Source organism: Micromys minutus (genome assembly GCF_963924665.1).
Source record: "Micromys minutus genome assembly, chromosome: 4".
In the NCBI taxonomy this organism is placed as follows: Eukaryota; Metazoa; Chordata; class Mammalia; order Rodentia; family Muridae; genus Micromys; species Micromys minutus.
In genome coordinates this window covers 54,189,724-54,333,902 of record NC_137973.1, presented here as the reverse complement: position 1 = coordinate 54,333,902, position 144,179 = coordinate 54,189,724, and the positions used below count along the sequence as shown (strand labels likewise).

General features: G+C 44.3%; 1 protein-coding gene across 1 annotated transcript; it reads right to left on the bottom strand.

Annotated features, from left to right (window-relative positions):
- Positions 1 to 55,264: 55,264 nt before the first annotated feature.
- ALG14 (ALG14 UDP-N-acetylglucosaminyltransferase subunit) lies at positions 55,265 to 127,415 on the bottom strand. The gene is made up of 4 exons (XM_080915535.1): positions 127,220 to 127,415; positions 121,699 to 121,844; positions 96,783 to 96,914; positions 55,265 to 55,669 (listed from the first exon to the last, which is right to left on the bottom strand). Exons 1-4 carry the CDS (start codon positions 127,353 to 127,355, stop codon positions 55,439 to 55,441), a joined length of 645 nt encoding a protein of 214 aa, XP_080771661.1. The 5' UTR covers positions 127,356 to 127,415; the 3' UTR covers positions 55,265 to 55,438.
- Between the last annotated feature and the right edge of the window lie 16,764 nt (positions 127,416 to 144,179).

Genomic DNA, 144,179 nt, shown 5'->3' with positions numbered 1-144,179 from the left:
GCAGGACTGCCACAGCCCACTGTGGACTGGGCCCGCTTCCATCTAACAACGAAGAAATGCCTCAGACAAGGCTCCCACTGGCCAATCCAGTGGAGGCAATTCCTCAGTTAAGGTTCCAAATGTCCAGCTATGCAGACGACTTGCTTATTCACTGGAGATACTCTGAACAAAGGGATGAAGTAAAGTCATGGCCCGACTTCCAGTCCTCTTTATGATTTCCCAAAACCTTAGATAACTTGATTTAAGAAGGGATCAGAATTCTAATGCCATTTAATTCCTTTATAAACTTGTTTACTCTGAATATGAAAGCCAAACACCTTTCAGAAACACAACTCCTCTAGCACTGAGACAAGGGAAGCTTCTGGTCTGTCCAAAGTTGCCGAGTACCTTTTTCTTAAAATAATTATGTTTAGGTGCAAAGGCAGCATGGGTGTACTCATGTGCACATGTGTGCAGACACACACACACACTTGCACTTATGAATGCAATTTGGTTTCCCTTTTGTAATGAAGATGCTTGGATCGCTACAGTGATATTTAAATCATTCATATAGGAAGCCTAACCCAATTTTCTGTTCTTCTTCCCATTAGGTTATAAATTTCAAAAGGGCAGGAACCATTCTGTTGAACAATGTATCACTCAGCTCTGTACACAAGGCGATCACTATTGAATACCTATCTTGTAAGAAGAATGAGTTGGGGTTAGGAGCCAGACTCTGGTAGGAGCGCTGCCTAGCACGTGCAAAGGCCCTGGTTTACCTCTCAGCAAGGCAACAACTACAGTAATGACTTGGGAGGCCCAGTGTTAAAGTGAAACTTTGTCAGTAGTACAAGGAAATTCCAGCTTAGCCAATCAGAAACCACCAGCTAATCTTCCATAGGGCTTCCAGTTTAAGCCATGACATGCTTTCCTTTACCTTGTTTCTATGAACAACTTACAAACACTTCTCTTCCATGCCTCTGTATGGAGGTGCACTGTTTTGGAGCCAGTGCTGTCTGATTCATGAATATGTCTGAACTCAAACACACTCTCAGAGTCGTTGTTTCTTCTTTTTATCTGAGACAGGGTCTCATGCAGACCAGGATAGACTGTGTAGCTGAGAATGACTTCATATTCCTGATCCTCCTGTCTCTACCTCATGCCCTGGTGAAATATATATACATATATATATATATATATCATATATCATATATAATTATATATAAATTTATATAATTTTGTTTTAATTTCTTGACAATACTTGGGATTAAAGCCCAGGTCTTTCCCTTGTTAGGCAAGTGCATGCTCTACCACTTGGCTGTATCTTTGCCCCCCCCCCCATACCTTTTATATTTAATAAATGAGCATAAAACAGGCAGATAACAGAGCCCAGTTTACAGAGTCCTATCATCTGGTGAATCATTTAATTAAGCTATTATTTGTTGAGTGCCAACCCTGTGGCAGATATTTTTAGGCTCTGGGAATAACTGGGAAATAAAACAGGTGGGATCTTTTGGGGCTTCCAGTCTAGGAGGCGGCAGGATATAGAGCAGGACCAACTACTGTCAGACCTAGTAGGTTTTAGAATAGAGTCCGGCAAAACAACCCTGTGCTCAAGGCCAGGGTGTGTGCCTAAGGGCGGGCGGTGTGTGTGTGTGTGGGGGGGGGGGGAGATTGACCTTTCAAATGGAGATGTGATTACTGAGAAGATAAGTCCAGGCTACATTCCTGGGAGGGGACAGGGTTGGAACACAGAAAAAAGAGAGAAGTAGCTGAAGGCTTCGGTGGGGGGAGGGGAGGGTGGTGACTTAGGAGGGTCAGGCAACCATCAGAGCAAGAGGCCTTTGAAATTGTGAGGAGTTTGGCCTTAAAGGGGTAATGATATGGTTTGGCTGGATGGCGGTATGCTTCTGAAGTCCATGTGCCGGAGGCTTGCTCTAGTGTGGTGGTGGTAAGTAGAATCCCTAAGAAGCAGGCTTAGGTAGATAAAGGGCTTCCCTACCTAAGCATAACGACCTGAGTTCCATCTCCAACATAAAAAAGCCAGGGCAGTGGTGTACACTTGTAATCCTAGCTCTGGGGAAGAAAAGGGATCAACCCATTAGCCAAAAGCCACAGAGGTGACTCCTAAGGTTCACTTCTGACCTTCCACGCACTGCATACATATGAACACACGCACAAATACATGCATGTGCACACAGACAAAGAGGCCTAGTGGGATATGATTAGGTCATTAGTGCACAGCCCTCAGAAAGGATTGGCACAATTCTCTTAGGACCTTAGTTCTCACGAGAATAGGTTGTTATAGAGAGAGACCATCTCTCCCTGCTTCAGGACCCCAGTCTCAATAGGTGATCTCTCCTAGAGTATATGTTCTTACCATGAAGCCATCTGCCATGCGGACACACCTCTCTAGGGGCCCTCACTAGCTGAATGATTTTGTATTTTAAGGTCCAGTTAAAGAACACACTGCTCCTCCCCCGTTTCTTTCTTCTTTGTGAGACACCATATAGCCCAAGCTGGCTGATCTTAAACTTGCTAACTAGTTGGGAATGACCTTGAACTTCTGATCTTCCAGTGTCTACTCCAAGCACTAGGATTACAGGTATGTTTAACCATGTCTAATCGTGTGCAGTGCCGGACCATGAACCCAGGCCTTTGTGCCTGTGACGAGAGCTTTTATTTAAACTCTTGGCCCAAGCTTTTATTTAAGCCAGAATCAGGTGTATTTTAACATCAGGGAACACAACTACACAGAACAAGACAGGAGGTCAAAACGGTTAAAAACAAAAGACCAACCAACAAACAAATAAAACAAAGCAGCAACAACAAACTTCTGTGTGCTTTTCTGAAGTAAAGAAGGATTAAAATAAGCCCACATTAGTTATGCATTAAGGTGATTTTTAAAATGGAGTCTTGAGCAGTGTATCTGGTAACTCAGCCCCAAACTGAAATGAAATAGGTAGGTGAGGCAAGTGACTCAGGCCTGTAATTCCAGCTGCTCTGGAGGCTGAGATAGCTGTACCCCAAGTTCACAGCCTGCCTGAACTAGAGGGTGAGGGCAAGGGCAGGCTAAGTAAGCTAATTATATCTGGTTTTAAATGAAAAAGCCAAAGGGCCGAGTTTGAAGCTCAGTGGAGGAGCATGCTCAGAGCAGGCAGGAAGCCTACATTCAACCCCTGGAAAAAAAAGAGGTAGGTGGACCCATTGTCCAGCCACCCTGGATAAAAACTCGCCTATTATGTTCTAATACTGGTTCAGCTGCGAGCTTATGTTTTAGGAGAGGAATGTGGTCAGCATAATAGGAAAGAATTTTTCCACTCCCTTTTGTGCACTCAGAACTGGCCTCCACATTCGTTTCCATTTCTTTCTCCAACTCTGCATTTTAAATTATTTGGATTGTGATCATAGATTTAAAAAAAAATTTTTTTTTGGCCTCACCTAAAATCACCCCACACACACACAAAAAAATTAGTTTTCAAGGAAATTTCTTTGTAAAGGGATTTGAATATACTTTTTGCCTGTAGCTGAAAGAGTGGATGGGGGTGACTTCTAGTCATTATTCCAAACACCACCCCATCCTCCACCCGCACCAATAAAAGAATCCCTTTCAGCTGTTGAAATGCATTTCTGAATTGCCTGGTTTTGCTGTCTCATCAAGAGTGCTGCGGTCTGACTGCGTCCCCTCACTGCAGTGTGAGGACATCAGGAGATCGGACTGCCAGGGAGTCTCAGGGTCTGAGAGCCCCTCCCTTGGATGAGATTAAGGGTCTTATAAAAGAGACTTAGAGGACAACTGGTCCCTTCTGCTTGGTCCTGTGTTGTGCGAGGGTTGCAACATCAAGATACACAGCAGCCCAGTGCACTCACGGTTCCCAGCCTCCAGAACAGCTACAGACCAGTGCTTACTACTTATAAATTACCCAGTCTAGAGGATTTCGTTATGACAGCAGAAACCATGAGGTGTCAGAGCCAGGGGAAGTCCAAAAACTTCCTGTCTGGGCATGGTAGGACATAGTTTCGGGACTTGGGAGGTTGAGGCAGGAGGATCAGGGGTCCAAGCAAGACTAGCCTAGGCAGCATAGCAAGACCCTGTGAAAGAATAAAGAAAGGAAGGAAGGAAGGTAGAAAGAAAGGGAGGGAGGAAGGGAGGGAGGGAGGGAGGGAGGGAGGGAGTGAGGGAGGGAGGAAGGAAGGAAGGAAGGAAGGAAGGAAGGAAGAAAACTACATTTTATTATTTTGTGGAAAGTGTGAATTTTTTTTCTCTTGACACCAGTCAATGTTTTCTGCTTTTGTTTGTTTTGTTTTGCTTTTTGAGCCAATTCTCAATTAAATATTTTTAAGTAAGGTAAGAATTGCAGGGCAGAGGTTAGAGAGCAGCTGGAGTGTGAAGGTTTATGGTGCATAGCCTTGGGCTGTTGTGCAGATGAGCAATTTGACCTCTGTAAGCTTTGACCATCTGGTTGCTAAGGCCAGGTAGACATGTGAGAATTAAACTGTTTCATTATTTCCAGTTCTAAGTCCCCAAGGCCTGTGGTGTTACTGGGAAGTGGAACTCTGAGGAAGCACTACCTAGAAGGAGGAAGGTCACTGGGGACCCTGGGACCTTAAGCCTCTTTCTCTCTTTCCGTAGCTTCCTGGGCCAATGAAGTAAGTGAACCAGCTTTGGCTCCACCACGTGTTCCTGGCTGTGGAATAGCTGCTTGCCACAGGCCTCAAACAGATGGGCTCCCTTACCGTGACAGATTTAAATCTCTGAAAACACGAACCGAGACAAACCTTCCCTTTTTGTACATTGATTTTCTTCCAGTCTTTTGTGATAGTAATGGGAAACTGGCAAGAAGACTATTAATTTTGCCCAGATACTCTTTGTAAATTAAAGTTTCAATGTTACTGCTTGAAGTCTGCTTTTCCACTCACATAACCATTCAAAAGTCTGGTTAATATGCAACTTAAAGAATTGTTGTTCTTTTCAGTCGTGAGCCAAAAATACTGTTGCAATCAGGGCCAACCCAAAAAGATGAACAAAGGTCGACAAACAGTTCTCTTAAAATACACACATCTTTTCATCCAGCTCATTCATTCATTCACTCATCCAACAAATAACCACTGAGTGTCTTCTGTCTGTCAGGTTCCGTCCTGGTCTCTGAGAAGTCAGCTTATAAACAAGACAGAATCTGGGCCTTGGAAAGCATGGCTTACCTTACTGGGCATTCATGATTCAAACTTATTTATGAAACTCATGAGGTGTTTTGATTTCTTTCTCATGTACCCAGGGCTGACTTCCACCTTGCTATGTAGCCAGGGATGGACCTGAACCTATCACACTGTCTCTACCTTTTGTCTATTAGATGGAGCCAGGATTAAACCTAAGCTTTTGTGCATGCTAGGCAAATACTCCACCCACTGAGCCACAAGAGGCCTATTTTCACGTCTTGTATCTAACCAAATCTACATGTGCACAGGGACAACTGCACAGCTAGCCTTGTTCTTCTCCTGGGGGACTCAACTGTGCTGGGGGCTGGGAGGAGAGCTCCAAACATCTTAGAGCTTAAGACACCCTTTTTGTCTTTGAGTCAGGATGTTATGTAGTTATGACAGGCCCCAAATTTAAAGCCATACTCTTAACCGAGTCCTCTAAGTGTTGGCATACCTGGTACACCCCACCAGACAACTCTACAAAGCTGTCTTCTTGTGGGCTATCTCATTGGCAGCCTGGATTACTTGGGTGCCTGAGCTTTGCAGGTGCTCTTATCTGTGTGGTTGGATGTTCCTAACCTACATTCCAGTCATCTGTTTCCAGTTACCAAGCAACACATCTGTGTCTGGAGGCCTCTTTCATGTTCTCCTGTGTTCCTTTAGCTCTCTGGCCTTGTCTCATCTCCTGTATCATCGTCTCCAGGGAACCTTTCCTGACCCCATGTGCTCATATTGTTACAGAGCAGCTAGCTTCTTGAGGTGGCTTGAATAAAAATGACCCCCACAGACTCATAGGGAGTGGCCTGATTGGGGGTGTGGCCTTGCTGATGGAAGTGTGTCACTGAGGGTGGGCTTTGAGGTTTCAGATGCTCAAGCCAGACCTAATGGCTCACGTTCTCTTCCTGCGGTCTGCTGATCCAGATGTAGACTTCTCAGCTACCACTCCAGCACCATGTACCTGGGTGATGCCACACTTTTTTCTACTCTAGAGGGTTACTTTTAATGAACCTAACACATAGCATTTACTGTTTCTGGAACATTCCATATGGTTTCTTTTTTCCTCTGAATCTTACATAACTCTGTGGTTATTATGTTTCTTCTATACATAAGAGGTGGCACTGAGAGGGTAACTCACCAGGGTTCCTGTTGGGAAGGGGACTCCAGAGTTCATTCATTTATAGTTTCTACTTGGCTGCTTGAGGTTAATATCAAGAGAAGGAGGGTGATAAACACCAACCCCTGCCCTCGTTTATCCTCAGTACAGTTTCCCCAGGCACTCCTGTGATGGGAGGAGTCCCCGGCATGAACATCTGCAGTCTATTGTATCTTGTCTGCTTTGGACTGCTCCTAGTGTTCCCCAAATCCATGCTGAAATCAAAACCATGAGGTGAAGGTACTAAGAGGTAACATCCTTGAGAGGTCATGAAGGCAGCGCTCTTGAATAGGATTTGTGTCCTTGTATGAAGAAGCATCAGAGCTAGATTGTTCTTTCTCCCCATCTCTCTCCCCTTATCTCTCTGTGTGTACACGTGCATGTGTGTTTACTGATCTAGTCTGCGGCATGAACCTGGGAGAAAAGAGCCTAAAGCAGAGCTCATGGACCAGTCAACTTTATTCAGAGCATCAGACAAGTACTACTCAGAGTTAAGAAGAGTCACCTGGGGGCTGGAGAGATGGTTCAGCGGTTAAGAGCACTGACTGCTCTTTCAGAAGTCCTGAGTTCAAATCCCAGCAACCACATGGTGCCTCACAGCCATCTGTATTGGGATCTGATGCTCTCTTCTGGCGTGTCTGAAAACAGCTATACATAATAAATAAATTAATGAAAAAAAAAAGAAGAGTCACCTGAATAAAATGTACAATCGCAAGGACAAGCCACACATGGAAAAAACAGGTTTTTCCATTCCATAGAGACACATGAATCATAGCTGAAGTAAACTCACTCCTATCTTATACATCTGGGAAGAGCATGGAAACACATTCCATGAACAGTTCTGTGTTTTGAAGAAACTGAGGTCACAAGATTCTTGTCTTGTTTCCTTGGAGTTTTCTCACAAGCACTCAGAATTCTCACATGACTCCATCCTTGGACTGTGGTCCAACACTTATATATATTAATTTTACAAAATAACATGTTTCATTATGACACTTTCATATACACCTATAATGCTTACCTTCCTATGCTTTTCTAACTGGCTTCCTTCTTCCAAAACAGGTTTCCCTCCTATTTATGTATCTTTTTGTTGCTGCTCAGTCTAGTTTAGTCATATGAGAGAAAACATGTAATTTTGTCTTTCTGAATCTGGCTTCATTTGCTTAACATGATGTTCTCCAGTTCATTCATTTGACTACAAATGGCATACTTTCCTTCTTCTGTATTGTGAAATAAGACTGTATTGTGCACATACACCACATTTTCCTTATCCCCTCATGTGCCGATAGGCACCAGGCTGACTCCTGTCTTGGCCGTTGTGAGCAGTGCTGCAGTAAACATGGGTGTGTAAGCTTGTCTATTGTTCATTCACTTTGGCTTCTTTCCGTATATATCCAAGCATGGAATTAGCTTGCTCTCTCTGTGCTATGTAGTCAGAATTCTAAAAACAAAAGAACCCCCAACAGACACTGGGCTGGCGGATTCTCAGCTTTGGGGTACTTTGCTATCGTGACTTTTGTCAAGTCACACTTGGTACTGAGAAATGAGTTGGTTCTGTGTATACTCTTAACGCTGAAGGAGTTTTGGAACCAGGTAAAGAATAGTCTGGGTGAGACCGATTCAGCAATCCAGATTGTCAAGAAGGGGCTTTAAAGTCAAGTCTCCTGGTGGCTTTGAAAGAAAAGAGGCTGCCAAGTGTCTTCTTAGAGAGTTATAATCACTGTAACTGGTAACCTGGTGGGTGGTAACCCCAGTGAGACTAATTCTCCAACAGAAAGGAACCTGCTATTGGACAATAAGGAAAAGGCAACTCTTGCCAAGCACAAAGCCTGTGTTTGGGCTCTAATTTTTTTTTTTTTTTTGGAAGGCGGAGAAGAGGGGAAATTGGCTATTTAAGCTGAATAGATTTCTAAGCCAAACATTGAAAAGGGCCTCCAGTCCTAATTAAATGTGAAAAGGAAGAAAGATTTTGAAGTCAGACTTGTTAAGCAAAGGGAACTAGAATGTAAAAGATTTAGAAAATTCTCATTCTGCCCACTCTGTGAAAACCAAGAAAGCAAGCTCAGAAGATGTCAGTCTTTCAGGGTGTGGCCAACTGGCACATCCAAGTTCATAGGGATATCTCTGTAAGAGTGAACTGTGCACACTGAACAGATGCCTCCAGAGGAGAAGGGGAGAGAGGGGCAGAGTAAGGAGTGGCCGTCATGCTGGGCACAGGAGTTTATTTCTGCTGGGACACTGAGGTGGGAAGTCCATTCAGTGTCATCCTGAGTTACATAGTAAGCCCTGTTTTAAACATTTCTGATTCCAGAACTTGTGAGAGAGGTGAGAAAATTGTTGCACATGTGAGGTTTATCTAGTGAGTTCTAGGTCAACCAGGGCTACATAGCAAGACCCTGTTTCAAAGAGGAAATGGAAGGAGGTGAAGGAGGAGGTTGGGTAGGAAGAAGAGGAGGAGGAGAGCAGGAGGAGCAGGAAGAGGAGGAGCAGGAGGAAGAAGAGGAGGAGGAGGAAGAAGAAGAAGTCATCAGTTTTGTGGCTTTTATTGATGAGACCATAGAGCTACTGAAAGGCAAAAACGCGCTATTCTCAAAGTAGTGGAGTTTCAAGCATTACTTATTAAATGTCCAACTGCAGCACCTCAGTCTTGTAGGCTGCGGTTGAGAGACTGCAATCCCAGTTGATCTAAGAGATTAGAATGGCACTCCAGTGGGTCACAAAGAAAGGACCACTGACCCACTGAAGAAGAAAGGTCATTCTTCAGCTCTGAGAGTGTGTGATGCTTAGTCTACTGGGTTTGGGACTTGCTCAAGACCCTTCACCTCTTCCTTCTTCCTCTTATCTCCCTTCAGAAAAAGAGTATGTGGCCATTCTGTTTTGAAAGCAACCCAGCTGACCGGCTTTACAGGTTCATCGATGGCAAGGGATTTCGCCTCAGGATGTGCCTAGAGTCTCACCCACATCTGATTCAGATAGCATTTAAATGAGTCTTTGGACTTCAGGGTTGACACTGGATTGAGCCAAGGATTTGGAAGCTGGTGGGACTGGTTGTCTGCATGTTGCATACATTTAGGGAGAGTCTATGAATTTTGCCCATTTTCCCCTAAATTCACGTTGCATTCTAACCCCAGTGTGATAGTGTTTGAGGCTGGGCCTCTAAGAAGTCATTAGGTCTAGAGCATGGGATTCAAGTGGTTGAGATGCATACTCTCTAAGAAGGGGCTCTTTTTCCTCCTGGTGATGATATGAAGAGCTGCTCCCCAGGGGTGCCTAGTAACTAGGCTTGTATTCCTTGACTCTGTTTTCTTAGTTTAGCTAACCAGAGGCAGAAGATGGACCAATTAAATGTTTTGGTGTTAGAAATGTAAATGCTCATATGGCCACTCCAGCTGAGGTCTGGTAAATTTAGAAGTGACAAGGTAATTGTTTTTCATCTCAGATATAGATAACCGAGAAGATGCGCTTATTAGTTTGGTTTTAGATGTTTAAAAATGTTTGTTTGCTTATTATATTTGATTTTGTATTGTGTGTGTGACATGTGCGGAAGGGGCATGACTCAGTACGTATGTGGAGGTCAGGTTTCCTCTACCTGGGAAAGAGGGCTAGAACTTGGATCCTTGAGCTTGAGGAACAAGTGCTTTGCCCACTGAGCCATCTCACTAGGATCCAGACTCTGTCAAAGGCTCAATATAATAAAGGTTCAAATAGGTGGATTTTTTTTTCTTTTATAGGAAAGTGTGAAGCAGTCCAGGAAGGGTTAATGATCCTCCCAGCTCTGGAGGTCAGGGCCCAGACATTTCTGCTGTTGTTGCTATCTTCAGCCTTCAGTTCCTGTCTCTTTAGGTCAAAAACAGCGACTTTACCTGCTGCATCTCAGCCACATGAAGACCAAGGTGAGCAGATCCCATGTCTGAGGCCAGCTGGCTTCGAACTGAGTCTGTCTTTACAACAAACAGAAAGAAGTCACATAGAGCTTGACCCAGAGGTTGTACATGTCATGTTTGCTCATACTGCCCTGGTCAGAGCCTCATTAGCTGTGTGGTCATATGTCTAGCACAACATCTACAAGAAGGTGGAAGCCATGTCGCAGGCAAACAAGCAGATTCAACTAGCCCTAAGTTGAGATAGTGGGTGAGAACAGAGTGGTCATCAAGACTCAGAAGAGGCAGCAGCAGGAGACGGGACCTCCAGAAATCAAGAACAGCATAGGCCTCTTGCTGGTACCGGGTACTTAGGTTCAGGTCATCATGGAGACCCAACAGTTTTCCTTTCCCTACATAAGCCAGTCCCAATGGCCTCTGTCCCTTGACATCAAAGAACACTCATATAGGCAGCCCTTGTTCCTGGCGGCCTGGGCCCTCCACGTTCCTCTTTCATTCCTGACACAGGTGTAGGCTAGGGAGCAGTGCCCATGCTCAGTAGGTAAATACTGTTTGACCTACTGCGTTGCTTCCTGCTGCAGCTGAATGCACTTACTATCTGTCACCATTGTTTCTGCCAATTATAGAAGGGAGGCTTCAAACAGGCTCAGAAAAAGTTATGAGGACGTCAGGGTATGTCTCTGTTCAGAACTTGCAGAGGAAAACAGAAAGAGTTTTGGCCCAGCCCTTCCTTGAAACCTGTCAGCACTCAAAGAGAAGGGGCCTTCAGCTGCAGCAGTAATGCAAACCGCAGTTATGAGAACCAGAAGGGCTACGGAGAGCTGGAGGGCTCAGTTCCCTCCAGAGTAGACAAATGCTTGCAGACCATGAGTGGCATACCAATATGATCAGCTCACCCTCAAAAGAGCATGCCCATGCCCAGATTGGAAGAGCCTTGCATGAAACTGTTTATTTTATTTTTTTCCAGTGTTTTAAATTTAACCATCTGGAGAAAAGTCTCATTTTGGGAATGGTAGCTCATGGCTGTCATCCTCTGGCTGGGGCAGGCCAGCCTGGGATCCTTAGTGAGTTCTCAAAAGTATTCCCTTTTATTAAACCTTTGTCAAATGAAGGTTTGTTTTTTTTTTTCCCCTCTCATGCTGCCTCCCATAGAGAGATAGAAAACAACACTTGAAAGTAGCTCATTGGATATGAAGCCTGACACACATCCCCAAACACATGGTTTGTTGATTCCCTTCCACAGTGGAGAAAGCAGGATTTTCAGGGGCTTTTCTAACAAGGACTTCTAAGCTGCAGGATTCATGTTCAACTAAAGAAACTCACAAGTCTGCTTGGCATGAAAGGAGGTATTCAGTTCATTCTTGTTGCTTGAGCATATTTCAAACAGACACAGAAGTGATAGCACGTTCATAATCCAACACGTCGACACAGAACCCCCACGACACAGGACTTGTGACTGAATATGCAGTTTCCCTTCACTTTGTACAATAGCTGGTCAAGTCTGGGAGCTGAGGTGGAGCTGAGGGTCCAGCCCAGTGCGGTGACTTTGGTAGCATGCCTGGTACTACCCTACCGTAGGGTCAATCCCTAGCCAGCATAGTGCAAACTTAAAGAAAAAACTCCAGACAAATCCAGCTGTAGTTTGTCATGGTGGTGCACAGCCATAATCCCAGCATTCAGAAGGTTGGCTAAGAATGTGAACCAGTGTGATCTACATATGAGGTCCAGGCCAATCAGGGCTATGGTGTAAGTAAGACCCTGTCTCATAAAATAGTCTCTTGAAGAGGAGAAAAAAATTGTACATTGGTGGGTCAGAACCAAAAAGCTTTTAGTGTATAAGGACCTAAATGACTCAAATGACAGCCCTGCTACTTTCTGTTTCAGTGTACCTAAGGTGGCTAAATTCTAAGGTCCTGAAGGCTCCTGATGTCTTTATCATGTTAGGGAAAAGTCACTGGTGCTGGGTGGCATTTGTATCCTTCATTCAGTTAGGACTAGTTCTTCCAAGAGTTGGGAATGGAACTTTGTGATAGAGTGCTTACCCAGCATGCACAAAGACCTGGGGTTTGACTCCCTGATCCCCAGTACCATCCTCCCACACCAAAAACAAAACAAAGTAAACCCAAAAAAACTGTTTGTAGAAGCTATATTTTTGAGTCTTTTAATGAAAATATGTTTGTTTACATGTTGAGAGGTTCCAGGACACATGCGTAACCCCAGTCAGGATGAAAACACACTACAAGGAAACACGTGTCTACACATACAGCAATGACAAAGACAATAGAGGGAGCTCTGAACAAACCTAGGCACAGGTTTGGGGGTGAGGGACTGTCCAGGGGGTGCTGTCCCTGGGGTGCTGTCTCGAGAGAGCCAGCCGAAAATGAAACCTCAGGCAAGGACTTCTCCATGTGAGAACTGTTTGAAATGTTATCACCCAGGGAAATCCTTAGAGACTCCACATCCAAGTTTTTATTGGGGTGGGGGAGCAGTCACATGGGCAGCCTCTGCTTTGCACAGGTGCCAATTTGAGGTTCCCAGGAGGAAAGCAGGTGTTCAGCACAAACCATATTGTTTGAATAGTTTAGGCACAGCCAGCCTCTTGTCACCAAGGGCAGGAAGGAACCGTAACAAAATTCAAGTTCCCAGGCACCAGCAGAGAGGAAACCTTGCAAGCAGGTCTGTCAGGTGAAGGAGTTTAGGTCCTCTTCAATAATTTCTTTCTGCATGCATACCATCAGTAGAGATAATCATGAGAATAACATTAGTAAACTTAAAGGGTTTTTCTTTTATTTGGTATATGTATTAATCTAGACTTTCAGTCACCTTTTGAAGTTTTTGTGTCCTTCCCTCATAAAGTGATATCTGGTCCTTTCTAACTTATATTGTAACTAATATTTCTGGAGTCTTTATATGCCAGGATACTGTTTATATTTGTCTTGGTCAGGGTTTCTATTCCTGCACAAACGTGACCAAGAAGCAAGTTGGGGAGGAAAGGGTTTATTCAGCTTACACTTCCACATTGCTGTTCATCACCAAAGGAAGTCAGGACTGGAACTCAAGCAGGTCAGGAAGCAGGAGCTGATGCAGAGGCCATGGAAGGATGTTACTTACTGACTTGCTTCCTCTGGCTTGCTCAGCCTGTTTTCTTATAGAACCCAGGCAGGTCTCCTAGCCCAGGGATGGCACCACCCACAATGGGCTGGGCCCTCCCCCCTTGATCACTAGTTGAGAAAATGTCTTACAGCTGGATCTCATGGAGGCATTTCCTCAACTGAGGCTCCTTTCTCTGTGATAACTCCAGCTTGTGTCTGACCATGGTACTGGCTTTGATACCTCTGCTGAAATGGGCTTCGTGGATTCAGACTGAGAACATGTCCATGCCATTGGGCCATCTCTCACAACAGATCTGGGAGGATATTGGCTTTATTCGAGTGGCTTACACAATAGGAGACTGAGTAGTCCTGCACTGGCCACAGTAATGTGGCCTCAGTCCAAGGTGAAGGCCTAGAAGTTTCCTAGAGCTGTTGGTGTGAGTCTACATTGAAAGGATGAAGAAATCGGAGTCTGACGCCCAGGACAACAGCAACTGTAAACACACCGCCTCAGAATTGAGCTCACACATACTGGCTGGCCTCATCTCCTTCGACATTTATTCCCTCTGGGCCCCAGCCCAATGGGTGATGCTGTCCATATTCAGGATATATTTCTACGTGTTGCTTGGTCTCCTGAATGCTAATCCTCTCTGAAAATGCCCTGATAGGCACACCTAAAGGTATGCTTTACTGGGGTCCTGGACAGCTTTCGGTGCAGTCAAAGCTGACAATCAAGACCAACATCACACTATCTGTTCAGCAAAGGAAACCGTGCTAAGAGCTTTTTGTACTTAAAAGATACATTTCAGAAGCCAAGCTTCCATGAGCATCCTGTTATTCCCAGGAGGACCCTCCATTCTTCCCCTACCTCACCTCCACTTTATCAGACTCCTGAACCATACAGACAGAAGCATGCTGTCCACTAAGAGGCTCTAGCAGCTGCTGACTCAGACAGATACAGACACCACAGCCAAACAGTGGATGGAGCTTGGTGACTCTTACAGAAGAACAGGAGGAAGGACTGCAGGCCTGAAGGGTTTAGGAATTTCACAGGAAGATCAACAGAGTCAACTAACCTGGATCCTTGGGGCTTTCACCAACCAAAGAACATACATAGGCTGGACCTAGGCCTCCCCATACATATATGTAGCAGATGTGCAGCTTGGAATTCATGTGGGTCCTGAACAACTGGAATAGTGGCTGTCCCAAAGCTGTTACGAGTACATGGGACATGTTCTTCTCGCTGTGCTGCCTTGTCTGGCCTCAGCGGAAGAGGAAGTGCCTAGCCTCAAGGAGACTTGAAGTGCCAGGGTGGGGAGATATTCAGGGGACACCAAGCTGCTCAGAGGAGAAGGGAAGGGGGAGAGGGGAAGGGCTGTGGGAGGGTGTGACAAGGAGGGGGTAGTGTGCAGGACGTAAAGTGAATAACTGAAACAACAAAATTTTAAAACAAAAGATACATTTTAAAAACACGTTTTAAATGTAAAGCAAAGGGCCAGGACTAATCTAATGTGTCTGAAGCCTGCCCGCCTAGATTTCTCTCATCCTCCTGAGGCTCAGGATCTTCCTCGGCCAAGCCCAGACAGTGTGGTCATAAGGCAGGCACAGCCAAACAGATGGGTTTGATCTGCCAGAAAGTCAGGCTGGGGACTCCGGTGCCATCTGAAAACCAGAGTCTGCCTCAGAAACCTTGCTGTAGTTGGAGACGCCCACATCTGGTTGTGAAGGGAGAAGAAAGGCACTTTGACAGAGTAGAAGCAATCAGCAGGAGGCTGCCAGGAAATTGGAGTTGAAGGTATTCCAGAAAGTCTGGGATTTGAGGGGATGGGAAGGATCGTTTCTGCTTTGTAACCGACTGTCTCTAGGGTCTATCCTGTTATTATTATCTTATGATAATAATAACTCTGGATAGAAATAATCTAGGTGATGTTTTCACACACAGACATACAGGTGCACACGTGTGCATGTGCACACACGTTTATATCAAATTACACCGTCTTCACAGACAACCTGGGAGGGAAGACAGATCTGTGTGATTATGGTTGCTTCATAGATGCAAAGGAGACACAGGGTAAGTGGCTTTATCTCAGGACAAAGGGTTCACAATCTTCAGTGTGCACACAAGCCACCTTTGGGATCCCGCACATGCAGTAGATCTGGAATGGAGTTGGGGTTCCTCTCTAATAAGCTCCCGTGTGATGCAATTGGAAAGCTGAGTGCAGAATGCTTTATAGACAGTCCCTGCCTTCCAGTGGTTGGCCTGCTCCTTTTAACTTTATGATGACTTGGAAATGAGCATAGACAACTATACTATATGTTGCTGACTTTCAGTGAATCACTGTTAGAGGTTAAATGAACTACTCTGTGTTACAGAATAGGTTTGTGGAGATGGGTTTGCCCAACTGGTTCCTCCGGGTGTTTTGTACTTTGTTTAAGGCAAAGCTATGATGTTTGGCAGTAAGTACATTAGTTACTTTTCTTTTGCTGTGATAAGACACCACTACTAAAAGCACTTATGGAAGAAATGGTTTACACTGGCTTCCGGTTCCAGAGGGAAAACAGTCCATTGTGTGTGTGTGTGTGTGGGGGGGGATGATGGAGGAGGGGCAGCTCGTAGCAGCAGGAACAGGAAGCTGAGAGTTCACATCACAACCACAAGCAGGAAAGAGAGCAGAGAGTACTGGGATCCAGTGAGGCTGTGTACTCTCAAAGTCCACACCCAGTGACATACTTCCTTCAGCAAGACTATACTTCCCACACCTCCTGAAAATCCAAACACCTGAGGCTTTGGGGACATTTCTTCTATAAACCACCACAAGATGTATTAAATGATTTTTTTTTTTTTATCTTGCAGCTTGTTTTGGATGGGACATCAGAGCATAGCCCCATTGTAAGTTGAGGAGTCTTGTTGCATTTATACTGACTGAGTGGTTTTTTTCTTATATAATTTATTTACTTTTATTTTATGTGCATTGGTGTTTTGCCTGCACTCATGTCTGTTTGAGGATATCAGATTCAACTGGAACTGGAGCTGTAGACAGTTGTGAGCTGCCATGTGGTTGCTGGGAGTTGAACCCAGGTCCTCCGTAAGAACAGGCAGTGCTCTTCACCAATGAGCTATCTGTCCAGCCCTGACAAGTGTTCTTAATGTGAAACAAAATCTGTATCCAACCTGGAGATTCCCTCCCAAGCCCTATCATCAGAACTTGCCTGGCATGGAAAACGGCTGGAGTTCAATGTCCATCACAGGACACTAAATAAAACAAAGCAACAAAACCCACTTTAAACCCTATGTTCACAAAGAACACTGCAAACTGCATGGGGGCTGGGGATGGCAGGGTGTGACAGCACAGACCTTTAAACCCAGCCCTTGGCAGGCAGAGACAGATGGAGCTCTGTGAGTTAAAGGCTAGCCTGGACTACACATTGAGATGACCCCCCCCCCCCACTACATAACAAACAAACAAACAACTGCATTGGAGCTGGAGAGATGGCTTTGGAAAAAGTGTGAAGACCTGAATTCAGATTCCCAGCATCCATGGAAAGCTAGGTACAATGGCACCTCTGCATCTGTAATCACTGAGGTAAGAGATGAAGATGGGAGAATCCTCAGGTGTTTATGGTCCAGCTAACCTGGCGTTAGCAGTGTCAGACAACAAGAGACCCCAGTCTCAAACAAGGTGGAGGAGAGGACCAAGACTCAAGATTGTCCCTCTGGCTTTTGTGCATGTGCTTTGACATGCACCTACGCCTCCTTACACATATGAACAGATACACACACACACACACACACACACACACAGATAAGGCATGAATACTTAACAACGTAGACTAGAAAGCATGTAATCTGTTAGGTAGGCAAAAATTGAGATGCTTCCCCTTCTGTACCCTCACCAATCATTAACTCCTTCCTCACCGAAGAAAAACACTGCCTTGGCATCTGTGATAATTATTTTCTTTGCTCTGGGAAAGTGATTTTTAAGGGAAATTTTGATGTTGTTCTTAGCCCATTCCTGGTACTTCTGTGACATTTCACTTGTGTTAAAGGTATATCATCCAAACGAAGGGAGCTTATCTTTTGAAATATCTTCTTGAGAGAAGAAACAAATCTTGATGACATCCACCAGGGCAGGGCCTGCTTAGCAACGATGTTTAGAAAAGGAGGGTATTGCCCCCTCAAAGCACTAATAGTAGGTGTCCGGGTGGAGATGGCTCCTCAGTATTATGTCCTGTCAATATTTAACAAACCAGTCACATTTTCCAAAGTCTGTTACTGATGGTGAACACATAAGCAATGTCTGTATCCAGGAGCTGGAAAGATGGTTCATCAGTTAAGAGCACTGGCTTCTCTTGCAAAGGACTTGGGTTAGGTTCCCAGCACCCCCACAATAGTACACAACTACCTGTAACTCAGTTCCAGGGGCTTGAAACCCTGGGTGTCTGGCCTTTCCTGACTCTCTATGCACATGGTGCACATATGCATGCAGACAAAACATGCATACACATTAGAGAAAGATGGAAGGAAAGAAGGAAGGAAGAAGCCTATAAAAAAAACACTAAGTAGAAGAGAAACTTACTACTATATGTTGCCTGTTCATTGTCTCATGTATCCCAGGCTGACCCACAATTTACTATGTAACCAAAGATGGCGCCCATCTCCTGGCCCTCTTGCCTCTACCTCCCGAGTGCTGGCACCTTTGTTCCACTGTGTCCTGGAGACAGAACCCAGGACTCTGTGAGCAGGCTTTGTGTTAGGCAAACACTCTATCCACTGAGCTACATCCCAAACCCTTGTTGCCTGCTTTGAGTGGCTTGGCTTACAGTGGTTCTAAATCCCTTTAGTGAATACAATCTGCAGTCTTCAGTTCTTAACAAAATGTTTCCTAATACCTGCCTGCCAATCTGGGCCTCTACTTTATACAGTGATCAGGAATACGACCACTGACATTACCAAGGGATAAATGTATACAAGCTTATTTCTGACACCAGATATCTAGAAGTGTGGTGCAGACCAAGGAAGCACTGAAAGTGCTTGGACAGCTGTGGCCAGGACTGGAACACAACAAACCGGAAGGGGAAGGCTGAAAGGCTCTTACTTCCCGGCTCCTAGGTATGTGTTAGTTAATTGCTGCGTAATGAACTATCCCAAAACAGTGGTTTCAAACAAGTTAATCTTGTTTTCTTAATTTGTTTGGGACATTCCTATATTGATTTTCCCTCCATGTCAGTTGCAGAGCAGCTGGGCTGGAAGGACCTGCAAGAACTCACATCCCATGCTGAGAGATGGAGTTGTCTATTTAGTCCGAAGTACTTCAGACTTGCCATCCGTCTTCAATATCTGTCCCAAGGATTTTTATTATTTTTGACTATGTGCATACATGTGTGTGTGTGTGCGTGCACGTATACATGTGTGTGTATGCGTGTGTGTGCTTGTGAAGGCTGGAGGTATTGATTGGATCTCTATCTTAGATAGAGTCTCTATTGCTACACTACTGTTCATCATTGAAGAAAGTCAGGACAGGAACTCAAGCAGGGCAGAAACCTGGAGGCAGGATTTGCTGCAGAGGCCATGGATGAGTGCTGCTTACTGGTTTGCTCCTCATGTCTTACTCAGTCTACTTCCCAGGACCACCAGCCCAGGGATGAAAGCACTCACAGTGGGTGAGACCCTCCTCTATCAACCACTAAGAAAATGTCCTATAGGCTTGCCTACAGCCAGATCTTATGGAAGCATTTTTTTTTTCAGGTTGAGGTTCCTTCTCAGATAACTCTAGTTTCTCTGTCAAGCTGACATAAGACCAGCCATCCCAGATTCCGCCTTGGAATCGGAGTTATAATAGTTGTAATCTGCCTAATATGGCTGCTGGCAACCAAATTTAAGTCCTATGCAGGGCTGAGATAGGTCTCTCTGTGCAGCCCTGGCTGTCCTGGAACTCACTCTACAGACCAGGCTGCTCTCAAACTCCTTGATCCACCTCCCTCAGCTCCACAAGTGCTGGAACTAAAGGTGTGAGCCACCACCACCTGGTTTATTTCATTTTAAAAAGTTATGTATGTGTGCACATGATGAATGCAGCAGGTGCCCGTGGAAGTCAAAGGAGACAATCCTCTGGAGCTGATGTTACTGCACAGTTGTGAGACATTCAATGTGGTTTCTGGAAATTGAACTCAGGTTCTCTGCAAGAGCAACATTCCTCCCTTGACCACTGAGCTATTAGTTCAGACTCTTGTCCTGAGGACTCTTGTGGGGACACACACACACACACACACACACACACACACACACACAAACTCATGCTTGCACAAAGCTCAGAGGGAGAAATTGATGTCTTGCTATATCTCTCTCTCCAACAGGCCTCTCACTAAACTTGTAGCTAAGGGAGTGGCCAGCAAGTTTTTAGCAATCTTCCTGTCTCCCCTTCTACCAGCCCTGGGTTATAACATGCAGCCACAACAAGCTTTTTATGTGGGTGCTGGGGATTTGAACTCAGGTCCTCATGATTGGACAGCAAGTGCTTGTACCCACAGAGCCATTTCCCTAGCCCTTGTTCCAGTGATGTTTATACGTTTTATACCAGTTGCTAAACCACCAGCAGCTTGGAGAGATGAATGAATGGAAGGAAGCATGTATACCTCAAAAACTGGTTAATGTTGTAAATCAGGCCTTATCTCTTACCGAAGGGTCATTTTCCAGCTTAGCGCTGCTTGTCATCTGTGTGTGTTCTGCAGAGTTGGACACAGTGTAGGTGCCCCATGTGTAGCTATAAAATCAAGTCTTCAGTTAGGCAGGGTTATAAACAGTGCAGCAGGCTTATTGTCAGAAACAGCCAAAAAATTGTAAAACAAGAAAACTATAGATCCAAGATAGTTTGAACTTTGATGTGGGATATACTAGGATTAGCATACACACACACACACACACACACACACACACACACACACACACACACACACCATCTATTGTAAGCAGTCCCAGCTGGTCTGTTAACTTAAGCTGTCATGGTTCTGGATGTGGAGTGTCAGACTAGCTTAAATATGTGATTACATCCTAGAATGCCAAAGGAGCAACCAAGTTTCCTCCCCACAGGAATATTCTAGAAAGCCACAGTGTTGGAACTGAGAGAGATGAGTCTGGAGACCGGGTAGCACATGCTTTCTCCTGGATCTTTATAGTCTTCCTCACCAATGTCTGGGTTCTTCGTGTTTCGCTTCATGCCTTCCTGTAACTGTATTCATGGCTGGGCCTTCTGGTATTGATTAGAGTAGCTATTTTTTTCTGCTCCAAATTTGTTTGGGTTTTCCCCAGATTGCCATCTTGGGGAAAGAGCAGTGTGTGTGTGTGTGTGTGTGTGTGTGTGTGTGTGTGTGTGTGTGTGTGTGTGTGATTGTGTGTGTGTGTGTGTGTATGTATGAGAGAGAGAGAGAGAGAGAGAGAGAGAGAGAGAGCTGTCTTCCTCACACAGTTAGCTGAGCTTGTCTGGGGCCAGGAGCACAAATGTTAGCATCTCACTACTGCCCTGCTGTTTCCAGACTCTCTTGGACAGTGAGGATGAGTAATTTGCCTGTTACCTACCATCTCAGATCTCTTCTTGGTTTCTTCTCATATTTTGTCCCTTCTTTTCCTGGCTGACAATAAGTCATATCGCTTTTTATTTGGGTTGCAAAATCTAGTCTCTTTTGCTGGCTTTCCTTCCCTTGCCAATCCTTAAAGGTTAGTGTTCTCAAGGGTCTTGTCTTCTGGCTTTTGCAGTTTCTTACTCCCTGGGTGGTCCTGGACAAGTTCAGTCCATCCCCAACTGGTGACATTTATGACTCCATCCAGACAGGCTCAAATGCGTGTATTTCCCTACCCACTGAACACCTCTCCAGGGATGTCCCCAAAGGCTCCAGATGTCTAGCACACCCTTACAGAACTCACTATTGATTCCTAGGAGCCACAATGAATGGTAGTCATTTCCCCTCATCCCCCCATTCTTGTTGAGACAGTGGTCCTCCATGGCCCAGGCTGGCTAGAAACTCACTATGTAGCCCAGTCCTACTCAACACGATACTCCTTGCGATTGCAGCCCTGTGCCTAGTTTCTCTCTCACTTTCTGATACACCCGGTTGATCTATGTGTTGCAGTTATCCATCCATTCCTGGATAATGATCTACTCCCAACACCTCATCTCGGATGATCCCATCACTGGCTGAGCATTCGTTTATGGGCTTCTCCTGGGCTCATTCATGTGGCTCATCAAACAGTATTAAATGGGCTAGGGTGCCCACATGGCTTTGCTCATATATGCCTGGCCACTGGCACAGGGTCAATGCGGAGGGCTTCAGTTCTCTGTGTGGTGACTCATCCTTCTCAGGGTAGTTTCCCAAGTCATCAGAGGTTTGCCAGGCTTGTTTAACTTCAGCTTTGGCACTCATAGGTGACACCCTGCTGCAATTTATTTATTTTATTGAGTTAATTAAATTAATTTATTTACCCCAGGTTAGCCTCAGATTTACCGTGTAGCTGAGGGAGGATGATCCTGAGCTTCTGAGTTTCCTGCTTCCATCTCCCAAGTGTTGGAATAAAGTTTTGTTCAACCATGTTTGGTTTATGCAGGCGGAGGATCCAAACCAGGGCTTTGTTCATGGTAAGCAAGCACTATGGCAACTGAACTACATCACTGGCCATAGTTTCTTTCTCCTGTAACACTGAATGGCCTGGAACTCACTATCCAGTCTGCCTGACTCAGCCTCCTCCTGCTGGGATCATAGGTGTGTGCTCCCATCCCCTGCAAGGCATTTCAAAGCTTTTCAAGAAGAAAAACCAAGTGTGTGTGTGTGTGGGGGGGGGGGAGTTACCACTAACAGGAGGCCTTTTCTTGGCCCAGGAGTAGACTCTCTCACAGTGGGCCCATTCTAACACAGTAGATGCTGTCCTCCGTCCTTTACCCATGGTGTTGGTTCAAGGTGCAAGCGAGCGTGCACACACACACTCATGCACACACCTCTATCTGCCCAGGGGTGTCTGCTCCAGCATTTCCCTTTAAGCACTGTCTGGGAAGCCCGTCTTTTCCTGTTGGACTTGAAAGCTAATGGGGCCGCAAGGTTGTAGCTGCCTGTCTGGCCCTGTGACACTGCCCAACAAATCCTAAAAGACTGTGCAGGCTGTCAGGAAGGCAGGAAACTATAAAGGTATATATACTTTTTGTTCCTGGACCTGGCAGTGACTAAAATGAATGCATCCCAGCTTTTCTCTTATACAAACCAAGAAATTTTTATTTTATTTTGTGGAGCGGTAAGCAGGGTCTGTCTGTGTAACCCATGCTGACCTCCAACTTGCTATATAGCCCAGAGGGCCTTGGACTCTGGATGATTCTCCTGTCGTAAGGATGCTGGACTCACAGACATACCAGTACCACCACGAAGGTACAGTGAGGTGTGGGGGAAGAGAGCGCCTCTGCTGGGCCCATGTTGAGGCATCTCTTTCCCTCTGAGGGATCAGCTTCATGATGGCATAGTATAGAATAGAGTTTATTCAGGGCATGGGGAGGGGAGTTAAGAGGGTAGTAGAGGCAGAGAGAAAGAGAGGAAGGGAGAGGGAGAGGAGGAGAGAGAGGGAGGGAGAGAGAAGTAGAAAAGTAGAGGGGTAGAGGCCAGCCATGAACACACTGGGAGAGGAAGGGGGAAGGAAATGGGGAGAGAAGGAACAAAGGGGTCAGAGGATAAGAGAGCAAGAGGGCAAAACAATGAGGAGGGGGCGAGCAGCTCCTTTTATGGTGTTAGGCATACCTGGCTGTTGCCAGGTAACTGTGGGGTGGAGCATACCTTGCTGTTGCCAGGTAACTGTAGGGCGGAGCTTAGACAGAAAGCTAACACCCTATAACTTTAAAAGTTTTAAATGAATCAAAATCAACTATGAAGCCAGGCACATCTTCAATCCTAGCAGAGGCAGGTGGGTCATCATTAGTTTGAGGCCAGCCTGGTCTACACAGCGAGTTCTAGCGCAGTCAAGAGCTACAGAGAGAAACCCTGTCTTGAAAAACAACAACAAAACTCAAAGCAAAACAAAAGAAAACCAATAAACAAACACAAATCAACTAAGAGACTGCGTAGCAGGTTCTGAAGATCTCAGCCTCTTACTTTTAGCGTCCTTCAAACCTTTCCCCCAACACGACTGTGAGTTTGTCCAAATATTACTGTTGTCATACAGAAATCTTCCAAGGACTTCTGTTGTTTACAGTGCATTTTAATCCGATTAGGATAAAATCCGTTTATTTGGCCTTAAAAAAAAAAAAGAGTGCAACAAAGGTGTTTTTCTAGTGTCTTCTCTAGTCATGCTGACTGGTTAACTGAATCGGAAACGTTGCTGTCTGCTTTCCGGCTTTCTTCTTATTTCTTCACCTCCAATTGTCCTCCTGTCCTCTCTTCCCCCGGAATCACATTCATGCTCACAGTCCCAATTCACACGACCTTCTATACATGAGCTCTAAGAAAAGGGGCAGCTTCAGAGATCTGTTCTCTTCTGAACACACTGCTACTCAGCCGTGCAACCCACCCAGCTTTGTTCACACACAAGAAAGTGTTAGCTTCTGTAACAACTCAATTTCTTGTCTTAGCCTGACTTAGGTCTATGAAGATTTAATAACGTGAAGCCAGATACTCCAGGCCTTAGCCTGTGCTTCATCATATAACCCATGCATGTTGCTATAGCAACACCCCAGGCTGGGTAGCCCACAGAGAAAACAAATTCAGTTGGCTGTGGTGGTGCTTGCCCATCTTGGCTATTCAGGAGGCTGAGGTGGGTGGATCATAAGCCAAAGGCTAGCCCGGGACATTTAGTGAGTCCTCCGTCTCTAATATTAAGTAAGATAAGTCAGGGTGTGTGGCTTAGTGGTAGAATTACTTGACCGATGTGCACAAGGCTCTAGCCTCAGCATCACAAAAAGGAATACGAAAGGATTTATGTACTCATATTTCTGGAGACTTGGTGGTCAAGATTGTGGCACTGATATTTGGGGAGGGTGTCCTTGCATGGTGTTGACACTTGATATGGGGGGCCATGAATAAGGTCTTCCAGCTTCATCTTGACAGCGACTGAAAGACACCAGAAGGAACAAAGGGGCTATGATGATCGCAATCCTGCTCTGCAATAATGACAAAAGCCACCCTGGGGTGGGGGGGTGGGCTGACCACCCCATGATCTAATACTTTCTACTCTAAGACCCAAGCCCCAGGGTGGGAGAAGTGGCTCTGTGGTTAAAAGCACTGTTTGCTCTCTTAAAAAATCCAGGATTCCTAGTGCCCATAAAGATGGAATTAGAGGCCAATGGAGTAAGTTTTCTGAAAAACCAAAACAAGAAAATGAATATTTAAGAAGATTGTGTAGGTGATTGAAGTTTTCCTTTTCCCTGCAGCAAAAAGTGTATTCAGGGACCCAGGAAGAGCTAACATTGTGTTCAAACCTAAAGACTTCTGCTGGTGGACTTCGCAGAGGCCCAGAACTCGGAATGACATCTGTTGTTTTCAGATTTTTCAACTGGTTAGGGGCAGCGGGCCCATCTCATGGCCTTGTATCTCTGACTATCCAGGTACTTTCTGCGTAGTTCAGATGGAACTGAACTTGTAGCAATCCCCCTGTTTCTGCATCCAAAATGCTAAGATTATCATCACCCTATCAGGCAGGATCTTCAGTCTTGAAGGCCACCTGGCCTTGACTCTTAAAAAAAAAAAAGACAATTAAAAGCACAATCTGACTTTCCTTTAAATCATAATAATTTAATTACTCATGCAAGGATTAAAAATGCCTTTGTGCTGTTGGGATGGGAATGCCCAGAAGCTCAGTGGTCTGTGTCTGTTGTCAGGTCTCTCTCCCTGACTCCAGGAGGAGGGGAGAGCATGCATGATACATGGGGAGGAAGCCTATTGCCTTGCTGACTGGCCAAGAATCTCAGCCAGGCCAGAGCTCCTGCACTCCCTGACTACGGGGAAGCACCCCTTTCATCCCCACTAGCCCCTCCACTACCCCCATCCCCCTTACTCCCTACCGAACTTGACTGATGGCTAAAGGTAGACCTTCTGGAGGCAGATCCCAGCGGTGAGAACAACTGTTGTGCTGTCACACCGCCATGTTGAGAAGCAAACTGGTTTACTTAATCTGAACCACATCCAGTAATGTTGAGCTTCTAGCCCATCCACCCCTCAACATCTGTCCCACCTCTAAGAAGTCTAAAGGGAGACGTCTTGCCCTGACTATATGATGTAGCTCTCAGTCCATTTATCACGCTGGGAAGTCTGTTCTGAAGTCTGAAGTCTTTCTTTTATTGGGTTGAAAGAGACTTGTTCTGGATAAGCTGCAACCCCAAGATCCAAGCTTAGCAGTCCTTGCTCCCAAATTTTACTTTTTCCTCCACTGGCGGAACCTCAAAGTCTAGGCTGGAGGAGGGTAGGATTTCTACTCTTGTTATATAAACAAGGAAGTGAAGGAGGCCTCTGTGCTAGCAGGACTTTGAGCATGAAATGATGTGAGTCTAAGCAAGCATTTAAATGACTTGACTGGGATGAAGCGTGAAAAAGCTTGCTTTTCATACCCACTGGGTCTGAGCTGCATAGTGCACTTCGGGACTTGGGGTTATCACTATAACTACACCAATTCATGTACAAGGTTTCCCGAAGGGCTAGCTGAGAAACAACAGTAATAGCACCTCACGTTCCTATCCGTGCTCCTGGCACTGTGTCAGGGGCTTCAGTGGGTTTCTGTAATGAGATGAATTGCTCTAGTTTTACTGCAGAGATCACTGAGACACAGCTTTTAAAAACAGTGAGGAGTCCAGAGGACGCAGAGGGGGCGGGAGTCACATCCTAGGCTCTGGATTCAACAGAGCACTTAACCATCATCTCACAAGAAAAGTGAAGAAAATCAAATCTGCTTTAAACCTCTGGAAGGTGCTGTTGCAAGGGAACCTGGTGAATCATCAAGTGAATCACAGTTTATTTATATACTCAGGTTTTACACATGCACACACCCCTACCTCTTGGTGTGCTTAACATAAGTTACAATCTTTCCATATGGGAGAAAGCAATGGTGTTTCAGGACAAATTAAAGAGGTCTTTGCTCACACCTTTGATAGACGACGCCCCCACCCCCACCCCCCACCCCAGCAAAGAGAAAAGCAAATGCTTCCCCACAATCACCAGGTGTGGAGTTGTCTTCCATTCTTTATGACTTGCTTACAGAGAGACTATTTTATTAGTTGCAGCAAGCCACAGTGAAGCATTCTCTTTTATCACTGTAATACAGCTATGAAGTATCTCTCAGTGCTGCTGGCCTTTATAGAAACAATCACAATGGAGTGAAACTTTCCACTTTCCACTCTTCCGGCAAAGGCAAAAGTGAAGACCTGCTTGTAATGTCTCTATCTGGGATCTCTCTGCATTGGCTTCTCCTGCCCTTCAGGACCTGGAGATGTTTTTAGTAGGTAGCTTGTAACCTCAGGGCAAGCTGACAGTAAACAGGGAGCAAAACTCTGGCCACAAGTCTGAGGAAGGCTTTCTTCTCCTTGCTTGGGTAATCTATCCCCACTAAAGACACCAAAGATGTTCACAGTGGGGATTGATCTAGAACATTCAAGGTAGATGGCCACCAGCTATATTTAAGACCCATACTAAATAATCAATAAATAGATGCTTCAGAATGAGCATATGGGAGCTCAGCCTATATTCAGAAATTCAAGACAGCCCTGTCTTGACTGGCCTTCACGGGTTTCAGTTGCCCCTAGTCTTCTGTTTTTACACACAGCCAAGTGGGAAACAGCTAAGACTTTCCTGGCTGCATCTTTTTTCCCCCTTTACTTTCTGACATTTCAGTTCCTGCTCTCCTGTCTGCAATGCTATAATCCAAGGCCCCGAGACCACATGGAAAACTTTTGGCTGTTGTACAGGGCGTATTAATAAGACATAGCAACCCAGCCTGCACTCAGGAACCTTCAGAAGAGCTCATGATGAGACTCCAGGATGGATGGTGTTAAGGACTTTTTGAACATTGCTTCCTGCTCCACCCACCCGCCAAAGAAGGTAAGAGTTTAACAAGGGCTATAAAGAAATGTATCTAAGTTAATAAAGCCTTTCACGGAGGGTTTATTGTGTGTGACTACGCACTTTGTGTTTATTAACTCTCTCATCTTCAACAAAACAACCCTATAAAGAAGCCAGTCCCCTCCTTCCAAATGAAACAGTCGAGGCAGGGGAGCAGCTCAGTAGCTCAGCCAGCATACATGCAAGAGAGGATTTAAAGCCTCGCCAGCCTGGCACCAGGGCACAGATGTTCAGCCACTCAGTCAGCCCTCTCCAGATTGAAGAGGACTTGATTGTGTCTGGCACATCTAGCACGTCAGGTTGTGTTGGTTGGGTTTGTTTCCCATGCGCCTGTGTCTCCAAAAAAATGAATGAAAGGCTCTAAACTGTTGAAACTAACATCTTCAAAATGTTGTAAGCTTTATTCTTATTAATCTATCGTGCATGTGTTCTTTCCAAAAGCAACCTGTTTGTATAACAACATGTTACCATCCAAGTGGACAATGGAAGTGAGAACAATCCCATCTGGTGTTGCTTCCGTCGGGACTAGTGCCCCCTCCCCCATCCCTCCACTATAGCCCCTCCTCCATTTATCCAACATGCAGGCTAGATGTAAGTCGTAGGTGTCACTACTCAGGGTCCATCCGAAGTGAGTTGTTTTGTTTTGAAGACAGGATCTGTCTCGACCTGGACTTTACCAATTAGTCTCCTCTGGATGGGTACTAAGCACCAGGGTCTGAGTTGTTGCTTCAGCCTTCCACTGAGCTTAGGGGTCACACACATTTGTAGGTGGGAGTTTCATTCTTGTTTCTACCAACCATGGCTTTTGTACAAACGTCCTAACTTGTCTGAGTTTGGTTTTCTTTTACAAGATATAGGGGTAATGACAGCCCACATCCTGAATGGTAGGAATTCCAGTTCAATGGACGGAGAATGGACGGGAAGACCAGAGGCTTGCAGAAGCCAGACTGCTTTTTATCTTTAGCCCAGGATGTCCCAGAGCCTCACCCAAATCTGCTTCCTCTGGTATTAAGTGCTGAGGTTTGCTCTGTTGTTATGCATCTAAAGCTAAAGTCCACTTATCTTGCACACCAGCTTTTGTTGTGCAAAGCTATTGGTTGAATAAAAATGACTTCAGCCAATTACTGGAGGGAATAGAGGTAGGTGGGTTTTCAGTTACCAGGTTGTGGTCGGAGGAAGAGAGAAATAGGGCACTGAGGAGAGGGAGAAGCTGCCCTTACAGGAGATGGACCACAAGCACGTGGCCAAGGGAAACAGCAAGAATTTGAGGTGTGTCCCTGGGGAGGTAGCCAGTTCAGTAGTCAGGAAAGTAGATTAAGGGTTACCCCAAGTTATTCTCAAAGCCAAGTGAAATAACTGTAGTCTGAGTCACATTCATTTGTAGGCTAAATCAGGATAAGTTTAGATTGGTTCAACCACAATTAAGTTGTAGGTTACCAGTCATAAGTCTTACTTTAATCAGCTTCTTGGTCTCTGTTCTTTTATTATGAGGCACACAGACAGAAAAAAAATACATAATTGGATTTTTCCATAAATAAAATGAGGTCATTTTTCTTTTCTTTTGAATTTCACTAATTGGCATCCAGTCATCTGCATGCAGACAAGGACCAATGCACATCAAACAAAACCAGGGTGTGGGGTTTCCTTGAAATTAGAATTATGATCCCACAAAGTGGCTCATCATCAGGCCAGAGGACCTGAGTTCAATCTCTGGGACTTGCATGATGGAGGAAAATAACAGAGACCTATGAGTTGTCCTCTGACCTCTGCGTGCATACAGTGTCATGCACACCTGAATGTATATACACATACAAATAAGTACATGCTATGATAACATTTAATAAGTTTAAGTTATACAAAAAAAAAGATGATTATCTGACCAAGGGAGAAAATGCAAACACACAGAAATCTGTCCTTAAAAAGCTAGAATACTTCATGTTCATGGTTATTTTTCTTCTACAGGATAAATATAGCTTTAAATGAGCAGTTCTCAATGTGTGGGTTATAACCCCTTTGGGGGTCTTATATCAGACAATCTGCATTTCATATATATATATATATATATATATATATATATATATATATATATATATATAACAACTTGTAACAGCAGCAAATTACAGTTATAAATTTATATAATACTTTAAATGAAAATGATTTAATAAAATAATTTTAAAAAATAGTCTCTGGGGACTGGAGACATGGCTCAGTGGTTAAGAGCACTTGCTGCTCTTATAGAGCACCCGAATTGAGTTCCCAGCAATGACTTGGTGGCTCACAAACATCTATCACTCACAGGAGATCTGACACTTTTTGACCTCCAAGGGTACCAGGCAAATACATGCAGGCAAATATTCATACATGCAAAATAAAACCAATCTAAGTTTTTGTTTATTTGTCCTGGAAATAAATTTGTAGACCAAGCTGGCCTTGAACTCACAGAGATCCACTTGCCTCTGGCTCCCGAGTATTGTGATTTAAGATGCATATCACTATGCCTGGCACACACACACACACACACACACACACACACATTTAATTGGTTCTGTGCTTGGGGAGGTAGCTCAGCAGATAAAGCATTTGTAATACAACTACAAGCTGGTCAGGTAAGTGTGTCTGCATGGCATGCTTATCCCAGTCCTCAGAGCTGGGGAGGGCAAGGGAGCTAGCCAGACTAGGTTGAATTTGGGGGATAGGGTTGGCTCAGGTTCAGTGAGAGACTCTGCCTCAGTATAGTGACCAAGGTGACATTCAATATTTGCCTCTGCTCTTCACATACATGTGCAATAGCACTCATATGTACCCATACACAAATGAATTTACACACCCACATGGGGTGAGGGAGCTTTGGCCTGAGAACCAAGGCCAAGTTTAAGATCAGCAGATTCTGTTCTTTTATTCTCTTGTTAGGCAGGGTTGGGTTTTTTTTCCCCCTTTTAGGTTATCAGCATTGCAGGGCTCCTGAATGTGTGTGTGTGTGTGTGTGTGTGTGTGTGTGTGTGTGTGTGTTTTAATGATCTTTTTAAGCCTAATTTTAACATTTTTATTTTTTATCATTTTTTATTGGATATTCTATGTATTACATTTCAAATATTATCCCCTTCCCCCATCCCATCCCCCTCTCTCCTCTCCTTGCTTCCATGAAGGTGCTCCCACTCCCAACCACCCACATCTACCTCAGCGCCTTGGCATTTTCCTACTCTAGAAAAATGATGCTTCACTGGACCAAAGGCTTCTCCTCCCATGATGCCAGACAATACCATCCCCTGTTATTATACAGCTGGAGCCACGGGTCTCTCCATGTGTACAAATTGGTTGGTGTTTACTCCCTGGGACCTCTGGGGGGTTTGATTGGTTGATAATGTTCTTTCCATAAGGTTGCAAACCCTTTTAACTCCTTCAGTCTTTTCTCTAGCTCCTCCATTGGGGTCCCCGTGCTCAGTTCGATGTTTACCTGCAAGCATCCTCACCTGTATCAGTATGGCTCTGGCACCACCTCTGAGGAGACATCCAAAACAGGCTCCTACCAGCAAACACTTCTTGGCATCAGCAGTAATGACTGGGTTTGACAGCTGCATATGGGATAGATCCCCAGTTGAGGCAGTCTCTGGATGATCTTTAATTCAGTCCCTGCTCCACTATTTGTCTCTGTATTTCCTGCTGTAAGCATTTTGTTTTCCCTTCTAAGAAGGACTAAAGCATCCACATTTTGGCCTTCCTTCTTTTTGAGTTTCATAAGGTTTGTGAATTGTTTCTTGGGTATTCAGAGCTTTCTGGGACTAGTATCCGATTATCAGTGAGTGCATACCATGTGTGGTTTTTTTTTTTTTTTTTTTTTTTTTTTTTTTTGTGACTGGGTCACCTCACTCAGGATATTTTCTAGTTCCATCCATTTGCCTAGAATTTCATGAAGTAATTGTTCCCAATAGCTGAGTAGTACTCCATTGTGTATATGTACCACAATTTCTGTATCCATTCCTCTGTTGAAAGACATCTGGGTTCTTTCCAGCTTCTGGCTATTATAAACAAGGCAGCTATGAACATAGTGGAGTATGTGTCCTTGTTAGATTTTGGAGCATCTTTTGAGCATGTGCCCAGGAGTAGTATAGTTGGGTCCTTAGATAGTTCTATGTCCAGTTTTCTGAGGAACTGCCTGACTGATTTCCAGAGTGGTTGTACCATCTTGCAATCCCAACAATGGGGGAGTATTCTTCTTTCTCCACATCCTCTCCAGCATCTGTTGTTACTGAAGGACCCCAGGGGCTTTCACCAGCCTTACACCCACAGCCTCAGGTCTAGGCTAGGCCAAGTTGCATTCCTCACCCACAGTTCTTGGAAGAAGCAGGAACATTCTTGAAAAACCACAGAATGTACTGACTGATAGTCACCTGATCCTCTGATCCCATGGCCTGTCACATGCTTGCTAGCCAATAGATTCAAAGGCTAACACCCTTAGCCAGTGAAGTTAAGTTATAACCTTGCTGATATAACCTGTACCCCTAAAGAGTATAAAAACTGCTTGCATCAGTCTTTCAGGGTCACCTCTCTTCTGGATGTAAGCCACCCCAGTTCTTGCACTGAACTAATAAACCTCTTGCTTTTGCATCGATCCCCAATCTCTTGTCTCATTCATGGGATCCTCAAATAGATAAGACTCAATTTGGGTCTTATAGTTACCTGAGTTTTTGATCTTAGCCATTTTGGCTGGTGGGAGGTGGAATTTCAGGGTTGTTTTGATTTGCATTTCCCTGATGACTAGAGATGCTGAATATTTCTTTGGGTGCTTTTCATCCATTCAGTGTTCCTCAGTTGAGAATTTCTTGTTTAGCTCTGTACCCCATTTTTAATAGGATTATTTTATTCTCTGGAGTCTAACTTCTTGAGTTCTTTATAATATATTGGATATTAGCTCTCTATCAGATGTAGGACTGATAAAGATTCTTTCCCAATCTGTTGGTTGCCATTTTGTCCTATTGACAGTGTCCTTTGCCTTATAGAAGCTTTGCAATTTTATGAGGTCCCATTTGTCTATTCTTGATCTTTGAGCATAAGCCATTGGTGTTCTGTTCAGGAAAATTTTCCGTGTGCCTATGTGTTCTAAGCTCTTTTCCGCTTTCTCTTCTATTAGTTTCAGTGTATGAGGTTTTCTGTGGAGGTCCTTGTGTCATGCGTGCCACGTTCTGCCAGCAGGAATAGGCATGCAACAACAGGATTCTACTGCGAACAACCTTTATTGTACCATACTCTGAGCAGGGGATCTCCTTTGAGCCGGGGACTTCTCCACGTGGGAGAGAAAATCATTGCTTATATATGCCCAGGAGACTCGTGTCGCTACCTGATTGGTGCACTCTCCAGTAGCTCATTAGTATGCCCTGAGAGCAGGCTATGACGTATGTGGCGCATGCGCTCTAAGTCTCTTGGCTGGGCAACAGCTCTGTTTGCTGAGTCCTTGGCGGGAAGCCAGCGCCATGTTTGGGCGTGGCACAAATGGCTCTCTACATCCTTGATCCACTTGAACTTGAGCTTTGTACAAGGTGATAAGCATGGGTTCATTTGCATTCTTCTACATGCTGACTGCCAGTTGAACCAGCACCATTTGTTGAAGATGCTGTCCTTTTTCCATTTAATGTTTTTAGTTCCTTTGTCAAAGATCAAGTGACCATAGGTATGTGGATTTGTGGGTCTTCTGTTCTATTCTATCGATATACCTGCCTGTCTTTGTACCAATACCATAGAGGTTTTATCATGATTGTTCTGTAATACAGCTTGAGGTCAGGGGTGCTTATTCCCCCTGAAGTTCTTTTATTGTTGAGAATAATTTTCACTATGCTGGGTTTTTTGTTTTTCTAAATGAATTTGCAAATTGCTCTTTCTAGCTCTGTGAAGAATTGATTTGGGATTTTGAACGGAATTCTGAATGTTTTAACAGTGCGTTCTTAAGCACTGTATCTTCGTCTGCAAGGTGACTATTCTTGCTGTTTTGGACAAGAGAAGGTAGAGAATGAATCCATGAGTCAAAACACTTGTTTCAGGGTTTTGGTGATGAGAAACTCTGTGTTGTGACATGCCTTGTGTCCTTTGTTCTCACCTGTGACAGTGCCTGCTCGGAATTCCACGTTAGAACAAAACAATATCCAATTGAAATTAATTTTTTCTAGATGACTCTAAACAGAATTAGCTTCTTTGTGTTTTGGCAAAGCGCTGCCTCTATGGGCCTGTCTTTTGTTTCAACCCCCAAATGGTTTATTTTATATCTCAGACTCCTATTGCAGTGATTACATTTGATTTATTTTGTGTGTCAGTCTAACCACTAAGCTTATGTCATCACATCACTTAATTTATAACAGAACATGAATTTGCTGTGCTGGCTCTTCCAGTTAAAAGAGATCTAGTAATTTTCAGCTGCCCACAAAAAAAAAAAAAAAAAAATCACAGTGAAGACCACTAAATAACAATGAACAATAGCAGAGAGAGAGAGAGAGAGAGAGAGAGAGAGAGAGAGAGAGAGAGAGAGAGAGAGAGAGAGAGAGGATGGGCGGGGGAAGAAGGGGAGCAGGCAGAGAAAGAGACCCCAAGGTAGATATGTTTTTTAAAAAGAGGTATTTATTATTATTTGTATGTGTGCTCGCCTGAGTTAATATTTAGTACATGCATGTGGCCAGAGGAGGCCAGAAGAGAATGTCAGATGCCTTGGAACTGAAGTTACAGCAGCTGTGAGATACAGCGTGGGTGCTGAGAACCGAACCTGGGTCCTCTGATAGAGCAGTAAGCACTCTTCATGGCTGGGCTGTCTGTCCAGCCCCAGATAGCTGTCTTTGTTTGGGCTTTTCTGGTTGTTTGTTTGTTTTAAAGAGTTTCTTTTAAAACGTGTTTTTTTTTCCTATTTTTTTCTTGGCCTGTGGCCTCCAGACAGTAGGACACCCCCACCCTCCCCACACCACGAACAGTCGTCCACTGTTCTTTTTTGTAAATCAGATGGCAGAGCAAGGAGGATAAGGTTTTCTTTTCCATTTCCATTCAGGCCCCAGATTTGGGTGAGACAAGAAAAAAATTTTTTTTAAATTCATAAATATTCTCTTTAAAATCTTTTTGTATCTTTTATATCTTTTTGTAGTGGGGGGTGAGAAAAGGTTTACAGAGAATCTAATGAAAGTACTGCTTGCCTTTCTGGAAGATTCATAGATATATATTAGGTTCCCAAAGCACAGACATTTCTGTGAATTCCATTTTAAGAATAGTTGTCTTTACCTAGTGTTGGTGGTGGTGCATGCCTTTAATCCCAAGAGGCAGAGGCAGGTGGCTCTCTGTGATTATGAGGACACTTTGGTCTATAGAATGAGTTCCACACAACCAGGGATATATGGAGAATCCCTGTTTTGAAAAACCAAGAACCAAAAAGAAGAGAGGGAGGGGAGGGGAGGGAAAAGAGGAGGGAGAGGGAGAGGAGGAGGAAGAGGAGGAGGGAGAAGAGAGAGAGGAGGGAGGGGGAGGAGGGAGAGGGAGAGGAGGGAGAAGAGGGAGAGGGAGAGAGAACTTTTGTCTTCAATTCCAAGAGAGTGGCTTAAACAGTGCTCAACACACATTTTCTGACCATGTTACACAAGTGACTCCAAAACACTTAAAGCAAAGTTTGTATATGCAGTAAATTAATTTATATAATAATACGGTGAATTTATTTTTTAAAAGGTAACACATTTGGTTAAATAAACATTGATTCAGACCTATCTACCCCTCTCCAGAGCAGGAGGGGGAAAGCAAGGAAATCCTTCCATTGTAAACTGGCTCGTTTCCTTTTCACACCAGGAACATGTTGTGTAACTGTATGTTCACATCGGCATATTCCAGACCTTATGCATCCCAGATTTATTTGGTAGCCCTCAGGTGCTTTAATTATGTGAGCATTCACCTACAAAATGTTAGGTAACAGAGAAATTAACGAGAATTGTTTCCATTGACACCAAGTAAAGACTTTTACACACAATTGTTGCTGTGAAGAAAACAGGATCGCTCTAACCTTGTTGGTAGGCGAAATGTACTGGCAGCTCACTAAAGACATGTGGCTATTTATCCCATTGTTTTCTGGAGAGAAATGTAAAACCTATTCTTAGGGGAACTCTCGCTAAAGGAAAGAGTTTGTTTATACCTATTATAACAGACAGGAGGCACGGAATATGCAGAGAAATCAGAAGGTGCTGGCTTTGATGACAATAACATGTTAGGACATTGTTGAGCCTCATGACTCTACAGTAAAGAGGCCCAAGTTCCTTCTCTAACCAGATTATGAATGGAGCCTTTTCTCCATTTGAAGAAAGATTATGGTATTACTCAACACACTCAGCAAAACATGGATATATGAGTTTCCTTTAAAGTTAATTTTTTCTCTTTCTCTTGGCTCGTTCTTAGTTCCCTCTGAAGTCTCATACAGCATGCTTCATTAAACGCCCAGGTCCTGTTTCTCCTGCTTGATCTGATCAAAAAGGCATTTCTGGCAATCTGTCTAGCTTTCTTCAGAATTTAATTAGTTTGTTTTATTTTTGATTAACTTTGTAAAATTAAAATGTAACTATATCATTTCCCTTCATTGCTTTTCCTTCCTTCAGCTCCACCCATCCTGCCCCCAACCCCACTCCTGGCTTCCTCTTTAATTGTTATTGTTTTACACACACACACACACACACACACACACACACACACACACACGATTACATCTATATATGTACATATTTTATATAAGCTTGCTGATTCTGTTCAGCATTGCACATACATGATTCCAGGGCTCTCCACTTGATATGGGATGACCAATTAAGGAGCTCCTTCATGGGGAAATCTACGCATCCCATTGTCAGCTTCCTTCAGTTGTCTGTAAGCCCTTGGCTAGAAATGGGGCCCCATGAGTTTCCCCCTTTACACGTCAGCCTGACTATTGATGCCCTTGTTTAGGTATCGTTTAGGCAGCCATATTGTTGGGATATCATGTGTAACACTTCTAGTCATTTCTAGGAGATAGGGTCTCACAGCAGATTTATTGGTCTTTCAACTCTTACAACCTTCCCATCAGCTCTTCCTTGATGCTCCCTGAGCCATAGGTGCTGGAGTTGAATTGTAGCAGTACCCTTAAAGGGGTAGAGAACCCTGTTAAGTTTTTCTCTGCAGTTTGACCTGCTGTGGATTTCTATAATGTGGATTTCTATAATTTCTCCGGGGCTCTCCTTCCTGTTCCCACCAGCACTAGTTGGATTGATGTTAGGGAAAGCCAACAGGGAGTTGGTGAGGGGAAGAGTATGGAACTGTGAGACCTATATGGGATATAAGGTCCTTTCTTTTGCATTTCTGGTTTCTTGGTTTCTATTTTCAACTCCTCTTGACTGGACATCAACTGTTGAGTGAGCGTTGGCTTCTATATGCTATTGCTGCACTCTCTGATCCATCAACTGACTTAACCAATCTATTGCCCATGACACTCATGGACAGTCACAGTCATATCTTGGACCAGCTTATGCACATTCCCATTTACTTCCTTTGCCTTTTATGAGCACTTCCTCCCTTACTCCTTTCCGCATCGAGGAGGTTATAAATCATGCTACATAATGATTGGTTCATGGGACTCAGGCAGAGCTAATCAAAGCAAGGAAGGGAGAGAGAGAGAGGGAGGGAGGGAGGGAGGGAGAGAGAGAGACAGAGGGAAGGAGGGAGGGAGGGAGAGAAGGTGAGAAGGAGGGAGGGAGGGAGAGAGAGAGACAGAGAGACAGAGGGAGGGAGGGAGGGAGGGAGAGAAGGTGAGAAGGAGGGAGGGAGAGAAGGTGAGAAGGAGAGAGAGAGAGAGACAGAGAGACAGAGAGACAGAGGTAGGGAGGGAGGGAGGGAGAGAAGGTGAGAAGGAGGGAGGGAGAGAAGGTGAGAAGGAGGGAGGGAGGGAGAGAGAGAGAGTGAGAGCATTTTTTTTTTTTTTTTTTTGGAGTTTCTGAGTCAGGATGATGCAAACTTGAAGCTCTGGCAACATTTATCATGAAGACAGAGAGGGGAGTAGCGTCTCTCAGGAGCAGAAGGACAGGAGGTGCAATCTGAGCTCAATCTACCAGGCTTTGAATGAGATTGACTCCTAAGCTTTTGTTAATAGAAACTGAAATTATTTTTTAGTTGGACTTCCATCACTTGAACCTTAAGAATTTTGACCTAAAAAGTGGCATTGTAGACACCGTCGTCCGCTATAACCACTTGCTGCAGGCATGGTCACCTCCACCGAGTTCTTCAACATCACAGTCGATGTCGAATCCTTGGGCTGCATCTCCTTCGAGCTGTTTGCAGACAAAGTTCCAAAGACAGCAGAAACCTTTTGTGTTCTGAGCGCAGGAAAGGAAGGATTTGAATATGAGGGTTCCTCCTTTCACAGAATCATTCCAGGATTCATGTGCCAGGGTGGTGGCGTCACACGCCATAATGGCACTGGGCCCTCTACATGGAGAAAGCTGAGGATAAGAACATCCTGGAGCACACAGGTCCTGGCATCCCGTCCATGGCAAATGCTGGACCAAACACAGACGCTTCCTGGTTTTTTAATCTGCTCTGCCGAGACAGAGTGGCTCGATGGCTGCATGTGGTCTTTGGGAAGGTGAAGGAAAACGAGCATTGTGGTAGCTATGGGATGTTTTTTGATCCAGGAATGTCAAGACAACCAAGAGGATGACCATTGCCCACTGTGGACAGCTCTAATTCTCATGGGCATCTTACCCACTAGACCATCCCTTCTGTAGCTCAGGAGAGCATCCCTGCCCCATCTGTTCTCAATACCCTGTAATCTCTGTTCTCACTGAAGTTCTTTGGGCTCCTTATTTTCCTCATTCCCCTCCAAGTCTAGCTGGATTGCAGAGTTAAGTTTATGATTATGAGCAAAGACTAAATGAAATGAAGAATTTTGACATAGAAACCATATGAATATAATGAAGCCAGAGCATTGCTCTAGGGCCTGGCGCATGACCAGTCCACAGGCGCTGGAGACGCTCAAGGGATGGTTGATTTAAACTGAATCTGATGATGCTCTGGCAGGAACTGTGAGAGCAGGAGACAGAGTCTGACTGTGTTAGTGGTCACAGGGACTGTATGGTGTGTGGGTGAGACAACTTTTGGGACACATGGGGATAGAACATTGCACACTTATAAGACAACCTGAGAGACATAACTTCTAAAGCAGGAACCCTTGGGGCTATGTCTTCTGTCTTTCCTGGCTCTCCAGCGACTGTCTAGCTTCAGACAAACCACACATCTACATTCTTGATTGAGAAACGAGACATAGCAATAGTTGCCAACCTCACTATGTTAGGAGGGTGGAATACAAAACCGTCAATACAGTTACCAGGTACCAGGGGTATACTAGACTATACTTATGGGGTACCAAGGGTATACTATACGCTGGCTATACCTATTATCAATATTTTTGAAGGCGATCCTCTTATGGATTTAATTTGTAAATTCATAGAATTATTAAAAATAATAACCATGAGGCTTTGTACAAGCAGGAAAGCTTACCTCTCATCTTATGAGTGACATCCAAAACATCATCAGTACCAGGCAGAGTGGCTCATGCCTGTAACTAACCAGTTCTCAGAGGTAGAAGCAGGATCACTGTCAGAACTGTTTTAGTTTTACATTTTGAGTTCCAAGCCAAATAAAATAAAATAAAATAAAATAAAACAAAATAAAATAAAATAAAATAAACAACAACCAAAATCTGGGGCTATAGCTCATTTGGTAGCATGCATGCTTGGCAGGAAGGAGACCCTGGCTTGGATCCCAGCACCAAATGGTGACATCTATAACCCAGGCACTCGGTACAGTGAGCATGAGGGGGTGAAGATCATCTTTGGCTGTATAACAAGTTGGGGCCGGCCTAAGACAATAAGAACTTGTCTCGAAAAGGAAACATTGGTAATGTGAGTCCCTATGTGCCTTGGTCTGGATTCAAACTTGATAAGCTGAGCTGGAGGCTCAGTCAGATGTATCCTGTCTCCCTAGCCTGTGGCAGGCCTCACGTTCAGTTCCCAGGAACACATTGAACACGTGTACACACTCAAAAGTGCACAGGAGGTGTGTGTGTTAGGTTGCACTGAAGTCTTAATGGACTTCTGCTGGTAATACAGTTCACCCTCCAACAAAAATCCTCAGGAAAGCATCAACGTTGTTATTCAGAGCATTTGGACTCACAGTGGATTTTGGCTTGTGACCATGAAGGTCACTGACCTCCAGGTCAGGCACTCGGCTCCAGCAGCCTGACTATATTTGTGTTTTATCCAGATGAACAAACAATAGCCTAGGGAAGCCAAAGGATTTAGCCACAGACCCAGTTCTCGAGCACCAACACTGGGGCTCAGATCTCCCAACTCTGGTTTCACAGGCATGGGGTATATCCTCGGTCGCTTCCACACCGGTTACTCTTCTGGAGAGTAAGGCAGTACTTAACAATTTAACAACAACAAAAAAATGTTTAAAAAAATATTTTGTAGTACTTGGAATGGAAGCCAGGGCCCTTTGCACTCGAGGTAAGCACTGTGCCAATGGCCTTCATAAAGTCAGTCTGCTTCGAGGCAGGGTCTTGGTAAGTTGGCCAGGCTGGTCTCAGACTTCAATACTCCTACCTCAGCATCCTGAGTAGCTGGAGTGTACAGCCAAACTAGCTTTTTAATTATTAAATTAAAATTAGTTAAATAATATATTTTATTATATTTTTATTATAATTTTGTTATCTTGATTTTTAATGTGTGTGCAGGTGTGTGTGTGTGTGTGCAGATGTATGTGTGTGTACAGGTATGCCTGTGTGTGTGCAGATGTATGTGTGTGTACAGGTGTGTCTGTGTGTGTGCAGATGTATGTGTGTGTACAGGTATGTCTGTGTGTGTGCAGATGTATGTGTGTGTACAGGTATGTCTGTGTATGTGCAGATGTGTGTGTGTGTACAGGTGTGTCTGTGTGTGTGCAGATGTACGTGTGTGTGCGTGTGTGTGCCTCTGTAAGAATATGTGTGAATGTCTATGGAGGGTTGAATTCCATCGAGCTGGAATCACAGAGTATCGAGCTGCTGGCCATGGGAGATTGGAACAAAGTCCTACTGAAGAGCAGCAGACATCCTAACTGTGGAGCCATCTCTCTAGCCCACATGCCAACTTTCCTAATGTAAAATCTGAAGAATTTTCCTACAGGAATAAATATTCTCCAGGAATGGGATAAGGTCTCTCTACATAGCCGTGACTATGCTGGAACTACTTTGTAGACCAGGCTGGCATTGAACTAACAGAGATGCACCTGCCTCTGCCATCCAAGTACTGGGATTAAAGGTGTGTCCCCACTGCTGTTGACTGTTTCTGAGACAGAATCTCCACGTTGCCAGGCTTGTCTCAGCTCTTAGGCTCAAGTAACACTACTGCCTAAGGAGTGGTGGAGCCCATAGCTATGCATGGTGTCCAGGCCAGAAAACGGCCTCTGTGGTCCTGGGAGTTGAAGCTAGGACTTTACACATTCTAAGCACTCTCATGGAACTGTATCTCAAGCTCCCCAAAACATTCTCCCTCCCTCCCTTCCTTCCTTCCTTCCTTCCTTCCTTCCTTCCTTCCTTCTTTCTTTCCTTCCTTCCTTCCTTCCTTCCTCCCTCCCTCTCTCCCTCCGTCCCTCCCTCCCTCCCTCTCTCCCTCCCTCCTTTCCTCCCTTCCTTCCTTCCTCCCTCCCTCCCTCCCTCCTTCCCTCCCTCTTTCCCTCCCTCCTTTCCTCCCTCCCTCCCTCTTTCCCTCCCTCCTTCCCTCCTTTCCTCCCTCCCTCGCCTCCTTTCTGAGACAGGAACTTACTATGTGGACCAGGCTGGCCTTAAATTTACAGTCGGCTGGGATTGCAGAAAGAATGTATGTGGTTGCATGTTTGAGAGAGGGAGTTTATGTGGGCATATATAGATGCACACATATGCACACACATATGCACACATATATGGAGGTCAGATGCTGATGTTCATTCTTTAATTGCCACTTTACCTTTTAAAATTAATTAATCAATTAATTAGAGATAAGGTCTTGTGTAGCCCTGGTTGATTTAGAACTCACTTTGTAGGCAGGCTGGCCTAAAACTCATAGTGATCTATCTGCTGGCCCCTGCGTCTGGACTGCTGGGATTAAAACTGTGTTCCCATACCTGATACCACTTAACTTTTTGAGACAAGGTCTGTCCGTGAATCTATGGCAGTTTGGTAGGCTGGCTGGGTGATGAGCTCCTGGGGTCCTCCTGTCTCTGACCCCAGGGTCAGGATTACAGGCAAGCACTGCCATATTCAGCTTTTAGAAAATCAGGGCCTCCTGCTTATGTAAAAAGCACTTTATCAACAGAGCCACCTTCCCAGCCCAACAGAGTAATTTCTAATGATGTTATAATTATCATGTAGCATGCAATAATTTATTGAATATTTACTTTTTGGGGTTTGTTTACAGAAATGCTTTATTGTGCTGTATTACTTCCAAACTAATAACTCACTGTTTCTGAGCTTCTCATCTGTAAATCAGAAGTTAGCCATACTATTCCTAAAGGTGTTGAGAGAATCTGGTGAATTTGGTGTCTATGAAAACCCAAAAACTGCTGGCATGTAAGCCCTCAATGCAATTTGCTACAAGTGTATTCCTAACTTACAATACTGCTAACTTCGGGTACTTGTGGTTAGCATCCAAAACAGAATTACACTGATTACTTGCTGTTAAGCACATCAAATGATGCCCTCTAAAAATATTGTAATAGTTTGTGTGTGTTGTATTTTTCAGCAATTGGCTTTTTCAAAATACCCATAATTTTTCTGGATGTGTTATGAATAACTATTGAACTCATGGTCAATTAGATTTTTTTTTGAGATTTATTTATTTTATGTATGTGAGTACACTGCAGCTGTCTTCAGACACACCAGAAGAGGACATTAGATCTCATTACAAATGGTTGTGAGCCACCATGTGGTTGCTGGGAACTGAACTCAGGACCTCTGGAAGAACAGTCAGTGTTCTTAACCGCTGAGCCATCTCTCCAGCCCTCAGTTAGATTTTTATCTCTGTACCTTGGAGGAAATGTGGAGGTTCTCTGCATATCAGAAGTTATTTCCCAGAATTAGGGTTTGAAGAAAACAAAGGCATGTTCATTTGATTGGCTAGGCATTCGTCCAACAAGGTTACCATCTAGTTAAGTCGCCGTCTTGAGAGCCTGAGGTTCGACCAGCAGCTGCAGGTCAGAAGTTCAGAACAAGGAGTGAAATCCCAGGATTAACGGTCATACTTTGGAATCAAATATTTCTTTGTTTAGTCAACTTCCCATGGCAATTTCTTCTGGGGGTGGGGCCTTTGCCACCACTGGTACGGTCTGTCTGTCATATTCTCAGTTGGCACCAACAAGGTAGGACACTGTAGAAAGGCAATTTACTGAGTAGAAGCTGCTTTTCAGGAGCATCTCCGGGGAGAAGCAGAAGTCCATGGGGAGTGTGGTTTTCTCATTTGGCAACATAGTGGGAAAGAGCAGCCTAAGCTCTGGCTATGCTGGTAACCAGCCACGCACCCAAAGCAAATTTTTCTCTTATAAAGGCAAAAATTCTGTTTTGCTATGTTCTTCAGATTCCTGTTATATATATATATATATATACTTAAAAAATGGAAGTGGTAGGCCAAGCCTTCAACCTCTTCATTTCAGAGATAAAGCAGGACCAGAAGTTCAAGGATAGCCTGAGCTACACAGTGGATCTCAGGCTAGCCTGTGTTGCATGAGACTGTCTTAAAAACAAACCAGCAAATAAGAAAGTGGTAACCATAATACCCCATTCAGCCCACTGCTGACATTCACTAGACCCGGGCAGGAACATGAACTCCTGATCGCAGCCACCTCCCTTCCCTTTCCACTTGGCCCACTCCCTACAGTGAGGACTTACTTGTAGTGTCCATTCCTTAACACACAGGGCCAACACCATCCACCTTTTCCATTGTCAGTGACTCTGCCATCTCCGAGTCCCAGGCAGGGCTCACTTGTATTTATTCTGTAGACAAGAGACCCATGGAAGCCCTAGTAGTAAGCTGGGCCACCAGACAGGATTCTGGAGTTCCAGAGAAGCAGTTCAATTTTAAAAAGAGGTATGGCTACATCTTATGTTCCCATGGGGAGATAAGTAAAGTATGTGGTCTCCTCTGCCTGGCTTTGAGGAGTAAATGAGTCAGGGAGCGTATCCAGTATCCTCAGTCAATGATGGAGGTGGGAATATCACAATTGGGGTAGCACCTACTGCTATTGGAAGGATCTCAAGGATGATCGATACTATTCAAATCCTCCCCCTTCCCTCCACTTTGTTTTTTCAAGATAGGGTTTCTCTGTGTAGCCCTGAGTGTCCTGGAACTCACTCTGTAGATCAGGCTGTCCTTAAACTCAGAGATCTGCCTGCTGGGATTAAAGACGTGAGCCACCATTGACAAGCTTCAAACCCTTACGTAGTAAGGAAACTCAAACACTGAATAAAGTAAATGGCATGGTTAGAGGCAGGAGGAGGATGAAGTCAGCACGTGCATACAGAGCCTCACTGGGCAGCTGCCTTCCCTGTGTCACAGCGCAGTTGCTGGAGCAGAGGGGCAGGGACACTTTGAGGTCAGCCTCATGTCCCTGGTGCCCAGAGGTGACCTAAAATATCGCCATCTTCTGCTCCAGTTTAGGGAGTGTGTCCTTAGAGAAAAGGGAACATTCAGTGAGTTAAAAGTCTCCAGTAAACATCTGGTCAAGCTGACTCTGGAATGCCTCAAATATTTACCGAGCAATGAGAGGTGCAAGCCTCAGGCTGATAAAGAACATGGTGACATTTTGTGGCTGGTAGCAGTCTGTTGACTAAGAATATCACATTAGAAAAACAGACTCGGGTTTATGAGCCAGGTTTGCAGGCTGAAACTTTGAACTCTGGGAGTTAAACATGAAATAAATCTGACACTTAAATGGCCTTTCTTGTTCTTGTCGTAAAACCTAGTTTTATTTTTATATTGTCTGCAGTGAACATTTTCTTTGGTTTGAGAGGATCTGAAGAGTTCTTCTATGACATATGCTCATGCATGTGTGTCAGGGGGAAGTGTGTGGGTGTCTGGCGTCTCCATTTATGGGTGTTCATACATATATGAGTACATGTGATTATACAGGTTATGTGTGTATGCCTGTACATGTAACAGCCAGATGTTGGCTTTAGATGCTTTTCTTAATCATTCTTCACTGACTGGGACAGAGTCTGTCACTAAACCCAGAGCTTGAACGTCTAGCTAGCCATCTTGCTGTGGGGATCCCTATTTCTTCCCTCCCGCTGATGGGATTGGAGGCAGGCCACACACTCTCCTCGATTTCTTACATATATCCTGGTGATCTGAACTCTGACCCTGTTTGCATGACAAGTGATTTCTCCAACGAGCCATCTCCCAAGCCCTGCAGCTTGGACATTCATCACCAGCAGTCCCACAGTTAGCCATATTCCCCTAGAAATTGCAAACGTATTTTATGGAAAAAAAATGGTCCACGCATATTCAGAACATCATTACATATAACAGACCCACACCAGACATTACCCAAATGTCCATTAACTATTAAATGGATAAATGAAATGAAACATTATTCAATCAATAAAGGGAATGAAACAGGGGCTAGGGAGATGGCTCAGTCAAATCTGCTCTCCGAAAGCAGGAGGGCCAGAGACCAGGCTCCTAGCACCCATGTGATAAATCAGGCACGGCAGCATGTTCAGGGTTAGAGGCAGCAGAGAGATGCTGATCCACAGAACCTGCTGGCCAGCCAGTCTAGCTCAACCAATGAGCTCAATTCAGTGAAAAGAACCCTGTCTCGAAAAAATAAGGTGGAGGGTGACTGAGAAAGACATTGTACTTCAGTAGGTATATGCACATGCACTCGTGAATGTACACATACTCTGCTTAGCACACACACACACACACACACACACACACACACACACACACACACTGTATGCTATCAGTGAAACTTGGAAATACTATGCTAAGTGAAAGAAGCTAGTTACAGAGGACAAATAAATACCAGACAAATAATTCCCGCTTATAAATGACCAATCCATAAACAGAAACTGGGTCAGTAGCATCCAGGAAGAGGGGAAGGTGGTATGGAGAGTAACTTCTAACATATATGAGGTATATGTGTCTGGGATTTGTAATAGTGGTCATATAACTATGAATGTACTAAAAACCACTAAATAGCACATGGGTGGATTTTAACGTATGTGAATTATATCTCAGTGAAAACCACTCTGGCCAGCATGGAATAACTTGATCCTGAAGCTCGATAAAGTAGTCTTATTTTAATCATGCCAGCATGGCCTCTCCTGTCCCCCTGGGGCAGTGTGACTGAAGTGTACTAGACTTTCCTTTCTTTTTTCAAGACAGGGTCTCACTATGTAGGCCTGGTCGTCCTGGAACTCACTATGTAAAACAAAGAGGCTGGCCTCCAATCACAGAGATCCCACGCCTCTGCCTCTCAAGTGCTGGGGCTAAAGGTGTGTACCATGTCTGGTTTTATAGTTTTCAAATTGGTCTTTTACACCTCTCGCCTCCTCTCTTCCCCTCTGAACTGTCTTTTCCAGCATCTGAGGTCCTTAGTTACTTATAGCACAACTGAAGTGACATTTGTCCTCAAACTCCTAGCATGCTCGCTCTCTGGAAGAAGGGACCCAGCCACGCTGCACAGGAATTCAGGGGTCATTGACGGTCCGGCTGTGACAGACACCGTTAGATCTCGGTACAGACTTGAGTCATAGTGCTCCAGGCCTTGGATCTTCTAGCTGAGCCTGTTGAGTCACTCCTGGTCCTTTTAGTGCCCCCCCCCCCCGCCAACCCCCAACAAAAGAAGCTCAGACACCATGAAGCAGAAGAAACCTTCCCTGCTGTACCCTGGGAAGTGCTGCTCCACAGAGTCTGTGGGCTTCATTAAGTGATGTTTGTTTCCCACCACTAATTTGTACATTGACGCAGAGCAACAGGGAGTTAGGACTGGAAGTATAGCTAAGCCCACTGTGTGCAAGCCCATGGTTTCAGGCCTGGCACTGCAAATAAAATAAAAAGCTAACTGGAAAAATATCTTTCAGAAGAAGCCAGTTTCTCCCAAGTTTGGTTACTTTGGCTTACTATTAAAAGAGGAAGCAATCTCTTGCCCCCAAGGCAAATGGAAGATGTGTTCCTAAACCAGGATAGGAACAGGATTTTTCTTTTCCCTTCCTCGGGTTGGCCTCATGTCACGGTGAAAGAGAAGCCAGTGGATACTTGCAGATCTTTTAACCATATGCAGATGAATAAGCAAATGGCTGGACTTGAATCCTAATCTCTTTTCCTTTCCTGTAGAGCTGAGATTTTTGTTTCCACTCTAATAAACTTGAGCCTTTGAAACAGAAGTCATGTGTCTCTTAACATGACGATTAGCAGCAAGAATGTGAAAAAGGAGATAGCCAGGAAGTGTGAAGCCTTAATTAACACCCAAGCCATTTGTCTGAAAGCAAGAACAACGTTTCTGGCAGGAAAGTATGAAATCAGTTTTTCTGTCTCATTTGGAACGCTCATCCCCAACTCCTGCCTTAGTCTTTTAAAATATTGATTTCATGTTTAATGGCTTTATAAAAAAAAGAACTTTAAAAAAGTTTTCAGCCTGGCTCCTGTGACTGAAACATGGTTGTCTTCTATAGCATTCGGGGGCTTCCCTCCTCATTTCTGAGCCCCATGTGGCTGAAAACCCTCAGAAGATACAAACTCAAACACTGGCTAGAATGAAACAGAAGAAAAGCCAAGCAACAGCAGGAGGGATAGAAGAGTCTGGAACTGCAGGCTCTTGTCTCAGAGGGGGAAGGAGCTTGGTTCTCAGAGAAGGGAAGGGAAACAGGGCTGTCTATGGAAATACCATACAGAGCTGACCAGGAAACATCAACGAATCAAAAGCCCAAACCTTTCCTTATCTAGTCCCAACCTAGCAGGCAGATTACAAAGGGCTCACTTCTCAAATAGATCTTTCCAGAATTATCTGGGCCTAAGATCATGTGGAGCATGGGAAAGGACCTGAGCCAAAGACCACTGCCAGTCCACATGCACACAGGTTGAGCCTACAGAAGCCAGAGAGTGGGAGGGAGAGAGAGGGAGGGAGGGAGGGAGGGAGGGAGCGCCAGCTTAAAATGCTCTCTAGATCTTACTGAAACCCAAGTATCTATGGGGAGGAATATAACTTCCGAATCCCAGGTTTGTCACCGGAGTAGGGAGGGAACAAGGACACACAGATGAAAGAGCAGTAGCCACGCCCCATCCCGTAGCAATGGGGCGGGCACATGGGGGAATTGCTACAGAAAAAGGATCTGGCATTGCTTCCTCCATGTTCATACTATGTGTGAGCATTTCCACAATTAAACGTTCTATAAGCAGGGAGAGATGACTGTGCAGTTACAAGTACTTGCTGCTCTCGCAGAGGACCCAGCTTCTACACCCAGCACCCACAGGGTGACCCACAGCGGCCTGTTACTCCAGCTCAGGAGATTTTAAGTGTATCAGACATCTATGTGTGCACATATACCCATACAGGTAAAACATTCACACACATCCAATTTTAAAAATAAATAAAATAACTGAACAATTTTAAGTCCTAAAATGTAGGGCTGGCAAGATGGGTAAAGTGTTTATCTGAGCAACAATAAATAAATAAATCCTAGAAAGAAAAAAGAAAAAAAAGGAATTTGGCTCCTGAGGTCGGAGTTTGTGTATTAGATGCTTTTCTAGAAAGTGATAAGACACAGCAACCAAAGCAAGAAGAAAGGGATTATGTTGGGTGTATGGTCCCATGAGGGCTAAGTGCCTGTCACCATCACAACGGGGGAACCAGGCAGCTGGCAGAACATGGCAGTTGGAGTGACAGCCGAGCGCTCACATCTCAAAGCACAAGCAGGAAACAGAGAAACTAAAAATAGCATGGGTCATTTGTAGCCCCCAAGCCTACCCCTTGTGGCATACTTCCTCCAGCAAGGCCATACCTCCTAGTCCTCCTCGAACACCCACCAACTGTGGATCAAATAGTCACTAGCTTGAGACTTACAAGGGACATTTCATTCAAGATTTTTTTTCTAAACTGCATGTATATGAGTACACTGTTGCTGTCTTCAGACACTCCGGAAGAGGGCATCAGATCCCATTATAGATGGTTGTGAGCCACCCTGTGGTTGCTGGGAATTGAACTCAGGACCTCTGGAAGAGCAGCCAGTGCTCTTAACTGCTAAGCCATCTCTCCAGCCCGGGACATTTCATTCAAACCAAAACAGGCAGTGATGGTGCGGTGGTAGTGATGTTATAGATGAACTCCTGGGTCTGAGGACCTGGCCTGGCTGGGTGGAATGTTAGTCCCTGTTCTCCTGGTTGTTGGTGATCTTTTGCTGAGAACAGTTCAAGCACCCTCGTTTCTAAGAAGCTGCATCTAAACTCTGGGATTGTCATCTTCTCTAGGGTTAGATTCTTGTCCAAGTATGGACTTCACTTCCCATCTCCACTTCTCAGGCTCAGAACTGCTGGAACCATAGGCAAGGACTATAAGGTTTGACTTGAGAAGATAAAAAAACAAAAACAAAAACAAAAACAACAACAAAAAAAAACCCACAATGTCAAACAAATTAAAAATAAAGGGTGGGTGGGGATGGGGAGAAGCAGAAGCAGTTAATGGAAGTCCTAGAAATACAAGGAGTAAATTCTGCCAGCAATTCCCTGCATGAGCTTAAAGAAGGACCCAGGGTTGGCTGTCACTTTGAGTTCACCCTCTGAGCAGACAATTAACTCTAAGCAGACAATTAACTAATCAAAGCATTATGCCAATGAGCTCCTGTAGTAGTTTGAGTGACAATGCCCCAGTAGGCTCATACATTTGAATGCTTGGTCCCTGTTGGTGGAACTATTTGGAAAGGATTAGGGGGTGTGGCCTTGTTGTAGGAGGTGTGTCACTGGGGGTGAGCTTTGAGGATTTAAAAGACTAGAATAAGTGTTCTTTCTCTGCCTGCTTCTTGTGGACCAAGATGCAAGCTTTCAGTTGTTCCTGCCACATGCCTTTGTTTTAACAACATGGACTCTAGACCTCTGAAACTGTAAGCCCAATTAAAGACTTCTTTTACAATTTTCCTCAGTCATGGTGTTTTGTTACAGCAATAGAAAAATAACTAAGACAGACCCTCAAATATGTTTCTCAGGCTACTAATTATGTGGCAACTTGCTAGATAGAAATAAATGAATTCACAAATCAGTAGCTGACTGAAGGCTACCAGAGAAGGTACTGCTGTGACGTCATTTAGAACAGCAGTTCTCAAGCTGTGCCCTCAGAAACGCTTGGGGTTGTGACCTTAAGGGACACCCACCCCCAAATGAAGTCAAAATCATCTTCACAGACATCCTGTTATGTTATCTGCCCTCTTCCCACATTCTTATTATTACATAGGAGTTTCCAGATCCCATCATACATAATGACATCATGGCTGTTAATCACATATGTTCTTGGATAGCAAATACTGGCAAATGAAGCTCATAAGTAGAATCTCATTGGGGACTTTGACAATGCTAAAGGTGCAATGAGTGATACCAAAAAGCTCCAGAATGAACTATCAGCAGATCAGGCCTGGACCAAGTCTGAATATATATGAACTTACGTGTTTAAGTAATGTCAATACTTTGTTCAGATCATGGTCTACGTGTTGCCAAAGGCAGATCAAGGAGACCAAATTAGGATGTTAATATTGTCTCTGAAGAAAAAAAAAACTATGAAGTGAAGTCATTCATTTGATCCTTCCACGGATGTTTTTGAGCAGATGGTTATGTCACAGAGTTCTCTGGAGAAGCAACCCAAACTGGGGTCTAGGAGATAAGGAAGACTCTGAAGGTGAAATTTAAGTTTGAAAGAGAAGACACTGTAATGGCTCTTCCTGGTTGTCAACATGACTACATCTGGAATGAACTGCAATCCAGAAATGGAGGACATGCCTATGACCCAGGTCTTGGGATGACACATGCCTTCAGTCCAGGTCTTGAGGTGGGAAGACACACCTTTAATCTAGGCCACACCTTTTTCTGGAAGCCTATATAAGGATGGTAGAAGGAGGAAGCTTTTGGTTTTTCTTTTCCTGCCTGCCCTCACCTTGCTAACACACCCATTCCTTTGATGACATTGGAGCTTGCTTCCTTGGAATTCTAACTTCTACAGAAGACCAGCTGAGCCCCTTGTGGGGCTGAGCTACTACCAGATTCTTAGACTCAGTATTCACAACTGCCTATTGTTTGATTAGTTGGACTGCAGCCTGTAAGTCATTCCAATAAATTCATTCATTCTCTCTCTCTCTCTCTCTCTGTCTCTCTCTCTCTCTCTCTCTCTCTCTCTGTCTCTGTCTCTCTGTCTCTCTCTTTCTCTTCATTCCATACGTTCTATGACTCTAGAGAACCCGACTAATACAGATATTTTAACATGGCCTTTCAAATATTAGCTAAAATGTCTACTTTGAAGCTCTGAAACCTCTTTCCAGAGCAGTGAGGACTCAGTTCACTCCTTTAGAGTACCCTGCTCATTTTCTTACTCGTATTGTGTTAAGGTAAATCTGGGATTAGGAATGTAGCCATACAGCCCCAGATTCAAACCTCAGTACTGAAGAGGTTTAAAAAAAAAAAAAAAAGAAAAGAAAAAATGTGTCAGATGCTAAAGAAATTTGGGTCAAATCCAGCCTCTGTTACTTTTTAGTTTATATAATATTTTGTTTGGTATTTTTGAGATAGGATATGTAGCCTAGGCTACCCTTGTTTTCAGCTTCCTAAGTGCTGGGATCTTAGTCACAAACTATTTCTGGCTATATAATATTTAGAAATTCATTTAGCCTCTCTGTGCTTTAATTTTATAATAAAAAGTGTCAATCAAATTCAGGAATTTATATTGAGCTACATTTAAGTTGTGGCCATAGAGGACCGGGAGGTAGCTCCATGGCAGGGTATTTTACCAGTACCCGTGTGTGTGTGTGTGTGTGTGTGTGTGTGTGTGTGTGTAGACCATGGGACTGAAAAGAAATGGGTAGACATAAGGTAGGTAATATGTCAATGACAAAATTAACAAGCAAATTCAACAAATGAGAGAAACAGTAAATGTCATGCCAAAGAAAGAAGAACAAAGGATAAGGGGAAGTCCTGGCAATCCTAATTTATTTTCTTCACCCTTGGTATTATGGTTGAAGTCAGGCTTGAAATATGCTAGACAATTGCTCTACCACTATGATGTGATCCTTAACACTTAAGAGATGTTCCTATCTGCAACTAAAGGTGCACAGCGCTGAAATGCCAACAAATCCCTTTTAGTTGGGGCTGGGAGTTGGCTCAGTGGGTAAAGTGTCTGCATGCAGACTGGGAACCTGAATTTAGATCCCCTGGAGTGCATATAAAAGTCTGGCATAGTGGTGTGGGCCTGTATCCCAGTGCTAGACATGGAGAGAGGAGGCCAGGGGCTCACGGGCCTTGCTGAGTGAGAGAGCTTCAAGATAGACCGTGCTTCAAAAGATTGTGGAAGAAGCCCTCTGTCAACTGCTCTTATTTGCATGGAAATTACCCCCATCCCTCCTTTCAGCAGATGGGGTTTTAAAAAAACAAAATGCACCGACTTAGACTAAGACACAGTACATACAGTAAGTGGACAGGCTTCCTAATTTTAACTCACTGTGTCAGAAGGTAAAGTAATATGTTTAAGTTGCTTTTGTAGAAGAAAGCGTGGTCCTTTGTAGCAGAGACCTCTTGGTATCCAATTTAAAAGTCTGACAATGTTCTTGTTGTCGACATAGAACACAGTGCCCTCCGTTCCTGGCGTGAGCTTCCTGCCATGACTTCTGGGCATCCTTTTTGAAACAAACCTTCTGACCTGGAAGGCTGTTGAGACCTTTCGGGATAGTTGAATGGTAGATAAAAATCTCCAGGGAAGTAGGTGTGGGCAGGATGTGTGGTTTCCCTGCCTCTCGTCTGAAGGCTGGTTCAGTTGGTTTGGCATAAATGGGGTCTTAGACTAAAAAGGTTCATTCCGGAGTGTTCCAAGAGAAACACAAAAGAACAAGCCACCTATTGATCTTCATTTCAAGTTGAAACTAGAACATTCCTCCTCAACAGTATAAAAAGGGACAGCAAGAAAACTGTCTCTTCCTATAACCTCAAAGCAGTCACCTTTGCCAGTACAGCTGGTTCCGTGAGAGTACATACAGCAGGCCATGTGCGTGTTTCCCGAATAATCTAGAACAAGCAGGAAGACACGATAAAAAGTGTTTTACTCTGGCTCTGAGAGCACAGCAGACTGAACCTGGGGAAATATTTCCCAGCTCTTGGTGATACACTACACAGATGTTTCCCTGGCACTGCAGGCTAGTCACTTACGTAGGCACTGCAAGCATTTGGGATGTATACTGCTGGGGGAAGAACGGGACACCATTGGTATTCTTTTCCCTGGTTTGAGACCCTTTGCAATGGGAGTGTCTGTGGGCTGAGGGAAGCTACTGTATAGTCCTGATAGGCATCAATGGGTCCGAATACACCCAAGGCCACTTAGGAATAAAGTACATAGAGAGAAAAATTCTGATATGAACCAAATGCACACACTGCTGCCACCAAAGAACATTGTTTTCTTTCTAGCAAGGAAGCTTGTTTGAACTCTGACCCAGGTTAAGCTATAGTAATCTGCTGCCTGACATTCCAAGTCAAGAGGGCAGTGTTACTAGCTAAGGCTTGACATTCAAGGACTAAAGTCAAAGCAAGTAAGCCACTGGCTGGTTGTTCCAAGGGCACTGTCATGGTTTGAATATGCTTGGCCCAGGGAGTGGCACTATTTGGAGGTGTGGCCTTGTTGGAGTAGGTGTGTCACTGTGCCTGTGGGCTTTAAGACCCTTGTCCTAGCTGCCTGGAAGCAGTATTCTGCTAGCAGCCTTCAGATGAAGATGTAGAACTCTCAGCTCCTCCTGCACCATGCCTGCCTGGATGTTGCCATGTTTCCATCTTGATGATAAAGGACCTGTAAGCCAGCCCCAATTAAATGTTGTTTTTTGTAAGACTTGCATTGGTCATGGTGTCTGTTCACAGCAGTAAAACCCTAACTAAGAAGGCCAGCAAAGATAGTAAGTTTATGCATAGTCTAAGGTGACAAGACAAAGAAAAGATACTAGTTACAGATGAACTGGTCAGCAGGGAAGGAGTCTACTAAAAGAATAGGAAAACCTATATTGGCATTAGCATTGTATTGTTTCAGTACTGGGGGTTGAATTTAGGGACTCGTCCATACCAGGTATTCTATCATGAAGAAACATCTTTATTTTTTAAGATAAATTTGCTAAATTACCTGGGACTATCCTTGAATGACTCTATATTCCAGACAGACCCGGAACTTGTCATCTGCCTGCCTCAGTTTCCTGAATAGCTTCAGTTGTAGAATTAGTGACAGGCCCTTTTACCTGTTCAGCTCATATCTGCTGGTCCATTCCTCATTTCTTTACTACATTCACATCGTACAGATACAGCAGAATATTTAAAATCAAAAGCCATAAAATCCAGAACTATATGTGAATGTCTTTGCATTTTCTGTGGTCTTGCTATGGAAGTAGTGCTTACAGGCAGGAGACAGACATTCTGGCCACTGAGGAACTGCTGTCAGAGACATGATTCTGTCAGGGACACAGTCTCAAGTAGCACCAGCTATATAATTTGTGAGGTCTACAGTGTGAGTTACTATTTAAAATCAGTAAGATACTTGAGGGTGGAGCTGAGAAGCCAGGTATTTTTCTAACACGGTAGAAAATGGCAGCAGCTGTAACAACAACAACAATAGTGCAAGGGGAAAAAACAAAACAAAACAAACCAAAGCTGGAAAGCAAAGTGTGGGGACTCTCATGAGTATGACACAGTCTGCAAATTCAGGAAACTGGACCCACTCCCAAGTGGGCCTACCTAGGCGCGTATCTGGCTTTGTTATTTTCTTGTCACGTGATCCTGGATCCGTCATCTATAAAACGGGCAGTAAGAGTCTCTATGTCATTGAGTCCTTCCGGATTGAATTTGGTGTCATCTGAAAAGTGCTTAAAATACCTGGCATATAGCAAGCACTACATAAATGTTTATGAACACACCCTTCACTAGGTAGGCAGAAGCATCTCAAAAAGCTAGAGACAATTACAGCCATTGAAAAAAAGTAATATTTTTTTCATGTTTGAAATTTTAGATTCCTGACTGATGGAATCATGCTTTTATTATGAAGACACTGCTATTATAATTTAACCAAACAGATTTTAAAATACAGTCTGGATCCAGGCCAACAACACATAAAGCAGACTGAAGAATAAACAAAGACACTTGTTTACAGTCAGAGGTCTGGAAGTCTGTGGTGTGTAAATGGACAGAAGACCCGTGAACAAACTGTTTGCTTTATGCAGAGATAGCTCATGCTTCATTTATTCTGAGATAGCTCACTCAGATGCTTCCCCAGAAGGTTTAAAGCCTGAGATGTCTGAAGAAGGCCAAAGGGATGCCTTGTTCTTTATCTTCCCCTCTTTCTTACCTCCTTGTCCCCAGTTCCTTACACCAAGAACTCCTGATCCTCCTCCCTCACCTCCTGAGAGGATCCCAGGCTAGGATGACAACACCTACCCCCACCCTGCCTTATCCTGTTCTTTTCTTTTTATAATGTAGAACACTTTTGTTTTATTTAAAGTTGTAAAACAGGAAATGTTACTAAACATACACATCCTATATTTGGGTCAGGGGAAAAAAAATCCATGGCTGGCAGAGTCCAAAGAGAAAATTCAAGTAGTGTTGAACTCTTTTATTTAGAAGAATGTTTTTGTGTACAGACATAGCTATTTGGTGGTCATTATGTGCTTAAGTTTGTCTTTCTTCATTGAGTTTTGGTGCATTTTAAATTCGTTACTATTGATAATTCTTTGGGCATTTGAAAAACTTCACAGTAAAGATAGTATACTAAATATTGGAAACTGTAATGTTCTCAAGACTTAGGGTTGCCATTTGTCAAACAATTCTCCCCAGGTACACAGACTTGGGGTACTTTTCCTTAAGAGCAGGCCACTGAACAATGAAGTAATCAGAGAGATTCCACAGAATCTTCCCGGACAGGGACAAAGTCTCCACTCGGCAGATGCTCTCAACGTAGACAATGATCACTTTCTTTATTCCAAGAATCCCAAGGAGCAGAGCGGACACACAGATAGGAACGCATGTTCCTGGTCCATTACACAGCACCTTAAAGAAAAAAAAAAGGCCAAATCAAATTACAGAAAACTGTCTTCACTGGACCATTCCGAATCTAACACCCTAATCTTAGAGGGAGATTTATTAATCCAGTTAAGTCTTTCTTTTAAGAACACGGATATGACAGTGTGTACTGAAGGCAATGTACTCAGAAGTCACATGGAGCTTTGAAGTCTTGGCTCTCTTGCTTGCCAGCTGTGTGTGACTTGGGGTGAATCACTTAACTCTATCCCCGTTTCTCTCTCCCGTCCCTTCCTCTCCATCTCTGTCTCTCCTTCTCTGTGGGGTACGTGTACTCATGTGTGCGCATGTAGAGGTAGAGGTCAGAGGTTGTCTCCTTTCACTGTTCTTACTTTACTGTCTCAGACGGGGTCCTCTCACGGAATCTGGGGCCCACCATGTTGGTTAACTGGTTGGCTAGCCCTGGAGTCCCACATCTGCCTCTCTCTCCCCACCCATGCGGGGCTACAGACAACTGTGGCTTTTAAGTCGGTGCTGGGGACCAGACGCAGGTCTTCATGCAGTACAGCCATCTCTCCAGCACCACAATCACCACAAGCCTTGTGAACCTCCAGTGTTCCTCAATACAGAGACACGGAGAAAACAAAACAAACTATGGTTCATTCAGTTGTCTTTCTTCTACTTATGTTCTTAATGTGGACGAAAATGCTTCAATGACTATGATGTAGTATCTCTTGGGATACTACAAACAAACAGGACATTTGGAAAAGAAGACAGCTACCTGAATGATGTTTTTGTTTGTTTGTTTGTTTGTTTGCTTGTTTTACTCATCAGAACTGAATCTGTGCCTATAACACAGAAGAGTTTTAGTATTTTTGGAATTTTGCTAATATCTACAGAAAGCCATCAATTTGAAATAAACTGGATGACTAACTGAAAAAAAGAAATATCAGTTCCAATCACAGAGCAACTGCAAAAATGGTTATTGGTCTTTGAAGAAAGGAGAGGAATCTTACTTTATAGACGTATTAGTAGGATAATTTATTATTGCTTGAGAAAATACAGTATCTTTCACATATGTTCATAATGACTGAATTAGTAAAACCCAATAATAAATCATTTTCCTCCACAGCTACAGTACAGGAGGCTTGTAGTTGTCCACACATGTCTGTTAGCATCACGGACAATGTCACATGATCCTTCCAAAACCATATCCACAAGACATCAGAGACTCTTCAGACACAGAGAATCTTCACATACAGAGCTGAGCATCCTGTGCTGTGCACGACATGGGACGAGCATCCTGGCTCCGGGCAAACATGGCAAAGTTGGCAAGAATTTGAAAAAAGTCATTGTGCTAAGCTCCACCCTACCTGCAAGTATGAGAGCACCAAACACCACTCACAAGCTCTGCTTGCCCTCAGGCAGGCTCCATCTCTTTGTAGCTTTCTGAAGTGCTCTTCCTAGAATTTAAATGGCTTTTGTCTTTCATGGACAACTTTTCTTTTAGGATATCTCCCAGGTTAGCAGTGACGAAGCAGAGCCAGAGTCCAGCCTTTACTGACTCTAATCAGAGTGTAAACATGGCCCACGGTGGGTGGAAGTGGTCCATCGGCTGCAGATCAACCCAAGGCTGGCTACAGCAGTAGCTCTCATCTGCAGTATTTATTAACCATCCACCACAGCTATAAACCATGCCAAACATGACGTATAGAATGCTTTAATTATTCCTCGCATCTTGCGAGAAGGCAATCTTGCTTGATTGGTGGTAGAGAGCTTATATGGCTTCAGGCTACATTTTTATTTAGTTATCCTAACTTAAAACTGGGGAGATAAGTCCCCAAGACCTCAGTTTGCCTCTACGGTTTTTTGATACCTACAAACTCATTCTGATTCCTTTCCTAACTTTACAGTGCCCCACCCCAGTTGTAGGGCCAGCCCTGTACATCAGAGGATGGTCAGCTGATTCCTTGGCCTCTGTCCACAAGACTCCTGTAGTCAAGGCAACCAAGAAGGATCTCAAGCACTGCCACATTGGTCCAGGCAACAACTACTGCATTAATTCCTCAGTCTTCTTCAAAATGGTGTAGAACAAAACCAAAGTTACAGCTTTCTGGAACTTCAGCAATGCAAAAATGTTTAATATGTTGTTTTAAAAATGACATACATAACCACATTGTGTTCACCTCAACTTCTGGCTGACTCTCCACAAGTGGCATATACACATAAAGAACTGGGTGCTGGTGAGAGGCTCTGCCACAGGCGTGAGCGGGAGGCTGGTGCAAGTGAGACTCAGAGCTATTTGTTTGCTTCTCAAAGCTCCGAATCTCCACCCTCGGAGGCACCTTACTCCAGAAGGCCCAGGTACAGCAAACCCACAAAATCATAAGTCCGCAAGTCAGGGAAGCACAATCTAACCCAGGGAGAAGTTATTGACTTAGGCTGTCCAAGTCCCTCTAGCCCGGGGTATGGGAGGTAAAGGGGAATTGGGGGAAAACAATAATCTCAAGGAAAACCATTTTTAATTAATCACAGATCTTAATTCTAGCAGCAGCCTAGTTTTTTTTTTAAATGTGGATTATGATTTTATTATTCTAAGAAGCATACCAGAGAGACTTACTCCACGAACTGAAAAGAAAAAAAGGTCACCAAGAAGCTTTGTGTTAAACAACTTTACTGACAATACCAATTCTCAGTGCCCACCCATCACTGCCCTGGCCCCTGACTCTTGGCTTACTTCAAAGGCAATCTACAGTCAGCAACAGAGGAAAAGAGGAGGTGGGAGCAAGGGGGGAAGAAAGAGAGTGACGCTTCTCTGCTCCCCACCAGTGGACTGTCCATCTGTAACTTGACTGTGCATTCCTTTTTTTTTTTCTTACAACTTTATTTAAAAAAAAACAACAACAGAGATACATGTACAGATTATTAAAAGCATTTTAGCGTAAATATATAAGAATATATTTTTGTCAGTACTTGATTGTTTTTAAAGGTTTGATAGTATGCATTGAAATCTTACTAGTTACAATGATCATAAAGTACATATAAAACGAAATGTAACATGTAAACAGACAAAGTTTTCTTGGTGTGTAAAGATTAAACATAATGATTTTGAAATGCCAAAAATTGCCACAAGGCTATCTTTTCAGCTCTTGAGTTATTAATGATTTAAGGTCTAGGTGTACCCCACTCTGAGAGGGTGCTATACACTTATTTTTTTTTTTCTAAGAAGGACTGAGGCTTCCACTTTTTGGCCTTTCTCTCTCTCTCTCTCTCTCTCTCTCTCTCTCTCTCTCTCTCAGCTTCATATGGTCTGTAAGTTGTTTCTTGGGTATTCAGAGCTTTCTAAGGCTAGTATCCAATTATCAGTGACTGCATATTGTGTCTGTTCTTTTGTGACTGGGTTATTTCACTCAGGATGATATCCTCTAGATACATCCATTTTCCTAGGAATTTCATAAAGTCATTGTTTCTAATAGCTGAGTAGTACTCCATTGTGTAAATATACCACAATTTCTGTATCCATTCATCTACTGAAGGACATCTGAGTTCTTTCCAGCTTCTGGCTATTATAAATAAGGCTGCTATGAACATAGTGGAGCATGTGTCCTTATTGTATGTTGGAGCATCTTTGGGGGATATGCCCAGAAGTGGAATAACTGGGAGAGCTGATGGTTTTATTACTGCTTTAAAATTGTTGCAAACTTTAGAAAATGGAAAATATTCAAAAACTGTAAATGAAATATGATGTTGGTATCAAAAATTGAAAAAGGCTTTTATAGAAAGAGAAGCCACGTGAATCTTCCCTGGACATTTCAATTCAAAAAGGATTCAAACAGAATCCAGTTTCATTAAAAGAAGCTAGTTTTTTTTTTTTTTTTTTTTTTTTTTTTTAAGAGCTGTTGTCATCAGTTGCTCTATAAACACTAAAGAGGCATACAGCAAAATTTAAAACATATTGTGTGTGTGTGTGTGTGTGTGTGTGTGGCTACACGTGTCTGAAGAGACTCTGGATTCCCTGGAGATGAAGGGCCAGGTGCTTGTGAGGCGCCTGACCAGTCTGCTGGCAATGGACCTTGACTGTGCATTCCTAACCAGACATTTACACGTATGTGGCTGGCTAACATCATGGCTGTCATCATGGGTTTTTCTTTTTCTTTCACACAATATATTTTGATCATGTTTGTCCCTTCCCCAAAGTCTTCCCAGACATTCTTCATTTCTCTAACCATTCAACTTTATGTGCTTTCTCTCTTCTTAAAAAACAAAAACAAAAGCAAGAAACAAAAGCTCCCCACAAAAATGAAAATCAAAACAGGCAAAAGATAAGACAAAAAAAAAAAAAAAAAAAAAAAAAAAAAAGAAAGAAAACAAAACCAAATAAAAAAAAGTCAATACAAAGCAAAACGTCTATTAAAGAACCAGTCTAAACTATTCCCAGCGCTTGAAATGTTCTCAGCTACAAGAAAGGGGTATCTGAATCCAGTCTGACCAGAGCACTGAATTCTTCTACCAAATGCCTCTGGTTCAGGGCAGAGCATATAAGACAGGTAGAAGCTACAAGACTGGGACATCTGATGGCCTCCTAACTGAATGTGTCTCTTCTCTTTTCTCCTCTCCTCTTTCTTCCCCTCCTCTCCTCCCCACCCCTTTCTTTCTCACATGGAGTGTTGTTATATAGTCCTGGCTATCCTAGAACTTATATAACCTAGGGTAGCCTCAAACTCCTGAGTTATGCTCCTGTTCTGAGCTGACATTATAGGTAAGTTCCATCACACCCAGTTGGAGCAGTGCTTTCTCTACTGTCTGGAAGCCAGATGGGTGTGAACCTGGGACTCTTGACATCTGGCTTGCTGCCATGTGGGGACCTTCAGAATAAAGCCACTGCAGAGGCAAGCAGAGCTGAGAGATGAAGGCAAGGTTTAAGATCTGTGACTCCAGCTGTGTTTGAAGGGACCTAGATCTTTCCCTAGACTTGCCAGGCATGTGAAGGGATACGTTCTATCTTTGCTTAAGTCAGTTTTAAACAAAATTTCTGTCACTGGCAATAAAAAGCATTCTAATTATTTTTTATTTTGACTCACTTTCTGTCTAGTCTCTGACTACTGGCAGTGCCAACCATTAGGTGTTCAATGTGTATTTATGGGGTGTAAATGCACTGAAAGTCGGAAGTGCAAGAAATGCACCAACGCCACAGGTCTAAGAAACAGAAAGGGGCCAGCCCACTATGAATGTGGAGTCATGAGAGTAGCTGCACCAAGGACCCAGAACAGTCATCGAAGTTTGTTGTTCTGCACACGGGTCAAGTCCTACTGACTGAGACTTAACAGCTGCATGCATGAAAAGACATGCTTAACTTTATTAGTTTGAACTTAACTCTTAGCCCAGCCCGAATCCCCTCCCAACACTGAAGCCAGAGTTGAGGCCTTTGGGGTGCCATGTTGGTTATGGGCCAGGCATGTGGTTTAGGTGGATACAGCCCAGGGCATGTGAAGGTGAGACTGGAAGACCACAAAGGCTTCGTTCTTAGGAGATAAGGTAGAGAAGCAGAGCCTGAAAGTCACGTTCTGAAGTCTCTTTCTGGTAGAGCAGGAGGCTAGAGAGACATCGGGAACCTGAGGGCCTTGGGGACACAGCTGCAGGGATGGTCTGTAGCGCTCTTAGGGACAAGGATAGAAAACTGGAGCCCTCTGTGAAAACTGCGCTATCTTAGGCAGGAGGCTATTGGAAGTCACATTCTGTCACATTGCAGAAATCTATCCAGGGAGGTGGCAGGAACAGGCATGCTCTTGAGGATTCTGAGATGAGGAGACTCGGGAAGAGAAGCTCAGCTACAGCTTAATAGGAAGTGAAGTTGGTCACCATGTCAACAATGGCTGGAGAGGCAAGATGTGGTGCTGCATGCCTTTAATCTCAGCTCTCAGGAGGCAGAGGCAAGCATGTCATACCTCTGTGAGCTCAAGGGCAGCCTGGTCTACATAGAAAGTTTCAGGGACAGCCAGGACTACACAATGAGACCCTGTTTCAATAAACAAACAAAATTGTATCTTGATTATGAAATCTGATGCTGGTAGCAGGCCAACTCCATTTCTCATAGCATACGATAGCCCTTTCTAGGCCCCTTTTGCAGTTGGTAGATGGGCCAGAAACTTGGTCAGATGTCTGTCTCCATCTAATTAGGAGTCAGTGGCTGGAGAAGAATCTGTTCTAGTAGCAAAGGTGCTGCTGTCACAGGTCAGCATCCACTACCAGTGGTACCAGCCACAGCATCCACTGTCCAGCAGCAGTGGTAATAGGTGTCCTCAGTAAGCAACCCTGTGCCCATAGGGCTTGGGGCCTGGCTCTACCTGCTCAGCTCCTACTTCACCTCTCTGTTACCTGTGGCTATTTCATCAAGTTCCCAACAGTTTTAGAGTTCTCAGCAGCATTTCCCTAAATTCTTTTTATGCAGTCAGTCAGAACAGAGGGTGGTTTGCTGCGGAGGATGCTAACTAGTCTGAAGGAACAAGGGCTGTGAGAGCAACGAATGCAGAGTCAGAGCAGCAGAACGCGCTGTGGTAGCTGGGCTTCCTCAGGCAGGGCCGAAGCACTGGCCCGTTGCATAGGAAGGAGAAAGCGGGGATAGAGACTCCATTGTAAAAGGAGATGTGGTGAGTGTCCCAGGTGCAGAGAAATAAGAAAAAGGTCTTAGACAGGAGACGAGGAGGGTAAAAGTGCAGTCACATGGAGACGCCAGGAAACTTGAAACAGACGATCTGAGATACTCAGGGAGGACAAAACGTGCCACTGCAGGGAAGATGGTCTGGACCACATGTGGCCAGTGTTGAGTGAGTGTGTGGACAGCAGGCAGGAGAGAGATGCGGTTACGCATGTACTTGGCTCATATTGTGGTACCTTGTATTTCTTCTCCTTTACGTTTTAGTCATCTGAGTGGTAACAGACAGGAAGACCCAAATATCAGGACCAATGTGAAATAACCAAATAAATCCTAAACACTTGAATCAGTTTGTAATCCTCAGGGTCTCTTCCAGGTCTGCTGCTAACACTGCCCGTCGTGACTGCGTGCACTGAGCTCCCCTGTCCGTGCGTAACTAAGCTCACGATGTGTTTCTGCTCCGTGTGCTTCTGTGTTCCACTGCAGCCTGGCCAACTACTTTCATTTTGTTGTGTAATCCATGCTTGCCGATTTTCTGCTGTGCTGACTTTAGACATGGAACTGAACCAATGGAAGAGAAAGGAACCGGTGGTATTCAGTTAGAGCCAACCTCATGCTCAGACTTCACCTAAGCTGCTGTACCAGTGTTGACGGTACTGGTTCCTCAGGGAGTCACTTGCATCTTCTAGTTGGCAATTCAAATCACTGTTCACAACTTAACTAAGTCGCTGGAAGCTTCAGGCTTGTGAGATCTTGTCCAGTTGTTAGGTTCCCAGACTGATAACCCATCACTGACTGCGCCTGCTCAGACAGATGCCTACTCACAGTGCTCCCACAGTGTATTACAGGGTGAAGCGACAGCCATAAAAAGGAGGAAAGCCTCTAATCTGTGGCAACATGGATGGGACTGGAGGATATAAGGTGAAATAAGCCAGGTTTAGACTGACAGGCACTGCAGACTCTCAGTCATGTGTGACAGCTAAGAAAGCTGATTACACGGAGTCGAGCAGAACCGAGGTCACAAGAGACCAGGGAGAGACAGCAGGAGCCAAGTGGCTAACAGGTAACAAAGCACGTTTTATAGGGAGAGGTTAGTTCTGGTGTAAAACAGCACAAAAAGATAATTATAGGAGATAGCGATACTCAAAAATAACTATAGGGGAGCTTGATTGATAATTTTTCCAGCACATGGAAACTATAATACTTGGTCCTTAGACATTGTATATAGTTACAATATTACACTATGTAAATGAGTAAAGGTATCATATATCTAATTGTTTCAAAAAGGATGTTAAATAATATGGATAATGTTTTTACCTATTCCATGTCTCAGTTTTTCCATTTACAGATTCTCCCATTCTAGAAATATCTTATTAAGCAGAGGCAACACGGCAGTTCTGCTCTGGCATTCAGAATGATGCATGTGTTAGTGAACAGAAGTCCTGCTCTCACAAAGGTTACATCCCAGCAGGTCGACAAGAAGTCACCAGATACACATCCGGGCCTGGAGAGACCTGAGCACGGCAACAATATCACCAGACCCAAGGCCACAGCGTTTGGACATTTCTCCATCTGTGAGTACAAAGTAGGTGAAGGAGCTGAGAGGCTGTCAGTGTCCTGCACCTGCTTGGATAAGCCAAGGACTAGAATGAAGTACTTAGAAGGAACAGACAGCCAGAGTGGCAGCATCCTCGGGTGCAGCACAGCTTCGGGCCTCCTGACAGCTATCAGTTAAGGAAAGAGAATCTTCTAGTTTTCTGTTCTCTGCACAAATGCACCAAAGGCAAGACTTCCTGCCTCCTTGGTCTTTAGTTTTCATTGTATTTTTAATCCACTGAGACGTTTTCATTGAGTTCTCTAAAGACTATGGATCCAGCGTTTGTATAGGACTTTCTGATGGTGGTCATACAGAGCTGTATGCTGGGCATTTTAATATAATTACGCATCCTACACAATAATACTAGTTCCTCTTTCCCTGTGGGATACGATCCATCCTTAGCAGATGCTTCATGCCGTGAGTACTGAACCATTCTACAGAGACTATACTTCCCTATGCATACTCATGACAAAGCTAAACTATAAACAAGGCACAATATGGGATTGCCAATAACTAATAATAGGATAACTATAAAAATACACTGCAGATCTTGGCAACTTCAGGCCATGATTTCTTTTCTTTCTTTAAATCCAGGACTTTTACCATTTCACTCACAGGAAGCCCTTTATAGATTTTCTTTGGCATATCCAAATTGCCAACATCACAACTTTTAAGCTATAAGGTCACTCTTAAATAAAATAACCGCTACCTAAACATAAGTACAGTGATCCTGGAACTCTCCATCTGATAAGGAAGAAGGCGTATAAGTGCCCAATGAGTATGTGTGTTTGACAGAATGGGTATGAATGCTGAACAAGGGAAAGTCACATCCTGGGAGGGACAGGGGAGAAAAAGCCAAAATTTCTCACGCCACTCCAGACTGTGAGCAACTAAACCTTAGTACTTTAACATTTTAAATTTAATATTTTCAGACTGCAGCTTGTCATGAGTAATAACATTTCAAAATGTGAAACCTTGGATGAGGGAGGGCCCTGAGCCTCATTCGAATCTTCCAACGCTCTGTGAGGTTATTTTCACATTTTTAGGCAAAGAGCAGAAAGGACAGAGATCCACAGACATGCGTACTAATCACACAGATCATCCATGAGTAAGCTGAGACTCACACCAAAGACGCGAAGGCCAACTCTGGGCTCCTCCCCCTCACGTTGGCCACACTGGAAGCAGGGTGAAGGCATGCCAGGGCAGAGAATCAGAGAACACGAAGGTAAAAATCTGGCAGAGGCTGTGAAAGTATTAGAACCGAGAGTCAGTCGTGGGCCAGCGCATGCTGTTGGAGTCGGACCGACGGGTCGGCTGGCTGCTTCTGCACAATTGTGACAAACGACTGATTTTCCTCGTGACTCTAAAGTGTCCACACACTCATGGCAGGGAAGATACACCAGAGCAGAGCACTTTCTACTGGCACGGAAGAGGACAGAGTGAGGGGCTGGGGCATGCAAGGCCTTACAGGGCACTCCGCAGTGACCAACTTCCTTTAAAGATGGCCCTACTTCCGGCTTCCTATTCACTCCCAATACAGCCACCATATGATTACCAGTCATCGGATCAGACTCCTCGTTCTTAACTGTCTCTGCAGACACTCTCAGAAACACAGAGTTCACCCCCACTCTCCCTGCCATTTCCTACTCAAGGCCAGCAGACAGTCAAGATTAATCACAACGAGCAGTCAAACCTTGCTGCACAGCAACAATACAACTGTCAACATTTTAAAAAGAAAACAGAATACCTTCCTAAACAAGAAGAACTGGCTTGAATTCAAAGTAACTAGGCAACTCCTGGCTTCTGTTGAGGCCCTCTCATAAGCAGGTAGGTGGTATCTTCCTCATTTAAAAAAAAAAAAATTCCCACGTATTACATTTCTATCTTGCTGGACTAAAGATCAGCCTGCAGTTTTTCTTAAAGAGTCTATGTGCAAGCTAATTCTGTATTTTTAAAAAGCTTAAGAATTTTTATAGAGGAATATCAGACTCCTTAAGTCTAAGACAAAAGTATACATAAGAACCCTGATGATACAGTGTTAGAGAGAGAGAGAGAGAGAGAGAGAGAGAGCGCAAGATACAGACAAAAAGGAATTGATCAACTGAACTGTATCAAGCAGTTGTCCTGTTGACTCAAACAACTCAGTACTTGCAGCAAAGTCACACCTTGAATGAATCGCTACCATCTTCTAAAGAACACACGCTTTATTTACCCTCTGTGTGTTTGGGATCTCAAAACTCTTTTTCTTCTCAGCATTGCCCATGTGTTGCCAGCATCCAAGTCATGGTACATGGATGCCACCGGTAGCTTAGCAGTTTCTCTGAGGTTGCTACTGACTTCAAGCTTATCCGAATGATGCTAAGCTTGCCTGGCTGCGCTAATGACTTCTTCCTGCTGCAGACTTAAAGCAGGAACATCATTAGGATCTGAGGAACTCAAACAGTTGATCACTACATGGAGACAACCAAGCAGAAAAGCAATTCTAGCTATGCTGTGGTGCCATGTGCCTTTACTCCTAGCACTTGGGAGGCAGAAGCAGGTGGATCGCTGAGTTTGAGGCCAGCCTGGTCTACAGAGCGAGTTCCAGGACAGTCAGGGCTACACAGAGAAACCCTGTCTTGAAAATATAAATAAATAAATAGGAAAGTAAAGCAAAGCAATTATTCTAGTAGTTCTGAAGTCTCCAGACCATATCCATCTGGGGATTCTTATTTAAATGTGGAGTCTCTCTAGATCAGAATCCCCACGTCTAAGGCCAGGAGTATGCATGCACTCAGATGATTTGGTTTGGTATAAATCAGCACTTGGAAATTTCCACTCCACTGGAAGGGACACTGAAGGCTGCATTCATCCTTACAAGAGGGTCTATGTGTGCTACAGGGAAAGTAGCCAAAGAAGGCACGGTGGTCAGTTAGTGTACTTTTCTATTGCTGTGATAAGATACCAAGATCAAGGCAACTTTAGAAGGGTTTACCCAGAGGGACAGACCCTCATGGCAGGGAATCCTGGCAGCAGGAGGCAGCCATGGTAGTAGAGACAGCTGAGAGCTTACATCTTGGACCACAAACAGGAAGCAGGGAGAGCTAACTCAAATGGCCTAAGCCCATAAGCTCTCAAAACCTGCCCTCAAGGACTACATCTTCTAGAAAAGCCACAGGTCCTAAGCCTCCCCCAAATAAGGACACCTACTGGGAACCAAGTATTCACCCAAATGCTGGAGACTCTGAGGGACACCAATCATTCAAACCGCCACAGGTGGGTACAGAGGGCCATCTCTCTGTCTTCTGCTCAGCCCCACCCCGGAGGCAGACAGTTTAGCTGAACACCCCGAGTATTCAACAACAGAGACGGTTCAGCCAGAAACCTTTCTCCACGACAGGTAGATTCAGCTGCCTCGTACAAAGCAAGTACTCCTGAAGGAGATACTTATCCTAAGACCTCAAAGCTCACTCCATAATTACCCACAGTGCTTTTTGAAAGGTGACGGCTTTCAGAGAACACGGACAGACAGGATGTGAAGATGGCATTAAAAAGACGGGCAAGACATAGTGTCCCATTCTACCCAGTCACTCAACTACTCACCATAGTTCCTGGTGTCCTGTCCTGTCCCTTCTAAGAGCATGTGGGGGGAGGTTTGCTGCCCACGCTTGGCATCACAGCCCTGGACTTTGGGGATAGGATGGCAGGTGGGCAGGGCCTCTCTGAGGGGCTGCCCAATCTCTCAGCACACAGTGAGGCCCTGTCAGAGCAGATTTTATGGGCATGGGCAGCAGGTTTAAATGAATCCAACAAGTAATTTGGCAAAGAACTTGCCTGACCAAATGCCAACGTTTCTTTAAAAAGAGATTCCCAGCCACTGTGAGACCTCTACACCTCTCGGGTTCCTAATTCACATATGGAGCTCCCCGTTTGTTGAAACAGTGAGTATCTCAAGTGTTGGTATGCTATGGAGGAAAAAGGTGAGAACACTTTGGGGTCAACTGCTTAGTTCCTGGCTCAGCCACTTCCCCCGTGTGCCTGTGTGATGCGAAGCGGTTACTCCAGCTGTCTCCCAAGAGCCAGGCAGCCTACCCCACTGGGGAACAGTGCAGATGAACTGGGCAAAGCCCAAAAGCTCTCGGTCGCTGCAAGTCCCACAGGTACACACCGTTCTGTAGTTTCTCTGCCTGCAGCTGCCTCACAGCTGCCGAAAGATGGGCCTGAGGGCCTGCGGCAAGTGCGCAGCTGCGGTTCCTTCCAGCTCCCAGGGCCCTTTCTGATTATCTGAGCCCCCCCGCCCTCCAGGCCAGCCAAAGGCATCGCTGGGCCACAGTCCAGGTGTCTTCCATTGAGCAGTGGCTTCTCTGGTTCTCTGTAAGCAGCTTGTGAGGGAAAAGGAGGCAGAGACAATAACACATAAGAACCCCTATGTTTGTGCAGTTTCACTAAGAGGGCCGACAGTGTTCCCCCGGCTGCTTACTGGTAGGATTTCTCAGGGTAAGACTTAAAAGTCTTCTTGAGATTTAGACAGCCCATTAGGATACAGACTGGAACGATCTTACCCAGGGTTAAATCTCACTTCCCGAGTGACAGCCTTTCCAGGGAGTTAGTGCTTCGCAGCCTTCGATACGTTTACCCACTGTTGTTCACGATCCCTATGGCTGCCCTGCCCCATTCGGCCTTCCCTGGCAGCCCACCATGGTGCTAGGTTCTGAAGCAGACCTGGTCTGGAAACAGAAGCAGGCTCCCTCTGGGTGCAGGAAGCGATGGCAGCAGGGTGGCAGAGGGAACAGAAGCAAGGCACACTGAACACCCCGAGTATTCAACAAGAGACGGTTCAGCCAGAAACCTTTCTCCATGACAGGTAGATTCAGCTGCCTCGTACAAAGCAAGTACTCCTGAAGGAGATACTTATCCTAAGACCTCAAAGCTCACTCCATAATTACCCACAATGCTTTTTGAAAGGTGATGGCTTTCAGAGAACACGGACAGACAGGATGTAAAGATGGCATTAAAAAGACAGACAGGAGCTTTAAATTCAGCATTAATTGTAAGCCAGTGTGTTAACGTCTGTGTAGCGGCTCGACCTGCCACCAGCCCTCCACTTTCGGTCGTTTCTTAGGGAATTTGTGCAGGAGGAGAGGGGTCAGCACAGTTGATCACAATCTGGATGCTGCAGCTTTGGGTTACCCGTGTTTCTGTCTTCTCTGCTAACTTAACTCTGGGCTAAGTTAAACTTCTTCCTATGCCCCAGATTCCTGATTTACACAATGGGGTAAGAATGGCAGGTGACTGACTCACAGAACTGTCCTGAGGACCACATGAATTAAAATGTGTACAGTGTCATCATGGCACCTGGCACTTTTCTTGGCCCTAGGGCCTGGGACAGTGAGTCAGCCTTCAGGGAACTCAGCCCATTGGTACGCATTCAGTCCATATAGCACATGCTTCTTTGAACAAAGCAGGTCACACACGTTTCAAGGGGACCTGTGGAGAAACTGCGCGCTTGCTCTGCGGGTGCTGGCCAGTTTGAAATCACAGTACCTCAGCAAAAGCAAAGGCTTTGTAGAGCGAGCCCCTGCACAGATATGAACAAAGAGCTTCTAGAACAAGCCACTAGATAAACAGTCTGCGTGCATTGCTGACACTCTTTAAAGGCTGAAGTGGATGCTGTGGAGATGGCCCAGTTGTGGAAGTCCATGTCTCACAAACATGAGCCCCCCCCCCCCCAGGACCCACATAAAGGGGCAGCAGCGACAGGGTGACCTCACATGAGGAGGAGGAGTTGGGAGGACTCTCAGACGCTTACAGGCCAGGCCTACGCAGCACACAGCGGTCAGTGTAATGCAGAAACCCTTTTCAACACCAGCTAGGAAAGAGTTTAAGAGGAGCGAACGCTGATCACTTAAGCACTCAGACAGGAACGAGGGAGGGAGGAACGGTACAGACTGTTCGAAAGCCGCTAAATCGACTCCTTTTTCTGCCCTGCGAGAAACGGCACATACTCTCCTTTCCTTGATCACCGCTGTTAGACTTCTGCTTCAGAACCTGAAACTTCTAATAACATCCTATAAAAATAAACCACAGGGCAGTCCATTCCAGAGACTGAAGTCCCTCCATCCTAGGCAACTCTTAAAGCAAAAGATGGCAGTTAGAACAAAACAAACAAAACAGACATCAGTTTGCAAAATAAATGTCTGGCTTAGTATCCCATGAGGTATGTGGTTTTGTTAGATTTTTTTTTTTTTCTTTTTAAGTAAAATGAGACTTCAGGTACACGATTTGAATATTTAGATATAATTATGCAGGAGACAGGAGAATTTGTTAAATTCTGGCATTCTTGGAAGGATGTGTCCCCCTGCAAGTGTCTCCCCCTCCCCTACCCCACTGACTTTTTATTATGTCCCCTTCTTCTGTCTCCCAACTGGCAAATGTGTGTGGAAGAAGGGCAGCTTCATCCGCAGGGGAAGTGTCTGCGGTTTGTCTTCTGACCAGGCCCCTCTCGTCAGCTGCAATGGTCCCTCCTGGGTTCCACTCTCTACGTTGACTCTGAGCCTGCAGGAACAGGGCCCTGGCAGCCAAGACATATGAAATCATATCTTAACAGCTGTTCTACCAGGCTGGAGAGATGGCTTAGTGGCTAAGAGCACTGGTTGCTCTTCCAGAGGACCAGAGTTCAATTCCCAGCACCCACACAGCAGATCCCAACGGTCTATGCTCCAGTTCCAGAGGATCTGACACCTTCACGCAGATGTATGCATATACAAGCAAAATACCAATGCTCATAAAAAAAAAAAAAAAAAGTTGTTCTTCCTCTGTGGAGAAACGGCACAAGTATTGTTCCAGGTAGTGTGACGCCACAGAGGGAGGAGTAGAATAGGGAGCTACACTCTCTCACGGGGCGGCCTGTCTGCAGTCATGCTCTATACAGTGTCCTGCTGACACCACGTGCCACCAGTTCCATCATTCTAAAGCATATTTGATTGTTCCCAGTGCCTTCTTTGTCCAGATTAATGCATTTGGAAACACATCGATTGGATTAGCAACAATGTAGCCAGGATGAAGCAACTCAAGCTGTATACACGGGTACCGGAAATCAAAAGCTTCAGGACCACGACTTGTAGATTAAAGGAACAAAACAAACACAGGAGGAGAAAAATGAGCAAATGAGAGGTTCAGAAAGACACTACAGATAGACCCTGTGCCTACCGAAGGGCACTGCTAGCTCAGAGGTGTCGTGACTGAAGCCCACCTCTCTCCCGCACTCTTTGTAAACGGTGCCTCACTTCGATGGCTGGAGAGCTGTGGATCTGCATGTGCCGGTGAGCGAACAGACAAGCAGTGCTCGCGCTGTTTACTATGGCGACCAGTGGTCAAGGGTGAAGCTCAGTTCCTGTTTCACTAGAGCAAAAAGAACTAACTCCCCAGATCTCAGGAGAGACAGTATTAATAGTGGCACTTCTTAGTGTCCCAGCTCTGTTCTCCACACTGGGGCGGGGCAGGGGAGGAGCCTCCCGCATCAGGATAGGCCCAGGCTGGTCAGTTTAGCCAGCCCACAAGTGCTTGAATGCTTTCTTTCTTTCTTTCTTTCTTTCTTTCTTTCTTTCTTTCTTTCTTTCTTTCCTTCCTTCCTTCCTTCCTTTCCAAATTGAGCTTGTCATTCTGTCTGTCTAACATCCATCTATCCTCTACATTTGACCAGGGTGTCGAACTCGAACAGAGAACAGACCCAGAGCAGGAACACTAAGAAGCCCTACAATCTAACTCAGAAGTAGTGAGCCTGCAGTAGCTGAAGAGCTGTATCCTCCAGTCTGGCTTTCTGTGTTAGTTGATAAAGCTAATAATTTGATTTCTGCATCTTATTCCCCCCAATTTTTTCCCCAGTGCTAGTGAATATCAGGCAAGCACCCTACCACTAAGCGACATCTCTGCTCCTGTATCTTATATCTGAATTCATCATGAACATGTGAGAGCTAAACACAAGGTACAAATACACATACTCACTAAGTATTTATTAGATGAATGAATGAATTTGTCCAAGGTCATGTGGTTAATAGGAAACAGAAAAGGGACTTGAATCCATGTGTAATGGAAAAGTTCCTGATTTTCCAAAATTCCACTTCAGTGGTTCTTGTATGAGTTCTATTTCTGAGCTTCAAATGGGCTGCCGGGAAACTGGAAACGCTGGCTGGCCTAGGCATTAACTACCTTAAAAACTCTTGCATGCTGAAGACCTCTGCTGATGATCCGTACCCGTGACAGTGGCGAAGGCTGAGCTCAGCATGTCTGTCTGCTGTTGGCCACAGCATGCCAATACTGACTCGCTTTTCTAGAAACTCGGAGGAACCAGAGACTGTGACCCAGCAGCAGCATGCAGCGGAAGGGGAGGAGAAAGGGATGGAGCAAGGCAAGGAGATGGATGAGCAAACGAGGTGAGGCAAGGGACCCGAGCACTAGGAGAAGAGCAGAGGCCCACGAGGGGCAGCTGGGAGTGGGGAGGAGGCAGCAGAAAGAACATACAAATAGGTCCCAGGAGACAAAAGGCAAAAGAATCAAAGATAGACCAGTTACAGAAATAGAAGCCGATTGCCGCAAGAAGAATAGCCACAAAGCACTGTCTATTTTGTGTCAAAATGATGACAGGTGACCCTTCTCAACCCCTCAAAGTGTCAGAAGCTGTGGTTTGCAATCCTAGCATCCAGGAGGCTGAGCAGAGGAACCCTTAAGTTCTAGGCTCCCCCGGGCTACATTCGGAGGGAAGGGGGAAAGGTTCCTGTCTCAAAAAGCAAAACAAAGCAAAATTAAAACTAAGCAAATACACAAAAAGATGAAGTTACCGATGGGCTGGATGCCAACATATTAGTTGAAAACAGTTAGGGTAGCAACAGACAATCCCCTCCACAGGCAAAGGGGTAGTTTGAGCCTTTAAGGTATCTTCTTCACTAGCAGCCTCAGCTGGGTAAGCACAGAAGGGTCTGTGTGGCTGGCAACCATCAGTGAGTCCAGCAGGACCCACACTCACTGAGCTAAGGCAGCTGCGTTGAAAGAGTTGGACTCAGGACTGTGTATCACAAACATCATACGAGAACAGGGTTGTCTCTGCCTTTCGAGCCATATTTCCAGCCTGTTTAAAGGCCAGGCTTAGCTGACTGCCTCCCTATCCCCCAAGTGTTGCACAAAGAATTCTCTGACACACTGCAGCCAGTACAGATGAAAGCGCTTAAGTGTGAGTTCAAGCAACAGTGCTGGGAGTGACATTTCCGAGCTGAAAACAGTGAAATCAGAGCATCCCCGTTCACGGAGATTAAATGTCAGGATCTCAGTGCTTAGCTGAGCGGTAACTATGGAAGTTTTAAAAAATGGAGAATTCAGCTTTCTGTTGTAAACGGCGCTTCAGAAACCTAAGAAAAAGATTTTAAAAGCAGAGAAGTAGCTGATCTAGGCTGGATGGGGGCATAGAGTGTTACTGAGCTGGACAAGCTACGGAAGCCAGCTCAGTACACAGCCTGCGTGGTGCCTGCTGTCCCTGACCATCACGGAGGATGGGACTCCCCACTCTTCACTTAGCATGGTGTCAGTCACAACCCAAACACAGATGCTTCAGGGCACAGAATTTTCCACACTGGGCATGAACTTTAAAGGTGTTTGTCTTATTGTTCTTTTAGAATGAGTATGTTTTTATGTACAGGGTGGGGGGGTGGGAGAAAATGAATCTCACCAGACATATTTTTCCCATGGATGCGTTTACTTATGACTTATGACAAAACGAGCTAGAACCAGTAAATATAACATCCGTTTGGTGTGTGAATGACAGCATACACAGGTACACACACACAGAGAGAGAGAGAGAGAGATCTCAAAACTGGACCTTATCAGCAGTCAGTCCTCCCTTTCTAAGTAGCCAGTGAGCATCTTGTGTATTTTGTTTACTGTGGGTGTGGGTGTACACACAACTTATGACTCTGGATAACATTGTAAGCCATTGCTTTAAACCTTTGAAGTTTTGTATTTAATCCTCAATATCTTTATAAGGTGGTTAATATTATTCCCATTTTACAGATAAGAGGACTAGGGTTCCAAAGGAGATTAAAGACTTTACCTAAGACCACTGGACTCTTGAGTCATGAGGGATTTAAGCCCCACCCACTGACTCCAGAGCCTGCGTAATCAACCTCTAGTTCAGAAATTCAAAGTTTAACTGAGATCACAGGCTTATGAAGAAACACGCAAGCAAAAGTACAGAGACGCCGAATAGCTCAGATGTAGGCAGGCCTTGGTGAGTTGTTGACAAAGGGGAGCCTCTCTGGTGAAAAGGCAGCAGTCATGGGAAGCTATACGCACCAAAGCTTTGAGTGTTACCCTCCCTGATGGTTAGCACTTGGTGTGTCTGAGAGCAAACAGTGTCTGGAAACTGAGAGATACTGGTGTAGAGTTAGCCAGGTGATGGTGGAAGGGACGTGAGAGCCAGGAAATGGGGGCTGGAATCAGGGAAGGGTTCTAAGCCATTAGTTAGGTGGTCTGGTGACCTGTTAGAGATAGTGAGGTTGGAGAATGTGCACTTGCTAACAAGGTTTTAGACTATTTAAAAACAAAAGCTTTGATGCTGGGTGTGGTGGCCCATGCCTTTGATCCCAGCACTTGGTAGGCAGAGGCTGGTGGATTTCTGTGAGTTTGAGGCTAGCCTGTTCTACATCGTAGGTTCCTGGCTATTCAGGACTACAGAGGGGGTGGTGGAAGTGAGTTAATTATGATAGCTCTTATTTTGTAAAGATATATTTGATCCTATTTTCAATGATCTGAACTCTGTGGTCCAAAATCACAATTTCTTTTGCATCAACAGATTGAACGTCATAACCCTTAAGGCTAACCAGGAAGACAGGCTAGCGCCATGGGAGAGTTGGGAAGGCCCATGGAGGTCCGAGAGCAGGAGCTGACTGACGGCCGCTTAGCTAACTCCGGAGCACAGGTTAGCATGCAGTTCATCTTGGCCTGGCTGTGGTTTGTATCGGGTTCTTGCTGCATTTCCCATCATGGCCCTTGTTCAGAGGCTCCAATGGACAGAACAGGATCCATCTCTAGCCTGCGCTGTCCTTTCCAGAGCTGAGCACTGTAGCTGTGATGCTTCCCTTGGGCTAAATCTCCTTACCTTGTCACTGCTTTTCATATGACTTGGTTTCAGATTCCTTCACCATCCGGGTCATTTAGTGAACAAGTTCCACTTTGTCAGTGGTCCCTTAGAAGTGCGGTACCAGAACTAAATGTGGTTTCCAGAGCAGAAACACATAGCTACATTTCCTAAAGCTCCTACAAAGAAAACGTTCTTCTTTTACAGAGGGCAGGCAGGAAGGAGGGGAGGAGGAGGGGACAAGCTATTTAATCATTGTATCTCACTATGGAAAGATTCCCTTTTATTAAAGCAAATTCTATTTAACTTTGAATATTTGTTATTGTTTTGAGACAGGGTTTCTCTGTGTAGCCTTGGCTGTCCTACTCTGTAGACCAGGCTGGCCTTGAACTCAGAAATTTGCCTGTCTCTGCCTCTCTAGTGCTAGAATTAAAGTACCTCCACTGCCTAGATGAATTTGAAAATTTAATTTCACGTATCTATTTAGTGTGTGTTTGTGTGGTGTGTATTGGTGGGGGGTGAGCTTATGCCACAGTGCACATGGGTGGTCAGAGGACAACTTGTAGGAGTTAGTTTTTTCCTTCCTGGGGACTAAGGTCAGGCTGGTAGGCTTGGTAACAAATGCAGGCTTGGTGACAAATGCCTTAATCTGATGAACTGCTTTCCAGGCCCTTCGTTTGAATTTTTAACACTTAGAGCTAGGTTGCTGATCTCAAAGAATTTTTTTTCCCTTGTTTTACTTTTAATGGTTGGTCTGGCTGAGAAATAACATTTAAAAAAGCATTTTATTCATTCATACATTCATTCATTTATTCATTAATAATTCTATGTGGAATATGCGTGCTTACCATGAGCCTTCAGGGTAGAGGTCAGAGAACAACCTGCAGGACTTGGCTTCCTCCTATCCCGTGCGGTCCAGGAACTGAGCCTCAGATACTGGGCTTCATTAGGATGTGCACTGAGTACTTTCCCTACAGGTATCTCACCACTCTGTATTTTCATTTTCTGACAGCATTTACCTACCAGCATCCCACGTCAGTTTCTAGCTTAAGCATTTTTCTCTTCAAAGCCTTTGTCCTGACCAAGTCCTAAGTCAATCTAACTGATATAGAGAAACCTCCCATTCCCAAGACAGCCTACTAGGCCCTTTATTCAAGGCAGGCCCAGGTCTAGGCGCAGAATCTTGGTCTACACCATAGCATGAAATTTACAATATCTACTCACTATGGTAACGAAGTTCAGTTACTTTATTATTGAGAGTCAGAGACACTGAATGACAATTAAGGATAAAATTCCATTTTGGTTCAAAAATGCAGAGAAAGAGAGAGGGAGAGAGAGATTGTAGAAAGTGTCTATCAGTGACTTCAGGGCATCTAAGATGGTTTTTTACATGACATAAAAGACAAAGAAACTACTGAATCTGGTATTTCTATTAGTGTGTGATTGCTGTTTATGATTATGAAAAATACCACAGGGATGATTTAATTCTCTTTGCCATTCTTAAATTCTACAAAAAAAGAGAGAGTTCTTGACTGAAAAACAAAAAAGTATCAGAATATCACTCCATATTTAGTAAAACGTTCTACAAATTTGGAGGCCAAATTTCAAATTCCAACAGTGCCTAGCAGAAGTAAACAATCAAGGCTCTTTCCTACATAAACAAAGACACCAAATAAGGGCAGAAGGAATTGTCCTGACCATGTCTTTCTAACAGTGTGCTGACCTAGTCACAGTGTAGTCAGAAAAGAACGAGGGAGAGAGACAGGAGAACCTCAGGGACCTGTCCCGTCTGCTTGCTTCCTGCAGCAGACAGACCCCACCAGCTGCAATCCCTGCCAGAACCTTTTGGATGTGACTTCATCCCAGGCAGCACTCATGAAAGAGGCCCCAGAAATTTCCCGACTCTCCCTCTACTTGAAGCGAATGAATTGTCTATAACTAGGACGTAGCCTCTCACTAGACAGCGAACTGGCCATGGCTATGATCTTGGGCTTCCTAGCTTTGAGAAACACACTTCTGTTGGTAAACAATCAGCTTATGGTATTTTCCTAGAGCAGCCTGAAGAAACTCAGGCACTTCCATATAAAATGAGATTAAGGTCTTTCTTGTTCCTTATGTCCATATACTAAACTTGTTACATCATTTTAATATTCACGAGGGCACCTGTCTAGCATTCATGAGGCCCTAGGTTCCCATCATCACAGAACAAAAATAAGGACCAAACAAAGTTTAGCCACATGATTATTATAGTGCCACATGACCTTGAATATGGCTCTCTGGATGAATGTCACAGTAACCTGAAGTCTTGTTTGGGAAAATGATAGCATCCGGCTGTCAGAAACAGAGTTGGAACTAAACTTTCCAGAACTCTAATGTCACTTTGTGTGCGACTGTCCTGGAAACAGTGCTCACTAAACGTCAATTAGTCCTCATACCTGTTCCTGAGAGACACAGATACCACCTCCGACAGTCACAGAGGCTGAGTCAGCATTAGGGCAGGTTTGTCACACTCCGATTTCCTATTTGGGAGTGCCACCCTGAGAACACGCATGGCCCGTGATCCGTGGGGTCTCTTCTTAACAACCTTCCTTTGGGAGAACTTTCTAGTATATTACTTTAGGAACAATGAACCAAAGACTTATAAAGTCGGAAGCACCTTAAAGATCAAAGGTTTAATCACAGAAGTTCTAATCTAATAAGCTGTTTCCATTCCTTGCTCATATTTGCTGTTAGTAAAGAAAATGAATCCAAAAGACTGTTGTCATTGTTAAAGGTATTAGAATTATTACACATGTCTAAATATAGAATTGTGTTGATTTTCAATGACAGGGTAAATAACAAACTGTATTTAAACCCAACCAAAAGCTATTGTTTATCCATAATTTGTCCCAAGCCTCCATTAAAAAAATTACCTGGTGCTCAAAATAAAAATACAATGACCAGAATATGGATATTTATAGTGTTTTGCCAGCAACTAAAACAACACCCGGTATCTGTGCTGGCTCTAAAGACAAAGGAAGCCAATAGTTACTTCGGAGTCCCCAAGCTGATTTATTGGTCTGGTAAGGACAAGACTCCAACTTAGATATTTTACTGTTCTCAGGTCTCCAGTGAGATGAAATGTTTTAGAATGTATTTTTAGTCATGGGTTATTTTTATCTTATTAGCATTGTCTTTAAATCACTTCCCCTCCAAAATTTTCAAATTTATGATTCTTACTGACTTGTGGATCTTCATTCTGATGTGACAGTCTCTAGTTAGTTTTTTTTAAAATAGGATATTCTCTGCATTTACATTTCAGATACTATCCCTTTCCCCTAACCGCATCCCCCTCCCGCTCCCATTGTCTCCATGAAGGTGCTCCCTCTCCCAACCTTCCTCTTCCACCTCAGTGCCTTGGCATTCCCCAACACTGGGAAAATGAGCATTTGCTGGACCAAAGTCCTGTTCTCTTACTGATGCCAGAGAATGCTATCCCCTACTGCATATGCACCTGGAGCCATGGGTCTCTCCATGAGAACTCATTGGTTGGTGTTTTAGTCACTGGGAGCTGTGGTGAGTTTGGTTAGTTGATCATTTTGTTCTTCCCATGGGGTTGCAGACCCTGTCAGCTCCTTCAGTCCTTTCTCTAGCTCCTTCATTGGGGTCCCCGTGTTCAATCTGATGGTTAGCTGCAAGCATCCTCCTCTGTATCAATGTGGCTCTGGCAGAGCCTGTGCTGTAGTCAGGTTGTTCTTAGAAACACAAAGAAGATGACTCCGAACAAGTTCTAAAACATCCCCAAAGACTACAGGAATTTGGGCCGTCTGTCTGTCTGTCCACTGCTTAGCTGTAAAACAGGCTTCCTCTCCTTGTGCCTGGACTGTTTCTGACCTGAAATGACTTAAAAGGCTATCTGTTCCAGGGTTTCGAATGTACATTATCCCAGTGACTTAGGACTATTCCGTTCAACATTCCGAAGCCTCGTGTTGCAGTGTTCCAGCTTAATTCCGTCGGCCTGTGATGGTGGGATGGTGGCTTAGCAACTTGCTCTCTCCTCTAAGAGCAGAGACTGAAAGCACCCTGAAGAATCATGCTGATACTTGAGTTCCGAGCAGGACAGAGCATTTTCAACCCAAATCACTCCTCCTGACTCGGGTTCTTGCCTGCATCCCAGGCCACAAATGCTCCTGAGTCTAAATGTATGTGCAACTATCGCCCACGGTAGCCAGCTTTAGTTCGGCTCACAGCAGTTTTTCAATATGAAACAAGAAGAAATTTTAAAATAGTTTATTTTTGTGACATACTTAAGTTTATAAATAATTTAGGAATAACTTCAAAAGGTGGCTCTGATGTCTAGGTTTTATGATTATAAAACAGTTTTACTTGATAGTTTCAGGACATCTTAAGAAGTACAAAGAATTCAGTGGGTAACATTGACACTTGTAGAGTCTCTAATGCTGGCTAACGAAGACGGCCATGACCAGCCATCTAGCACAGTGGCTCTCAACCTTCCTAATGCTGCGGCCCTTTAATACAGTTGTTCATGTTGTAGTGACCGCCAACCACAAAGTGTTGCTACTTCATAACGGTAATTTTGCTACTGTTATGAACTGTAATATAAATGTCTGATTTGTGACCACTGTGAAAGAGTCATTCAATCCCCCAAATGGGGTCATGACCCATGGTTGAGAATAGCTGATCTAGTGGCACAGAGGAAGAGACCCAGGAAACAGCCCCCAGGTCCCTTGAATGCCATGGTCCCCTCACTGTGCTGAGGAGGAGCTGGCTGAGCAGAGAGGACAGTCACCAGCCACGGCGTATTCTAGTTCTAAGCAGATGAGAGGGGCCACCTCTGCCCAGGACAAGCAGCTCTCCTCTTAAATCACTGCTGTGTCAGGATGAACTTTTCTTCTTCTCCAGTGGCTCATGGCAACTGTTATCTGAGATCTAGAATCATTGGGGAGCAGTGTCTTGGGGGTGATCTTTCTAGGTTAATTAAGGTGGGAAACCCCCCAGCTGTGGGTGTCACCACTCCCTGGAGTGCGCACTGAACCGAGTGAAAGATAAGAGAGTGAGCTGCGCATGCTCTACTCTTCTTTATGAGGACAGAGGCAATGTGACCGGGTCCCTCCTGCTGTCTTAAATGGACCACACCTCCTACTGTGAGCCAAAATTCACCCTTCCTTTACAAGTTGCTACAGTCAGGGTGTTTTTATCACAGCGACAGAAAAAGCAACTAAGGCATTAAACAAATATTACAGGGGAAAACTAGAGATCCCTTAGCCAGCAGCTGCTGGACTCGCTTGCTGCCCTGCCGCTTTGAGAAAAAGAGCTGCCAATCAAATAGCTGGCTGGACTCTTCCTATGCTGGTGCCAGTCACCTGCAATACTTTAGGACACTCTGGGGAAACTATATGACACAGCTGGGCACTTCAGCTCTTCATTGTAAGGGCCTCGGCCAGGGCTGTAGGAAACAGTTTGTACCAGACGTCTTTGCTCTGGCAAGCTATGACTGGGGCTAAGAGGCAAGGCAGTAACTGGCTTGAATAAATGCTTGTGCTGCTCAGGCTCACTCAGCCAGCCAGCTAGGGGACATCCTCCTGTGCTGTTCTCCCTGGTATTGCACAGACTGGCCCAATAAAAGAGGCTAGTGGTCATTGCTGGACTACTCTTGAGAGTGTAGGCTGAGCTGGGGTCTCAGGGTTTTGATAGCTGGGAAGAGACCGCATGATCACAGCAACTCTGTGAGAGCTTGTTTGGAGGTTCTATCAGTGGGACACAGCTACTTGGAGTCCCTTGATTGGAGATTAGGGAAGGTTGTCCTCTTTGACTAAGCCGATTCAATAGGGATGAGCATGGATGTGCAGGCAACAGGAAGAGTCAATGAGCCACTAGGTCCAGCTTGAGCTTCTGAGACCTCAAAGCCCACCCCATAGTGATACATTTCCTCCAATAAGACCACACCTCCAATAATGATACTCTGATGAGCCTACGGGGGCCATTTTTCATTCAGATCACCTAGCAGGTGAGAAAGGAAAGGCAGTAGAGTTTTGCAGAGTTTGGCTGTCAACAGGTAGAGCTGTGGACAAGGCAACCAGCTGCCTGAAGAAGCAGCTGGGCCATGCAAGTGGGGGCAGTGAAGGAAGATGGGTATCGAATGTGAATGCAAGAGAATGTGAAGATATGAGAAGAAAGACAGAAGGCCATATGAAGCCAGAGAAGAGAAACTAGGATCCCAGCTGCTGGAAGGGTTCAAGAGGTCTATCGCCACATGTTTAGGGTCAAGGGTCTCAGAGCCAAGAACCATAACACTTACTGCTATCAAAGGCTGAGAGTTCTGAATTTCCTAGGACCCCACCGAGCTAGACACTTAAGGAGCTAAGGTCCTGATGCTGACGGCCTGAGAGCATGGTAACACGAGAGAGCACCATGAGATGATGCTCCATCTGCCTGATGCTGCTGCCTCTTATCCAGAACGGAGGAAAATAGAAGCTTCCACACAGCAGCACTAAAGAGTGTCTCCTTGCCTACCCAGAATTTCCATTTGGGTTGAAGACAAGAATCCCCAGCCAAGAAAGTGCAAACAATGAAAGACCTCTCAAAGCACCCAGCACAGGGTTAAGCTCTGCAATGGTGGTGGTGGGGGCAGGGGGAGAGCAGTAAAGCCAAAACACTTGTACACGCCCACACAGAGAGATCAGAGAACAATTAACTGCTAAGCTGTAAGGCTGGGGGCGCTCACATTTCAGAAGAAGCAAGAAAACAAGGAACTGGATGGGAACTAGAGTCTGTGGGTCAAGCACAGGCTGACGGGTCCTGAGAGGAGCAGGTGCTGAAGGCCAGACTTAAATGCTTGCCCAGCAGGAGATTGCTGAGGCTCATGGGTAAATCCTGACCCAAGGGGTTTGGAAGGGTTGGAATCTGTGATGAAAACACAACTAGAAGGCCAAGGCAGAAAGAAGAGAAGCAAATAATTCTTGTTTGTTCTCATGCCTAAGGGCTCACTGTACCATGAAAATCACTCTGGGCGCTGTATACACATTCCTTGATGAGAATTTAGAAATATCTATTTGATTTCTAACTAGTGACAAAGACCAAGAGGTAGAAGGGTACCCAGGAACTACCATGAAGGCTTCTCATCAGTGAATATTTATGATATAAAAGACTAGAAAGCGAAATTATGGTTTCTGTTCTATCAACAAAGGAAAGGAAGTCCGTGGAGATGGGCTAGCTCACTGAAGCCTGCTCAAACATTAGAATGATAGACCAACCTATAGTCCGAACCCTCCTGTGCAGATGGCCCAAGCCCACTTTTCTATTCTAGGTGGAGAGCATATATTTGATATTCTTGCAGAGGGCAGAGATAATTGTTCATTCTTATGAGGTCTAGGGTTGAGTCTGGAGGTGAGCAAAAGATTGTTTTGTGTGTTTTGCTATTTAATTGTAAAAACCTGAGCATGGTACCTACTATTTATTCTTTAAGAAGAAAATGAGTTTAGATTACTGCTAAGGTGCCTCTGTATGTTTCAGTTCAACTGTACAAGTGGATTCCACAGCAGGGACAAACTTATGATTCAGGGAAATTCAAGGACACATGCTGAGTCTTATATCTAAAAACTGAATAAGATGTAAACAATCCGACAGATATTAACTCTTAAGCCACAATGGCTGCAATAGTCCTAAGTCTTTAAAGAAGGGTTCTGTGATTAAAAGTCTGTCTTGAATCTGTATAATAAGCCTGCAGCCTTCAGTTCTCAGCATGTATTTAGTAAGAGCTATCAGGTCCCAAGTACTTCTTTGTATTGCTACTGTCGTGAAAGGCTACAAAAGGGAGCTTCAAGAATAGATCCAGCCCCAGTTCAGCAACAGAATCAACCAAGTGAGTCAACCAGAAGTAACAGACACTAATAGACACCAGGAATGAATGCCTGTTGGGGAGGGAAGGGAGGGAGGGGAGAAAAGGGGGCTAGAGAGGGGAGGAGAGGGGGAGGGGAGGGGGAGGGAGGGGATAGAGGGGAAGAGGGAGGAGAGGGATAGGAGTGGAGGGGGGAGGAAGAAGGAAGAGGAGGGGGAGGGGAGAGGGGAGGGATAGAGAGAAAGAGGGAGGGATAGGGAGTGAAGGGGGGAGGAAGGGGGAAGGAGAGGGAGGGGGAGGGTAGGAGGGAGGGAAGGAGGAGGGAGGGAAGAGGAGAGGGAGGAGAGAAGGGGGGGTGGGAGGGAGGGGAGAAGGTATGGGAGGGAGGAGGGAGGGATCTTAGATTACCAAAGCTACTGTGCAGCTTTGGCTGATCTTTGTTCTGCACTCACTAGCTCCTCAGATTTGTCAAAGGAGTAAGAAATAGGAGATCTTTCCTGGTGAGAAACACCTAAAGTAGTTGTGAGGTTTGGCCACTAACTCCATGAAACAGCGGGAACATGCCAGCATGCTATGGCCCAGATGTTACCTGTTTCAGAGCTGGCTGGGGAAAGAGACAAGAACCCTAATGAGTTCTAGTTTGGGAAATAAAAAGGACTCACTGTAACAAGCAACTCGGCACAAAGAAGGTCTTGTCTAACTCACACTGAACCAGGCTCTTATTATATCTGAGGCTTACAATGTCTACAGCCTTTACCAATATCTATATGCTTCCCACAGTCAACAGTAGACCCCAGCTTAGCACACTGCCACACACCATTAAGGGCCTGAAGATCTGCTGGGAAGAGAAAAATGGTAAAACTAAGCAAAACAAAACTCCAAAGGGTTTGTTGTGCTAAAAAGGACAAAAAGGAAGAGAGCTGGCGAAAATTAAAGTTAACCTGGCTCGATGGTCTTTAACCCCAGCATTTGCAAAGGCAGGTGGGTCTCTCTGTGAGCTTGAGGCTACAGTGATCTAAAACTGCAGGCTTCGTGCCAGCCAGGACTACACAGTGAGGCTCTGTCTAAAATTAAGACAAAGGGGAAAAGGGAAAAAAAGAAGAGAAACAGGAAAAGGAAGAGAAGGAAGAATAGGAAGAGAAAAAAAAAGTTGGTTTCCCAGGAGTCCTAAGGGGAAAGACTTCCTGTAGCAGAGGCTGATGGAGATGTGAAGTCATTGGGTTTTGGGAAGGAACAAGCTGGGAGAGGATGAACACAGTGCTGTAAAATGCTTTCCGGTGGAAAGGTGTGGGTCAGGTCAGGACGGGAAAACACAGCCGGAAAGGTAACTGAGGCAGTGAGGAGACAATTCAGCCCAGGATGAAGAGACAGCAGAGAGGACCAGGAGCATGTGTAGAACGGGGCAGGTAGACAACCAAGTCTTCAAATGTGCTTCTTACACATACCAAGAAGAGTCCAGAATAACTCCAGCCATGTTTTAAGCAAATCTGTTTTGTTATCTACAATAGCTAAGAAATGAGAAGGTACAAGGGCTGAAAGGAGCACTGAGACATTTCGGCAGGGGGTGGAGTGGTGTAAAAGCAATTATATCTACCCTCTGTTCCCATTTGACAGGAGAAAAGCTAAGGTCAGAGCCTGGGTGGGGTGGGTGTGGGGAGATGATGGTGGTGGTGGTGGTGGTGGTGGTGATGCACACCTTTAATCCCAGGGCTCCAGAGGAAAAGGCAGAAGGATCTCTGTGAGTTTGAGGCTAGCCTGGTCTATACAGTGAGTTCCAGGACAGCCTGGGCTATGTAGAGAAACCAAAACAAATAAGCAAGCAAGCAGGAAAACAAGCAAATAAATAACTGAAGTAGAACAGAGCCCTGAGCTCGTGCTGACTAATTCCCCATCAAACCTCACAGCTTTACACTGGCAGTCCCTCCTCCACTACAGGGAAGTGCAATGGATATAAATTAGAGGAAGAAAAGCTGACAGTTAAAAGGAAGAAAGGTAAGGGTGAGTCATCAATGAAGCCCCTGAGGGGAAGGAATTCTAGGTCGGGAAGTCTCACTTACAGAAGTTTCCTTTGCTTCCCCACCAAGGGGGACATCCCTCATCCCACCAACATGAACATATTGGGTCCTTGGCTAGTGTTCCTACCCCAAGAGTTTCCTATAAGCAATTTTGGTGGAAACAGCCTCTGCAGCTTTGACGGTGTGTACAAGACTGACCTAGACACTGTGCAGTCACCTGCCCTTAGAGAACAGCCACTGTTTCACCCACAAAAGGAAATCCGAGACTCTTCAGCAACCAGCAGCTGTAAGCGCAGCCTGCTTGTGTCAGAGACTGCTGTAAGTGGCTTCAGTGAGAATTTAGGAAGAATAGGGAGGCCAAATGAGTTTGTGGTAATAGTATTTGCTGTTCTTTGTAATTCTAAAGACAGGATTTATTCAGAGCAGACGCTGTAAACATGAAGCTTGTAAGTCATGTACTCACATCTCTCCAAAAGTGACCAGCCCAAACACGTTCTTATGTAATTCAAAGGTCCTGGGCACAGGGAGCTTTTTCCCTTTCTCAGAACCATGCAACATCAGCTATAGTCCTCTGGCCTGTTTCTCACTGAACCTTTCTCACCTTAGCTAAAGATGGCTAATGCATCTTCTCTATGAGCCTTAAGGTTTCAAGTGTTTCCCACAGACCTCAGTTCTGACTTCAAGAGCCTACTGAAGACTGTGATTATTATTATTATTATTTATTGTTGTCTTAGGGAAAATCAAGATATTCTTTGGACCAGGTAGGATAGTCACCACAGATGACAGAAACAGCTTGCAGGGCTGGAGAGATTGCCCAGTTGTTAAAAATATTGGGAAGAACATTATCAGCCAACCAAACCCTCCAAAACTCCCATGGACTAAAACACCAACCTTTGTGCACACACTGAGAGACCTATGGCTCCAGTTGCATATGTAGCTGAAGATAGTAGTGTCTGCCATCAATGTGAGAAGAGGTCTTTGATCCAGGGATGGCAGTTTTCCCAATGTAGGGGAATGACAAGGCAATGGGGTGGAGAGGGTGATTAGGAGGGAGTGCACCTTTCTGAAGGCAAATGGAAGGGGACAGGGGATGGAAGCAGGGCGGGGGGGGGGGGAAATAACATCTTAAATGTAAATACAGAGTATCTAATTAAAAAAATATTGGTTCTTGCAGACCTGGGTTCAATTCCTATTGCCTATGGTAGCTCACAACCATCTGTAAGTAATTCCCAGGCACTCACAAGGTGTGCATTCATATACATAAAATAAATCTAAACCCAAATAATAATAATAATAACAACAACAACAAGAATAATAAACAACTTGACTCACAACTCCAATAAAATGTCCTGGTGCAAGTAGAGTCTCAAACTGAAAAATGTTAAGATTTCAGGGCACATTCGTTCTACACACACACACACACACACACACACCACCACCACCACCACCACCACCACCACCACCAACTGTATTCACACTTCCAATGACAACAACAAATCACATTAAAAGTCCAGAAAAAAAAAAAAAAAAAAAAAAAAGACAGAAGCCACCAACTATCAAATGGTTAACGCTAATCTAAAAGGGTTTTTCTTCCCACCCATTTCACCTTCCTCCTTTCTTGCTTTTAAACCATGAATGGAGCTGAAGTTCCCGTGGACCTTTAGATGAGAACCTTTAGTTGAGAACCACTCTTCTACCCAGTGAGATAGAAAATTACAGAGGCTGAAAAGAGTCTTTGGTGTCCAGAGGCAGTTGGAGAGCACTGCCTGGTTTCTTCTTCCTTCCTTCCTTCCTTCCTTCCTTCCTTCCTTCCTTCCTTCCTTCTTTTCTTTCTTTCTTTAATGTTTCCTTATTTATTGTATGAGAGTGCACTGTTGCTGTCTTTGGACACACCAGAAGAGGACATCAGATCCCATTACAGATGGTTGTGAGCTGGGAATTGAACTCAGGACCTTTGCAAGAGCAGTCAGTGCTCTTAACCGCTGAGCCATCTCTCCAGCCCTACCCCCACCCCACCCCCAACTGCTGGTTTTCAATCTTTTTTTTTTTCCTTTAAAGATGGAACTTCACTCCATAGCCTAGGCTGGCCTGGAGCTCATGATCCTCCTGCTCCAGCCTCTAGAATGACTGGGATGTAAGATGAGCACCACCTCATTCAGTCTGTCTTCTTTTTACTGCTCTGACATTAGAATACCCAACACATCAAAAAGAAAGGACAGAAGAGAGGAAGGACAGATGGATGGAAGGAAGGAAGGGCAGGAGGAAGGAAGGAGGAAGGAAGGAAGGAAGGAAGAACAGAAGGAAGGAAGGAAGGACAGAAGGAAGGAAGGAAGGAAGGACAGAAGGAAGAAGGAAGGAAGGAAGGAAGGAAGGAAGGAAGGAAGGAAGGAATCCTCAGAGGAACTCCAGGGACTAATTCTGAGGGAGCCCCAGTTTGCCACGGAACAGCTGCACACTCCACGATTCTGTTCTATCCCCGCTCACAGCTGGATGCGGTCACCACACAGCTGCAGTGGGTGTCTGGTAATTTCTCCTTCCTATTCCCCTCTGTCCAGTGTCTAACCTCTGGAACTAGCTGAACTCCAACATGCTTTGAACACCTTAATGAGTGCTGCTTTTACCCTTCCTTAAAGAATCACAGACTGTCCTCAGCAGCTCGGGAGCTCCCCTTTGCTTCCATCTGGGCGCTGGTGACAGATGCACTGTCCCCTCCAGAAGGTCCACTACATCTGCCACTGGCTGTGCAGTCCTGCTTCCTTCTTCTTAACTAAGAGCAAAGGAGGAGGTTAGAGGACTGGGAAGAGAACCACCTTCCTGACTTGAAGCTCTGAATGAACACAGCTGATGGTTCCCATGGACCTTGTAGGTGAGAAAAGCCGGACTGCTTTGAAGAATTACTTGTGCATTTAAGGTCGTTTTCAAACACCTCCTCCCTCTTTACCACACTCTGGTCTCTAGTAGCCGCTAGCACTTCCCACCTTCCTGTCCACAAGGCCATTTGTTCCTTCTTGGAAAGCAGTGTGTGTGCACTCATGTACATTTGCGCGTGCCATGTGTGAGCAGGTGCTTGTGGAGGCCAGAAGGCGGCATCAGATCCCTGGAACAGTACTAACAGATGACTATGAGCTGCCTGGTACGGGCACTGGGACCCCAAGTCAGGTCCTCTGGAAGAACAGCCAGTTCTCTAAACCACTGAGCTCTCTCCAGCTCCACACTTCCCTTTTCTTGTAACTTTAGCTGGATTTTCTTACTGAAGTCATCCCACCACCTTAAGAAAATACAGGAGCTTTCTCCTCAAAAGGAAGAGGCAACCCTCAGGCCCATGTCTGGCAGGTTACAGCAGCTCGAAGATGGAAGCAAAGCCAGATGAGGGACTGAAATGGGTGGACAGCTTGCTGGATTCTGCAGAGGAAAAATGCAATGCTTGCCAAGTGGAAAAAGGATCAACTTAGAAAGAAAACTTATTTCAAACCTCAGAGTCCTTAGGGAAAGTAAGAACCGTTCAAAACAGCCGCTAATCGCAATAGCCTTACTTTGACACCGATTCTCTTCTGAGCCCTCTCACAACATGAAACAGAAGTTGTAAGGTTAAATTAAGTGCTTGATGTGTGGGCAGAAGTAGCTACAGAGTGTGACCCAGCCAGAGTGTCAGTGGCACTGTCGGTGACTCAACTATGAACGTTAGTCCTAAGGAACCAGGTACTGGAGAGGATCCACACACCCAATCACTTCTCAGTGAGCTCTGCTCACCACGGAGCTGGTTAGGAACATGTGTGTGTCTGTAGGAAGGTCGCTGAACTTCAGCTGCATATGTGACGGACAGCAAACAAGGAGAGAGAAATATCATTTCTTAATGCACGGCAGAGGACTGGGCAGAAGAGGAAAGCAACTGAAGAAAACGAAAGTTCTCAACATGACATCATTTTGCACACCAAGCAGGAGACAGTGTGTGATGTAACTCTCTGGATTGGGCTGGGGAAGTCTTATGCTTACTTAGATACACTTACGGACAGGCAGGTGGGTAATGCGGGCGAGCGTCCGGCTCTGAGCTGCTGCTCATCTAACCTATCAGACATGGGCCGGACGGCGCCTCGTCCCTTCCTGTATTTTCTTAAGGTGGCAGGGCGACTACAGTGGGAATAAAAATGAAAGTGGAAAACGAGTGAAGAGCGAGTGATTTGGGCACGACTTGGTTTGCCTGAGAACCCCCCCCCCTCGTCTAGTAATGCACTTACCTGCAGATACTCTGCACATATGCTCCTGTCTAACAAGGCAACTCACAACCTATGACACACCTCAGGCTACCAACACCACGGCTTCCTCTGCCAACAGTAATCAGTCTCCATTCAAATACATTTCCACTTCATCCAGTACAAAAGACGGAGAGTCTAATCCAGTATAAACAGGATTTAGGAACGTGAACAGTTAAGGCAAACCTACATTCTTATGTGACTTTTAAGAAGAATCCCCTATTTGTCATTTTATGTCTATGCATAATGGGGTGTACATATGCTTAGAATCAGATGCATCATGAGAACATACATGCATAGTAGAAAAATTATAAGACTCAATCTACCAACCAAAACAGAGAACTCTTTCCATTATGCCCCTTAGAAGCCAAACCCCTACTTCTTATGAACCCCATAAAAGAAAGCTTCAAACAGATACCAGGGGCCTGTGAGTATCTTCCCTCCGGGATCCACTGCCAATCTTGACAGTGAACATTCTAATCTTTTCTGTGGATTTGCTTTTGAATAAAGTTTGCCTGGCTACACTGAGAAGCTATGAGCCTTATTTTCGACTCTTTGGATGAGAGGCCATAGCTGACCTTTTCCTGGTCTAGTAAGATTCCTTTGAGTATGTTAAGAGGTTTTTGATCACTAAAATATAATAAAAGATGAAGGTTATTAAACAGGTAGAATTATATTAACAAGAAGAGAAACAACACATGTTAATTAGCAGGTCAATAATATTTTTATATGCTACCCAAACAGTGATCATCTTGATGCCACCAAGCTTGTGGCTCTCCTCAGAAAATTCCTAATTTAAAAAAAAAAAATCATAGTGGGGCTGGAGAGATGGCTTATCAGTTAAGAGCACTGACTGCTCTTCCAGAGGTCCGGAGTTCGATTCTCAACAACCACATCATGGTGGCTCACAACCATCTGTAACGGGCTCCAGTGCCTTCTTCTACAGTGTCTGAAGATAGTAACAGTATAAATAATAAATCTTTTAAAAAAACAAAACAAAACATAGCATTCTACTTATGGACAATAACCTTCTGTGCTGGTCAGCAACTTGGTAACGCCAAGAACTTTCTTAACTCAAACTGAATTTGATACCGGGGCAAGAACGTCTAAATAAAATAATGGTCTTCTTTCATTCAAACCATGAGTGTAGATACATCAATGCATCTACGTTAGTCATAGTAAGTTAAGTCAGGAAAGAAGGCAGAGTACTGATTTGAATGGTCTTTTCTTCTCAAGTGTCACAAATAGAAAATCTCAAACATTTTTTACTTGATTAAAAGTTAAATTAGGTTTCAATCTTGCATGTAAAATTCTTTCTTTGAGAGCGTTTTTGACGATGGCCAGGCGGGAGGAAAGCCAGCTAGTCATCAAACAGCCGGCGTGCAGGCCTGAGACAAGCCAAGCGGAGTGGGTGTCTTTGTTTTGAGGGTGACTCACATCATCCAACCTTCATTCATTTTCACCGCCCCCCAAGTATGAAAGCACTTTGCTAGGAAGAGACCATGGGAAACTGGAGAACACTTGCCCTTTAGCCTCAAGAACTTGACAGGCCCTGCCCCCTCTGTAATACAAGCGGTCCTTTAACGACCAGCAACCTTGCAAAATGAACTTTTCCATCCCCATGTTTGAAAACAGACCAATCTTCTTCAAGAGCATATTCACCAGAGAATGTGACTCAAATATTCCTACTTGTAGGAAAAACTAAAAATGCAATAACGACAGAAACTGTTGGGCTTTGAGACACAAAACAGTAAACTCACAGGGATTTTAATATGGGATCAAAACGTCAATCACTCTAGGGAAAGAAGAGGAGAGGGGAGATTGTAAAGGACCAAGTAACATCCATGCGGCTGTTTAGCAGGTCATAAAGTATGTGTGCCCCTTTTAGCAATATAGAACCATTAGAAAATCAGCAAACAAAGAAAAACTTCAATGGGGTCATCAGTTAAGAATATTTCATAAAAAAGCAGGATAGGGCACGCATCCTTTTCAAACATCCATGAACTATCCAGGCAAGTTTATTTTGGATCTTATAGCAAACCCCAATAAATTAAAAAACAGAACAGTTCCCTGACCATGATGGAGCAGTGGAGAGCTAGATATTGGAAAGACAGCAGGCAGAAAGATCATGACAGAAACCATGTGGCAATGCACAATAGCACAGTCACTGTGAAAGTCAACATGGAGGGTCTCAAATACTAAAATAGAGCTACTACAAGATCCAGCAGCTGGGCATGGTGGTGCATGCCTTTAATCCTGGCACTTGGAAGACAGTGGCAGGCATATCTCTGTGAGTTCAAGGCTAGCCTGGTCTACAGAGTGTCCTTCTCCAGATGAATGGATAAAGAAATATGATCTATAGACACAATGGAATTTTGTTCTATGGTAATGAAAAATTAAATAGAGCCAGTTATGGAGGGGAATGCCCGTAATACCAGCATGTAGGAGGCAGGAGGATCAGGAGTTCAAGGTTATTTTCTACTACATAGAAAGTTTAGGGCCAGCTTGTGCTATGGGCCATCTTAGGAAAAAAAATGAACTTATGTCATTTTCAAGAAAGGGGTGGAACTAGTTATCATGCTAAACAAAATAAGTATTGCAGACAGACAAATATTTCAAGTATGTAGAATATATATTAAATCTGTATGTGCATTATAGGCATATGCATATATATACATACATATATACACATACATATGACATGAAAATAAAAGGAGGTACTATGGGATCTAAGGGAGGGGGAGGGGAGCAAGAGAATGTAATGAGGGAAAGGAAAACTCTAGATCTGGAGAGAGAGAGAGAGAGAGAGAGAGAGAGAGAGAGAGAGAGAGAGAGAGAGAGCTAGGAGGACATTGGGGTCACTGGTGGCTGGACCCATCATCATGTGGGTTCTGGGAATGAAACTCTTGTCCTCAGGAAGAGAAACCAGTGCTCTTAACTGCTGAGCCATCTCTCCATCCCCTTAAACCATATAGTTTACTTGGTGAGTCCCTGGCTAGTTCAAACTATTCCAAATACATACCTAGGGATCCTCCAAGTTTAATTTTAAACGAAGCTCTTAAATTGTAGTAGCAAACACATTATCTATTATACTTTTTTAATTTAAATTTAAAATTAAAAATTAAAAAGACAAATTCAACCGGTAGAGAGAAGCCACCCATGAAATGGCAGATGTGTTTATTTCTCAGTCTGTAAAAATGTCCAGTTCACTGGCATAGCCTAGGAACAAATCCTGATTCCTACACAAAGCAAGAGAAGATCATCTGTTTTGTAGTTAACTTTAGTGTCTGGCAACACACTACATGAGAAAGTTGCTAATTACAGGTATTAAATCATAGAAAATTAAAATTTTACTATAAGCCAGGCAGTGGTGGTATATGCCTTTGATCTTAGCACTGGGGGAACTGGGGGGAGGAGTGTAAGCAGCTCTCTAAGTTTGAGGCCAGCCTGGTCTACAGAGCGAGTTCCAGGATAGCCAGAGCTACATGGAGAAATCCTGTCTTGAAAAACAAACAACAAATGAGATTTTACTACGATTTATTTTATTTAATAACCAAGGAAGTTGTGGCCATTAGAATGTGGTGCAGCTGGGAATCGTTGGGACTTTGGGCACCTTGGTGGAGCTGTTAGCACTGCAAGCATCTCAGTAAACAAACAAACGCACTGTGCAAGCTCTCCTGCCCTGACCTCAATGGTTTTGCTCTGAGGACTGTTAGAGCACACTCCGGGGTTTTATCTTCACAATAAGTATGTGACAATATGACGAAATTAACCTGACACACTCGGCACCAGGGCTGTCACGGCCACCACAGGGCTCTCCTCTCTACTATGTTCTTTTAAGACTCTACTTTGGTCCCGGGGAAACATCAGTTATTCCTAGCCAGTCTTGTGAGGAACAGCATGCAACATCTGGGGAGAATTATACACTCCGTAGATTACAGATGAACAGGAAGAGCTTCTTGTTGTCCTCTGTTTCAGTGGAGAGGGGTCTCTGGGTTTGTGTTTATTAAAGGGTCATTTCCTCAAATGCAGGCTCGTTGCTGAAGCTGACAATATCAAAGTAGCTGTCAAACAATGCTCAGGTTTTTTTGTGACTTTTAAAACTCAGTCACTTAAAAGTGGGACAAGTATTTCCATGAACTCTATTCCTTTCCTTTCTTATTCCTTACTAATGTGAGAATATCCCCCCCACATTTTTTAGAAGCAGTTTTATAGCATTTATGAAACTTTAGAGTAATTAAGAAGGAAATGAACAGGTTAGCAAGCCAACCTTTTTTGTTTTAAGGTGAATAAATCCTGGAAGGGAACTGAATGACATAAAGTAAGAGAGAAATGGGCCTGGGACGGAGTGTTCCACTACTCACAAGGTATAGCATCAGAGAAACGGAAGCTTGGAGCTGGGTTCAAGCCTCACACTGCAATAGCAAACAAAAGCCAGGCCAGGAGTCACCGAGCTCTCCTGCAACCACAGCAGACATTACCTGTCGCTTTACTATTTCCTCCTGAGTTCTGATGTCACTGCACTCAGCTGGCTGGTAATGGAGGAGCGAGTTATAAATGGGTGATGCTGGGACAGGCGGGGAGAGTTCTGTCCCATGGTGTGCTCAGTGCTACAGTGTGGAAAAGGGAAGCAGACAGAAGCAGAAGCTAGAGGGATCTAGCGGAGGGCATCAGCTCCACCAAGGCGCCCAAATTCCCAACGGCACCAGATACTGATGGCTGCAGACGTCCTTGATTATTACATAAAATAAATCTTCAAGGCCTGTCTGGGAGGAAGAAACACCAGGACTCTCTTACACAAATGCTAATGACAACAGAGGAGAGAGGAGGCATGTTTGGAGAATCCCTGAAAAGGACATTGCTGTAACAAAAGCCATCTTTGCTGAAACTAAGAAGAGAGAAAGGGCAGATTATCAGCTTACCTGAAAGGCCTCTAACCAATAATAGTTATGCCCTGTTTATTATAGAACAAATGCCTCTTGGCTTTTAATATGTCCCAGGATTTAACTCGTGAACCAGGATCCAGATTATAAAAGGTAACAAAATATTTTTGCTGGAGAGTGAGTCCTGATTTGAATAAAACTAGATAATAGTAAAGTGAACATGATGTTTTTGTTTGTTTACTTATTTGTTTGTTTGAGACAGGGTCGCTTTCTATAATATTAGCTGTCCTAGAACTTGATATAATATGATATGATATGATATATGATATGATATGATATGATATATGATATGATATATGATATGACATGACATGACATGGACTATGTCTAGCTGACCTTGAACTTGATATATAGTCCAACTGGCCTTGAACTCATAGAGATCCTCCTGCCTCTGCTTCCCAAGTACTGGGATTAAACATGTGCATCACCATGCCCAGCCCAGTACTTAAAAAAAAAGTAGTAATTTCAGTTTAGTAAATATTATCACTATTTTTCCTTTTCAAGACATGATTCGGGGCTGGAGAAGTGGCTCAGTGGACAAGAACATTAGCTGACCTTCCAGAAGTTCTGTATTCAATTCCCAGCACCCACAAGGAGGTTCATGAGCAGCTACTACTAACTGTAGTCCCAAGAGATCTGGATGCCCTCTTCTGGTTTACAAACAAAACATCCATATACAGAAAATAAACAATTAATTTTAAATAAATAAATATATATACATATATTTATTTGATTGGACTTAATTAGCAATGTTTAACTTTTCACAAAGATGAGAAATGTCACCTTGAAATCTACACAAGAATGGAGTTCTTTCATTAAGCTCAATTTAATCTAGTTTTCTGTTTATGGGAATTTGGCCTGCATTTCTGTCTGTGCACTGTACGTATGCCTGGTGCTCTCAGAGCCCAAAAGGAGCATCAGATCTGCAGTTACAGATGGTTGGGGGTCATCACACAGGTGCAGGGACTCAACCTCAGGTCCTCTGAAAAGCAGGAAATGCTTAATCACTGTGCAATCTCTCCGGCTCCAAAGAACGCCTTTACACTTAGATTTACATAGTTGGTTATAATGAGTACATTTTTATCCTGGGAAAAAACTTTCTTCACTGTCAGAACAAAGTAAGACTCACTCATGTTTTTATTTTTTTCAATTATTACTTATTAGCCTGTTACAGGCAATGATTAAAGCCAAGGAAGCAGGTATCTTCACTGCTCTTGACTAATTAGGATTCCCCATTATCTAATGATGATACTTTTAACTCACCAAAAAGTACTGTAGTATAATATCAGGTAAAAAAATATTTAACGTTTCTTAAAATAGGTAAAATAAATGACCCTTACCCTGCTTCTACTTGTCTCCTGAGTTTAAAAATAAGTTAAGCATTTAAGCCCAACAATAATCTTTAAGAAAGATATTGCTAAACAATGTAGTTGTTGACTATGATTTAAACTTATGTTGACAAAAATTTGAGGCAACTGAGGGGACGGCTCATGGTTCAGGATACTGGCTGCACTTCTAAAGGATCTAGGTTTAATTCCCAGCACCTACATGATAGTTCATAACCCTCTGTTATTTCAGTCCCAGGGGATCTGATACATCTTCTGGCCTCCTTGGGTATCAGGCATGCACAAGGTACACAGACATACAATCAGGCAAAACACTCATACGTATACAATAAAAATAAACTTTTTGAAAAAGAAATATGTATAGAATTAGTCTGTGGTGGTATAAATCAGAAAATGACAATGATTTCTTGGGGACTTGGGTTGGCTGGAAGAAGCCAGAGAAAACAGTCTGAGATCATGGAAAGTTTCTATATATTATTAGGGATGTGGTCAAACTATACACTTAAGAGTTGTACATTCTACGGTATGTAAATGCTATTTAAAAAAACTCATAGAGAACCATTCGTGTAAAGAATAAGGGTTTTGAACTGTCCTCCATTATGAGGGTTTGAGCTATATTCTGGCTGATAAAGGGCAACTAATAGAGAGATTTCTAAATCACCGGAGTGAAACACATTTTGGTTCAATTATTCATAAGAATAATGTATACCTCGCCAGGATTCCTGTATCTGGGAATCAAGTACAGAGTTTTCTTTCAGGCTACATAGTTAATGGACCCTGCCTACAGGAATGAGCAGAATTCAGGAGCCGCGCACAGCCCTGGAATACAGCACCGGTCTGCACTCTACGGCTGACATTTGCAGCCAATACTGCAACTTTACCACAAAGACTGCAAGAGAGCACAAGTGTTCTACAGGCCCAGAGAATGCAGCGACACAAGAAAAAAGTATTCAGCTTGTGTCTTTTTCTGTATTCCTTTCCTAGGAGAACTTGAATATGTATAAAATTTAGACTGCCACATACCATATTTGGTTGAAAAAAAAAGTTTTAACAAATAGCAAAAAGCCTACTGAAAAAGAGTCAACTATTTGCTGGCTACCCCACACAGGCTGGTTGGTTAGGAACCACACTGAACAGCCACAAACATTAGTTAAAAACACTGTTAGCATTTATCACTCTACCAGGAAGGTCTAGGACAAACTGAGTGCAAACTACAGCTCAAAAGGCAAATCTCTCACCTCTTTCAGAAAAGTGCACGTGAACTGTAAATTTTAGCATTCCTCTAAAAAGCCCTGGCTCACCGATGAGCGGATGCTGGTGAATAAAACGATGGATCTTATTATCAGTGTACAGCTATAGAAGAGTCACTTTCCCTGTCTTAAGGGACAGGCTTACATACCAAGTCTGGCTTTATTCTGTAAACCAGTGGGAAGGAAAACCACATAGAGTACAAGGTAGTGAACACAGAGGAAAGCCAGGACTGCCGAACCTCACGGCTTCTTGGAATCCGGTGAAGGTAGTATTCGGGGCTCTGGAAGGAAACAGCAGAGACCCAAATAAATTAAGTGAATACTCAATTCAGACAGTTAGCATCTTTCTTTTTAAATTTCCATCTTAAATACTTTGAGTTTCAAAGCTAATTTCATGCTTCATCTCACCTTAGGTCCTTAGATTATAACGAAGAGGTTCTTAAAGGCAAGCAAAGTCCATTTTGTCAGTAAGTCGGAAGAAATCGTCCACAAAATATATTACAGGCCAAGTGTAACATGCTGACATATACAGGGAGAGCTGATAAATCAACATATAACGCAATCTTATATCAAGACAGAGAAGGTAGACAGGTAATTTTAAATAGAAGAAATACAAACAGCCAACAAACATGAAGAGATAGTTAATACTCAAACACAGAAAAGACAGTAATTCAAGTCCTTGTTGAACAGTAACAGTCACCCAGTGTCGTTGAGGGTATAGAGAAATAGATACACACATTCCCTGTGCAGATATGCTGGTACAAATTTCAGGCAGTGGACAGTAGTTCATGCAAGCCCGGTGATCTAAGTCCAATCCCAGAACTCACGAAAAGGTGAAGAAGAGAAACGGCTCTGCAAAGTTGTCCCCTGACCCCCACACACAAGTGTATGTGTGCACACACCTCTAACTAAAAACAAATTTAAGGTCTTAAGCTGTCTTTACGCCTGTGGAGTGAAGTGTACTTCAGTGACAGTGCAGGACAGTGGTGTGTGACCCAGGAGTGTGCACAGCTCTTAGACACTGCACTCATTCCCAGAAGGCAGGATCCATATGCCAAGGGTGGAGATCAAGAAAGCCAGAGGCAAACCTGGGCATCTGCTTTATTATTAATGCAATTAATAACTATTAATTAAAAATAATAAGAGCCAAAATCCTTTCTCTAGACAGAAACAAAAAGCGTGAACGATGGGTGTAACTTTAGGTTTTTCCAAGCCTTATTTAAATAATAGTTCTTAAATGCTTTAACCTCCCTTGTAGCCCACACTGAACAGAGGTAGTGGAAAAGAAAGAATATGGGGGAAGTGGACCTGTTTAGAAAGGTTCTGTGGAGCAACTCCCATCTGTGTTGTCTGGAAATCTGTACTTCAGTTCACAGATCAGCAGCAGCAGCTCAACCCACTAGCAAACACTTCACGGATATACCACCAGTCCAGTTCAATACAGTTGGGTTAGCAAACGTGAATCAGTAGTGATGGTACTGCCTAGTAGGACATCCAGGCTTCAGCCTCGGCACAATTCAGCAGAAGAGACCAGAAGAAAGACCAGGAGAGGCTGTGCCTCTCTCAGCGAAGGGAAGATCAGCAGACATGCAACAAGCATCACACAGCTAGCTCTATAAGCAAGCCAAGCTCAGCTCTCACCCCCACGCCATCACTGTCCGTGGAGTCCCTCCAAACATCTCATGTCCTCAATGTACCTTGCCTCAGCAAGTGCATCTCACTCTGACAATCAGCCCGAGTCCTAGAAAGAGGCAAAAAAGCCGCCCGCCACTAGAAGTGTTTTCGAGTGTTTCTCTCTATGGAGTCTCAACAAATGCAGTTCAACTATGCAGTGTAAGGCAGGCCAAAACATGCATGTTGTTAGCAAAGAATCCTTCATCAGGTGTCCTTTCCCGAGCTTGCTTTAGCAGAACATCCTCTCTCCTGTGTCTGCTTCCTTCACGAGTCTGCCTTAGCCTTTCACCTGTGTCCACGTCAGGAAAACACTCCTTTATGTGTCTGCCCCAGCAAAACACCATCCCACACAACTGACTTTCCAAAGATCCCTTATGTTTCTACTTCAAACAGGACCTATCACGTGTTAGTTTTCTGCAAAGAAATGAAGATTTATGTTGGGACTGGCAGAGACACATGGAGGGAGGGACTGAACCCCATATATCTTCCCATAAACCTCATTCCACGATCCCAGGGCTATTTGTTGATCCCACATCTGCTCCTCCCTGGTTCAAGTCTTTGCTATCTTCCACCTTGGCTGCTACTCCTAACAACCCCTCGTAGTCTCCTTCCTTCTCCTATCCTGACATAATTTATTATCTTCAGAATCACTAAGGCTCATCTTTTGGTAACAGAAAGCAGACCCTTACCTTCCCTGAATGAAACAGCACTCGGGAAAAGGTCCAAGCTCTCTACAGTGGCTCCCAGGCTCCCACAGAATTGGTGAGTCTGTCTCTCATCCCTCCGTGTTCACTCAGCAGGCCACGGTCTGTCTCACACTTCTTTCTGAAGACCTCTTCTGCTCTATCTCACCGTCAGCCCTGCTCCCAGGCAGTCTCACAGTTAGCTTTGTCCTTTAGATCAGTTCTCAGCTGGACAGTATCTGTTGGGGGGACAGACAGCACCCTTCTACCTATGTTACAATTTACCATCTTCACAGCAATCATTAGTTCCAACTTAACCTGTTGATTTATGTATTTGATTTTTCTGTCTTTCTCACCAGAATTCAACTTGAGAGAATTTTTTTTTCCTGCTGTAATACTAGGGCTTAGTCTGGCATCTCCCCAGATAGAGTGTCAATGACAGGTGGAAGGAACTATTCTGCCCAAGTTTAGTTTGGAGAACTAATGAATTTAACTAACTACTTACTTACCTGGTGAGAGGCTACTGAGCGACATATCACTGAACAAAATGGCTCCCCACCTTCTTCTATGTTCTTAGGAAGGGGGAGTCTCATCCTTCTGGCGGGTGCTACTTCAGGAGCCCTTTCCTCCCCTCTCAGACCTAATGTTAATGGACACCATCCTCTGCAGGTCGCCTGTGGGTACCACAACCCCCTGAGAGTCCAAGAGGACAATGGGCATGATGTGTCCAGAGGACAATGTCCTTTCATGCATACAGGAAAGTGTAATTATAGTTTCTAGTGTTCCATCTGTGCTCTACAATGGTGATGACTCTGGCTCTTTATGATTATCCCAGGGCTGGAGAGACCAACAACTTCAAACTCTTCACTTCATAGTTGAGTAATCTACACTTTCTCAAGGTAACAGTATCAGAACCTGGACCAAAGTTTTCCAGATACCCTGATATATGTGGAGTGGTCCTTTGTATGGATGTTTCTTGGACCCCTGTGCCTCCCTGAGATGTTAGAAGCATTTCTTAGTACCTTAGAAACTAACTATACCATCTCCACTATTGTCCTAATGTACAGCCAGGCCAGGTTCTTTCTTTGTTTTTCTTCTGTTTCTTTTCTTTTTTTCTTCTCTTCCTCCTCTTCCTCTTCCTCTTGCTTTTTGAGACAGGGTTTCTCTGTGTAGCCCTGGCTGTCCTAGAACTCTCTCTGTAGACCAGGTTGGCCTCCAACTCACTGATTCCTTGCCTTAGCCCCTCTGCCCACCCCGAGTTCTGAGACTAAAGGCCTGCACCACTGTCCCAGACTCTTTGTTTTCAACTCACTTTATATTTATATACTGATGGCCAAAAGCCCACAAATCTCTCAATCTCAATCTCTCCCTGTCCCCCCCCCCCCCCCCCGTCCCGTGAAACTCTGACCTTCCCTGTCAGTTCTCCACTATTGGCTGGACTCACCAATCCCATCTCCTGTTGTCAGCAGTGACAGGCCCCTCAGACCTCCAAGGCTTTGGGAGGAAATGCAGAGCAAGAACACAGGACATAGGACCTTGAAATCTTCAGTTTACTGACTTTCAGGCCCCTGGTTTCTTCAAGAAAGTCCTGTGGTTTTGGTGTTGCTCCAGCCTGGCAGCCCTGGGCTGTGTTGAGAAAGGAGGCCCTTAGGTGTTTCATTTCTCTCCGTACAGTTTGCTGTGTACACCCCAAATATGGAAGTGCCGTGAAGTCCAATGCACTCACCTTTATACTGTCAGCCAAAGAAGCGAGGCTTGCCCCCTTTCTCTACCGCATGGGAACAAAAAGCTTACATCAGCAAAACCCCGGGTCTGAGCCTCCTAACTAAGGGGCAGGACACTCCTGAGCCCCCACCCTGTCATGGCTCTTCACCTATCTCAACCAACATACGGTCGAATGTGCGTGACGAGACGGCAAAAGATGCTGAGGTGTAATATCTTCAAATGGAAAAACGCAATTTTCTTTTCCAGCTTTCTAGTTTGTCTGAAGGAATGTAAAACCCGGAGTTTAATACTGATGGTGTATGACAACCTTTAACAGTCCCAGCATGTTCCAGAATTACATCACTGCCAACCACAAACAGATCTGGCTTTAGATTTGTGAAAACTAAATAGACATTTACGGTGATTTAGATGGAAAATAATTCCACCAAAGAATCCAGATGGCATCATAAACCACAAGAGAGCAGACCCAGTGGCTATGAAGTCATTTCTTCTTGTTACCACACACGGAAACGTACAACACACTTACTATTAAGTAGATGTGGCACTGTTGCAAATCCTAGACACAAGGCGAGCAGCGAAGAGGCCACATTTCATTCAACTAAGCTTTGACAATATTTAAAAACAATGTCCTCTTTCTTCCTCTATATAAATATACATGATGGTTGAACCGATCGGTTTAAAATGAAGATAACCACAACTTACCACAAGACCATGTTCCTACACTCGCCCTTCAAATGCTTGGTACTTGTTTATCTCATGGGAACTGACGTGTCACAGCGTGACATGAACAAGTGAGAGAAGACCCTTCCTGGCCATGGGGGGAAATAATTATTGAATTTATGACCTCAAAGACTCTGAAGCCATCTATGGTGAACAGTTGTCACATTCTTCCTGTAACCTTCTGGCTCCTTCTTTTGACGATATCAGTCTTCCTTTGGATAAGTCATTCTTCCAGCTGGTTTCAGTGGTATTCATTCCATCTTATTTATCCCCAACCAAAGCCCCCAAATAGGCTTGGAACAGCTTCAGCCTCACAGAGTATTTATTCCTAATGTATGTTGGATGGTTTAACCAATCATTCTGAGATCGAAATGACCATAATTTCCCCATATAAAAAAAGTGGCCACCCCGGCTCCTCTGGTTGGCTAAAACAGATGAGAGTGGCTCAGCAGGAGACCATGAGGCAGATGCTCGCCGTGGCTTCTGGAAAGCAGGCTTCCCGTCTCCGTCCGTAAGTTGTAAGAGATCTAGCCTTCCCTTAGACAATCAGTACAGACTGTGAAGCCCAGTGTTTGCTCCCTAACAGCCAGGCTTAAGGCAGCACTGTGAGGAGCAACGTGCAATGCAGAGGGCAGAGCAAGAGCCTTCCCTGTCTACCACCAATGGCATCCCTGGGGAGCTGCACTGAGTCAAGCCTGGGTCAAGGCTACTTTATTTCTTTCTGTCTTGTTGGGTTGCCAGATCCCCATTATTCTCTGTTGTATAAGCAGATGCGTATGACCCTGGATTTCAGAACTGTACTTACAATTATGAGCATAGATGCATTTGCTCAGCTTTCATTAAACAAGTAATGAGCACTTCTCAGGTGACAAGAATGGAGAGTAGATAAGACACTTAGAGGGAACCCACTACAGTCCTGCAGAGAAGTTCGTGGAAATCATCGTGAACCAAAAGACAAGTACCGCATGAGACATAATTATCATGTTAGTCACCAAGTAAGAAACAATGCGCCACATCTCCATAACTCAGGTTTCCTGCAGGAGATGCATGATTTGACTCACAATGGATATAAAATGTATGAAGGGTCCTAAGGCAGAGGAGGTGTCGAGTTCACATCAGAGGTCTGGGAGAACAGGGAGGATGTGGGGAGCTATATTTTCACACAGAAGAAACAAGATAGAAAGCAGGACACATGGGGTTGGAGGGACAAAGCTTTTAAAACCAGGCTAGAAAGCACATTCTGGAATCCAAAGGAATGAGACCCTGGCCATTGTTAAAAGGGAACTGTGATCAGATATGCATTCAAGAAATACCACTCTGACAACTAGGAGGAGAAGCAGACGTGGGGAGGAGTGGAGGAGGGAGAGCTGGGAGACACCTATCAGGGTACTGATGCTGTGGGTTGAGGAGGAGGAATGAAGAGCACAAACAGTGGGGAGCAGGGCCTTGGTGATGGGGACTTGGGTGGCTCTTCTCTCCAGCAGGAGCAATGATGATGTCATAACCTACTAAGAGGATGCAGGAAGGAACAAGAAGCTCAGGGTGGACCTGTCCTTACTGTGACTTGTCTGTTTAGTTAGTTTTGGTAGTACCATGGAAAGCTTCATGCGTACCAGACAAGGACCGCGCCACTCAGTTTTATCCTCAGCACTTTCTTAAATGTCTTTGTTGTGTGTGTGTGTGTGTGTGTGTGTGTGTGTGTGTGTGTGTGTGTATACATGTGCACAACCTGGAGCCAGAGCAGGATGAGGCCTTCACCTATCACTCCACTTTATTGCCTTTCTTTTTTAACAGAACCAGACACAGTTTTATCTGGGCTGGCCCGCCAGTAACCTTTCAGGATCTACCCGCCTTTGCCTCCCTCTCCCCCCAGTGCTGCAGAGTCACGCTCAGCTTTTCTCATAGGTGCTGGGAACTTGAACTTGCAGAGCAGGAGCCTCTGCCCACTGAGAAATCTCCCCTGCCTCTTTGGAGACAGGATCTCACAGACAGCTCCGGATTGCCTGGAACTTGCTCCACAGTGAGGCGACGTGTCCCAAACATCTGGAGTTACAGGCCTTTGCCACGAGGGCCAGCCGTAGCCTGGTTCTGACTGTAATTCTGCGAAGCAGTGAAAGTCTCCAATTACAAACTGTAAGGTTAGAAATATACATTTTGGGGACTGTCAAGATGGCTCAGAGGGCAAAGGTGCTGTTCCCATGACCCACATAGTGAAGGAGAATCATTTCCTGTAGGTTGTCCTCTGACTTCCACACATGTGCACATCCACACATCTGTACACCCACAAAAAAATCAAAAAAAAAAAAAAAACATACACTTTTAGGTTGAAATGGGGCAGTATGAGGCTCTGTTTCTGGAACAAGGGCAACAAACAGGCTGACCCACGGTTGATGAAGGAGGCCAAGATTCAGAACTTGGATTCTGAGCACAAACTGCCACATTCTGGAGAGGCATGGCCCAGAGGCCTAGCCTCGCTTAGAGCCGACAAGTCGGCCTGGAGAGGTCGGTGTGGATCCCTGGTGGCTGGCGGATTATCTAGGCCCCCACAGTTCACTAAAGAGGCCTAGAGAGGTTGACTAGCTGTACTGGCTGGTTCTGTGTCAACTTGAGACAAGCTGGAGTTATCACAGAGAAAGGAGCCTCAGTTGGGGAAATGCCTCCATGAAATCCAGCTGGAAGGCATTTTCTCAACTAGTGATCAAGGGGGGAGGGCCCAGCCCATTGTGGGTGGTGCCATCCCTGGGCTGGTAGACCTGGGTTCTATAAGAAAGCAGGCTGAGTAAGCCAGGGGAAATCAAGCCAGTAAGTGACATCCCTCCATGGCCTCTGCATCAGCTCCTGCTTCCTGACCTGCTTGAGTTCCAGTCCTGACTTCCTTTGGTGATGAACAGCAATATGGAAGTTTAAGCTGAATAAATCCTTTCCTTGACAACTTGCTTCTTGGTCATGATATTTTGTGCAGGAATAGAAACCCTGACTAAAACAAATTGGTACCAGTATGGTGGGGTATTCCTGTGACAACCTGACTATGTTTTGGGGAGGACTATGGAAGGACTTTGGAACTTTGAGCTAGAAGAGCCATTGGCATTTTAAGAGTGCTGTGGCCTGTTCAGTAGGAGCTTGGAAGATAATGTTGAGAACAGTGCAGAGGATGGAGGCCAGGCTTGTGAAATTCAGAGGGAAGATTAAAGACTCTTTGATCAGGGCTGTTGCTGTTTTGATTGTGAAGATTCTGTGGTTTTGGTTAGCTGGGGCTGAAGAATCAGCTGTGATTAACAAGATACCAGAACTACTAAAGCAAAACCTTTGCAATCCTGGGACTATTGGTGCTGGTTGGCTGGAGCTGGAGATTGGTGGTGATTAAGAAGAGACCAGCATCACTGAGGTGAAATCTGCGAACTGTTTTCTGAGAGCACAAAGAGGATGTGTTCCAGAGATAGCCAAGGTTGTACCTCGTGCTGTGACTGGACTTGGTAATGTGTAAGAGTCACCCAGGTGGTACTGGTTTTGAAGGAATGAAGAGGTCATGGAGAGCAGCTGAGGCTCAGCACTGTGAGAGTCCATGGAAGGCCATTAATGAAGGTGCAGCCTCAGTGGCAATTAGTGCCCCAGGACTGATAGTAGTGTTTTGGAGATGCCAGTGCCATGAGATGACCACCAAGAACAGCAGCAGCAGTGGAGAACAGGCAGCTGGAGCCTGGAAGACAAGGTGTGTGCTACAAAGGGCGGAGCTGGAGAAGTGACTCAAGCCCTTGGAGGAGTCCAGAAGTTTGTAAGTGGATTCCCAGATACTGGATGGCTAGAGACTGATTTTGCTTTGACTGTGACTGTGCCCTGATATCTTTTCCTCTAGAAGGAAGAAGTGGAGACCACAGTTTAGAGACATTAAATTGTAAAAAGACTTTGATTTTTAAAAGGGACTGAACATTTTAAAGGTATTGCAATTTTAAAATGTAAGAATTGGTAAAGACTGTGGGGCTCTTAAGGTTATTTAGATCTTGGAGATGAATAAGAAAGTAAGGGTTGAAGCTTAATATTGATTTGTTTGCGTGTCAAGTTGACAAGGGGTCAACTGTACTGGCTGGTTTTGTGTCAACTTGACACAAGTTGGAGCTATCACAGAGAAAGGAGCCTCAGTTGGGGAAATGCCTCCATGAGATCAGCTGTAAGGCATTTTTCTCAACTAGTGATCAAGGGGGAAGGGCCCAGCCCATTGTGGGTGGTGCCATCCCTGGGCTGGTAGACCTGGGTTCTATAAGAAAGCAGGCTGAGCAAGCCAGGGGAAGCAAGCCAGTAAGTGACATCCCTCCATGGCCTCTGCATCAGCTCCTGCTTCCTGACCTGCTTGAGTTCCAGGCCTAACTTCGTCTGGTGATGAACAGCAATGTGGACGTGTAAGCTGAATAAACCCTTTCCTCCCCAGCTTGCTTCTTGGTCATGACATTTGTGCAGGAATAGAAACCCTGACTAAGGCATTAGCCTAAGCAGACAGAACTTGGCATCAGCAGTGCCCGGTCTAGAGGGACTGGCTCTCCTCCCTCAGCCAGGTGACAATCGGTGAGCACTGAGCAGCACCTGCAGGATATGTGACACCCTCTGTACTATGTGTCCTGTTCACTACCCTGCTGACCTTGTCCAGCCTGCCTAAGTGAATAACCACACAGCCTTGCTACTTAGGGAAATGAGAATCATACAATTCCTTGTGTGCTGTGACTATCAGGCCTCAGAAGCATTTCCTGGGCCTAAGAGCTCTGGAAAGAGAATCCGAGCGTCTACAGGAAGGAGACGGAACTCCCTGTTGAGCTACATATTGATTCATAGCAACAGAAAGATATTGTAAGTCTGGGTGTGGTGCTATATAATATTTGGCAATAAATACATATTTTCTTACTCAGATATTTTGCTCATTTCATCTTACTCTATTCTGAGTTGAGGCATTTGACTTTTTTTCTGGGTAGAGGTATTTTTACTTTTACGTAGACCTGGGTGTAGTTAATGTTGTGCTTTTATAAAAAGACCAGGATGTGTTTTGTAGAGCATGGTATGGTGAGGTGGGAGGGGATACCTCGGCCAGCCCTTGCTTAGGCATCCCTTCCCCGAGGTGCCGCCATAGACAGGTTTAGTGTAGAGCATTGGGAGGGGAGTTGAGAATGGAAGGGAGACAGAGAAAAACTTGGGTGGGTGCATTCTCACCCGCGCAAAGCCCCCATGAGATGGGGGCGTGGCCAGGAACACATGGAGAGGAGGGAGGGGAAAAGGGGAAGAAAGAGAAAGGGGTCCTGGAGAGAAGAGAGTGGGCGGGGGGGGGCAGGGGTGGGCAGAGAGAGCAAGGTGGGCCAAACGGCCCTTTTAGAGCAAGTCAGGCCTACCTAGCTATTTCCAGGTAACTGTTGGGCAGAGTGTAGAAGGAATGCCAATGGTTAATGTTCGTTAGAATTACATGCACACGTTAGTTACATTGTAAGAACAGAACTATACAGGCAATCCCAGTCATCTATGAAGGCAGCACCCCAACTCGTGGAAGAGGGGAGGAGTCTGTTTTAGAGGGGCCATTTCATGAATCTTGCAACCATCAGACTTCCAGAGTCATACCCAAACCAAACAATTCAAAGAAAAAAAAAGCCAACAAGAATACAGTACTCAAACTTCTGTGCTTCCAAACACACACACACACACACACACACACACTTCTAAACATCAGTGCATAAGTTTGTGATCCTTCAGTAAATAAATACTCCACGTGAAAAAGAACTTATTTCTGTTGGAACTCCTCTGCTCTGAACACTATTTGGATCTGTACTGACTCCCTGTTAGATGGCCTACCTTGTTATGGCTACAGTTTAACTGGATGGTTTCCGGTCCTTTTGACTTTGGAGGTCATGTCCTTCTAGATCTGGGAAGTTTTCCTAGGCCATCTATTTGTTTGGACCTTTTCTCCTGTCTCCTCGCCTTTCCTGGGATATCCTTAGACCTACTGTTTGATTATCTAATGTGCTTACTGTTTTTTTTTTTTTTTTTTTTTAAGATTTATTTATTTATTTTATATATGTGAGACACACCAGAAGAGGGCATCAGATCCCATTACAGATGGCTGTGAGCCACCAAGTGCTTGCTGGGATTTCAACCCAGAACCTCTAGAAGAGCAGCCATGGCTCTTAACTGCTGAGCCATCTCTCCAGCCCCTTACTCTGGTTTTCAGTTTTTCTTATAGCTTATAGCAGAATCTTTAGTGTGACTGTCCAGTGTTTTGAATATTTAGTTTTCATCCTTGCAAAAAAATTTTTTGATAACAATAAAAACACTCGAGTGTTTTTGAGTTCACAAAAATAAGATCTTATTTTTGGGGACATGACAACCTTTCCTTTCTTTGAAAATAACTGTTTTCTTTTAAGCCTCCCCAACCCCTCCCCTTTTCTCAAAATTCCTCTTGTTGATTATTGGTTTGGGTTCTTATGTATCTGAGAGTCAGTGGCTATCAGCGTAAACCAGTGATTTTCAAGCAGAAGAGGGGAAGCCTCTTGCCTAGACTATGAGACAAGTTTTCAGGGCTGTTCGTGGCTGGTGGGTGTGCTCAGGGTGTGCATCTGGTGGAAAAGGCCAGGGTTGCTGGTGAGCATCCTGTAACATGCAGCACATTCTCCAGAGATCCACTGTCACGAGGCCCCTGTGTCACCAGCCAGGACAGTAGGGATGCCTAGTTCATGTTAGCGAGTGATGTGCTAGAGCATGAAGGATATTCAGGGTACAAAACAAGGGGGACCCATGAACCCTTGTAGTTCTGTTCTGTGGGCAAACTACTTTCTTCAAAACTAATCTTTAATTCCTTGCCTGGAAGATATAAGTGGGAAATTCTGGGAACGGATGCAGAAAATAGACCTAAATGGTACGTATTAGGGGGGCAGGGAAGACATTCGTTGTTCTGAAGCCCCTGTTTCCTAGGTGCTATTTCACCCTGTCCTCAGTTCGTCACAGCGACACAGTGGCTAACTCCTTCACAGCTCAGGGTCACAGCTCTGGACTTCTGTCTGTTGAATGTGGCGAGTCCGAGGGCTCAGTTGGTCTCTCCGAAGGACAACATGAGATGTCTTCCTCAGATATCCTCCACCTTATTCCCTGAGACAGGGCCTCTCACTAAACCTGAGGCTCACCGACCTGACTAGGCTAGTCAGCCACCCATCTCAGCACACCCAGTACAGACTACAGGTGCGTGCTGACTGCCCAGTGTTCTATGTGGATGCTGAGGACCCAGACTCAGGTCCTTATGCCTGACAGAGCCGTCCCCCAAGCACATTATCAGCCGACTCTCTAACTCTCTACTATTTTGCCTTCCTTTCCAGCTGCACAGAGCAAGAGAGGCGCTTTGCTTTCCTTGTATTCTGCACAAATTTCAGACCGCAAAACTGCTCAATTAGCAGCTACTTTATAGTTTTCAAGAAATACTTTGGGGATGGAAAGATGGTCAAGAGTGCTTGTGTGCACCTGTGTAACACAATGGCTGTGATTTCACTTTATCTGTATCCAATGGTAGGGGGTGGATAGAGACGGGATTACTGGAACTTGTTGGTAGACTCACACACTTGCACACAACTCCCCTCATGCATGCACATCCCCCAAACACAAGAAATATTTGATTGGGGGAAGGCAAGGCATCTTGCTACTTACTACCTAGACAGAGAAAAATGCCTGAAGCCAACGGAAATAAATACAACAGAACTGCAGGGGTTGGGTGGAGAGGTTTTTCTGTCACGATGGGGACCAAATGCAAACCCTTGTGCATCCTACAGAAGCATCCTAACACTGAAGTATGCATGCTTCCAGCCCTGTGAAGAACATTTGGAATACAACCTCCCTGCAGGTAGAAAGGTAATGTAATGTTTTCTAACTCCAGAAAGGACAATCTAAAAGAGAAGAAATGACAATACTATCTAACAGAGATGTATGTTTTTTTTTTTTTGTTTTTGTTTTTGTTTTAACCAAGGAGGAAGTAGAGAGGACTCTCCTGTCTAACCCTGACCAGATCACTCTGTAGCACTGGTAATGTCTGGCCTTTCTGAAAGTCTCCAGAGTTAGTGCAGGGTCAACAGCTCAATGTTCTGTAGTGTGCTGCCACCTGGTGGCAGGATGAAGAAACGGCATCAAACACAGCAGTCTTGTCTGCAAAGTAAAGTACAATAGAAATTCTTCAACCTACTGGAGGGACTTCCTAGGAACATTTTTGAAGCCTTTAAGGGAGTAAAATGTGCAGAATGGAAGAGAACAAGGAATTAAAGAAGTGAGCGGTGGCCAGGGGAGTAAGAGAGTGCGCGCGAGACAGAGAGAAGAGAGAGTGAGAGAGAGAATGAGTGAGCGAGCAAATGTGTCAGGCTTAGGAAAGCTTTGTCTGAATGCAAGAAGCACTTGGAAAACACCAACTCTTCCAGCCATGGTGGAGGCTGCTGCATAGGTCTGGGTGATTCAAGACACTATAGGCACTTAGAGACAGACTTCCCAGAGTATGATGGCAAAACAATAGTATTCTACACACACACACACACACACACACACACACACACACACACTATTGAAGTTTTATCTTCATCTACGTATGTAAGCCATGTTCACGGCTGGTGTCAATCTCATGGGGATCATAAGAGGGGTGTGTCCCACCCTCTGGAATTAGGAGTTGCAGATAGGTGTTAAGACGCCATGTGGACACTGGAAACTACCTGGGTCCTCTGCAAGAGCAGCAAGTAGTCCTAGCAACAGAGCTGACAGTTGCCCAGGCCAACAATAGTATGTTTACAACTGCCCAGATTAAAAGCTCCCAAGTCCCTATGAAGTCTTCCTGGAAATTCTGTTCCCTCTACTTTCAGAACAGTAATAAAGACCCTGGAGAGAGGCCTCAGTGGTTAGGAGTACTCACTGCCCTTGCAGAGCACCTACATGACAGTTTACAAACACTGGTAACTCCAGTTCCAGGAGATCCAGTGACCTCTTCTGACCACCACGGGCACCAGGAATGCACATGGTACCATACATATATGCAGGTTGTAACTTTCAGATACATTAGAAAAGAAATCTTCGGGGCAGGTGGTGCACGCCTTTGATCCCAGCACTCAGGAGGCAGAGGCGAGAGGAACTGTGAACTCGAGCCCTATGTGGCCTACAGATTGAGTTCCAGGACAGTCAAGGCTACACAGAGAAACCCTGTCTTGAAAACAACAACAAAAACAAACAAACAAAAAAAAGAGTCCAACAGTTTGCCCTCACACCTTGATTAGTGCGAGCCAGCAGGGAGGCTGCAGGAACCCCCAGAAGCTCCCAGCCTTTGCTTTGCCTCCGTAGCACAAGGAGAAGCTGTAATGCAGGCGTCAGACCCTATGACACAGCGACCCCCAAGTTCCTCAGAGAGAGGATGTTTGATGTCATGTGCTGCCCCTGCCCGCCTTCCACTCGGGATCCTGCCACCGGACCATGTCTGGGAGTATCGTCACACTCTGTGGCTTTGTGATGTGCCTTGTGCTGAAACACCATCTCCTCAGTGGTGGCTTCTCCAGGCCCAGTGAGCAGCTGCACTAGTTCCACTGCCCCCACCACCACGTGAGCTCCACAGCACTGCTGGTCACCTTTTGATGCGCTTACAGTTGCTCTAGCCACTGTGTCTGCTCCCATGCAGCTGAGTGGGGTCCAGGGTAACAGGACTGGTCTTGGGTTGACTCTGTTAACAGAATCTGAACTGGCCATAGCAATGTCTGCCAGATGGGGCAAATACTTAGAAGCTGAATGAAGTGCTCTAAAAAAAAAACAATAGTTTTTGCCACTCATACTCAGGAGGCAGAGGCAGGTGGATCTCTGTGAGTTCAAGTTCTATATAGGGAATTCTCAGACAGCTACAGTTACATCATAAAGAGACCCAGTCTCCAAACAAACAAACAAAAAAAAAAAAAAAACAATTTTGATTGCTTCTATGTTAAGTGGGGGAATGGGTATAAAATGCCAGTTTTAAACATCAAGAATATAACTGTACGTTTATTTCTATCATACTTAGTGTCCTGGTAAGATTTCACTGCTGAAATCGTTTCCTTGTATTAAAGTTTCTTCCCAGCAACGAACACTTTGCCACGTTACTGCCTCTTAGTCAAAGCCAGCGAGTGAAACAGCTGCAGAATCATCTAGCCTGTGCCTGTCACTTTTTAAAATCCAAACTACTTGTTAAACTTTCTTGCTATGTTGTTGTTGTTGTTGTTATACATAATTACTTAACACAAGGTTTTGTTTCTCAGTATTTATAGCTACCATTTATTTCATCTTAGGTGGGAGGTTAAAAACAAAAAGTGGTGTGACTAATGGCAGACATTTTTATTCTGCTTTTGCTCTTAAACGGTGCCTCTAATGGACACTGGCTTTGGTCTCTATTACAATTTTTTATATTAAGGAAACCACTGATGGCATTAGGGTATTGAATAATTGGGACAGCCGTGGCCATGAGTGTTATCCAGAGCTGACTGGAGTCCAAAGTAACAGCAGCGTGTGTGAGATTTGCGCCTAAGAGTCTTCTCTATCTTGGCTTAAGCAGATTATCTAAAATCATGAACGGAGGCATGTGCTTCACTGAGAACGGAACCACGTGAGTTTGGAATATCTGCTACATGGGTGAATGCTCTTTCATAAGCCCTGGCATTTCAACTATCTGCCTTCTACTCACAGCGACACCCATGAGCAGTACAGATATGTTAGAAAGACATAAGAATGCTTGTAGAGCATGTATCCATTACAACGCTTACTTAAGTTATCAGGAAAAACCTAAATGCAGTAATAAAAGAATGGCGCAGTCTGGAGAGATGGCTCAGCGATTAAGAGCAGTGGCTGGAGGACCTGGGTTCAATTCCCAGCACCCACGGCAGCTCCCAGCAATCAGAAAGCTCAGTTCCACCCTCACACAGACATACGTGCAGGCAAAACGCCTATGTACATAAAGTAAACAAGTGAAGAACAAAAAAAGAAGGTCGCATTGCTGGGTGTGGTGGTGTTCAGGAGGGTGTCTGGGTTACAGAGAGAGCTCCGGAACAGCCAGGCTACACAGAGAGACCCAGTCTCAAACCAAAACCAAAACAACCCACAAAACCAACCCCCCAAAACAAAACAACAACAAAAACCCTACAGACAACGAGGCACTCAGTACAAAGTACAAGGTAGACTTACGTGTATTAGCACAGAAAAGCAGCTACAGCAAGATACAGAGTTAAGTGGGGCAAAACCTGAGGCAATATCAGGTTCTGATTTATAAACTAGCCTCACTGCCCCTAAAGCCCCTTAGCACGTTTATATGGCTACACGTATGTGTACTGGTCTGTGGACATATGCTCACATATGTAGCACCACTCCAGCCAATCCCTGCAGTCCCTCTAGAGTAGGCTGGGAGAGTGACAAAGGCCCATGCTTTACTGTTAGTCGTGAATGTCTACACTTTTCAAATTAAGGAACGGAAGGGAATAAGAAAATCGAAGAACAGAACAGAGGAAAGGAAACTAACCAGTGTCAGCACTGATCCCAGAATTTATGCGGTGACTGATCTTGATCCATATTATAGCATATTACAGCATATTGTCCAAAGCCCAGACTTGAGGTTTCCTTTCCTGGGACAGCACCTGAAGGCTAGTTACGAACAGGGGGTTGGGGAAGCACGATTCACAGTAATGAAGGTTGGCTTGGCTTTTTAACCCTTCTCATCTGTCTTCCAAAACTTCAACTGTTTTATGTGTGAATTCTTCATTCTATGATTTTAAATGTAGTTTAAAAAATATTTTGTTCCAGTATCATAGAGCCTTTTCCCTTATTCATATGATCTGAAGGGGTCAACTCCTGATCAGACAGAAGTCACCAGGAGTAATGCTGGGTGTGGAGGGGGGACAAGGTGGGGGGGAGGGAAGGGAGGCTGGGAGGAGGGCTGCTTAGGAAACAAAGGCACCCATTCAGAAGCAAATAAAGGATGAACCAACGCCCACAGTGTAAGCCCTGAGCCTCCGGTCCTTCTAGGCCTCAGTAGTGGTGGTGATGGTGATGGTGGTGGTGGTGGTGGTGGTGGTGGTGGTGGTGGTGATGGTGATGGTGTGATGGTGATGGTGGTGGTGGTGGTGGTGATGGTGTGATGGTGGTGGTGATGGTGTGATGGTGATGGTGTGATGGTGATGGTGGTGATGGTGGTGATGGTAGTAGTGGTGGTGATAGTGGTGGTGGTTGTTGGTGGTGGTGATTGTGGTGGTGGTTGTTGGTGGTGGTGGTGATGGTGTGATGGTGGTGGTGATGGTGTGATGGTGATGGTGTGATGGTGATGGTGGTGGTGATGGTGTGATGGTGATGGTGGTGGTTGTTGGTGGTGGTAGTGATGGTGTGATGGTGATGGTGATGGTAATGGTGGTGATGGTAGTGGTGGTGGTGATGGTGGTGGTGGTTGTTGGTGGTGGTGGTGATGGTGTGATGGTGATGGTGATGGTGTGATGGTGATGGTGGTGGTGGTGGTGGTGGTGATGGTGTGATGGTGGTGGTGATGGTGTGATGGTGATGGTGTGATGGTGATGGTGTGATGGTGATGGTGGTGGTGATGGTGGTGATGGTAGTAGTGGTGGTGATGGTGGTGGTGGTTGTTGGTGGTGGTGATTGTGGTGGTGGTTGTTGGTGGTGGTGGTGATGGTGTGATGGTAATGGTGTGATGGTGATGGTGTGATGGTGATGGTGTGATGGTGATGGTGGTGGTGATGGTGTGATGGTGATGGTGGTGGTAATGGTGGTGATGGTAGTGGTGGTGGTGATGGTGGTGGTGGTTGTTGTTGGTGGTGGTGATGGTGTGATGGTGATGGTGATGGTGTGATGGTGATGGTGGTGGTAGTGGTGGTGTGATGGTGGTGGTGATGGTGTGATGGTGATGGTGTGATGGTGATGGTGTGATGGTGATGGTGGTGGTGATGGTGGTGATGGTAGTAGTGGTGGTGATGGTGGTGGTGGTTGTTGGTGGTGGTGATTGTGGTGGTGGTTGTTGGTGGTGGTGGTGATGGTGTGATGGTAATGGTGTGATGGTGATGGTGTGATGGTGATGGTGTGATGGTGATGGTGGTGGTAATGGTGGTGATGGTAGTGGTGGTGGTGATGGTGGTGGTGGTTGTTGGTGGTGGTGGTGATGGTGTGATGGTGATGGTGTGATGGTGATGGTGGTGGTGGTGGTGGTGATGGTGGTGATGGTGATGGTGGTGGTGGTGGTGATGGTGGTGGTAATGGTGATGGTGGTGATGGTGGTGGTGGTGATGGTGGTGGTGGTGATGGTGGTGGTGATGGTGGTAATGGTGTTGGTGGTGGTGGTGGTGGTGATTGTGGTGGTGGTGGTGAGGAGGAAGAGCAGCCCTGCTGAAACCAGCCACCTCAAAAACTGCTGATTTCCAGGAGAAAGCACTGGTTGCTCCCCTGGAGCTGTTACTATGCACTGTGGTTGGAAGCGAAGTTTCTCTATTTAGAACGAATCCCAGTGGAGACTACTGTTCTTTAGAATTTCCAGGGCATTTTTTTCATACACTCCATTTCACAAGCAAATAGTCCTTTCTGGGAGCAAGGGGAGCCCCTCCGGTCCTCAGTCTGTTCTCTGGTCTAGGCTGACCTCAGTAAAGGGAAAGGTTTCTCAGATGGAGAAGTCAGTGAAATGACTCAGAGAAACACAGAGACTAAGTGCAGGGAGATGGTAAACTGAGAGTTCTCACTTCTCTTTACTTCTGTCAGAAACACAGTATCTAAAATCTAATACCATTAAATAAAATCTGGGGTCTGCAAAGATGGCTCAGGGTCAAGTGGGCTTGGTGTTCTTCTAGAAACAGATCCAGTCCCCGGCACTGAACTCTTAAGGCACATACACATGCCCATTCACACAAATATATACAAAGTAATTTCTTACTGAATAGAAGGAATAAAGTATCCTTTATCAATTAAGAGTTGCATTTAAAATTTTTTAAACTCAAAATATGTTGCACCTTTCATAAATAGGTTGATAATGATACTTTTCTACAAAGTGGCTGACATTTAAAAATCCACTGAATTTTATTTGTTAAAAGATATTTATTTTGCATCTTTTTCTTTTCTAGGTGGGGGTGGGGATAAGGGTGGGATGGGAGGGTGGAGGTGAAGGGGTAGGGGCGAAGTGTCAGAGTCTCTCTCTGCAGTCTATGTTGGCTTCAATTCCCTACATACACCAGGCTAACCTTGAACTCACAGCAATTCACATGCCTCAGCTTCCCAAGTGATGGGATTATGGGTGTGACCCACCATATCCAGCACCATAAAAATCTGTACAAGAACAAGTCTTAAGCCAAAGAGAACATTTGCATGTAACTTGGTTAACTCTGAGCAACTAAAATGGGTGGTGTGTCTTGGTTTCTAGGAAGTTCTTTTGCAAGGGCAAGTCCGCATTAGGGATGGGAGTTTGGGCTTCTCAGCACCAACTACAGAATGACGCACTTTGATTACTGAGCTGCTTGCAGGGATATGGGTAATACGGTACAACCACAGAGGGCAGTTACCCTCTCTTTTGAAACAGAGGCCATTCCAACTCACTTTAGAAACCTTAAAATTAAATTATGAAGAGAGGGTTCAAGGCCTATAGCAGCAGAAGTATTGCTGATAACAGGAAGCTGCAGTTGGCAAAGTCCTATTGGGGAAACAGGTGAGGAGGTTTGGTCAGGGAGTGGGTGCCATTTATAAAGAACACGGGCAGGCACAGGCCACACACACACACACACACACACACCTGGACTTCATCAGATCCTGCCTCTGGCTTTGCTTCAGGTGAATCCTAATGCAAAGTTAAAGTTGTCCTATAAACAGATAGACTAACAATGGCATGCCTGCTGCTGGGACCCCATCTCTCCACCCATACCCCTCAAACTAACAAGAACACTGGGGTGGGAAGAAAACATGGGCAAATGCCACCAGTTCAGTGCCCCCGTGTCCTCTCTAGTGGCTTCTCCTCTTTCCCATCCCTCCTAGTTGTTCTGAGTTGATCTGGTTTATCATGGAAAATTAGGACATTCCTATATTCAGACAGGAAAATCTTAACTCCAGAAATTCCCAAACTGCTATGCAGCTTTATATAAAAAACCAATCTGAATACTAAGTCCAGACTATTTTAAATGAGATAGAACAGAACAGAACCCACCAATTACAGTTCCAGGTCTGGGGAGGAGGCAGACAAAGAATGCGGGGCCCTGCACTGCTGCCCAAGGCCATGGTGTAGGTGGCGCAGGAAGCAGCCTGGAAGGAGCTAGAATGTCTCTGCATTTAGTGTCAGGTTTCTTATCCGTCTACACAGCAGGCACTGTGCGATCTCTCGCCTATTTTCACCCATCTTTTCTTTTCTTTCTTTTTTTTTTAAGATTTATTTATTTTCTGAATGTGAGTACACTATTGGTCTCTTCAGACACGCCAGAAGAGGGCATCAGATCCCATTACAGATGGCTGTGATCCACCGTGTGAGTGCTAGGATCTGAACTCAGGACCTCTGGAAGAGCAGCCAGTGCTCTTGACCACTGAGCCATCCCTCCAGCCGCTCTCCTCTGTTTTTCTACTTCACTTTCAATTGCTCTGTTAAGGACAGATGTCCCGCCCATGGACATAATTGACACCCCAAAGGTGCCAGTGCTTTTCTGAGTCTAATTCTGAGTACTACAAGGACATAAAGAGCAGCGACAGCCAGGGAAGCAGTGTCAGCACTACCAACAAAACATGTCATTCATCTAAATGGAAGTGAGAAACATGCCGAGTATCATTTTCATTTGTGTGAGGAGACTATTCAAAATTGAAGGACAAAACTCAACGGTTCCGAATAAACCAACAAGTGGGATTTAGCATTGGCTCGGTATAGACAAACGGGCCAGGAAAAGGAGAGCAATACGCCACACAGTAGTTTTGTTTTGTTTGAGACATGGTCTCTTGATGTGGTTTTGGTTGTCCTGGAACTCACTATATACAGCAGGCTGGCCTTGAACTCAGAGACCCACCTGCCTGTGTCCACTGGGTGCTGGATGGAAGGTTTATGACAGTCCACCAGACAGGATCCAGATCTTCTGCGCATGTGGAAGCAGAGGGAAAGGGCTGTCTAATGAGTGGTACTAGGTTGGGACAGCTATTTTACTACTTAGATATGAGATCTATACCAAATATCATACAGGAAAAGCAATTTTAGACAGTGTCCTAGTTACTGTTCTATTGCTATAAGGAAACACTACAACCCAGGCAACTTGTTATTTTTTAACTTTATCTATGCATATGAGTATTCTGTCTTCCTCTATGTCTTACAAGACAGAAGAAGGCATCAGATCCCATTACAAATGGCTGTGAGCCACCGTGTGGTTGCTGGGAATTAAACTCAGAACCTCTGGAAGAGTGGCCAGTGCTCTTAACCTCTGATACATCTCTCCTGTCCCACAGGAACTTATAAAGGAAGATATTCAACTGGGGACTTGCTTAAAGCTTCAGAGGGTTCTTGTTTGTTTGTTTGTTTGTTTGTTTTTTGTTTTGCTTTTCATGATCATCACAGTGGGAAGCAGACGAGCATGGAACAGAAGCTAAGAGCTTTAAATTCTGATTCTCCAGCAGTGGGGTGGGGAGAGAGAGAGAGAGAGAGAGAGAGAGAGAGAGAGAGAGAGAGAGAGAGAGAGAGAGGCTGACCTGGGCTTTTAAAAGACTCAAACAGTTTCACTAACTGGAAACCAAGTGTTCAAACACTGGAATTTGGGGAGGGGAGTCAATTCTCATTCAAACCATGACAGAAGGAGTAAAAACAAACATTGAACTTTTGGAAAATATCATTTGAGTACAACTTTGACCAAGTCCTATAGAAACATGATAATTTTAGAGGAGAAAACCATAAACATTAAAATCTAAACCTTCTGTTCATCAAACACTGAAAGAACAGGCAGAAAGAAACACAGAAAGAACAGACAGTCACAGACTTAGAATCTTTTCATTTACAAATATACAGCTGTTTATGTGTAATATATAATATATGAAAGAAGATGTCATAGTCAATGGCAAATGTTGGCTGGGTATGAACTTCAGTTGACAGAGTACTTGCCTCAAATATTTTTAGCATTTAGGAGACAGATACAAGATCACTAAATTCAAGGCCAGCCTCAGCTACATACCCTGTTCAAGGCCATCCTGGAGTGCAGAAACTCTGACTCAAAACTACCAACCAACCAACCCACCCACCAACCAACCAACCAACCAGCTAACCAAGTAAACAACAAAAATAACTAAATGGAAAGAAATTACAAGAAAATTAGTTGGGCTGGAGAGATGGCTCAACAGTTAAAAGCCAGCAACCACATGGTGGCTCACAACCATCTGTAATGGGATATGATGCCCTCTTCTGGTGTGTCTGAAGACAGCGACAGAGTACTGACATATATGAAATAAATAAATCTTAAAAAAAAAAAGAAAATATTCCCACACTGAAGAAAGTTGAGTAAGAGTTCACTGAATTACATTTTAAAAAGAGAGAGAGAAAAAGACATGTGACCATGAACTAGTTGAATGGAATAGAATCAAATGGATATAAAAGGTATTTTCTGGAATCCTAACTTTTTGAAGAGAGTGGAATCATATTTATGAACTTTCATGGGGGGAGGGGAGCGTGTGAAATAAGAATTAGAATTACAGACCAAGTTAAAGAATGCTTGGAGTATAACATCACAAAAAGATTCCCAGACTTGGAAAGACATTGAAGATAAACTGCCCTTCCTAAGACACCTCAACCAAGGAAAAGGGCACACACAGTCTGAGCTCACACAGCTGCTGACGTCATGTGGCAGTTTGTCTCCTCCCGGCCCTGAGGACTGACACCTGGACATGAGTTTGCGAAGCAAGCCCTCAACCACTGACCTATATTGCAAGCTCATCATTAGGCTTAATTACATTAAAACAAAGATAACTAGATAGACTGAGTGCTTGCCTCAAAAAATCTACTGTGAACTTTTTTCTCCACATTTTTTCTTCCCATTTCTAACATTTCACGATTTTCTTTCTACTTGTTTGCCCTTTCCACAGAGAATTCTTTTAAGTTCAACTACTGATCCATGAATACTTTCAGCAACATTAACCTAATAAGTATTAACTTGGATTACTGCTGTAATCTTCTTGTTAATTCTTCCAATGAATCTTTCTTGTTTTGAGACTGCTTCTTTTGCAATTTTGTCAAACTTTTTCTTACTGCGATACCACTTTGATGATTTAAAAAAAAATCAGCATTTAAAAACAGCTTAAAGTTCAACAACTGGTTTGCTCCTCATAGGACAGGCAGATGAAGACAGAAAGGCCAAGTGGTTTCAGCAGAGACTGGAGGAATGCAAACACTAGAAGCCAGGAAAAGGCAGGGAAGGTACCTTTCCTAGAGACTTCTGAGAAGGCATGACGCTGTGAGACCTGGACTTTCAGCCTCCAGAACTATGAGAAAATCCATGTGTTTGAGCTGCCCAGTTTATGGTGCCTTACTACTTCCATAGCAGTTCTGAGAACAGCACACATTTTCCTGTGGCTGAATGAAAGCATAGAGATTCATTCATAGTCTGGTCCTGCTTGATGTAAATTTTACAAAGAGCACATTTTCCTGGTATGTTAGTTTGGGGAGCATAGTTGTAAGTTATGACTTTAAAAAGTGAGAGTATATGGTGGAAACGGAGATTAAAGCGAGTAGGGAGGAACCCCATTTGTGGATCTTTATTTCCAACCAAAAGAACCACCAGTCAACCTGGGTAAACATGGTACAGCAGAGTCCTGGGGCCACAGAAGACCTGACTCACTACCTAGCTCTCATTTTACTATTCTACATGATCTTGATCTTGAGTCTTTTGCCTAGAAACAATTTTTATCTACTTTTGAGAACACGAACCAGTATTTCCCAGTTTTATCTTGTCCAGAGCTTGCCCAGAAGAGAGACGAATTCTCTTCTTTAGGTCTGCAAGTGCAGACCCTGATTGGCTGGATTTTTATCCACTGCCCTCTGAAGAGGAATTTTAATCCAGTAACATGGCTGCTCTGGCAAAGGATCAAATCCAAAAACCTTCTAGGTCTATGCAATCTGCCTGGAATGCAGACACACCCTTAGTATATACCTTTAATCCCAAACAGTGTAGGAAGGTTTAGTTTGTAGAAGGCAGCAGCCACAAGTGATGTCTAATTGAGGGGCAGACAAAGTGCCAAAGCAAAGAAAGACTTGACAGAGTGAGTCAGAGCTAGGATATGCTCAGTTCTCACGAAAACAGACAGGGAAAAGATCTGAAGAGCAGTGCAAGGAGAGTAAGTTCAGTTTGTGCAGTGCAGGTCAGCAGTCGAAGCTAGAGAATAAGGAGCCAGAAGATTAGAACAAATTGCCCCGGCTAGTTTGAGGCCAAGCAGAGCAATGTAGTGAGAAGCCAAGAGAAGTCAGATTGAATTAGTCAGCTTGGAGAGGAGTTTGAGCCAGACCAGCTGAGCTGAACCAGCCGGCAAGAGTTCAGAAAAATTAGAAAGTGTGGGCTCATTCAGCAGTAAGCCTCTGAGAGCTATAGCTGAAAATTTTCTACAGAAAAAGATGGAAGGTCATACAAGGAGCAGCTCTTCTTCAATGAAGAAATGACTTCATCATTTTTACATCACTAAATTCTGATTAAAATGCTTAAATAAAGTCATCAGTTGGGGATAGAGAAATAATTATAATGCTGAATACAAATATAATTTGAAGACATAATCACAGATAAAGGATGAATATAACACACTAATAAAGAACTTTAATGAAGATTCAAGAAGTTTATTACTGAATGCTTTAAATATGTAACTATACATCAAAACAGTTTTCATAACTAAAATTCAATGAAAGAAATCATGTTTTTCTAGAATAATAATATGAGTATCATTTTTAATTTAAAGATTTATCTTAAAGAAATTCTCATATTTTGGCAATAAAGGATATTTATTTCTCTACCAGTCCACACTTTATTGCCTATTGTCGACAGGCTGTTGATACCACAGAATTATTTCAGGGATAATAAACTTGATGAACGGGGACTGGAGAGATGGCTCAGTGGTTAAGAGGACTGACTACTCTCACAGAGGACCTGAGTTCAATTCCCAGAAACCACATGGTGGCTCACAACCATCTGTAATGAGATCTGGCACCCTCTTCTGGTGTGTCTGAAGACAGCTACATAGGCTTATAAATAAAGTTAATAAATCTTAAAAAAAAAACAAAAACAAAAAACTGATCACATACCTCAGTAGTAGAGTCTTTCCGGGCTTGTTCAAGAGAAAGAATTTTCTTGGCACTCATTTCGTCAGACTCAGCAATGACATAATGCCTTGGAGAGTAGGCACTGGACAAGCTTCCAACCAGCCTCAAGATCTCAGTGGTGTGTCCACCTAGACACAAGAATAACATGGCTTAAAGTTAAGACTACAATGGGAGGGGTCACTGAAGAGCTGGTTAGTAGTTAGGAGCACTTGCTGCTCTTGTGTGTCACACCCTTCTACAACTCCTGTTCCAGAGAAACTGACACCCTTTTCTGACCTCCACAAGCACCAGGCATGCACACGGTACTCATAAAGACACACAGCTAAGACACTCCTGTATATAAAATAAGTTTAAGAAAATCAGGGAGAAGAAATGCAATATGGACTGGAGAGATGGGTCAGTGCTTAAAGAATGTGTACTTCTCTCATAGAAGACCCAAGTTCAGTCCTCACCATCCACGTTGGGCAACTCTGGCTTCAGGAAATCTTGAGGGTCCAACAGTCACCTATACCCCATGTACAAACTCCCCACCCCCACAGATACATAATTATAAATAGAGTTTTAGCTGGGTGGTGGTGGCACACACCTTTAGTCCCAGCACCTCAGAGGTAAGGCAGGCAGATGTCTCAGTTTGAGGCCAACATGGTCTACAGAGAGAGTTCCAAACAGCCAGGGCTACTCAGAGAAACCCTGTCTCAGAAACAAACAAGCAAACAAAAACCAAAATAAATAAGCAAATAATAAACAGACAATGAAACCTTAATTTTAAAAGTTAACCTACCATGCAAACAATCCATTTCATCTCATTATTCCAAAGTCATGTTTTCAGGGGTAAGGAACTAATGTGACTGCATATTTCCTAAAAGAACGTAGACCACAAACACAGAGTACAAACACAATTTATGCCCTCGTATAAATACTGCTTTTATATAAAAGATAATAAATGCATTAAAAATGGTACTATCAGTAAAAAAAAAAAAAAAAATGAGGACAGTCTATGGAAGTATAAGATACTAGCCAGGAGAGGGCAAGATACACACAGCACAGACATTTATAAAGACATAAGGCCACCCAGGTGGGATGACCACTTCGAAAAATCAATGCTTTTAAAATAAGAATGACCCTGGAAAAGCTAAAAAAGATGACATGTAAGAATAACAGACATGGGCTGAAGAGATGGCTCAGTTTTGGGGAGAACTGACTGCTCTTCCAGAGGTCCTGAGTTCAATTCCCAGCAACCACATGGTGGCTCTCAACCATCTGTAATGGGATCCAAAGCCCTCTTCTGGTGTGTCTGAAGACAGCTACAGTGTACTCATATAAATAAATAATACTTTTTAAAAAAAGAATAAGGGACATGTAGGAGTGGAGACTTTGGGCAGAGGCAGGATTGTTAGAACCTGAGAAAGTGAGATTTGAGCTGTTTTCATGGGGCAGTGGGAACACAGGGGTAAAAGTGAGGTGAGGTCAGGCGAGCAGGAGGAAGTTTCTGTGTGGAGAAGCAACTTAATGAGCTCTGATGTCAGGGTGTAAGCTTTCTGAAGGAAAACTGTTGCTGGTACCCTCTTCTGGTGTGTCTGAAGAGAGTGACAGTGTATTCACATACATAAAATAAATAAATCTTTTTAAAAATTAGTTTCTTGTAACTAGTAAGACCTTAATGCAGAGTATCAAACCTTAAAAAAAAAAAAAAAAGAAAAAGAAAAAAAAAAAAAAAAATTAGTTTCAGCTGAACAGTAGGCTGCATGACTTAAATCCCAGCACCCAGGAGACAGGCAGGCGAATCTCTGCAAGTTCGGGGCCAGCATAGTCTACAGAGTGAGTTCCAGGACAGCCAGAGCTACACAGAGAAACCTTGTCTTAAAAAGAAAAAAAATTAATTAGAGTGGGAGCTGCAAGAATGGTTCAGTAGTTAAGAGAATTAAGAGTTCTGTCTACTTTGCAGAGGACTATCACCTCTTAGCTGCCACATGGAGTGAATGACTCACACTTCCTCTAACTCCAGCTCTGGAGACATGACACCCTCTTCTAACCTCCCCGGCCACCCTCCAGACACACACACACACACACACACACACACACTAATTTTTTTTTAAAAAAAGAAATATTTTATTTAAAACATCAATTACAGTCATCTCTGGGGCACAGGACTTTAGGTTCCCCAATGAACCCAAAATCTCCAAAAATAAGTGGTTTCATTTTTATATATAACCTACACATTTCCTCCTATACACTTTAAATCATTCCTTGATTACTTACTTAATATAACGTAAATATAAATCATTCGTATACTGTATTGCTGAAGGAACAGTGAAAATCTGTACATGTTCATTACAGATGCATTCTTTTTCAAGTTATTTTGGATCTGAAGATGTAAAACTCACGAGTAGGGAAAGACAGCCAACCGTCACGACCCCTGTGGTTTCTTCTATGAGAACCATCATGACTACAGGGGAAGAACATCAAAGTCCTTAACAGCTGTAACTGTTTCAGTTCTATTTCACCAGCTCCTAGGTCCAGCCCAGCCAAACCCTCAGCACTCGCTACAGCCATCTCTCTACATCCTCCTTGCCTCTCTCACCTAGAAAGCTCCTTCATCCCCTTCGTCGTTCTAAGAATGACTTTTTAATACCACAGGAGCACCCAGAAAAGACAGGCACGCCAAAGGTGCTTTTTCCTCTCCCCATCAGATATTTTATCAGGAAAAAGACCATTTCCCCAGGTTCTAGAACGCATTAGGAAGGAATGTGGTGTAGCTAGGGACAATGTGCACTTCGGGATTTAACTTTATAACAAGCTTCCCATCTTCTTCCCTGGAGCACATGATCCACGCGTCTAATTTATACTCGCTGTAATATTTTTATTTTGAGCCTTGGAAAAGTGTTGGGCCAAGTAGTTCCCCCCACACAGATGAGACAATTAACAATAAAACCTAATGTCCACAGTGAGATGGAGAGTCACATGACCTGCTGGAACAGTCTCCAGTTTTTCCAAGGAAACACTCACTGAATGCAGTCATTGAAAATTTAACCTGGTTACTAAGTCACTAAAATGATTGACCTTGTTACTGAGGTTCCATTCTTTTAGTACTTTAGGGGAGGGGGCTGGAGGATGGCTGAGTAGTTTAAGAGCACTGGCTGCTCTTCCAGAGGTCCTGAGTTCAATTCCCAGCAACCACATGGTGGCTCACAACCAACTACAATGAGATCTGGCACCCTCCTCTGGCCTGCAGGCATATATACAGGCAGGCCACTGTACACATAATAAAGATTTAAAACAAATATTTAATTAATGTGTATGAAGATTCTGCTTGCATCTATATCTGTGTGCCTTCTGTGTGTTTTCTGTGTCGCCTGTGTGCCTGGTGACCACGGAAGTTAGAAGAGGGTGTAGGATCCTACCATGCTCTGCACAGCTCCTGAATCTGACCTAACTGGTTGGGGAGAGGATGAAGAAAGGACAGACACACATACAGAATAGCTAGGACTGGGTGGTCTGGGCTCTTTGATGAAGAAGCCACACAACCCCAGAAGCTTAGGGTGTTTATTATATACAGAAAGGCAGGGTGACAACACACAGGTACACAGACACGGGGTTGCTATGTCAGCTGGAGAAGGAGGCAAGCTTGGCTCTGCAGGAACAGTGTCTGAAGGGGAGCAGTCTTCAGGCTGCAAACATCTCTGGGAGGGAGAAAACTATATTTTTCAGACTCTATCAACAATCCTACAAGGACCAGAGAAAGGCTTTGCCACCATTGCTCTGCACTTTACCTACAGAAGACTTTGCCTCCCAAGGGGCATGACTAGATCAATAACATTCACTCCAAACTCCACTCAAATCCTACAGGGTTCCTGGACCTGGAGTTCTAGATGGCTCTGAGCCACCCCATGGGTGCTGGGACTCCAACCCTGGTCCTGTATAAGAACAAGGACCCTTAACTGCTGAGCTATCTCTCCACCCCTCCAATCACTCCCTACCACCCCATCTTGCTCCAAGCTGCTCTGTACATAAATTATAAATACAGCTGTATATAGATCATATCCCCACTTTCTCTCCCTGTACTTCTTGAGGTTATTTCCAATGCCACATCCAGTGTGTTCCTATTAAAAATATGTGATAAATATTTTATTGGTGTCCAAAAATCCCCAGTGGCTTTGCATCTCACTTGAAATAACTTGTATTTCTTATATGGCTAATGTGAGGTTTCGTTCCTTCTCTATTTGTGCCCTTATTTCCTTCACTGCGGCACCACTGTCCTTTTCCCAGGGCTTGGCACATGGCATCCCGATGTGGTGAGTGATGCTTGTTTTGTTTTTCGATTTTCAGTTTTGTCCCCTCCCCCCCCCCCCCCCCCGTGTCTTACCATTCCCATGGCTCAAAATATGTTAAGTAAATAATTAAGGAATTATAATTACATGTTAAGCTTGGTACATTTGCTTATATCATAAATATTGTGTGTGTATGTTTGTGTGTGTGTGTGCAGTCACTTATTCCATAATGATGTTTTCGTCAATGACAGTCACATGACATTAAAAGGGAACTGAAAAATCCTGATTGTCTAGTGACATGACAACCATCATAACATAGTAGCCTGAGGTAATTTGTGTTTGTAGTATTAAACAAACAAATTTACTGTGCTGCCTATCGTATGAAAAAGTACAACATGCACTATTATACACAGTACATAACTCTGATAACGATAATACACATTACTACTGTTTGTATTTTTATCAGTGTTTATTTCTTACTGTGAAACTGTACGGCCTGCTGCAGACGCAGCCTTATACACCTTGAATTGACTGTCTAGACTGCATGATTTTCTTAGGCTTTTTTTTTTCTGTCCCTGGAGCGATAGGTTACTAACATGTATTCCATATACATATTAACAAATGCATTCCAGATAGCAGATATAGAATCGGGTATCATCTTGGTTGTTTAAAGTTGAGTCCTGTTTAACTATACATCTGTCAAAACTGTTGATCTAAAATTAAAATTTTCAGAGCTGACTGGACAGTTTATTACTCATATCCTGTCACTCTGAAGGTATTGTGGTATGGGGTGTCTACGTTTTGATCCTCAAAGACTTTGCGCATTCTTAAGTGTGACAACTCTGCTTCGTTTACCACGCAATGTTCACGTTTCTTAAACTAAATACAAAAGACTTAGATGAATAACCACAGCAGCAAAGAAGGCAACAATATATCAACATCAAAAGGTTTCAGTGTACTCCATCGCGAATTACTTGTTATAAAGCACTACACTACAGAGAGGCTTAATTACAGAGAAGTGTAAATGACTTGTCTTAATAACAAGGCGGCTGGGTAGCATCATCTAACCAGCATTTTTCCCCGGCTGGGGTTACTGGGTTCCGGGAACACGGAGAAACTACAAATCTCAGCATGCAGCGCTCCTAAAGGCGCAAAGAAGGCCGAGGAGAGTCGCGATGCACTCTGGGGTTTGTAGTGCCTGACGCAAGCCCGTCGGCCTACTCCCGGATACTCACCAGATCCAGCTACTATCAAGAGTCCAAGCGACTCTCGGGGAGTGACGTGATGGGGTCGAAACACAACACATAGTCGCACTATTAGCAAGATCGTTAGCACTACGGCTGCGGCAGCTAGAATCAGAATGTTCACCATTCAAAGGATGGCGCATGCGCCCATGCCCAGCACCAGCGGTCAAAGTTTGTAGGCACCGCGCTCTTGAGCGAAAGTACAGCAAAGCGCCTCTCTGTGGGCGGGGCTGGTCTGCGCTGGGCGGAGCTTGCCGAGTTGGGCGGTCAAAGTTCAGAAGCGTGGCTCTGATTGGAAAACGCAGAACGACGCATCTCTTGCGTCTCAGTAGGCGTGCCTTGCTTGTGATGGGCGGAGTTAAGGGCAGTTACTCCGGACGTGCTACGTGGAACTGTAACCGTTGTCTTACCCGAGTTTGAGCTGCAGTTGTGTAATTGGGAATTTAAGTGCTGGAGAAGTTTGATTTCTGCCAGCGGCGAGATCAGACTACATGTACGGCAGGACCACGAAGCCCCGGATTAGTAACTGCTCCAGCCCTGCCAGTTTTTGCGTGAGGTTCCTGACATCCCTACTTCCTCACAAGACACTTGGGTTCCAAGACAAACAGAACTGAACATTTTTGCCAGCCAGAGGCATACTCTTAGGGGGGAAACATTCAAATCCGCCCTTCTCCAACATTCACGTTTTTACTTTTCTAGACAATTTCACAGATCTCAAACTATAACCCGAATACTGATCACTTCAAGCTATGTCATATTCCCGAGAGGAGTAGAAGCTAGAGAGGTAGCAAGAGAGGAAGCCCTAGCCCTGAAGTTAATCACAAAGTTTATCACAGAGCATTCCTGGCTTTTTCCTCCCTCGTTCCACTGAAATGATAGGCTTCCACTGTTCCCTCTAACCCCAGTTATGCATACATTTGTGTTGTCTTAGCCTAACTTACAGCAAAATAAAACCTCTTGACAACAAATATTCCTTCCGACCTTTATGGGGTTACAAGTTGGATAGGTCAGGCATGCAGATGTGTCCAGAAAGATGCTACAACTTGACCTAAATACAATAATGTCAGGTCTAGAATTAAAAACCAGAAACCCTAACTCATGCTGCCTAAGAATGCTACATCATATAATCCTTAGTTAAATTCGATTTGGATTGGTGCTCACATTTACCTGGAGCCTAGAATGCTTTGGAGGTGATACTGAGTCAGAAGTTCCAGGAAGGTGCCCAGATCACATTATAAAACCAGGTGTGTTGGTTCCGAGGCAGCAGGCATCTTGAGAGACTTCCTGACTATCTGTATCTTGTTGACATCACAGCATGTTGCCTGTGGACACTTTCATCAATCCCTCTTAACCTCACTTTTTACAGCCATGTCCTAAGTAAATGTTATTCTTTGAATTACAAATAGGATAATATTACACAAAAGGTAATTTGCTTGAGGTTATTTATGAGATGAAAAAATCTGTAGTTGGATGTAATGAGAACGCCATAGTTTTAGACATACATCATGGGCTCAGGTGCTGGGGAGAGATGGATCACTGGTTAAGAACACTGGCTACTTTTCCACAGGACCTAGGTTCCAGTCCTAGTACCCACATGGTGGCTCACAGCCTTCTGTCACACTGGTTCTGTGGGATCTGATGCCCTCCTTTTAACCTCTGCAGGCAGTACATATGGCTCAGAAATAATTCAAGCAAAACACATATACACATAAAAACAAACTAAATCCTTAAAATTGAAAATAAGGCAGAGAAGCAACTAAGACATTGTTGACCTCTGACCTCCTCACACGTACACATGTACACTCACAAATGTACATGAGGAAAAAGTGTTGAGTCGTTTTCTTTCAGAACCTTTTCTGCTGTTCTCCAAAGTGGCTTCACCCTATGATTTGCTTCACATTTAAAAGAAGTTATTAGCGGGCAAGCATGGTGGTGTATGTCCTGGAAGTTGTTGGGTTGGAAAACATATCTTTTCAGAATCCCTCATGGGACACTTTCACTATGTTAAGCCATATTTATGTCACCCAGACATAAAATGAAGCAGATCCCAAAGCTGGTGGAGACAGGAATAGAGGGTGACATAAAATCCTAATGAGGTTTATGACCATTGTATGGAGGGTAGATATGGAGAGGAAGCAAGGAGAGGAGGTTGTTTTCATAGGCAGTGTAGTGTTTGGATGGCTGTGAAGTTGTGTGTTTGTGAACTGACAGAGGCACTGCAGATGCCCAGCATACATTAATCGCATGGCTCCAGGCTCTAAGCCCCATTATTAGGGAAGACTTACTTCCCATAGAAAGGATACCATTACATGTATTACCTTACCCTCTTGTCCCTTCATTATAATTCCTATAACTAGAGAAAAATATAGTTTGAAGTGGGCTGTGATAGAATGCGTGGGATATAGTCAAGAGGTCAGTAAGCCACAGCAGGCTAAGTGGTGTGACACATTGACAACAGGTTTATGGTGCTTCAGGAAAGCAGTCCCCCAAAATAGTAATGGTTGACAGAATGAACGATGTGTGATTTCCACCAACCAGTAAATGTGTGTGGGAGGTGGTCATTCCCGAATCAGTTCGATGGAGTCTCTTGAGATGGTCTTGGTAGTTTAAACACTTAGCCAGCACTTGGGAGGTAGGTAGGGAAAGGAGGATAGTGATGGCAAGTGATACCGTTCCTCGAACAGGAAAACATTATTTCCTAAAGTTTCTCTGGCAAATATCTATTTTCAGACATATTTTGAAGTTTTAAACAAAGTTGGATTTTTTTTTTTCCCACTATTCTATACAGGGTCGACTGTGTCGATTGTCAGCATATTTTCTTGTGCATCTGAGCACGGCTGCTGCTGTTGTGGGTGCAGCGTGTGTCATCTAAGCAGGATGCCATCCCAGGCGAGAACTACGGACTAGACCTGTGACAGAGGACGTAGCTAAGGATAGATTTGAAATATAGTTCATGGATGAGGTTGAAAAAGCGGATGGATTAGATAATTGAAGATGAACAACATCAACAAAAAGGAATCAGGGTAACACCAGATCGCTTTGCTTCAAACTTGGTGAGATGGAAGCTTCGGAGATAGCTCAGTGGTGAAGAGCACTTGCTGTGAGGACCAGGGTTCTCGTCCCAGCATCCATATCAGGCCACTCACATTCCCTGTGTAGCCACAGCTCCAGGGAATCTGGTGCCTTCTGACCCGCACAAGAACCTGCAAAGGGTGTGCATCCTAGCATACACACATACATTTAAAAAGATAAAGCAACACTTTTAAAACCCCGACAAGATAGTATGACCTAACCGAGGAGAAAACGCTTTGTGGGTGGAGAAGGGCAGGGGAGGATGAACACGGGGCTCTATTCTGGACTCCCGTTCACATGGCCAGTTAAGACACCCAGGTGCTTATGTGGCACGGGCAGTCTTATGTTCAGACGTTCAAAGCTGAAGCTTGGGTGAGGTCGGCAGTGTACACTTAGAGCTCATTAGCGTATAGGTGCACTGTAAATGATAGAGCTGGGCAAGGTCACAGAGCGCTGAGGTCAGCCCTGTCCAGCAGTACTGTCTGATGGTGCAGTCATCTGTCTGTGAGGTACACAACTTACCTGTGCTCAATGAGCACCTGAAATACTGCTAGTGCAATTTAACTGAATTTTAATTTTGTCTCATGTTATTTAAAAGATTTTTGTAATGCATGATTTTAAAATTTACATTTCAAATGTTATCTCCTTTCCCATTTTCCCCTCTAGAAACCCCCTATCTCATCCCCCCTCCCCCTGCTTCTATAAGGGTGCTCCCCTACCCACCCCTCCCGCCTCCCCGCCCTGACATTCCCCTACACTGGGGCACCGAGCCTTGACAGCACCAAGGGCCTCTGCTCCCATTGATGCCCAACAAGGCCATCCTCTGCTACATATGCAGCTGGAGCCATGGGTCCCTCCATGTGTGCTCTTTGGATGGTGGTTTAGTCCCGGGGAGCTCTGGGAGTGGGGGTGGGGTCTGATTTATTTAAATAGACATGGGCTGGAGAGATGCCTCAGTGGTTAAGAGCACTGGCTGCTCTTCCAGAGGTCCTAAGTTCAATTCCCAGCAACCACTTGGTGATGGCATGCAAGTGTATATGCAGACAGAGCACTCATATACATAAAAGAAATATAATTTAAAAAAATTTAAATAGACACATATGGCTAGTTGTGATAGTTAATCCCCTCACTGCTGTGGCATAGTATGCGATGAAAGCAGTTTAAGGAAGGAAGCGTTCACTCTGGCTCAGAGTGTGAGGGTACAGGCCTGTAGGGAAAACATGGCAGTAGGGCTGTGAGGCAGGTGGTCACGTGGGGCAGAGACAGATTATTGCTGGTTCTCAGCTTTCTTTCCTCTGTTTATCCAGTCTGGGACCAAGTCCGTGAACCAGTGTCACCCACGGTTCCATTGAGACTTCCACCTCATCTAACCGACACCATAACCTAACCGGCATCATAGACAGGCCCAGAAGTTCATCTCCAAGGGGATGCTAGGTGCTGGCAAGCTGACAGCCAATATTCACCACCACAGTCCTAGATAAAGAAGAGTCTGGAGTTGCTCCCACTTAAAGGATCAAAGGAGACGGAAGTCTCGGAGATAGAAGGAAAATCAGGAAAGACTGGTGTAGTGGTTTGAATGAGAATTGTTCCCCCATCGTATCGGGCATTTGAGCACTTGGTTTCTAGTTGGTAACACTCTGAGGCTTAGGTGAGGTGGCTTTGCTAGAAGAAGTCTTAGACTGGGGACAGGTCTTGAGAGTAAAAGGCCTCTCTCATTTACTGCCATTGTCTGTGCTCTGTGTTTGCAGTCTAGACTTGAACAACTGGCTTCCTGTTCCTGCAACTAGCTATGCCTGCCAAATGCTGCCGTGCTGTCACCAGGAACTCTTATCCCTCTGGACTGTAAGCCCAAATAAACACTTCTTTCTGTAAGTTGACTTGGTCCTGGTTTTTCTAAGAGCCACAGAAAACAGATGCAGCCCATCCACAGAAACCAGGAGAAGAAAAGGACTAAGGGATCGGACTGCAGTCAGCCCTGTACTTTTGATCATAGGTAAGTAGGTCAGGTACTTGGAACAGGTCAGTCGCTGGAAATCTAAACAATGGCAGCGTTCCACAGCATTGCAAATGCCAGAGAACAGTTGAGAATGAGTAAGAAACAGACTTTAAAAAATGAAGAAAATCAGATTTCTTAGTAGGCATTTCCAATTCTCCCTAAATGGGAAATGGTCATATTGTGTAAAAGACAGAAAATCTGGAATTGAGGAAATTGTGTTTTTCCTCTTTAAGGATCAAAGACGGGGCCTTGTAAATGTTAGGTAAGCCTTCTGCCGGCAGAACTGCACCTCCGAGCCCCTGGAGATTAGTTTTAAGATGGGAATTTGACAAGTCTGCTATTAGAGAGCTGCAGTAGAGGGATCTTGCCACAGGAGTGTAAGAACAGGAACAGATTGCTTCAGAAGATGAATGGATTTGAGTTTAGAACCTAAGTGGAGAAGACGGGAGTGTGGAGGAGGAGTGAACCTTACCCGTTAACTACTCGGGGCTGGGATGGGGATGCAGGTACTCGGAAGGCTGTGGATAAGAAGGCATAGCCACCAGGTTTACCAGGCAGGAATGCTGAAGAAGGAAGGTTGGGTTAATAATCTTAGGTAACCTGCACCCTCACCAGGAGCAGGGTAATTAAAAATGCTCTCAAGCCAGGGTTGGTGAAGTATGCCTGTGTTTACTGTACACAGTTGGGAGGAGGAAGCAGGAAGCTCCGGGATTTGAGACCTTGTCTCAAAAACAACAAACAAAATGCCCTTTAAAGCTTGTGATAGGGCTGGAGAGATGACTCAGGTGTTAGGAGCACTGACTGTTCTTCCAGAGAGCCTGAGTTCAAATCCCAGCAACTACATGGTGGCTCACAACCATCTGTAATGGGATCTGATGCCCTCTTCTGGTGTGTCTAAAGACAGCTACAGTGTACTTACATATAATAAATAAATCTTAAAAAAGAGAAAAAAGAAAAGAATTCCAGCTGAAATAGCTGGCCTCCTAGATTCCTGGACTTCCCATTCACAGCTGCCCATTGTTGGGTTAGTTAGACTACAGCCTGTAAGTCATTGCAATACATTTTCTTAGTATATAGAGACAGTCTAAAAGTTCTGTGACGCTAGAGAACCCTGACTGATACAAACACTTTAAACCTTGCAGTGAACTCTCCAGGTCGTAGTCTGAGTGAAATGGGTGAAGTCAATACTGGAGGTAGTTTTTAGGGCACGGCTATGGGAAAGGATGGAAAGGTGGGTAAGCAGCCTCCACCCCACACTGAGTGATGGGGATGAAAATAATTGTCTAAGAGCCCAGATCCTAAGAGTTAAAGGCTCCAGCAACCAAGAAGAGCATTGGCTAGAAGCTTGATTTCTTCCACTTGTTCCACCAGACCTCTTGGTCTTATGTGAAACCAGGAGGCTAAAATCAACAGGTTTCCTTGCTTTGGTAATGTTCAGATGTGGTCAGTGGGGATCTATCTGCTAGACTCTAGCAGCTAGAGGGAAGACTATGTTCCCTGCAGCTAAGATCTATGCTCTCCCACGGTTGTTCCTATGTGTAGCTCTTCTAAGTCCTAGCTCTCCCCTCTGCTGTTCCACTCGGCCCAGGACCACAGTCGCTCCCCATTGGCTATTACACATACCATTTCTCGTGTTTTTCCTACTCCATCCATGCCTTTGCTAATGGTCCTTTCTTTGTTTTTGTTGTTCTTGATGTTTTTGTTGTTTGTTTGTTTGCTTTTAAAGACAGGGTAGCTATTGTTCTCCTGGAACTTGTTTTGTTTACTAGGCTGGCCTCAAAATCAGATCTGCTTGCCTCACAAGTGCTGGAATTAAAGGTGTGTACCACCACTGCCTAGTGTCCTTTTTTTTTTACTTTAAGCTTAATGCTTAGTGAACTTAACAGGAGTGTGTCATCAATTCATGGGGTGAGTACAGCAATATAAGAGCTTCTAAGGAACCAGAGCTTTTGAAAGGAGGAGAAAGGTTTGGAAGCTGCAGTAGGGAGTAAGAGATGGGTCTTCTCCAGAATCATGGCTTCTATTTGAGGCACATACCGAGAAAATATGGCGAGCAAGACCTTGGCTTAAGCATTAAAGGGGAAAAGATGTTCTAAGGCAAGAAATCCACAAGCTAGGTATCAATAAAAGCAGGGGGAGAGGCTGGGGAAAGGTTTTAGAGGGTGAGAAATGAGGGTTCAGTCAGATGGGGGAAGTTAAAGAATTATGGGTATAAGAATCAGTGGTACAAATCAGATCATCCGTACCTTCTGGGGGTTGAAGTCATTGGGAATGTGAGCAGGCTCACTTCTTTAGTCCAAATCTACCAGCACCTATTATATGGTTCCTGCAGCTAGGCCCCAGGGATACTGCAATAATGCAGTAACAGTTGACACCCAAGCAGTGACTTAACAATAAGTCTGAGTATATAGATCACCAACGGCTTGGCAGGGTCTCCTAGAGATAAGCCCCATCCCAGGGGCTTCCAGGGGGTGGGGCCTTGGAGAGTCCTGGGCAGCTGGAGCTCATCTCACTAGAGCAGCATCAGCCCCAGCAAAGGCTGGAAAGTATGGACAAGGAGACTAAAGCATCCCTGTAAGACCCACGAGGAAAGACCATCTCGTTCAACTTTCTGCCTGCCCGAGACCCAACCACAAGGTAGGATGAAGACAGGAACACCTTACCTGGGTTAGAGCCACAACTGGGGCCATGTGACCACCGGGACAAGTGCTTGTAATGCTTACCATTAAAGGCCTTCAGAAGGTTAGTGATAAAAGTTGTCCCAGCATAACCCAAGTACTCCCACAGACAAGACTTTTTCCTAGTTATGTATGCTAGCATCTGTCTGAGTCGTAACTGCCTAGGACTCCTTGAGTGTGAACCCTTGAATACAAAGGCAATTGTGCAAAGCTTATAGTAATTACCATTTATTGTGTGTGTGTGTGTGTGTGTGTGTGTGTGTGTGTGTATGTGTATGTGTACTTCTTGTATGCCAAGCACTTAGACCATGCATTATCTACTTCTCATAAAAATATTATGAGATAAGTACCATTAGGGTCCTCCTTTTACAAATGAGAACACTGGGTTACAGAAAGGTCATGCCATTTTCTCTGGGTTACAGAGCCAAAAGTCCACAGAGTCAGGATTCAACCCTATCTCAGTCCAACTCAATATTCTGTGGGTTTTTTTTTTTTATCATCTATGATATCACTAAAACTATTATAGTTTATGCAAGCTATTATGGTATAAATTAAACAAGACATGACTTTTCACTTATAAAATTTAAAAAGAATAGACTTGCTTCTGGAGACAGGGTCTCACAGAGTCCAGATTGACCTCAAATGTATTACAGCTGAGGATGGCCTTGAATTTCTGATCTTGTCTTCACCTACCAAGTGCTAGGTGTGGCAGGGGTCAGACTCAGGGCCTGGTGATTGCTAGGTAAATGTCTGCTAACTGAGCTACACCCTAAGTCTAGAAAAGGGGTTGTTTGTTTGTTTTTGTTCTTTTAAACACCATTTAACATTTCAGCAAAGAATTACTTTTCCAAGCTAGGCATCATAGTATATATAAATCCTGGCACTCAGGAGGCCAAGGTAGGAGGATCATCATGAGTTAGAGAAAGTAAGAGTCTATCTCAAAACAACAAAATGGTACAGCAGAGGTGTGGCTGCATGTACCCACAATCTCAACATGTGGGAGTTGGAAAGAGGAAGATCACGGGTTCAAGACTATCCTGAACTACTTAAGACCCTGTTTTAAAACCACTAACACCTCCACCAAGAATACACCAGCAAAACAACACTCACAAAACACACAAATACATTTCTAGGCTATCATGGGAAATAATCCACAACATTGAAAAAATGATAATCACAAGGATGACTTTAACTTTCAACATTATCAGATTTATAGGTTTTGATCAATAAATAAAGTTTTTTTAAAAAAAGGTTTTCTTCACTAACACTCCTTATCTTTGAATTTCTTACCTTCCCAACCTTCCATTCACAGAACCTATCCTAGCCTCTCTCCAAGTCCCTCCCCCTTACTCACCCTGCCCCCAACATTCTCCTTTTTTTTAAAATTCCTTTCTGCTCCTCAGAGCCTTTTGTCATTGATAGGAGCACACATTTCATCTTCATTCCTATTTCACTAATTATTAACCTTTAATGCAAATCTTTTAAATGCAAAGAAAAACTGCAGTAGTCTTCGAGTGAAATCTGTGTGTATGTAATCTGAGATACTAAGTACATCACCCCTCCTCCGACCACCTCCTGCAGCTGTCTGATGAGTGTAAGTAACATCATTATTCCATCCTGTAAGTGAGGAGACTTACCTTGCTAAATAGTAATGTTGGCACCTTGATCTGAGTTTCTGTGTTTGTTTTGTGGCCATCTAGTGGCTTCTAGTGATAGTAGGGAAGGAACTTAACACAGCAAATAATTTCCAGAAAAGAAAAAGGGATCAGAAAAGTGGAATTTTCAGAGGTCTGGTTTAAAGGTCAGCGTCATTTCCTCTTGGACCATTTGTGTAAATAGTGCACATACTTAACAACATAGCAACATGACTAAATAGAGCTTACCACTTTATGATTGTGTGTGTGCATGCATACGCGCTGCACTCCCATATTACACACTTGTGGAGGCCAGAAGGTGGTGTTGGACATCCTCTTCCTTATACTAAGCCTTCCTCCTCTAGGCCAGGCTCTTCCTGAACCTGGATGGAGCTCATAGTTTTGTGCCAGGCTGAGAGTCAGCAAGTCCCAGTCACCCACTCTGCCTCTGCCTCTGCCTCCTACAGTGCTGGGTTACAGGCACATGGTACAATGCCTGCCTTGTTCCATGGGTGCTGGGATCTGAACTCGGGTCTTTGTCTTTTCAGCCGCTTGCCCTCTAGAGTTAATGGGCTTGCTTTTCAAACATGACCGTGACATATTTAATATGCTGTCAGCACATATCAACATTAGGTGCCCTGCCTGTTTTGAATCCGTTCTCATTTGCTAAATGATTTTTTTAAGGAAAAAGTTGACAAGGCTTGTTAACTTACCAACAGTTACAAAGTATAAAACTCAGATGACAAGGACTTTCTGACATGAGATCGCTGCCTGCTCTGTGCCAGTACTCAGGTGGACTCCGTAGATGATGTTTCCTTTGAGCAAGTTGAACCTAGGAAATGAACCTAGGCAAGCAGCTTAGTGGTCTGTAATGCTTGCTATATGTCTCTTAATGAAACCTCTGTTTTACCTAAAAGTTTGGAAGAAGCCCAATTTTCCTTTCCTCCATTAGTTTTATCCTCTTCTTTCCTTAATCTTGACCCCGTGACTATTAGCTCTGTCCTTACTCTTGGCCAGTAAGCTGCTCTCAAATCTTCCCCATTGCAAAATAAAGGTAAAATCAAGAATGCCCTCCCTCAGTCTGGCTCAGTTTAGCTTCTGTGACCTGTGCACCGAACCACTTAGCAACGGCACCACCGACTTTATCCACAACTTCTCCATTTGATAGTGTTTTCCTACTTCCCAAGGCTATCCCTGTGCAGTCAGACTATGTCATGGGATGGAAGCTGAGCACAGAGCAAAAGTTGTGCATCAGATGTTGAGATGTAAGTCAGCCTGAACAAAAGGTCTTCGGTAACTGGTTGATTGACAGATACAAGGTCTCACTGTATAGCCCTGTCCAGTGAGGTGACCATCTGTCAGCCTGCTAAGAAATGAGAGTACAGGCGGTCACCACTCTGCCTGGTCTCTCTGTAAGCTTTCTAAAGGAGCTAATGAAGCCATGCAAGACAAAGACTTTCCAGATGAAGGGCTCAGAAACACCCCCTGTACTTTCCTTTAAGCTTCCTCTCCTGGCTTGAGTTTCTTCCCAAATTTGTCAGTCTGGTGGGCAAATTTCTCTTCTTTAAAAGCATTCAACCATTTTTCACCCAAAGGCTTCATCTTTTGCATATTTCATATTATAATGACTCAGACGTAGCCCGAATGAACATGCTGACGTCATCTGGATAAATATTGATGATTGGGAGCTCCATTGGGCAATGGGGTGAAGTCCTGGAAATAAGGTTAAAGGTGAATCTCCTAATGGTGGTCAGTCCTGCTTTTCTATAACATAGGTACACATTGCAATAAGAATTTGCTTTCTGCAAAATTAAACCTACTCATCTCTATAAAATATTTTTCCTATTTTTTTCCTCACCCAGTTTAGAGTTCTTTGGCCTTTGCTTTTTTTTCTGCTTGGCAACCTGAGCCACAGATTTTGGAGCCGAGATGTTACCTCCCCAGTGGCAGCAGATCTCATGTTTGTTGTAGTGATTGGTCCTGATAGCTTCCACAAGATTAGCCAGAGAGACCTTTTCTTCCAGGTTAACCTGTGTGAAACAAACATTGATGCATGTCTTCCTGTGGACCAGCCAACTCAGCTCGGCCTACCTCTTGACGGTGTAGTAGGGGACCTGCATCTTGCAACACGGGGTCAGCAGGAAGAACACCAGCTCAATTAGGCCTACTATGTGGGCCGCCACTGCTAACTGTCCCTTCTTGTTCTTTATCAAGGTGGTGACTGTATTGACCCCTGCTCAAAGGACAGGCAATATCTTAGTTGGGATGTCTCTTTGCCAGTAACTTTCTTTTCAGCTCAGGTCAGCAGCTATTGTTTCTTTTGCTTAGTGTCTCTGTCCTGTAGCTGTGGGTAAGGTTAAGCAGCTGGGTAGCTGTTTGCTGTTCACCCAGGGCCCAGGTGAACTGGCAGGAGGTACTTTGAGCCACTCATAGAGGATGGCCCTTTGAGGCTGTATCTCAAGTAGCTGGGCCATTTGACAAAGCACGTGAGTCTCTTCTGGGCTGAATGTCTTGTCCAGTACTGGAGTTCTTAGGCTTTTTCTCAAACAGGGAACTCACCACCTTTTCTGCCCCTGCTTCTTTATGATGCTGGGGACAGGGCCTCCTGCTTCCCCTTGGCCATCTTCTCTTAGGGCATTTGGACAGCCAGGTGAGAGCTTTTTTTCTTAAAAGATGGTCCAGACCTTTTGTAGAAGAGATTCCTGGGTTGTTGTTCTCCCCCCCCCCCCACCCCCCACACACACTTTAAAACAACCAGAGGAAAGTTTCTTGCTCTTGAGAATTTCACACAGGTGTTTTGATCACACCGCCTCCCTCTACTCCTCCCAGATCCATCCATCTTCCTTACTCACCCTTGTTTGTGCCCTTTTGTCACTTTGAAAAACAGCATGAACTTTAACCAGAATTGGACTCAGTGTGTCTTCCGTTAGGGTTTTTGAATAGCAGGTAGCCAGGAATCCAGCTGAGCCTGTCTGGCCTTGATAAGTCTGACTGCTGACCTGCTGCTTTTACCCAAGCAAAGTAGTTCACATTACACCATCCCCACTTGGGTAGGACTTTTCCCTGGACCCGAGACTGAGGCATGTCTGGTCTTTATTGATTTCCACACTCTGCACCAATCCTCTGATTCTCCAGGAAAGGAGCCATTTATCTTGTGCAGCAGTGGCAGTTGACCTGTGAGAATCTGAGTGGGAGTGTCATCTCTGGAGGCGCCAGAGTCTTCTTATGCAACCGCCACCTCCAAGAGAAACGTGGCACTTGAGATACTCTCTTCACGGGAAAAGGGCAGCAGGGATATAGGCGGTAGAGGGTTAGTAATTTCTTTTGATTACAAGTGAACATGGCTCGGGACATTGTTGTTCATCTGGGTTCTAGCTTTTCTTCCTGTGACATGAACTTAGCACTTCCTAGTTAAGGGAGCAAGCAGCTGCAAAGCATCCATGTTTCTTTCGGGGGCAGATCCGGTTAAGTAGACAAGTGAACTTTGTTCACGCTCTCTCCAGTGATGAGAGAAGGGTAATAGGGAAGGTCAGAGAGACACTGAATCCAGGGCAGTCTCTCAGTTGTCTTAGCATGCCCTAGGGATAGTCTTTGCGATGCAAAACCACCACGCAAGAACAAAATAAAATACTTAAAACTACTGTGTTTTAAAGTATTAAGAATTATTTCTCAATTCTTTTTAAAAATGAGTTTTCATTGATTGTTTCTATTCCTATTGTATACTTGCATATTGGGTTGGCAGACAGGACTGAGTAATTTTCTTCCACTTATCAGTTCTCATTTCATAAATGTGCTGACTAATTTCATAAGCGTGCTGGCTAGTTTTACATCAACTTGACAAAAGCTAGAGTTATCAGAAAGGAGGGAACATTAAGCCTCCATAAGATCTGGCTGTGACCTAGTTAGGGTTTTTATTGCTGTGATGAAACCCCGTGGCCAAAGCCACTTGGAAAAGAAACGGCTTATTAGGCTTATGATTCCTTATCACTGTTTATCACTGATCAAAGCCAGGACAGGAACTCAAACAGGGCAGGAACCTGGAGGCAGGAGCTAATACAGAGGCCATGGAAAAATGCTGCTTACTGGCTTACCTCTCCTGGCTTACTCAGTCTCTTTACTTGTAGAACCCAAACAAATCCTTTCCTTTTCAAGTTGCTTTGGTCACAGTGTTTGAGTCATACCAATGGTAACTCTAACTAAGACCGGAAGTAGTCTTATCTGTCTGTGCACACTCCCAGAAATACTTGAGCTAGCCACAGCAAGTGGATCAGGACCACAGACATCCTCCCTTGGAGATAAAGGTGAAATATGTGAAGGAAGAATCCACTTAAATATTGATTGATCTGAGAGACTGGCTGGCTCTCTTTGTTAACCTTTAATTTATGAGAACTTTGTGGGAGAATGCATTTGTTTATTCTAAACCCTACATTCTCCATGAAGAGTTACAGAATGTAAATACCCCAGCAGGATGCACTTCTATGTTCTACATCATATTGTAGGTACTGGGATGCTCTGCCTAGATTTACCAAAGGAGAGACCTCAGCATGTCCTGTCCCAAACTGAGATTATTTTCTTTCTCCAAAAATGTGTAACTCCCCTGGGGTAGATTGCAGTGAGTGGTTACAAACTCTGTCCATCTGTCTTCATATGTCCCTTTGCAAATGGCTTTTCTTACCTAGCAAGAAATGGGATTCAGGTTTCTACCTCCTTGTAGCTAGGTTGCCCAGGAGGCTGGGCAATGCAGCAAGAGCAATGGTATAGAAATTCTGGGCTAGACCTTCAGGGCGAAAGATGCCCAACTGAACCCAGCAGCAGCTACCAGACGGGCCAGCATCAGAAGTTGCCTGACCCCGTTGGTCCCTTGTTCCACAACTATCAAGACCTTCAAGATGAGGACAGCAAAATTACAAAGTAAGCACTTGCTCTCTGGGGAAGAGTCCACAGCATCTGTAGGAACTGATCCCGGTCACCTCAAAGACCATCTTGAACCATCAAGACCCCAGTAAGTTTGGAGCTAACTGTCAATACATGGTTGAGTCCATTTGAAACCAGGAAAAATCTCCAAGTCCAGTCCTTTATGAACTCAGAGAATTGATAGTTGTTTGAAGCCACTAAGTTTATGTTAGCTTATCAGGTAGCAATAAACAATATATACTCGTTTATCTCCTATCAAGGATTATTAAGGCCTGAGTTGTTCATCTTTACCACATGGTATCTCAGCTGAAGGCTGAGGAATGCTTTGTATAGTCCGGTGTTCTCTTTGTATCCAGTGTGTGGACTATTACCAAGTGTGTGAGTTGGATCACATTTAAACCGTGTTTCTTTGATTTTGAGATAAGGCCTTGGTATATGGGCCTTGAACTTGAGATCCCCTTGGCCCAGCTTCTGGAGTGTTAGAACAACAAGTGGGTACCAGTGGGGACTATCTCTTCCCCAGTGGCTTCTTTGGGCCAGTATTTCCTCACCTGCAGAGTAGATAAATCCTTTTTAGAAAATGTAGGTCAGTGAAACTTGCACGTTATGACACCCGGACAGTACTTGGCCAACGCTTTGTTGAATAAGTTGTACTACATGCAACCATGCTGTCCACGAAGTTTAGGTTGAAGCTGGCAGCAGAACCACAGAAGATTCTGTCCCAGGAGACGTGGAGACGGTTATGGTCCTGTGCACTGCAAGGGAGTGAGAGGGAGCCACAAGCCCTGGACACAGGCAGACCTCTGTTCCTCTGTACCTCGGCTCCTCGGTGCAAAGGGAGGAGTCTATGCAGTGCTATTGGGAGAGTTGAATGAGGAGTGAGGAAAGCCTGGGGCATAGAGTATCCTACCATCCACTCCACAGTCAAAGCACGAGTGTTAGTCGGAAGTGCAAGCCAAGGCCATTCAGAGGAAAGTGACCAAATGTACCTAGTATTGGTCACAGTATCCGGATATCCTGGGATGTGTGCTTGCTAAACCTCCCAGCAAAGCAAAGCAGCAAGCCGCGGCTGCTTTAGCAGCAACTCTGGTCAAAAAGAAAGAGGCCAAGCAATCCCAGTTCATCTGCTATCTAGCACCCAGGAACCCCTTCCATCCTCACAATACTCGACCCTTCCATTCCTTACTCTTCAGGTTAAAAATATATATACATGTGTTCATTTCTTTCTTTCTTTCTTTCTTTCTTTCTTTCTTTCTTTCTTTCTTTCTTTCCTTCCTTCCTTCCTTCTTTCTTTTTTCTTTCTTTCTTTCTCTTTCTTTCTTTTTTTTTCTTTTTTTGAGTGCTTGGGAGTACAGCAGTGGCCCCCATAGAGATTCTGCTTAATAAGAGATTCATCCCACGAACCAGCAATCTCGCCAGACCTTGAGAAAAGTCACTGGAGGCTTCCTGGGGGGAGTCATGTTGAATGTGGGACATATAATACTCGAGTGGCACTGACTGAGCTGGGGGGTGAGGAAGAGGAGGTGGTGGTGAATGTGCTTACTGAGAAAGGTAAGGCTCCCAAAGCAATACCTACAATTGAGTGAAAGGAAGAGAGAGCTTGGCACGTGGGGATTTTAAAGGAAATAGATATTGATGGGAAATGAGTTAAGGCAGAAGTGGTTAGCAAAGGAGGTCTAATGGAGGTAATTTGTTTATACAATTAAGAAATTTGACCTTAATCTTAAGGACAATCAATGTGAAGCCATTTAGTATTTAAACGGAGGAGTGACATTTAGAAATTGCATTCCCTGACTACAATGTGAGGAACAGAGGGCAGGGCTTGCCACCTGGTATTGGTAAATAAAGTTTTATTGGCAACCATACACATTCAATTATATTGTCTTTTAGGTCTTAGAAGTCCATTCGAGTAACTGACCATCTGGCCCACGAACACTGAGCTATTTACTATCTGGTCCTTTTAAGAATATTTGTTGAGTTTAGGTGCTGTTACTGTAACTTGGAGGAAAATAATGATCACTAGCTAAGCTTTGGAAAGAGGACAGGAAGAATTCTGTAAAAAGGGTCTGAGGAATTAATCACACAGCTCTTGTCAAATTCTTAAAACATTCAATTTTCCAGACATCTGGTTTTAGCTTTACCTCGGTGTCTCCACTCTTAAAAGATGAGTGCAAAGGAACCAAGATGATGGTTGTAAACAACTAAGGGGTAAGTGTGTGTTCTTAATGAGGGAGAAGGCGGGGCCAAGCACGGTGGTTCTCAGCACTTCAGAATTAGGTTAGCTTGTTCTACACAGTGAGACTCTGTAAAGTAAGAATTGGGAAAGAAACAACCAAATGAATTGAATTGTAGACTCCTGAAAGAAGATCATTAGTTAAACTGCATGAGTGTATGTGTGTATACATATTCGGGTGTGTACAACAATCAATTTGTCATGAGACATACATTAGGTTGCAAGATGTATTTGGTCAACTGAACCCTATAACATGATGGCATTCCTAACATCTTCTTTGTGGGTCTGAAGCTTTGCCTTTGATGCAGATTAACCCACAGAGGCTGAACAAATCAAACCCAGCACTGGTTTCATTTTTAAACAGCATAAGTAAAACAACACCAGTGAGTGTATTTAATATGTCCTTCCTTCAAGACCAAAGCTG

Bases quoted from the DNA above. Each gene is read 5' to 3' on its own strand.
- ALG14 (XM_080915535.1), bottom strand. From the start codon at position 127,355: ATGGTGAACATTCTGATTCTAGCTGCCGCAGCCGTAGTGCTAACGATC. The intron at 121,845-127,219 runs GTGAGTATCCGG...TCTTGTGTCTAG, and splicing joins CTTGATAGTAGCTGGATCTG to GTGGACACACCACTGAGATC. The intron at 55,670-96,782 runs GTATGTAAGCCT...TTTTTCTTTAAG, and splicing joins ACAGAATAAAGCCAGACTTG to GTGCTGTGTAATGGACCAGG.